The 144,179-nt window shown below is 46.0% G+C and overlaps 1 protein-coding gene and 2 long non-coding RNA genes across 12 annotated transcripts; 1 reads left to right on the plus strand and 2 right to left on the minus strand.

Annotated features, from left to right (window-relative positions):
* The first annotated feature begins 824 nt into the window (after nucleotides 1-824).
* On the plus strand, nucleotides 825-61,487 carry LOC147006577 (kinesin-like protein KIF27). 10 transcript variants are annotated; one of them, XR_015054740.1, is made up of 13 exons: nucleotides 825-932; nucleotides 15,971-16,260; nucleotides 19,399-19,590; nucleotides 19,752-20,410; nucleotides 20,672-20,926; nucleotides 31,678-31,940; nucleotides 32,067-32,135; nucleotides 33,119-33,162; nucleotides 42,063-42,237; nucleotides 43,203-43,332; nucleotides 56,298-56,433; nucleotides 58,295-58,402; nucleotides 60,029-61,487. XR_015054740.1 is itself a non-coding variant. In XM_085868478.1 (12 exons), the coding sequence occupies exons 1-11, from the start codon at nucleotides 892-894 to the stop codon at nucleotides 47,088-47,090; spliced, it is 2,313 nt and encodes a 770-aa protein (XP_085724604.1). In that variant the 5' UTR covers nucleotides 827-891; the 3' UTR covers nucleotides 47,091-47,104; nucleotides 56,298-56,434. The 10 variants fall into 10 exon arrangements, 8 of the variants coding, with proteins under 8 accessions (XP_085724604.1, XP_085724608.1, XP_085724610.1 ...); XR_015054739.1 differs by having other exon boundaries at nucleotides 826-932; nucleotides 58,272-58,413; XM_085868478.1 differs by lacking the exons at nucleotides 58,295-58,402; nucleotides 60,029-61,487 and adding an exon at nucleotides 46,896-47,104 and having other exon boundaries at nucleotides 827-932; nucleotides 56,298-56,434.
* On the minus strand, nucleotides 39,450-54,057 carry LOC147006578 (uncharacterized). Its single transcript, XR_015054741.1, has 2 exons — nucleotides 53,111-54,057; nucleotides 39,450-40,274 (listed from the first exon to the last, which is right to left on the minus strand). It is a non-coding gene; the product is annotated as an uncharacterized LOC147006578 (long non-coding RNA).
* Nucleotides 61,488-121,450: 59,963 nt separating the features above from the next.
* On the minus strand, nucleotides 121,451-125,265 carry LOC147006579 (uncharacterized). The gene is made up of 3 exons (XR_015054738.1): nucleotides 125,145-125,265; nucleotides 124,912-124,987; nucleotides 121,451-121,579 (listed from the first exon to the last, which is right to left on the minus strand). It is a non-coding gene; the product is annotated as an uncharacterized LOC147006579 (long non-coding RNA).
* Between the last annotated feature and the right edge of the window lie 18,914 nt (nucleotides 125,266-144,179).

Genomic DNA, 144,179 nt, shown 5'->3' on the forward strand with positions numbered 1-144,179 from the left:
CTTTGGATTTTAAAGAATTTATCCTGTGAACAAACTTTGGTGCATCATGGGTGATAAAGGTTGTGGTCAAGTTTCATCGAAATTGTGTGTGTGTGGTTTTGGAAAAGAAAGCAAACATATTTTGGGGGGCAACTACCCCCCCCCCTTTGAACTCCTTCGACAGCAATTTAAAAAAAATGTTTTGAACAAATTTTAATACATCACAGGTGCTGAAAGTGGTGGTCAGGTTTCATTGGAATTGTGTGTGTATTTTCTGAGAAGAAAGCAAATGCATATTTTGTGGGGCAACCCTCGAACACCACCTTCGACCACGATTTTTAAAATGGTGTAAACAACCTTTGGTACATCACGGGTGATGAAGGTTATGGTCAGGTTTCATCGAAATTGTGTCTATAGTTACAGAGAAGAAAGCGAATTCCAATGTTGGGGGGCAATCCCCGTTGTAGACCCTCAAAGACCAATTTTTTTTAATGCCATGAACAATCTTTGGTACATCATGGGTGATGAAGATTGTATGCAAGTTTCTTTGAAATTGTTTGTCGTTTCTGAGAAGAAAGTGAATACCTCTTTGGGGGGGGGGCATCCCCCTCCATGAATTCCCTCTGTAGAGCTCATCAGACCCCAACTTTTTTAATGCCATGAACAAACGTTGGTACAACATGGGTGATGAAGGTTGTGGTTAAGTTTCATCAGAATTGTTTTTGTAGTTTCTAAAAGAGCATATACCCATTTTTTGGGGGGGGAGAGCCCCCGTAAACCATCTTTGGGTCCGATATTTTAAATGCAATGAACAAACTTTGGTTCCTACTCGGTGGTGAATTGTTGTGGTAAAGTTTCAACAAAATCGTGTGTGTAGTTTCAGAGAAGTTGCAAGTATTTGTGGACGGACGGATGACGTGCCATCCCATCATCTCCCCAGAAATATGTTCCAGGTGAGCTAAAAATGACACATTCCCCATGAGGAGTACTTACCATATGCCAAGTTAAATTTTTTTTCCTTGGTTGGGTTTCGGAGATACAGAGGTCCAACGTGTTTCCTTTTTTCCAATATGGCTGCCACACCACGTGATGACCTATGACGTCCGATTTACCATGAAAACATTGGACATGACCGATTTGAGAGTGAGACGAATTTGGAGGAGTTGTGTCATGTTCTGTGAAGCTACCGCCACGTGCATGCGCAGTGTGCGCCTCCCTGGGTAATAAACGTGGAGCTTCGACTTATGTGGTGTCTGGCCTTTCACTCCGCAATCCTTCGGATACGCCACAATTGGCGACGAGTTTAGTGCTTTGCCAAGTCTGCATTGCTCACAATGGCGTCCGTGGGGATTCTGGTGGAGTACCAGCCAGATGAGGACTGGGAAGACTTTGCTGATCGATTGGGACAATACTTCATCGCTAACAAGATGGCGGCGGCAGATGATGCTGATCGGCACCGGGCCGTTCTGCTCACCGTGTGTGGCAAAACAACATATGCCCTGATGAAGGATCTGGTTATTCCCGATAAACCGAAGGACAAAACCTTTGTGCATGATACGATAAACCGAAGCATGATTTGCTCAGTATGTCGGATAAAAGCAAACCTATTGTGGTGGATGTCAGGGTGAAAGACATTGCCGTGGAGATGGAGCTGGACACCGGGGCCAGCCAGTCGATCATGAGTTTGGAAACTTTCAATGGGCTTAGTCAGGAGACAGCGAGACCAGTACTCAGACCGGTGAACGCCAAGTTGCGAACTTGCACCAATTAACTGATACCTGTGATTGGTAGTGCGGAGGTGAAGGTCACCTACAATCATGTGAAACACAAACTACCCTTGTGGATCATTCAGGGAAATGGGCCGACGTTGTTTGGGAATAATTGGCTTGAATTCATCAAACTCGATTGGCCTGTGATCGAATTGATGGCTTGTGATGTTAATCACAATGCCATCCTTGACAAATACCCCTCATTGTTTGGAGGTGGTGTTGGCACCTTTTAAAGATATTAAAGCCAAAACCTATGTAGATGAGAGTGCTAAGCCAATCTTTTGTAAAGCGAGGTCTGTACCTCACATGATGCGTCCAAAGATCGAGGCAGAGCTCGACCGCCTGCAGATGGAGGTGTTATCAGTCCTGTTGAGTTCAGTGATTGGGCATGTCCAATTGTTCCTGTATTAAAGTCAGATGGTCGTGTTCGGATTTGTGGTGATTATAAAACAACAACCAACAGGTATTCCAAACAGGATCATTATCCTTTGCCCAAGGTGGATGATTTGTTCGCGACGCTTTCTGGTGGAAAGAAGTTTATGAGGACTCTTGATGAGGACTCCAATAACTATCCATGTTGTAACACTCACAAGGGGTTGTTTGTTAATAACCGTTGTCCTTTCGGAATCAAATCAGCCGCTGCTATATTTCAACGCAATATGGAGAATCTGCTGAAAGCAATTCCAAATGTTGTAGTATTTCAAGATGATGTTTTTTTTTTATCACCGACCGCAATGATGCTGAACATTTGTGTAACCTTGAGGCGGTTCTCAAACGTCTTGTTGAAGCCGGTGTAAAGGTGAAACGTGACAAATGTCGATTTATGTTTCCCGAAGTGGAATTTCTCGGTCGTATTGTCAGTGCTGATGGCATAAGGCCCAGCACGTCCAAGACAGAAGCTATCAAGGATGCTCTGACTCCTGTGAACACGACCAAGCTCAAAGCTTTCCTGGATATGTTAAACTATTACTGTAACTTTCTTCCGAATCTGAGCACCGTCCTTGAGCCTCTCCACAAACTCCTTCGTAAAGTTGTTGAATGGCGATGGTGTACGCAGTGTCGTGAGGTGTTTGCTGTGGCAAAACGGTTGCTGTGTTCATCTAAAGTGCTGGTGAACTATGATACTGCTAAACCATTGGTTCTCAGCTGTGATGTCTCGTCTTATGGCATTGGCTGTGTTACAGCAATGTAATGGCGGTATACTGCAGCCTGTGGCCAATGCATCACGCACTTTGTCAGCAGCGGAGTGTAACTTCTCCATGGTTGAAAAATAAACTCTCGCATGTATTTTTGGTGAAACAAAGATGCATCAGTATCTCTTCTGTCGACAATTTGAACTTGTAACCGACCACAAACCATTGCAATCCCTATTCAATGAGAGTAAGGAAATTAACCCACAGGTCTCTGCATGCATTCAGTGTTTGGCTGAGAAGTTAGCAGCCGATGACTATTCTACAAGGTATCGTCCTGGCAGGGAGAATTTCTGTGCTGATGCTTTGAGTGGATTACCACTTCCAGTTAACGTGGGTAATGTACCTGCACCGGGAGAAATTTTTATGGCAATGAGTGTGTTTGACTGTCATAATGCTGCAATCACTTCCAAACAAATTGAACAATGGACAAATGTGGCCCCGGCCCTTTCTATGGTCAAACAATGTGTTATCGGTAGCATCTGGTCAACTGTACCCTCTGGATTCCACGACAAATTGAGGCCATACCCTGCTCGTAAAAATGAGTTGTCTTTACATTCTGGTTGCCTGCTGTGGGGCAGCAGGGTCATTGTACCGCCAAAGGTCAAAACAAGGTGTGTGATGAGCTACATGAATCACATCCAGGGATTGTAACCATAAGGTCAATTGCCAGGAGCCATGTTTGGTGGCCGGGTACAGATGAAAACCTTGAGAGCTCCGTTCGCCATTGCTCCTTGTGTCAGGCCACTGCCCTGATCTCACCTGAGGCACTGCTTCACATGTGGTCCTGGCCTTCCAAACCATGGTCTCGAATTCACATCGATTACGCTGGTCCATTCTTAGGGAAGATGTTTTTGGTTGTTACTGATGCTCATTCAAAGTGGATTGAACGTTTAGACTTATCATCCTGAACTAGCGAAATCACGGTTGAAAGTTTGCTTGCCAGGTTTGCCACTCATGGTTTGCCAGATTGTGTAGTTAGTGATAATGGCTCGTGTTTCACCAGCGCTGTGTTTCAGGATTTCTTGAAACAAAATGGTGTCAAGCACGATCACACTGCTCCCTTCATACCTGCTTCAAATGGTCAGGCTGAAAGAGTTGTCCAGGTGATCAAGAATGGTCTCAAAAAGGCAAATGACGGTTCTTCTCTGCAAACCAAGTTATCATGTTTGTTATTTACATATTAGACACGTCCGCACACAAACACTGGACGCACGCCCGCAGAAATGATGTTTCGTCGAATGCTAAAGACACGCTTAGACCTGATTCATCCGAATGATTCGTCCAGGGTTGCGGACCACCAGTTTAAACAGAAGTGGTACCATGACAGGACCTCGGTTACACGTGACATCAATGTGTTCAATCCTGTTTTTGTGCTGAATTCCGGCCATGGATCTAAATGGTCACTGGTCATGTTATAAATCGAATTGCCAACTCTTTATTTGTTGTGGAACTGTCCAATGGACAATCAGAACGTAAACATATTGACCAGCTCCACCTGAGGCATTGTGACCCCAATCCTCCAAACTATATTCAGCCCTTTGAGGGTGATTCCCTGGTGTGTCTGTTCTAATTGTGAGCCAAGTGCCTGAGCCCACCGAGTCGGAGCCCGATAGTGGTGTGGTGGAGCCTGCTCCTTCTCCTTCCTCTCCATCTCCTCTTGAGACTGTTGTTGTTGGGGGAATAATGTTGTGCGAGATTTAATGTTGAAGAGAGAACACATCAAACAGCCTTTGTTCGAGTCACACGAGGGCATTGTTTACATGAAGACCGCCATGTTGTTAAGCGGTACCGAGCACACCGTTCCGTTGGAGTACTTCTTGCTTCAGCGCTTTTAGTTAAGTAAGCCGCTTGGTAAGCCATAAGCAAGCCGCTTGGTAAGCCATAAGCAAGCCGCTTGCTAATGGAACACACCCTGCGGACTTCATGTTTGGAGTACATCACCTGCTAGAAATTCGTTCCCCTTTCATCTGGTCCTGCCTGATCCGCTTCGGAGACTCTCACACAATGTTCGTCTCATATTTTCGTGAAGGATTGCTCGGTGACGTCATGTATGACGTTTCTGACATCGCAAGCGAAATGCACTTTTTAAGGTTGTTTTTTTTAATAACCGAGGTTTAATTATTCTCTTGTTAAAGTAAAAATGTGTTGTTGAATAAACAAATAAACCGAGGCATCATAATGGATTATAAGTGTGAGTTCTTCGGATTTGATCAAAATAAAATTATTTGTGGTTTCGTCGCGTCTATTGTTTCCATGGTTACTCAGTTGTTTCGCTTCGTTCGTTTTCCTGCTCGCTTCAGGATCGGACGTGTTTCTCGCCGAAACTTACGGGAAGCCATAAATAAGGACAACGAGGTGAGTTGATGTCATCGTCGTCCTTTTTATTCGTGATTTTAATGTTGATTTTGAACGGGAAAACGACTTCGTGAAATCTCTTCGTGAATTCTCTCACTCCTGAGGTACTTGTGTCGTGCACCATGTCGGCTAATATCAACGGACTCGGAAAGGAAGAAAGACGAGTTTTCCGTTCATCGAAATGAACATGTGTGTGTGCGTGTGTGTGTCTGTATGTGTCTGTCTGTTTGTGTCTGTCTGTTTGTCTGCGACCGCAGTTTCTCGACGACCGCCAGTTCGATTGAATTGAAACTTGCCAGGAATATTGCCGGGGCCCCGCGGATGTGCCTTTTCAAGGTTTGATATTAATCGGACGTGCAGTTCCCAAGTTACGGCCATTTATGACACGGTGCTATGACGTCACAATTAATGTTTTTATATAAATATATATATATTTTTTTCACTATTGATGTTACAATTCTTCTTCTTCTTCGTTTGGTATGACAACAATCGACGCTGGGGACCTGAGTATGTGCCTTTTCAAGGTTTGATATCGTTCTTCTTCATCCGTTTCAGCTTTCGGACATTTATCTGTCAACGAATGACAGGACACGGTGTTGTGACGTCACGAATGACATCACAAGGCTTCCTATTTTTTTATTTTTTTTGATATGATGTCAAAATTGACGCTGGGACCTCAGTATGTGCGTTTTCAAAGTTTGATATCATTCTTCTTCATCCGTTTCAGCTGCTTCCCAAGTGTTTCCCAAGTTATGGCCATTTATGATACGGTTGGTCTGATATACAGGAAGTCGTCGACTTACGACTGTTCGACTTTACGATCACGTTTTTTTTTTTCTGTTTTTGTTTTTTTGTATGTAAAATATACGGTGTTCGTCTTATGACCAAGTCGACTTACGACCGATTGGTCAGAACCAATTGCGGTCGTAAGTCGACGACTACGTATAATTGAAACAATGCCCCCAAACCAGTTTTTTTTTTTTTGCATGTACGGGCACGCACCTACGGGCCCGCACTTACCGGCACGCACGCACGGGCCCGCACCAATGGGCATGCACGTACGGGCACGCGAGAGCGAAGGAACGACCTGTGTGGTTGTTGTTTCTGGCACACGGTTTGAAAGCTTTTTTTTTTTTTGCACGTACAGCCACGCATGTAGGGCCACGTACCTACGGGCACGTACCTACGGGCACGCACCTACGGGCATGCATCTACGGGCCCACACTAGTCTATCTCTAATTCCGGCAATCTCTGTGTATCTGTCTGTCTGTATGTGTGTCTGCGACCACCGTTTCTCGACAATCACTGGTCCGATCTGATTGAAACTTGCCAAGTATATTACTGGGGCCCTGTGGATTTGCCTTGTCAAGGTTTGATATTAATCGGACGAGCGGTTCCCAAGTTATGGCCATTTATTTGCCAACCAATGACAGGACACGGTGCTATGACATCACGATTCACGTCACAATTCTTCTTTTTTATTATTATTATTATTTTTTTGCACGTACGGGCCCGCACCTCCGGGCACGCACGTACGGGCCCGCACCTATGGGCATACACCTATTGCCATGCACGTACGGGCCCGCACTAGTTATTTATAAACAACGTTTTAACATGGAGTTTGTGTTGTTCCTCCATTAAATAAATAAATATGCCACGTCCTTGTTTGTGTGTGCGATGTTGTTGGATGACCTGCAGTTGTAAAGTTATTTTGGCAAATCTGTTCTCATTTTCGTGTTTTGTGGAAGTGGGATATTTAAATGTGACCGTGTTTTCGCAGCATTGTGTCCTGTACGGAATACTATTTGGAGGGGGGGGTGGGGTGGGAAGAGGTTGAGTGGAAGTCATTGTTGTATATTGTTCAGAATGAAGACTGTGAACGTTTTGAGTTTGCTTCTCAATCACTTCTTGTCCTCCTCAGTTCGGAAGTCAATATAAAGGCCTTCACAAGTAAACTTGGGGACTGAAGTCTTTACTTCTTCCAATACATTTTCAATGGATAGCTCTCTGGTTGATCCAAGTGGAGCTTACACTGTATTGCTCGATCAAAATGTTCTACTGTAGGATGACTTGTGAGCACATCGACTTTGAAGTATGATTGATATATATATATATATATATATATATATATATATATATATATATATATATATATATATATATATATATATATATATATATATATATATATATATATATATATATATATATATATATATATGGAAACAAATAAACACGACATCGTGACCGAAGCTAAATTATTTTGCTTTTTGCATCTTTGCGGAAACTTTAGGTATCCTCCATCATACATCGCCATTTTGGTGCTGCATTCCTCAGGGTAAAGATCGCAGCAAGTGAAGAAGGAAGTGAAGGCGTGTGCTTTATACGCAGGTCTCAATAAGGTAGATGCTGATTGGTTCAGCCGTAATGACGTCACGGTTAATCCGAACGCCCATTGGTCGGCTCATCATCTTCACCTCGAGCTCCCATTGGCTGGAGCAGAGTTCGCCGATGATTCACGTTTTCAACCACATCCTGAAGAGAGGGGGGTCGGGGCCTCCCCTAAGGGGGGGTGCTCCCCAAAGGGGAGAGGGGCCTCCCCAAAGGTCCATTCACCATTTGTTAACGTACTTCCCTTGATCTTTCCATGCTGAAAGAGACACAGAGTTCGTACAAATTCCTTTTGACGACATAGTATTGGATCGGTGGTGAGGATGAAGGTTGCTTCCAACATACGGAAATGAAACAAGCTCCGACCTTGGCTCAGTATCCTGAACATATCTTCATTGTCCTGATCTGCACAGATCTGTCCTGTCCTGATCTGTCCTAATCTGCACGTCCAGAGCAGTCAGGCTTTCCACCAAAGAGGTCAACGATTGACCGTATCCTTGCTCTTCGGGTCCTCACCGAACGCAGACGAGAGTTTAGACAGGGACTGCTTGCAGCCTATGTTGATCTCTGTAAAGCGTTCCATTCAGTAAATCGGGATGTCCTCTGGAGGATTATTGGTCTTCGTGGGGTGCAACCAAATCTGATCGATCTGATGTCTGAAATCTACTCTGGTACTGAGAGTGCTGTGAAATGTGGTGGTACCATCTCTGACTTATTTCCAGTTGTTACTGGAGTTCGTCAGGGGTGTGTACTGGCCCCCATACTTTTCAGCACTTGTATGGACTGGATTCTAGGGAGGATGTCGTAGAGATCAAGCTTCGGTATATCGTTTGGGAATGTCAAGATCTCGGACCTTGATTTCACAGATGATGTAGTCTTCTTTGCGGAGACTTCAGATGTCCTTTTGGGGGCCCTCGAGGTGCTGAATGAGGAGTCGGAGCCACTGAGATTATGGGTTTCTTCGGTCAAAACTAAGATCCAGGCTTTCAATGACATGTTGGATGCTGCTGTCCTGTCTGTGTCTGTTTGTGGTGAGAATGTTGAGGTCGTGGAGAGATTCACTTACCTTGACAGTGATATTCATGTCTCTGCTCGCTGTGAGTCAGAGGTCAATAGACTTCTGGTTCGGGCCTGGAGAGTCATGGATTCACTGGATCATGGGGTGTGGCGCTGCCGGTACCTGCGGGAGGACGAAACTGCATCATGGGGTGTGGCGCTGCCGGTACCTGCGGGAGGACGAAACTGGATCATGGGGTGTGGCGCTGCCAGTACCTGCGACGCTGCGGGAGGACGAAAGTCCGAGTCTTCAGGTCCTTGGTGCTTCCAGTCTTGCTCTATGGATGTGAGACTTGGACTCTGACCAAGGATCTGAGAGGGAGACTTAATTCCTTTGGTACCAGGTCTCTTCAGAGAATCTTTGCTATCGCTGGTCGGATTTTGTGTCCAACGAGCGGTTGCTGAGAGAGACTCGGGTGAGATTTGTTACCTGCATAGTCCCTGAGCATCAGTTGTGGCTGTATGGACATGTGGCTCGTTTTCCTGACACTGATCCTGCTCACCAGATTCTCTCACCGAGGGAGTCTCGTGAGTGGAGGAGGCCAATGGGCCGACCACGTGCCTCATGGTTGCAGCAGGTTGACCCGCATCTCAAGAAGATGGGGATGGGCCTGGCATCTGCCTGGGAGATGGCCAGACGGAGGCCCCTGGAGTACCGCTGGAAAGTGGACGCAGCGATGCGCTGTTCTGGTACATTCTCCCATACCTGACTTGACCTGACCTTTAGATCGTCAAACGACTGTTGCAGCTTCTCAAACGTAGAGAACTATGAAAGGAGGTGTACGACAGAATTAAACCTGTTGGAGCCCAACGTCCAAGAATGTACGGCCTGCCGAAGATTCACAAGGAGAATATCGCTCTCAGACCAATACTGTCCAAGGTGTGATCAGCACAACATGAACTTGTCAATTGGTTAGGAGAGGTACTGCAACCAGTATTGGATTCACTTTCTCATTTCGTGGTTAAGGATTCCTTCACATTTGCAGAATCAATGACAGCTAAAACACCGACAAGTGAGCACAACATCATGGCATCCTTTGATATTAAAAGCTTGTTCACGAATGTACCATTGACGTAGACGATTGAGATATGCACACGTTTGCTGTATGACACCGATCTGGAACAACCGATGATCTCGGAACACGTCTTCGTTGAATTAATGAACACAGCAACCATGGAGGTGGAATTCATTTTTAACAACATGATGTATGTTCAAACGGACTGTGTGGCCATGGGTTCTCCATTAGGCCCAGCTCTTGCAAATATCTTTGTAGGCCATCATTAAATGCAGAAACTGACTGGTCGGCAAGGGGTCGAATCCCCCATCGTATACTATCGGTACGTTGATGACATTTTTGCTTTGTTTGAGTCTCGGATGGCATGTGACAATTTCCAGGCATGGCCCAACACTCTCGATCCAACGCTGAAGTTCACCACGGAGCTGGAATCGTCAAACACGTTACCGTTTTTGGACGTGTTGGTTGATCGATCCAACCTTGGTTTCACAACATCTGTCAACTGGAAGCCGACTTTCACAGGGCAGTATACTCGGTGGGCATCCGGACAGCTCCACGAGATACAAAATCGCCTTGATCAATATCCTGGTTAACAGAGCACAGAGGATTTGTTCAACTTGTAATCTTCCAGCTGAAATCGACAAAATCATGAATATACTCGGTGAGAATGGTTATCCTGAGCAAATAGTTAAGAGATACAAACACAAGTTTCTAAACACGACAAGAGATCAGAAGATGGCTCCGGACAAATGTCTAGTCGATATCAGGATGCCCTGGAAAGGGCAGTCATCACGAAGGTTTGAAGTACAAATCAAACATGTTGTGTCCAACACGTTTCTGGCTGTGCAACCTCGAGTAATCTTTACCTCTCGCAGTTTGCTGATGTCAATCAACAAGGATGTGCTACACACCTCACAAACCAGCAATGTTATTTATGAGTTTGAGTGCCGATGTGAAGCTCGGTACGTGGGCCGCACAGCACTAAGATTGGCTGATTGGATCAAACAACACGTCCCCTTGGCGATTCGAAGAAAGATTGTGAGGGTGAGAAAACAACCAGTGCGAGCATGGAGAAATATCCAGCAACCACCGGGCACTGTACCTGCTTCATCCGCCATTGCACAGCACCTGGTTGCCAACCCTATCTATGCAGACCAGTACAATGCAGATATGTTCAGGATATTGAGCCGAGGTCGGAGCTCGTTTCTATGGTGTACGAGGTGCAGTGGAACACGAGAAGCAAGAGTGTCAGCATCAACCCCGCTTTATTGCGCGTCCGGATGTACATTCCTGCCACCCCTAGCGGGCGAGTCATGATATACGAAAACCCAATCATGTGATACAGCACACTCCTCCCCTCGTAAAATGAGAAGTCAAATGATGAAAGGACAATCATAGCATGACCACCCGAAACCAATCAACACTCATAATCCTCCAAGTACCGCGGCCGCACCCTGACCCGCCTCGGACGGGCAGCGCCGCCAGACAGCCCAGGCTCAGACGCCTCCCGGCTCGGTCGAGGTGACACTCGCGCCATCCGCAATAACAACCGCCCCCGGCTGACCAGCTTGCCCGACGTCCCCGGGCAGGACAGAATCAGGTGAAGACCCCGCGGGCGTCGGCATATCTGGCCCTGGCGATACAACGTCTGGCCCCGGCGACTTTACAGGTGGGGTTTGGCCCGGGGGGTGTGGGGGGGTGACGCTGGACAGCGATCATGCATTTGGTCCACGTGCCGCTTCCACACCTCCCCACCATCAGTCCGCACCATGCAATTCGCCGGCCCCAGTACCACCGAGACCACAGCCGGCACCCATTTGGAACTGTGGAAATAATCGCGCACCATTACACGCTGCCCCACATCGAAACTGCGCAGCAGCGTCGGACGCGACACCGCCCCACTCCCCGACCCTCCAGGTCGCAGCAAATCCAGTCTGGACCGCAATGCCCTCCATAGAGACAAATGGCAGGCGAATCACCTGTGACAGGATGAATCGCGTTCCTGTAATGGAGCAAAAAGACATCGACCACTGTCTGCACAGGTGCAACACCCCCCCCCCCCCTGCGCAAAGCCCATTTCAACATCTTCACAAATGACTCAGCCTGCCCATTCGTCTCAGGATGATACGGTGCGGACCTTAGATGTCGAATCCCATTTTGACGCTTAAACTCATCAAATACACCTGCGATGAACTGCGGACCGTTATCAGAGACCAGGATCTCCGGGAATCCTTTATTAGCAAAGATCGTCCGCAGTTTCTCTACTACAATGTTTGCTGATGTATGCTGCATTACTACAACCTCCGGCCATTTAGAGAATGCATCGATCACAATAAAAAACATTTTGCCATCAACCGGCCCCGCAAAATCTACATGGACCCTCTGCCAGGCTCTGTCTAGGGTAGGCCATAGTCCCGAAGCTCGACGCGGGTTATCAGCATCTGTTTGACACGTGGCGCAACGCTTAACCAACTGCTCAATGTCTTTGTCCAACCCCGGCCACCACAACAGGCTACGAGCAAGACTCTTGGTCTTCACGACGCCAAGGTGACTGACAAGCAGTTCTTCCAAACAACGCTGCCGGAACTTCGGTGGAATCACCGTCCTCATTCCCCACATAAAGCACCTTTGGACCAATGACAGCTCCGATGCGCACGACGTGAAAGGTTGAAATGCCGGTGTCGAAGGCAGATCACTCCAATTCCCCATAGAAATCGCCTGAACGACACGGGCGAGCACCGGATCACGAGCCGATTCCACCGCGACCTGTCTGGCCGTGATCGGCCCGCTTTGGACCTGGCCCAGCGCGAACACATCGACCCGGTCGGCCAACTCTGACGCAGCTGGACCCTCCGCACACGGCAAGCGTGAGAGCCCGTCGCAGTTAGCATGCTTCTCAGTGCTTTGGAACTGAATATCATAATCGTAAGCATCAAGAAACAGACACCACCGCTGTATTCGCGCGGCAGCTACCACCGGTACCCCGCGTTCGGGTCTCAGGATGAATTGAAGCGGTTTGTGATCCGTCTGCAAAGTGAAATGCCGCCCCAGCAGGTATTGATGAAACCTCCGCACACCCCAGACGAGGCTGAGAGCCTCACGCTCAATCTGGGCATATCCACGCTTTGCTGTGGACAGGGTCCGGGATGCAAAACAAACAGGCCGCTCGGAACCATCGTCCATCCTGTGGGAGAGCACTGCCCCGATGCCATATGCAGAGCTGTCGCATGCCAATAGGAGCGGACGCGCAGGCTCGTAGTGCACGAGGACCGTATCCTCTGTGAGCTGCCGCTTGACGCGGTCGAACGACGCCTGGTGTGCAGGCCCCCAAGCCCAGCGCTCGTCCTTCCTGAGCAACCATGTTAACGGCGCAAGTTGTGAGCTGTGCCCGCGCACGAACCTTTGGTAATACTGGGCCATACCAATGAACGAGCGCAGCTGCGTCTTGTCGCGAGGCGGTGGCATGTGCTGAATCGCCTCCACCTTCCGAGGACCTTTCAACAGCCCCTCCGGCGTGATGATGTGCCCGAGGTATTCCAAGCGCTGCTTGAAGAACGCGCACTTGTCCCTGTTCAAGAGCAGGCTGCACGCTTCTAGCTTTGTCAACACTTGGGCAATGTTCGCAAGATGCTCGTCCGCCGTTTTCCCCGCAATGAGCACATCGTCCAGGTAGGTCTGAGCGGGCAGGCCAATGCAAACCTGATCCATGGCTTTCTGCCACAAAGCTGGGGCCGAAGCAATCCTAAAACAGTCGGGTATATCGATAGAGTCCTTGACACGTGTTGATTGTCAAAAGCTCGCTACTCCCGGGATCCATCGGCAGGTGAAAATATGCATCACGCAGGTCTAACTTCGTGAAGTATTGACTCCCGCCAATCGCGCATATATTTAATCGATTGACGGCAATGGATATTGCTCCACGCTGAGCCCCGGGTTAACCGTGGATTTGAAGTCCCCGCACAATCGGACGTCTCCATTCCGTTTCAGCACCGTGACAACCGGGGTGGCCCAATCTGAGCATGACACCCGTTCGATCACTCCGCAGGCCTCCAGCCTATCCAGTTCACCCTTGACCTTGTCCCGCAGGGCATACGGCACAGGACGTGGTTTACAAAACCGAGGGACCACCCCCTCCTTCAAGAAGAGCTTTGCCTCCATGCCCTTGAGTTTCCCAAGGTCGTCGCTAAACAACCCTTGATGTCTTTGAAGAATCTCCTCTAACTGATCCTCCCACCGGCTCGGCACGGGTTGCACAAGGTGAACTGCGGCCCAGTCTAGCCTGATGCGGGACAGCCAGTCTCGGCCGAGGAGAGACGGTCCCCTCCCCCGCACGATGTACAACGGAAGCGTGGCGACCTGGCCTTGGTACCGCACAGACACGTCTGCCATCCCGACTGGTGTTATCTTCTCGCGGGTGTACGTGAACAGCGTGAGTTTGGACCTGATAAGCTTCAGGCCGTTGAGTCTACGCGCGGTCTGTTCGCCGATGATCAACACAGCCGCTCCCGTATCGACCTGAAACGTGATCGGCGTTTTGTTCACTTCGATTTCCACCATCATCGGGCGCGCCGCCGCCGGGCCAATTGAAAACAGGCTCATCGACGGCCGCCGGTCCCGCCCCGGGTCGCCGCACATCGCCGTCCACGACCTTAACGGTGGCCGGCGCCCCACGGCACACACGCTTCAGATGACCCACCTTGTGACAATTTAAACACACGGTGCCTTTATACGGGCACGCACGGCGCAGGTGCCGACCTCCGCATCCCAAACACGTCCGCGGGGTCACCTCGCCGCACGTGCGGCCGCGCGGCGACGTCTGACCCGCACCGAAGGTCGTGCGCGCGTCCCAGGGTGCTCGCGACCCCGCGTGGCCGGTGATGGCCCGAACATCCTCGCGAGTCTGCTCGACCGCTGTAGCCGTACTGACCGCCGAGTCGAATGTAATGGCTTCACCCTTCAGCCGTAGAACTGCCGAAACCATCTTCGCATCTTGTAAACCAGCAATAAAACGATCTCTGAGCCGAGCTGGAGGCTCCCCCGCCGTGAACTTGCATGCCACGGAAGAATGCTTCACTCGCGCCACGAAATCAGCGACGCGTTCCTCTGCCCCTTTCGAAAGGCGATCGAACTGGTATCGAGCGAGTTGTAATGATGTTCTCCGGCGCCATGTGTGCTTTCATCTTCTCCACAACGTCCCGAAACGACAGCCCATCATCACGGGGCTTGTCCGGCGCCACCAAATCACTCAGTAGTCGATAATGATCTGCCGAAAGCGAGGCGAGCAAGATCGACTTCTGTTTGCTCTCGTCGACCACATCATTCACATGGAAATAGCATCCCAATTGCTCCGAAAACAATTTGAAGTCGTCTCCGACGAAAACGGGCACATGTCCGTTTTGATCAACCATCCTCGTCAGCCAACTATGGTGTACGAGGTGCAGTGGAACATGAGAAGCAAGCGTGTTAGCATCAACTCTGCTTCATTGCGCGTCCGGATGTACATTCCTGCCACCCCTAGCGGGCGAGGCATGATATACGAAAACCCAATCACGTGATACAGCACAGTTTCATTTACGTATGTTGGAAGCAACCTTCATCCTTACCACCGATCCAATACTTTGTCGTCAAAAGGAATTTGGACGATCTCTGTGTCTCTTTCAGCATGGAAAGATCAAGGGAAGCACGGTAACAAATGGTGAATGGACCTTCGGGGGGAGGCCCCTCTCCTCCTCTCCTCCTCTCCTCCTCTCCTCCTCTCCTCCTCTCCTCCTCTCCACCTCTCCTCCTCTCCTCCTCTCTCCAGGATGTGGTTGCAAACGTGAATCATCGGGCGAACTCTGCTCCAGCCAATGGGAGCTTGAGGTGAAGAGGATGAGTCGACCAATGGGCGTTCGGATTAACCGTGACGTCATTACTGCTGAACCAATCAGCGTCTACCTTATTGAGACCTGCGTATGAAGCACACGCGTTCACTCAGTTCACTTTCTTATTCACTTGCTGCGATCTTTACCCTGAGGAGTGCAACACGAAAAGCTTCGGTCACTATGTCGTGTTTATTTGTATTCATATTAAAGTTCTGCAGTACCAAACATCTGTTTAAATATATATATATATATATATATATATATATATATATATATATATATATATATATATATATATATATATATATATATATATATATGTATTTATTTTGCGATATCTCCCCTAGGATGAAACCTGTACATGTGGTGGTACGAATCCGGCCACCGTTTTGTCAGAACAGACCGCAGCTGCAAAACTGCGTACATATTGAGGGACGCCAGCAATTGATCGTCGGTGAAGCTCAAGAAATCTTTACATTCGATCATGCTTTTGGTCCCGATTTGACGCAAAAGGATGTTTATGATACCTGCGTGCAACCGTTAGTTTCACGATTCATTGAAGGCTCCAACAGCACAGTCTTTGCTTATGGACAGACAGGATCTGGAAAGACGTTCACCATGGGAACAGATACTGTTGGTGAGTGGCTGGTACTGCACGCTTTCTTCACGTCAACACAATTATCCTTGCTTCATTCATCTCCATCATGCATGATTTTCCCTTGGTTTTAACAGAAGCACCTGATGAAACATTTTACAAAAGCGGTGGTTATGATAAAATCTTATTATTGATTAATAAGATTCATTTTGTTTTGAATTCTTTGAAAGTTGTTCCTTTTTTTTTATTTTTTATTTTTTATTTTTATTTTTTGAGCAAAACACATTGATGTAGATGGAATTTTACAACAAAAATAGTGTTAAAAATGTTATTTTCACAAGATTGCAAGTCTCGGATAAGTTCAACTTTGAGCTCACAAGGAAATATATCAAATGGAATTTAATACAGTGCTGCATTTACTCATGTTGCCACCATCAGCCGACATGTGAGTTTTGTGATGATTGTGTCTGTGAGTATAATATTGTTGCGGATTCGCGCCCGCCGGCGTGCGAACGGCCACGCAACTCGAATCGCGGCACGTCGCCCACCGGACGGACAATCCCGTCGTGACCCTCTCGGACTAACGCCGGGAACTAGTCACGGGTGGACCTTTCGGCCTCACCACGATCGTGCCAATCGGCCCCCTGCGTGGGATAGGGTTGCTCGCCAAATTCGACCTACCTAAGTACCCACACGGAGGGTAGACCGGGCGATCGCACCTCGCCGCAGGTCGACTTCGGACACGGGCCACTTTAAGCGACCCCTTCCGTACTATCGGGATAACCGAGCGGTGTTATCGTCGGCCTCAACGGTTCGATTAATTATCGGGCGTTTTAGCCCACGACCAACCCTTTACGTGAAGTAAGATGGAGATTCAATAGAGGAAAAGACGAAGCGAAGCGGGAAAACAGTTCAACATGAAGCACATTTATTTCACGATGAACGGAAAGCACACATATACAATTACACCAAAAGCAAATGTAAAAGAAGAAGAAACACAATATTACACAAAAAGCAAATGTAAAAGAAGAAGAAACACAATATTACACAAAAAGCAAATATAAAAGAGAAACACAATGCAGATCTATTACCGACTACGCGAGCACACGGCAACACTTATGCAGTTTTACTTCACAGACGGCGCCGACAACACATATACCCAAAGCAAAAGAAAAGGACCACCCTCAAGGATGAGGCGGGCCGAGACCGCGTCGGGCCTACCCGTCTGGTGATGAGCCGCGAAATGGCGCTGGCGCCCCGACTCCGCGGGCTTCGCTGGGACTGCCTGGTATGGGGTGGGGACGGGGCCCCCTTCTCGCACTATCTCAGCGCAGGGGGAAACAGGAGGGGGTTGTTGATGCTCGGGGGATGGAGGATATCTCCCTGTCTCGGGTCCCGCGACGAGCGTCTCCACCACGACCTCGGTCGCGCCGCCGGCCTCTCCCTCCGCAGCTCCCCGACTCCGACACGAGCACCCCCTCGACCGCCTTCGCCGCCGCCACCTCTCCACAGCTCTGTCCTCTTCACTCTGACTACTACCACTTCTTCCCAGCTCCACCGACAACTCCCTACTGCCAACTCTTAACTGCCTTGACTGACGAACGCAGCCCCTTATATCCCCCGTGGCCTCGCTACTTCACCTTCGACCCTTTACCTCCGACCCTTCACCTCTAACTGGCTCCCCATTGGACCGAGGAAAAGTGGGCGTGAATGCTTTTTGATCCATGAATTTGCATATAGCGACCACACTCCAACGTACCTGGAGGCGGGGCCAAATCGCCCCACGCTCGCCGATAGGACGGAACAGAAGTGGGCGTGAGTCGTTTTTGATCCGTTTTCTTCGGAAAGGCCGGCGCTTTTGCACCCCTGCTCGGTGCGCGCCCTGCACGAGTCCAGTATCGGTGCCCACAAGTGGCGTGGGAATGACGGTGATGCGATGGTTGCGAGGGCGAGTTGTGACGGTAAAGGTCGTGGCTGTTGTTGTGAAGCGGCGTTGCGGTTGGTGGTTGTTGTGTGATGGCTGTTGAGACGTGGTTGGTGGTGGTAGTAATGGCGGCTGGTCCAAAATAAAGATAGTAAAAGAAAAACGGCTATCTAGAGGGGTCGCAGCCCGCATGAATGACATTTATTCCCTCTAAACAACGGGTTTGGGCCTAACTACACATATACTTACAGAGATATCTCACCTAAGGGACCTGAATGGTGGTTTGCGAATTTCGTCAACCACAACAATATAAAGCTCTGTGTCAAATTTAATGATTCTCGCTGCTCCTCGTGTCAAGTTATTCTGTCGGCAAAGAGATAAACACACAGATGTGTAGATCGCAAGACTCACAAGCTGAGCAGAGATAGGAAGCACATTGAAAGGGTAAGCAGGTACAAAGAGCTCAAGAGACTGGAGTTAAAATGGAGAGGCGCCCATCACTGGTCAGCATTATATTCACATTGACAGCAGCCATCACTGTGGAGGAGAAACAGCTATCACTCCCCAGGAATATAAACTATTGTTACAATCCGCAGTGAATGAGAGGACTGCAGAGCATTGACAGTTGAGAGAAAAATTGAGAGAAAATTGGTGAATGATTTTTCGGTAGGTTTCATTGACATCAACAGTTTCATGTTTGGTGGGTTATGTTGTTGGACCAGCCATTGAGATAGCATCAGTTTTCCTGCTTGCTTTCTTCACTCATTGTCTACAGACATGAGAAGGTATTCAGGAGTGTCATAAATTTACTCTGTTGTGTAAAGTTAAATTTTTTATTTTCTTGTTATTTTGATACAATTTTGATTCTACCCTTGCAAATCCACCCCAAACTCACCTCCTTCAAATTCCCTGTTTTCCTTCCTGAAAGTCCCTGTGGTGTCCATCTTGTTTACCTGTGTACCCCGCCCCATCCCTCTCCCTTCCACAGATGTCATGTGTCTGTTCCACACTTTTTTCCTTTACTCTCCCGCCCCTCTTGTCTCCTGCTCCCCTTGTTGTGCATTCTGTGTGTTAGCTCTCATACGAGCATCGGCAGTGTCTCCCAAAAAAAACAAAACACCCGGACCAATGGACAATTTTTTATTTTGAAATGCATGAGATAACAGTTTCGTATTTTCACAGCTTTGCATATCAGTCATTTTAATTACTATGATAATGCATTTTTTTGTTTCTAAAGTCTAATTGTTCTCCCACAGATGTTGCCGAAAATCATCTGGGGATGATTCCACGAGCAATTGAAGGGATTTTCCATTTGTTGGAAAATAGAAATATAACAGAGTACAGCTTGACTGTCAGTTATTTAGAAATCTACAATGAAGAGCTGCGAGATCTCTTAGACAGAGATGAAAAGACAATAGTTCTCCGAGATGATATCTATGGGAATACAAGTGAGAGAGTAAACCAAGCTTTACATGTCGATATTGCACAGAACTGTTATTTGAAAACACTGTTGTCTTCTATACGACGAACAATCATGGATATATTGGAAAGTCTACCTCGTGCCTTTGATAAAACTTAACAAATGTGTTTCTTTTTTATCTTCCTTCAGTTGTATGTGGAGTCAACGAATGTGCAGTGAAGACCCAGATAGATCTTCTCCACCTTCTTAAAACGGGCAGTGCCAAGAGGCAGATTGGTAATAAATTGTTGAGGAAGCGGTCCAGCAGATCTCATGTGATGTTCACCCTCTTCCTTAGCCAGCAGAAAATGCACAGAGAAAACACAGAGGGCACAAATCTGAACGACCAAGTAATAAAATCAAAGTTTAGTTTTATTGATCTGGCTGGACATGAAAGAATATGCAAGTCAGAAAAGCCAAAGGAATTCAAGGAGGGGATCAATATTAACAGAAGCTTGACAATACTTGCAAACGTCATCAGTTCTCTCGCAGCCAAAAAACAAAACAAAAAAAACAATTACCACATCCCTTTTCGACATTCCAAATTGACGAGGATTTTGAAGGATTCTTTGGAAGGGAATGCCAGGACAGTAATGATCGTGTGTATCAGCCCTGCCTTGGAAGATTGCAAAGATACATTGATATCGTTGAAATACGCAAAGCTGGCAAGGGACATAAAAAATAAGCCGATTGTGAATCACGGCGATAAACAGGAAAAGCAGGAACTGCAACACCAGAAAGAGGTTCTTCAACCAGATCTGCAGAAAAGTCAGCATGTGTCTTCTCCACAGAGAAGCTCACCAACTGAGGTTTGTTTTTTGGTTTGATATCACTGACTGTTTGTGTGGGTCCGATGCATTCGGGCATGTGTCCTGTTTCGGTATGATGTGACTGACAGCAACGTGTATTGATCTGATGTAGAGGAACTTTGTTTGTGATGTGTTGTTCTTTGTGTAAAGTGCAGTGATTAGATTTTGACTATATTTTGCATTTGACCTCATTTTCTCTGTAAATTGAGAATTGTTTGTGTGAAAAGCAAGGATGGGTGTGTGTTTGTGTTGTGGGAGAAGCCATTGCAGAATGATTTTGCAAATTTGGAGGAGAGGATGTTGAACATGCAGCGAAAATTTAAACACCTTGAGAGGAGCACACATGAGGCGTTTGACCTGTTCGTCGATCTGAAAAACAGCGACAACCTGAAACCAGAGCAAATAGAGTGCATCGATATCTGGATTCTCCGGATGAAGAAATCCGTTTTGGATTGCAGCATAAAAAGTGTTGACAAAGAATTACAACACACCTCAATACTGCAGATTCATCATGAGGTAAAGCACCATGATGTACACAAATGTTCCAACAGACCTTTAACTCTGTAATTGAGAAACGCTGTGTGATTTTTCTCTCATGTGAGGTGATCATTGAAAGGTGTAGTTGACATTCTCACTGAAATATCAAATTGTTCATGCCAAGTGTTGTCCACTTGATATCTTGTGAGTAAATTATTTTAGTGAATAGTGTGAGAGAGCAAGAATATATGAGCTGTTCCACAGTAATATGCTACATTTAAGGGTCTTATCTTCAGGAGCTATCAAAGAATTCCTAAAGTATCCATATAATACCACTGACATGTTTTTAGGTATATATAAATGTAGATATATACTATTTATAGCAAAACCGCTATTGTCCTAAAACTAAAGCGGGCTGATAAAATTTTATTCACTGTGATGGGAATAAATCTTTGTCTTCAGTGTTATCTTAAAAACTAAATAGATTTACCAAGAGTTTTATATGAGCACATACATTTTTGATTGAGACTGTTTTAGATTATATGTGTAAAAAGACTTTACTTATGATATCCCACACCCTGAATTTGCCAAAAATATACTTTAATGTGAATGCTGGGGGGTTGAAAACAGAGTAACAAACGTTATGCTATCGGTCAATTCGTCATGAAGAAACGAAATGCTCAAGCTGCACAACCTTTAAAAATATGGTCTTGTTATTTTTATGATAACATAACTTAACCTAAATGACAAATGTGTAACAAAGGATAGCGTTAGTGGTAAGTGCATATCTCCATAAAAGCTGTACAAAAATCAAAAAAAAAATATATATATATATATATATTGTTGTGGTTGAGGAAATTCGCAAACCACCATTCAGGTCCCGTAGGTGAGATATCTCTGTAAGTACATGTGTAGTTAGCCCCAAACCCGTGGTTTAGAGGGAATAAATGTGATTCATTCGGGCTGCGACCCTTTAAGATAGCCGTTTTTCTGTTCTATCTTTATTTTGAAGCAACCACGTCTGAACCGCCATCACACAACAACCACCAACCGCAACGCCGCTTCACAACAACAACAACAACGCCAACAGCCACGACCTTTACCGTCACGGCTCGCTCCCGTAAACATCGCATCACCGCCATTCCAAGCATCGCCATGGCCATCACCGCCACAATAAACCCTCCACCACTTTCACCTCTCCTCCTTCTGCCGCCATTCCCGCACCGCTTGTGGGCACCGAGCGTCAGGCTGTCCTGGCCTCGTGCGGGACGCGCGCTGAGCCGCGGGTGCAAAAAGCGGCCTTTCCGAGGAAAAGTCGGATCAGGAATGATACACGCCCGCCCACTTCTGATCCGTCCTATCAGCAAGCGCGGGGCGATTTGGCCCCGCCTCCAGGCGCGTCGGAGTAGAATCGATATATGCAAATTCTAGGATCAGGGGAGGTTCATGCCCACTTTTCCTCCGTCCAATGGGCGAGCGTGGCTCCGCCCCCGAGCTCATCCTGATCCGGAAATTTGCAAATGGGTTCTCCTGCCATACTATAAAGCGCCGAGGCGGGGCGAATTCAGTGGTTTTGGGCTCGGGCGAGTTGGAGAGGTGTGGCGGCGGCGGAGTGTGGCAGCAGCAGCAGTCAAGACGGGTCTGGAGGAGAGTCGGGGTTCGGAGTCTGTCGGGGAGCTGCAGAGAGGGGAAGCTGGGAGCGCGGTCGAGGTCGCAGTGGAGTCGCTCATCGCGGGACCCAAGCAAGCCAGCTATCCTCTTTCCCCAGAGCATCAACAATTCCCCCCTCCCCCCTCCCCCGCGCTGAGATAGTGCGGAAAGGGGGCCCCGTTCCCACCCCATTCCAATCAGTGCCAACGAAACCCGTGGAGGAGCGCGGAGTCAGGGCACCGCCGCGACATTTGCGGCTCATCACAAGATGGGTAGGCTCCGCCCGGTCTCGCGCCCACAGACCACGTCTGCCCCCTTGTCGTTGAGGGTGGCCCTTTTCTTTTGCTTTTGAGTATATGTGTTGTCAGCGCCGTCTGTAAAGTAAAACTGTGTAAGTGTTGCCGTGTGCTCGCGTAGTCGGTAGTAGATCTGCATTGTTGTGTTTCTTTTGCAATTGCTTTTGGTGCATAATTGTTGTAATTGTATATGTGTGCTTTCCGTTTGCCGCAGAATAAATGTGCCTTATGTTGAACTGTTTTTCCCGTTTCGCTTCGTCTTTTCTTTAATTGAATCTCCATCTTACTTCACGTAAAGGGTTGGTAGTGGGCTAAATACGCCCGATAATTAATCGGAACCGTCGAGGTTGACGATAACACCGCCCGGTTATCCCGATAGTACGGAGCCGGGTCGCTTAAAGTGGCCCGAGTCCGGAGTCGACCTGCGGCGAGGTGCGATCGCCCGGTCTACCCTCCGTGTGGGTACTTAGGTCGGTCGAATTTGGCGAACAACCCTATCCCACGCGGGGGGCCGATTGGCACGATCGTGGTGAGGCCGAAAGGCCCACCCGTGACTGGTTCCCGGCGTTAGTCCAAGAGGGTCACGACAGAATTGTCCGTCCGGTGGGTGACGTGCCGCGATTCGAGTTACGTGGCCGCTCGCACGCCCGGCGGGGCGCGAATTCGCAACATATATATATATATATATATATATACATATATATATATATATATATATATATATATATATATATATATATATATACATATATATATATATATATATACATATATATATATATATATATATCTATATATATATATATATATATATATATATATATACACACACACACACACACACACACACACACACACACACACACACACACACACACACACACACACACACACACACACACACACACACATAAGGAAGGATAGCATTTCTTGACCACAACCTAAAATTAATATTCAGTTGATTAGAAAAAAATAACTAAGGTGGTAATGCCAACAACTTGAATGTCAATGTAACATTTGTTACATTTCTGTTAATGAAGACAGAACACCCCATCAATAAATTGTGCTGGGTTAGATTATCTTCTTACTGTTGGATTCCAATAGTGGAGGGGTCAGTCTTTTATTTCCCCTCATTTGCAAGATAAACTGGACACACTTTATGTGGACTATGTATGTAACACAATGGTTACCCATGACTGTGGAAAGGCTCGTATGCGTAATACCACTAAAACAAGCATTCACAACCAAATTCAAACTCCATTAAGGATTTTAAAATCCTTAAACTGTTCATCCTCATTTTGTTAATCTTCCAGATCTCATAATCCTCATCTTTCAGATATGTCTTCATGTTGATATCTTTCCAAATACGTGTGTGTGTGTCTCCTCCATAACTCCAAAACTATGAAACCCACCAGTCCGAATCTTTGCAGGCATCCTCGGAGAACTCTAAGGAAATGCAAGAGTGAAAATTGGGCGTTTGGGTTAATTAAAACACCCCCTTTGAATATAATTAATGGTGTTATTTAATTACATCCTTTGTCAGTCACATCCTTGGCCACCTTGCTCTCCATGGGGGTTTGAAGGCTTATCCTGGTTTTCCTTGATGGGGTCTGAAGCCGCCATGTCTTTTTTGGCCTGCTCATCCAAGCCTTGACTTGTAGCAGGCCGTAACAATTTCTTAAAGATTTTCCTCCCTTTGTTTTTCACTCTCCTCACTCATTATCGATACTGACGAATCGCTGGAGATATTGCAATGCTTATAAACGCCTGGAGTCACTAGCGTTTGAGGCTTTATTTCATTTCCACACATGCCATAACCTCGATAATCTCTTAAACTAAGCTGAATTACAAAAGTTAAGCTGCAGAATCGAACGTAGCAGCAGCTCACACGGCTAAAAAAGTGTTCATTTGTCCAATTCGGATATTACTCGGGCGTTTCCGGGTGCATGGATTTATCGAAGGTAATTGCTTGCTAAGCCAAGCGTTCCATTGGAGTGCTTGCTTAAGCCACTTGACGAGCACCGGGCATTTTATAGCGGTACATTTTGTGTCCTGATCGGGATGTACAGTCAACCGTTACTATACAAGGTCGTGATAGCAACGCAGCACACACTGGCATAGTACATATGGGTAGATTTGGATCTGGAGGGACTCTCCACGGGTGTGTGGGTATGCCATGCCTATTACGGGTGCTGTGGTGGCAAAGTTTAATCCTGTATGTTATGGAGGTTTCATCAGGTTTTCCTTTGTCCTCGCAACTGTTTCTAAAGCTACTGGTTATAGGGGCTGCTTCACAAAAGCTGTATGGTTTCTCTTTGTGAGTTTCAAACCAAAATGTATTTGATAACATCCGATTTCTGAGCCGTTTGCCGAATTCGTGTTTTCCAAATTACCGAGCCAAATTTTTTTTTTCCACCCGTCCCATGCAGATGTTTATAAAGATTAATGTTGATGTCCAACTCCTTGAAATGCCTGCATAAATGCAACGTTGTTTTTTTATTTCGGAATTAAAATTCCCCCAAAAACAACAGTGAAAGCTACTCAAGGTTTTTGGGTTGTATACAGTGTGTACTGTATTTGGTAATCACACTGACCCCAATCTGCTTATGCCTGAAAAATTGCTGATATCGGCCAAGCACGTGTGTGTGTGTGTGTGTGTGTGTGTGTGTGTGTGTGTGTGTGTGTGTGTGTGTGTGTGTGTGTGTGTGTGTGTGTGTGTGTGTGTGTGTGTGTGTGTGTGTGTGTGCGTGCGCGTGTTGTTAATAGAGCATAACCTTTTCCCTCTGCTAACCCCCCTGCCCCCACCCATTTCTCTCTCTGTCCCATCCTCCGTCTGTCCGCTCCCAATGCAGTGCAGCACCCTCCTGCACATCTCTGTCTCCGGACATGGTCGGGTGGTGATTATGGCCGGAGAGTGTTTGTCTCTGGACCTGTCCGGGCTGTGTATATCTCCAAGCGGTATTTATAGTGGAACTGGTATAAAATGGATTTGAAGCATTACCTTGTTTCCATTTTCACTGTTATTCTATGCAGAATCATTTTGATGACAAAATATGAATCGTAATTAACGCTCCACCGCACACCTGCCTTCCCTTCCTCTCACCTGACACTGCCTTCCCTCCCCCCACCCCACCTCACTCTCCCTCCTCTCTCTCTTTTCCTCCAACTGCTCACTCTCCCCTTTCTCTTTCCCCCCACTCCCTGTCTGTCTCTCTCTCTCTCTCTCTCTCTCTCTCTCTCTCTCTCTCTCTCTCTCTCTCTCTCTCTCTCTCTCTCTCTCTCTCTCTCTCTCTCTCTCTCTCTCTCACTCTCTCACTCTCTCACTCTCTCACTCACTCACTCACTCACTCACTCACTCACTCACTCACTCTCTCACTCTCTCACTCTCTCACTCTCTCACTCTCTCACTCTCTCACTCTCTCACTCTCTCACTCTCTCACTCTCTCACTCTCTCACGCACTCTCTCGCACTCTCTCGCACTCTCTCCCACTCTCTCGCACTCTCTCGCACTCTCTCGCACTCTCTCGCACTCTCTCGCACTCTCTCGCACTCTCTCGCACTCTCTCGCACTCTCTCTCACTCTCTCTCACTCTCTCTCACTCTCTCTCACTCTCTCTCACTCTCTCTCACTCTCTCTCACTCTCTCTCTCTCTTCTCTTTCCCCCACCCCTGTCTCTCTCTCTCTCTTCTCTTTCCCCCACCCCCCTCTCTCTCTGTCTCTCTGTCTCTACCCCTCCCTCCCATATTTTCTTCTCCACCCTCTCCTTTTGGTATTCCTGTCAGTGAAGCGATGGGTGGTATTTGTTCGTATATATATATATATATATATATATATATATATATATATATATATATATATATATATATATATATATATATATATATATATATGTGTGTGTGTGTGTGCATACATATATATATATATATATATATATATTTGTGTGTGTGTGTGTGTGCATATATATATATATATATATATATATATATATATATATATATATATATATATATATACGAACAAATACCACCCATCGCTTCACTGACAGGAATATATATATATCTATATATACAAATGTATATAGATATATAAATATTGTTACGGTTGTGGAAATTCACAGAACACCATTCAGGCTTCCCAGAGATCAGTTATGTCGATAAGTGTGTGTTCAGATCAGATTTCCCCACTGAGGTCTCAAGGGAATTTTTCGTGTCACCGGGCTGTGATCTTTGAGTCAGGCATTATTCTTTTCCTATCTTTATTTTGGAACAACCACTACTTCAACAAACACAACCACCAAAGCGCCAACCACAACCACCTCAACAACCACACCATCCCTACCACAGAGCAACCACAACATTGCCTCACCTTCATCTCCACAAACGCTACCATCTTTTCGCCACCCACGGCGAATCCCACGGACAAGCGCCATCTCCGCCGACAGACGCGGGCGCTGATGATTTCTACCACGTCCGCTCTCTCCGAGATTCGCGTCGAAACCAGATCAAAAGATCAAAAGGGGCGGAGCCAGCGAGGGGTGAAGGGTGAGAGGTGAAAGATCAGACCTCACTCACGGACCCCATATAAAGGCGCGCTGAACGCCAAGCAAGCAGTCTGTCGGGGTTCAGAGTCTGTCGGGGAGCTGCAGAGAGTGGAAGTCTGGAGCTTGGAGCCAGGGTTCGAGTCCAGCGGAGGGCAATCGGAGCTTGGAGCGCAGCCATCCTGCCGTGCCGCCCAGAACTGCTAGTCGGTGGGGAAAGCCGGAGAGAGATCGCCAACACTGAGGAACGGACGGGCTCTTAAAAGAGCATCAACTCTCGAAAGAGCAAAGGCCCGTTCGTTCCTCGGAGGCGTCGTCTGCTCGGCCCAAACCACTTGGCCGCACAGCGGGGCTTTGGCCAACCAAGTCGAGCAGCGCCAACGGCCGTGTCGAGGAAACGTCGAGGGTCAACCAGCGAGTCACCACGAAGGTAGCAGGTAACCAGCGCGGCCTCTCAGAGCTCCTGCGGTCTTCACAGCTCCGTGAACTATTAAAGGCCCACAAGGTCCAGTTCTTGCCCTTTCCCTTTCCTGGGGTTTTTCTTTGTATGAATGTCGTGGCGCCATGTCCTTAAGTAGAATTGTCATAAGTGCACATCATAAATAGAACGGTTGTAGTTCTTCGTCTTGCTTTATTCCTGCATGATTGCATACGTGTTTGATTGCATACGTGCATGACTGCATACATGTTTGATTGCATTCGTGTATAACAAATAAATGCCTTGTGTGAATGTTGACCTGTTCGTTGCGTCCTTTCCCTCGATTGAGCTGCTGTATTGCATTTGGGATATTAGCTGGCTTTTAAATAGCTGATAAGATAATCAAGTCCGACGGGGCCTCGCGATAATACACCGCTCGGCAAATCGCAAATGGAGTGAGCTGCTTAAGAACGGCTCGTTTATGTGCAGGCTCCGTCGAGGTGTAAATTCCCGTCATTTCTGTGTGCGCGCATACTTAGGTAAATCGACAATTCGGCGATCGGACCCTGTCGCGCGCAGACAGAATAGTTTGCTGATTTACAGTGTGATTAAGAACACACCCGTAGCTGGATTTCGGCGTTGATCCGAAAGCTGCGACTAGGTTTGCCACGTCCGGTGGGCGCGTACGGCCGTGATTTAGCTAAAAGCGGTCGCCCGCACGCTGAAATGGCGGAGAAACACAAAATTATGTATATATAAATATATATATATATATATATATATATATATATATATATATATATATATATATGTATATATATATATATTTAAATATATATCGTTATATAAATATATATATGTAGCTATTTCAATATGTATTATATATATATATATATATATATATATATATATATATATATATATATATATATATACATATATATATATGTATTTTGTATAGATATATAAATATTGTTGCGGATTCGCGCCCGCCGGCGTGCGGACGGCCACGTAACTCGAATCGCGGCACGTCGCCCACCGGACGGACAATCCAGTCGTGACCCTCTCGGACTAACGCGGGGAACCAGTCACGGGTGGACCTTTCGGTCTCACCGCGATCGTGCCAATCGGCCCCCGCGTGGGATAGGGTTGCTCGCCAAATTCGACCTACCTAAGTACCCACACGGAGGGTAGACCGGGCGTGCGCACCTCGCCGCAGGTCGACTTCGGACACGGGCCACTTTAAGCGACCCGTTCCGTACTATCGGGATAACCGAGCGGTGTTATTCGTCGGCCTCGACGGTTCGATTAATTATCGGGCGTTTTGGCCCACGACCAACCCTTTACGTGAAGCAAGATGGAGATTCAATGAAAGAAAAGACGAGCGAAGCGGGAAAACAGTTCAACAATAAGCACATTTATTTCGCGATGAACGGAAAGCACACATATACAATTCCACCAAAAGCACATGTAAAAGAAGAAGACAATGCAATATTACACAAAAAGCAAATGCAACAATGCAGATCTATCTGACTACCGGGCACACGGCAACACTTATACAATTTTACTTCACAGACGGCGCCGACAACACATATTCCCAAAGCAAAAGAAAAGAGAACCACCCTCCAGGATGAGGGGGGTAGGCGGGCCTGGGGCCGAGACCGTGTCGGGCCTACCCGTCTGATGATGAGACGCGGAGCGGCGGTGGTCCCTCAACTCCGCGGGCCTCGCGGACAGTGTCTGGTAGGGGGTGGGAAGGGGGCCCCCTTTGTCGCACTATCTCAGCGCGGGGGGAAACAGGAGGGGGTTGCTGATGCTCGGGGAAGGAAGGATATTACCCTGTCTCGGGTCCCGCGGCGGCGTCTCCTCCTCCACCTCGGTCGCGTTGCTGGCCTCTCTCTCTGTGCAGCTCCCGGCACCGGCCGAGCACCCCTCGTCCGCCTTCGCCGCCGTCACCTCTCCACAGCTCCGTCCTCTTCACTCTGACTAGTACCACTTCTTTCCCGCTCCACCGACGACTCTCTTGAATTCCGCACACTCAACTCTCAACTTCCAACTGAACTCTTACTCGACTGACGAACGCAGTCGTTTTTATAAGCCCCGTGGCTTCGCTCTTTTACCCTTGACCCTCTGCCTCCGACCCTTCACCTCTCTTGCTGGCTCCCCATTGGCCCGAGGAAAAGTGGGCGTGAATGCTTTTTGATCCATGAATTTGCATATTGCGACCGCCCTCCAACGCCCTGGAGGCGGGGCCAAATCGCCCCTCGCTCACCGATTGGACGGAACAAAAGTGGGCGTGAGTCGTTTTTGATCCGTTTTTCTGCGGAAAGTCCGTGATGTTTTTGAACACGCTGCTCGGTGCGCGCCCCGCACGAGTCTAGCATCGGTTCCCACGAGTGGCGCGAGATGACGGTGATGCGATGGTGGCGAGTTGTGACGGTAATGGTCGTGGCTGTTGTTGTGAAGCGGCGTTGCGGTTGGTGGTTGTTGTGAAGCGGCATTGTGGTTGGTGGTTGTTGTTGTGATGGCTGTTGAGACGTGGTTGGTGGTGGTAATAATGGTGGCTGGTCCAAAATAAAGATAGTAAAAGAAAAACGGCTATCCTGAAGAGTCGCAGCCCGCATGAATGACATTTATTCCCTCTAGACAACGGGTTTGGGCCTAACTACACATATACTTACAGAGATATCTCACCTAAGGGACCTGAATGGTGGTTTGTGAATTTCGTCAACCACAACAATATATATCTATTTATTCATATAAATAATATCATGGTTCGATTGCACATTATATGCAACAATGGACTGTTTCCCCATTTTCTGGGTTCACATGCATTTTTTTTCATTTATTTATTATCATTTTTTTTCATATATTTATATTTTCATTTACAGACGCTTTCCGATGGTTCTGGAATTTCTTCCTCGCTTATCGGCTTCGATGTCTGTCAGCATGCAAAATTACCTTGCTTCCCCCATTGTCTCGGGTCGCTCACCTGCATTTACTTTTTTGAATCATTTTTTTCATTTATTTTTATTATCATTTGCGGACACTTTCCAATGGTTCTGTGATTTTTCTGGCTGTATCGGCTTCGATGTCCGTTGACTTGTGAAATTTTTGCTTTCTATGTCACCCAGAAAGTACCAAACTTTAATATCAGTGAGCCAGTGGTTAGAATGAGCTGAGAAAAGGGGTGTGCTTACACATTGTACAAGCATACGAACCATGCTTCCCCATTGTCTCAGGTCGCTCAACTGCATTCGATTATTTATTTATCTATTTATTTATTTATTTATTCATTTATGGATGTTGTTCGCCGATTCTGTTATTATTATTTTTTTCCAGTGTATCAGCTTCAATGTCCATCGGCACAAAAAATTTCAGCTTTTTAGGTCACCCAGAAGGTACCGCTTCTTAATATCATTTCAGCAAATGAGGTTTGCTCACTTTTGTGATGATAGCTGCTTTTTCTCACTTGGTTGATGTGCAAATCCAAATCGGTCATAGTTAATCCAGGTTTCTCTTTTCTTACCATACCTTCTTCCACTCATTCATCAGTGTTGTAGCAGTTGGCCATGCATCCCATGTTCAGCAACTTTTAACTCGTCTCTTTTCAGAAATCAAATGTGTGCCAACAAATGTCAAACTTGCAATGTATTTTAAATAATTATAATAAATTCAAATTCCTTTACCACTGCAGGTGAGGTAAACCATGTGTAAATGCTTGTTTTAATTTTTTTTGGCTTTTACTCTTTGGAACCTTTGTTCATATTTTTCTTTTCGTTCATGTGAAGGGAGGTTGTGTTGTGGAACATTTGTTGAAAGGAAAGACATTTAAAAGATCACGTTTCACACATTTGCACTATAATCTCGATTTATTTTCTTTTTCAGCAAAGTGATACACATTCGAAGAACAAGGACAAATGTGTCCAAGAGCCGCGTCATTCCACCAGTCAACAAGAAGAAGAAGAACAACGCGGAACTCTCTTCGAGCCAGCGTTCGCAACGCGAGACACGGCTAAAAAGGTGGATGTGGTCCCTCCAGAATCACAGATGAAAATGAAGAAAGTTACTTTTTTAGAACAGAACCCAGAAGTGAGCCCCTTCACAACAAATACTGCAACTAAAAAAGCTTCCTTTTCTAAATGGTTCAGGTAATAATGTTTTCTCTTCTTCTCTTTAAACTTAAGTTGTTCCATTTATCTTGGTTTTGACTATTCTGGATAAATCTTCCTCATCATATTCAACAAACTGCTGTTTTCTTCTTCTTTTCAACTCAGCAAAATGTGGAAAAGACTGTTCAAAGGGAAACCAAAAACAAAAGACGCTGCTGTAAATCCTCAGACCAAGTACGTAATAACAAAGAACTGTCGTGATGTTGTGACATTACACACACACAAACAAAAAAATGTCTTGAAGGAAAGTTAACAATCACGTGTCGATCACATTTTTCTTTTCATTTTATTATTTGTCATGTCATCATTGTAAGGGAGCAAAAATGTCCGAGAAAAATGAAATGCCAAAAGGGACTTTACCTAAGAAGGGGAACCAGTGACAGTTGGTGAGATACGACTTGTGTAACAAAGCAATAATCTTGGTTTGCAAAGATTTAAACCACAACAATGCATAGTACAAGTTCAAAGAGGATCGACAGGATAGGATAACGGCAGGCTGGTTGGGATAAACCGGTATATAGGAGAAAGCAGGCTTTTGTGAAAGTACTGCCAGGCGGAATCAATATCAGGTGATATATGGCGATGGTAGCCCAACCCTTTTATTAGAGGGCAGATTGCATTCCCTGCCAATTGGTCTCTTTAAATATCCATATTCTGCATCATTGAGGTTGCTCCCTTCCAATAACCAGATATATGGGCTTTCAGAAGAGCCAAAAAGGGCAGAAAAAGAAAAGGAGATTTTGGATGGAAACATCATCATTATTCATTCCAGGAGGGAGGGAGACGAGTTGCAGAAATTCAGGTTGGAAGGTTTGCAGATGGAGTCAGACCCACAGAGTCACAGAAGGCCTTTGCTGCAATTCCCTGGCATGTTTTTGCACAGCTTACATCCACCCAGCTGGCATGGCAACAGTTGAAATTATCACAGATGACTAACAGAGTTGGGATGGATGATGGTTTCACATTGATCCATTCAGTTAAAGGAAAGAGGGTATCTTGAGTTTACGGGCTTATGGAAAAGCGAAGCAGGCTACACAATGCCCAGGTTGGTTTTGTAAAATGAAACATTTCTGTTATGTGAAATATATGTAAACGAGTTAGTTTGGAGAAAATAATTTCGAGAAAATACATGTTCATGCCTCTTATTGTTTCTGCAGGAATGACTTGATGGACAATGATACACAGAGTTTTCAAGGTTCCAGTAAGTACCTTCTCTTCCTGCTCACCACTGTGATGCTTTTCATTTTTGATGATGGAACAAATTTCAAAAGGAGACATATTTAATGCCACAGTATGTTTAACAACAGCAGATGGACTGTGGTAAAATCAGGTAAATTTTGTAAAAGAGAGACAGGGACTGAAGAGTCTAACACTGAAACTTCCAACTGATCCCATTGTTAAAATTTGTATTCCCAGGCAGATCCTTTGCACATGGAACGTTTCCTCTTTAAGTGTCAATAAATTTTATTTTGGAGGTGATGCTCCAAAAGGGTTGTTGCTGCAAAAGTTGTCATGGTACAGAGCTTAAAGGAGATGTACCTTCATTGTTTGCTTCACTATGTTGGGAAATTAGCATCGTTTTTATATGAGTTGACCTTGTTATCAAATGTATTAAAGATTGAGAGAGAGTGCATAACATGGCAGTTTGTGTATGGAAAGTGATGGAAAGATACATTGCAAGACCATCCATCATGTTCTGTCATGTTAGTGATTGCTTTCTTTTCCACACACTACCTCATGCTATTTTTTTTCTTTAAAGGCCAAAATTATACCCACGTTCTTGTGGGGTCGACTCAGAAAGTTTTTGCCCAAGTTTCACGATCAGTTGGCCTTGCCTGTTTGTTTGATGATGTGGGTTTGAGAAGCATTTTGCAAGTTAGGTCTGAGTGCCTTTGAAAGCTTGTCCACTCTTCACGGACACCGCAGGATGACCGTTTATAGCTGGGCCAAGATTCAAACCGAGAGGAGGCAGCTCAGAGTGGAGTGTAAAACCAACAGACTGCACTTGCCAGCCTAAACCATACAATATTGTTCCAGAAATGAGAATTTCTATATTTTGTTGTGACATGTTGCTTTCATTCATTTTAATGGTGATGTAATTATTGTTGGTTTGGATTTAAAATTTAGAGCACGCGTATTTTTGGCGAGGGTATTGCATTGGGCTCCATCTGTTACTTGCAAAATTGAAGATTTTTCAAGTTTATTGGTCAGTCGATTTTGTTATTCTGTGTCTGTCTGTCTGTTTGTCTGTCTGTCTGTCTGTTTGTTTGTCGCCGACAGGTCACAATTTTAAACCGATCTTCACGAAACTTCACCACATGATAGAGTTTGTCACAAGAAAGAAGCCTATTGTTTTCGAGGTCAAAAGGTCAACATAGGGCAAAGGTCAACAACTTAGGTGAGATTTCAAAAATCCTCAATTTTCATCCGATCGACTTGAAATTTGAAGAGGATATATATATATATATATATATATATATATATATATATATATATATATATATATATATATATATATATATATATATATATATATATATATATATATATATATATATATATCAGGTCACTGAATTCAACCACCAATTATTTTGGAGGTCAACATTGGCCAAAAGGTCAACATGTGCCAAATTTCTAAAATTGTCAATTTTCATCTGATTGACTTGAAATTTGAAAAGGAATTTGGCCATTTAATTCAGCCACCAATTCTTTTTGAGGTCAAATTTGTTTTATGGATTTTGCAAGTGTCATGCTCTGTATAATGTCTTCTTGTTATCTTGCCAAAACGAAGTTTTTGCAAGATATGTTAGTCAGCTTGTATGTTTTTTTTTTGTTTGTTTGTCTGTAATCACGTATAAAAAATTCTGCAGAGCGCAGTTATCATTGGAAATTTTTGTAACTTTGCATATCAGAGGCCTATAGAGGTCCCTTTCAGTGCACAAAATTTTGAAGGTCAAGGTCAAAGGTGAAGGTCACTTTGTCGCAAATCAGGGGAGTCGACGAAATCCTTATTTTTGAGTAATTTTGATCGGATCGTCTTAAAACTTCATGGGAATATAGTTCATGGTCTGGCGCTCAGCTGATTAATTTTTGGTGGCGATTGGCCTTGACCTTCATGGTTAGCGCCTAAGGTCAAACATATTTGACCCCAAGGTCAAATTTTCAAGTTTTAGGAACCATATAGTGTAGTCCCTCAAATTGAACACCTCGATGAGTGCTTTCTATATATGTCAAGATTGAGACATTATGACGTCGTTTGGTGACGTTATGAGGCAAACGCATATTTTTCATGGTTACTCTGGAGAACGATTCTCATCGGAATCTCTCGTCGGCAGATATTCCTCAAGGAGTCGCTCCTGGTGGATAGCAGCTCTGTTCACTTCAGTGTGACCTTAAAGAAGTCACACGTGGTCACCTTTGGCAAGATATGGTTCACCCAGCGGGTGACATTGGTTTATTTTTTTGTTTTTTTGTTTGTTTGTTTGTCTGTAATCACGTATAAAAAAATTCTGCAGAGTACAGTTATCATTGGAAATTTTTGTAACTTCGCATATCAGAGGCCTATAGAGGTCCCTTTCAGTGCACAAAATTTTGAAGGTCAAGGTCAAAGGTCAAGGTCACTTTGTATCAAATCAGGGGAGTCGACGAAACCCTTATTTTTTGAGTAATTTTGATCGGATTGTCTTCAAACTTCATGCGAATATAGTTCATGGTCTGGCGCTCAGCTGATTAATTTTTGGTGGCAATTGGCCTTGACCTTCATGGTTAGCGCCTCAGGTCAAACATATTTGACCCCAAGGTCAAATTTTCAAGTTTTAGGAACCATATCATGTAGTACCTCAAATTGAACACCTCGATGAGTGCTTTCTAGGTATGTCAAGATTGAGACATTATGACGTCATTTGGTGACGTTATGAGGCAAAAGCATATTTTTCATGGTTACTCTGGAGAACGATTCTCATCGGAATCTCTCGTAGGCAGATATTACTCAAGGAGTCGCTCCTGGTGGATAGCAGCTCTGTTCACCTCAGTGTGACCTGAAAGAAGTCACACATGGTCACCTTTTGGCAAGATACGGGTCTTTTTTGTTTGTTTGTTTGTTTGTCTGTAATCACGTATAAAAAATTCTGCAGAGCACAGTTATCATTGGAAATTTTTGTTACTTCGCATATCAGAGGCCTATTGAGGTCCCTTTCAGCGCACAAAATTTTGAAGGTCAAGGTCAAAGCTCAAGGTCACTGTCGCAAATCAGCGGAGTCGACGAAACCCTTATTTTTTGAGTAATTTTGATCAGATCGTCTTCAAACTTCATGGGAATATAGTTCATGGTCTGTCGCTCAGCTGATTAATTTTTGGTGGCGATTGGCCTTGACCTTCATGGTTAGCGCCTGAGGTCAAACATATGTGACCCCAAGGTCAAATTTTGAAATCTTAGATACCATATCGAGTAATACCTCGTATGAAAGCGCTTGATTAGTGCTTTCCAGATGTGTCAAAAGTTTGACGCTATGACGTCATTTGATGACGTCATGACGAAAAAACGGATTTTTCATGAAAATTTTATTTCCTCAGTTCTCATCAAAATCTCTTGATATTTCATGTACAACGGTCCTGGAGAGATACAATTAACCATATGAAAAATATAAAGGTCAAGGTCAAAGGTCAAGTCGCAAATCAGGGGAGTCGACGAAACCCTTATTTTTTGAGTAATTTTGATCAGATCGTCTTCAAACTTCATGGGAATATAGTTCATGGTCTGGCGCTCAGCTGATTAATTTTTGGTGGCGATTGGCCTTGACCTTCATGGTTAGCGCCTCAGGTCAAACATATTTGACCCCAAGGTCAAATTTTCAAGTTTTAGGAACCATATCATGTAGTACCTCAAATTGAACAACCTTGATGAGTGCTTTCTAGATATGTCAAGCTTGAGACATTATGACGTCATTTGGTGACGTTATGAGGCAAAAGCATATTTTTCATGGTTACTCCATAGAACGATTCTCATCGGAATCTCTCGTAGGCAGATATTCCTCAAGGAGTCGCTCCTGGTGGATAGCAGCTCTGTTCACCTCAGTGTGACCTTAAAGAAGTCACACGTGGTCACTTTTGGAAAGATACGGGTCAACCTGCAGGTGACATTGGTTTATTTGTCTGTTTGTTTGTTTATCCATACAGAACTTTCATGTTTTTCTCCGCAACCACTTGTCGGATTGAGACGAAATTGTCAACATAGGTACGACGACTCATGTAGAATGTTGTAAGGAGAATTATGATATCAGAGGTCTTGTGGCATGGCAGGCATGTTGAAAAATAGAAAAACTTTGGACCTCTATCTCTAAAACTGCACCAAAGAAAAAAATTGAAACTTGGCACACGGCAAGTACTCCTCATGCGGAATAAGTGATTTTTATGACGTCAGCGGTGCCTTCATGATGATGTCATAATTGCATATGTAGAACACCACATCTGATCAACATGAGAATTTTTGAGGGTCATCCAGGGATAAAATGGTCCACAGAAAAAAAAAATTGATGACGGCATCAGTCACGTGATTTGGCAACCACATTGTTAACCTCCGCCATCTTCGAAGATGGATGGAGGTTACTGTTTTCACCCCTTTCTGTTTGTTTGTTTGTTTGTTTGTTTGTTTGTTTGTGAACAGTATTATGGAAAATCTCCTCGACGGATTTCGACGAAACTTGGTGGGGGGGTTAGGTATGGTCCAAGGATCATGCTATTAAATTTTGGACTTGGTTCCCCCCCCCACCCAAAAAAAAAATTGGTAGAGAAAAAAAAATTTTTTTTTGCATTTCCACATGTTTTAAGTGATTTCCAACCCCCCCCCAAAAAATTTAGCCCCCCCCAAAACAATTGTTAGGGAATTTTTTTGCATTTCTACATATTTTTAGTGATTTCCAACCCCCCATCCCAAAAAAAATTGCTACCCCCCCAAAAAATAGAGGAATTTTTTTTTGCATTTCTACATGTTTTAAGTAATTTCCAACCCCCCCCCAAAAAAAATTGTTCCCCCCCCCAAAAAAATTGTTAGAGAATTTTTTTTGCATTTCTACATGTTTTAAGTGATTTCCAACCCCCCCAAAAAAAATTGTTGGAGAAAAAAAATTTTTGCAACTTTTTTTTCAACAAATTTTCGATTTTTTTTTTTTTTTTTTTTTGCATTTTTACATGTTTTAAGTGATTTCTAACCCCCCCCCCCCAAAAAAAAATGTTGGAGAAAAGAACTATAACTCTCAGCACTGTTGACATCATATTTAATGAATAAGATATAAGGTTCACTTGAGTGACCCAGCAGTATTGGCGGCGGAGGTTTTGCACTCTCCCGAGTGCTCCCCCTCTAGTTTTTTAATAAATACCTTCAAAAATCTTCTTCTCTGAAGTGGCTGAACAGATCGGGGCAAAACTTTTCAAGTGTAACTGCCGATCCATGAGGAACAAAAGGTTTACACATATGACATCACAGGTCAGATGGTTTGGCAGCCATATTGGATTTACCTTAAAACCTAGAAAAATCTTCTTCAGAACAGCTGAACAGATTGAGAGGAAACCACACAAATATTCACCTAGCCTTGTGTGTACAAGTTTGTTGAGGAATAATTGATAGGTCACATGGTTTGGCAGCCACATTGGATTGAAGAAAAATATGAAATAATGTTTTCTCTGGAACTGCTTCAACAATCGATATGAAACTTCAAAATTATGATCTCGTCATCATGGGGAATAAAGGTTTAAATTTCAACTTGATCGGACACATGGTCTGGCAGCCATAATTATTTAATTTTTCTGATCTGGGTTCTTTTTAATTGTATTTTGATTTTTTGAATAAGGCTCACTTGGTTGTGCCTGAATAGGTTTGAGGGTAGAAGAGTGGCAGCTGAAATGTGAATCCTATCCAGGTTCCTCCTGATGACTTCATTTTTGCTTTTTGCTTGTTTGGGTTCCTTCTGATGACTCCAATGCAGGACTGTACCTATTTGCTCTTCCATTTGATTTGAATTTAATTTTAATCGCAATAATAATTCAATTGAATCATAAATATAATAAACGTCATGGGTCAGGGTAAGGTGTCCAATGAAAGCATGGTTGTGTCAAAGTGGGACGTCTTGGTACCTGGTCATCACTGCCAACAGTTCTGAAGTGGCAGTTAACATTTTGTCTCTTACTAATTATGGAACACACCAGCGCACAAACGCCAGACAAAATACACCACACAAAACAAATCCTGCGAGGGTCTGAAATCTGATTCCTCTTTTTCTTGTTATGGTCTTGTCACACAAGCATTTAACACACAAGCATTTAAAGGCCATTTTCCCCGCTAAAGCAGGGGTTAGCCTTGCGGGCCCCATGACAATCTTCTCCACTTTACCCTGTTTTCTGCATCTCCCCTTCTTAATCCCCTTGCCCACATTTCCTCTTCCACCACATTTAGCCATTCAAAAAGAAAAGGAAAAGACCACGGTACACACCGGGAAAAGAAAAGGTCTTGTGATAGAATTTATTTTACATTTTTATAATATTGGATAACAGAAGAGAAACATGATCGAGGTTGATAATCACAGTAAAAGCGAATATAAGGCCAAAGGTACAGCCAGCACGTGACATAGCAACTGGCCATGAAATAGTTGGAAACAATGATCCATATTGGTCAATGATACAACTGGAGTGGCAAACAAGGACATATCAAAGCATTTGAGAGGATATCCTGACAAGACATGAGCATGACTTGAATGCTGGCATGAAAAGTGTGCAATCGTACAAAGGAGATATCAAAGGAAAGGAAAGAAAGGTTCACATGTGAGAGTATCATTCTCCTGTGTGTGCCAAGTATATTGGGGCAAAAGAGGCTCCAATATCATGAGGTAGAGGAAGGAGCACACAAGATTCTAAATGTGATGAGGTCACTTTGCTGGGATTACTTCTTGAATTCTGGTTTCACTCAAAAGCATTGAAATGTTGTGAGGTGACCTTGAAAAGATGAGAGTTTCTCAAGGAATGCATGAGACCTTGGGTCGTTTGGGTTGGACAAAAGTAGAACAGGGCAGTACAGTAAAAGCAAGGCCAGATGTAACCTTGCATTAAATTGAGAATCCACTGACCTTCTGTCAGTGGGTAGGAATGTGTCTCTCCACATTCCTATGTGAGAGGAATATGCCTCTCTGTGAAAGAGAAGCGTGTTGGATAGGACTGGACCACGTTTCCCGAGGAATGAAGCACTAATACCATCAGGACCATTTGTAGAAGGCATTTGAGCTGGCTGGGAAACCACTCCACAATGGCAGGGCAGAAGTCCACATGCTGAAAGGAATAATCAGGAATGGGTGGGAACAGGAAGGGACAGATTTTGGACTTTGGCCTTTTAATTGAAAATAAGAGGTCCGTCTTAAGAGTAACGGGACTGAGCCTGCTGTGTGCTCCACTTACACAACTTGAATGAACGAGTTGCGTCACAGTCTTTCGCAACATTCCAGCAATATATATGATTGGTGATGGTTGACTGCACTCGTGTGATTTTGTACAAGTCATGCTTTACACGTTGTCTCGTCTGAGTTGTCGTGCTATGAGTTGAAAGCAGAGAGCCAATCTGAAATTTCTTGCCAAGCTTGGCAAAACACCTTCCGAATCCTTTACAATTCTGCAGCAAGTCTACGGGGAAGAAATGATGTCACGTACATGGCATTTGAATGGCACACGAGGTTCAAAGAGAGACGGAAGGAGGTTGAAGATGATCCACGGTCTGGAAGACCTTCAACGAGCAGAACGGCGGACATCATCGAGCGTGTGAAGCAGATGGTGCGTGCAGATCATTGACTTCTAGTGCGGATGATTGCTGAGGAACTTTCCATCAACAAAGACACTGTCTGGAGCATCATCACTGAAAATCTCGAAATGCGCAAGGTGTGTGGAAAGATGGTCCCCAAGCTGTTGTCCGAGGACCAGAAACAGCAGAGTCACTGTCTGTCAAGACATTATCGAGCGCCTTGAGGACGATCTCGACCTGCTTGGGAGAGTCATTACTGGCGATGAATCATGGATATTAAAATATGATCCCGAGACCAAACGGCAGAGTCATCAGTGGCAAAGTCCGGCATCACCAAGATCAAAGAAAGCAAGGATGTCGAAGTCGAAGGTCAAGGTCATGCTCATCACGTTTTTGATATCAAGGGCATCGTCCACTTTGAGTTTCTACCACAGGGTCAAACAATGAATCAATGCGTGTGCAAGGAGAACCTCCGGCACCTCATGAGATCAGTCCGGGACAAGAGGAGGGATCTGTGGGAAACAACGCGTGGGTGCTCCACCATGACAACGCCCCTGCTCACAGTGCCTTGAGCATCCAAGAGTTTCTGGTGGAGAGGAACGTGCCAATTCTGGAGCAACCCCCGTATTTGCCAGACTTTGCCCCTTGTGATTTTTTCCTATTCCCCAAACTCAAGGGGGTGATGAAGGGGACCCAATTTCCTGACGTGGAGGTCATTAAAAGGGCCGTGACAAGGGAGCTCCGGAGGATTCCAGAAGAATCCTCCGGGGGTGTATCGAAGCATGGAAGAAGAGGATGGACAAGTGTCTGAGACTGGAGGGAAACTATTTTGAAGGGACAAGCTGTGATTTCAATATATTTTTTTGGAATAAAATTTCTGTGAAGTCAGTCCCATTACTTTTCAGATGGACCTCGTATAGTTATTGAGCAATGCCCAGCAGGACTCCTTCCTTTAGGAAGAAGGAAAGGAGGGAATGAAATTAGAATGTGGACCAGACACTGACTGGCTCTTACCAGCCTTTTGCGGATAGTGAGAGGCTGGAGAATTTGGATCACAGATGAGCCTGATTGCCTGATGTTGGGTCCTGGCTCTTGGTATGACAGCCATACAATGGTTCCAAGCTTTGCAGAGAGAGAGCCTGTAGGGTGCCATCAGATGAGTTTCCCTGCACGCGAAGAATTGATGGTGTCGATATTTTCAATTTTCATCCTCCACATTCCGAATTTTGCACACACCTTATAATCTTCACCATTTAATTTTTTTTTTTTTTACATCTAATGAACATGACAATTCTTAATGTATATATTGTGTCACTGTTCCACAGGAACTGAGTGGAAATTGTTGAAAAAGAGCTTCAAGGAGTTCAAAAAGACATCCACCAGCCAAAATGTTCTTGTTTACGAAGGAAACGAGTGTTGTGGAAAGAGTTCCATCCTGGGACATATTTCCAAGATTTTAGAACAAAAGACCAAGAAGAAAAAAAAATACAAGAATCACAGGTGTGTTTTACAGATAATTAGCCTGTCATTGAAATCACAACAGGACTTTGTGGATGTGAGATCATTGATTATGCCATAATGGGTTCCAGGTGCCTTAATGTGTGATGCTGGTTCGAGAACTAATCCTGACATCTCATTAAAGTAGTTTCCCAGACCAGATTCATCGTATTACACTGTTTATTTCCTTTTAAACGTTTCTGGTCATGTTATTGTCCAATTTTCCATGTCAAACCAAATGAAGTTGCATTGAATTGTCGAATTTGTGTCCTTGTTAAAGTAGGGCCTACTCACCTGGGGCTTGGATTATGGGCATGTTGCTTCTGTTTCTGCTTCGATTCCCCCCCCACCAATGCTTCATTTTCATCCCTTTCTCCCAAGTATTATCATTCCTGATCCCTCAGTTTGATCTTTCCCCCATTCTCACTCCAAAAACTACAAAGAACAAAAGCTCTTCTTCACTCCAAAAAAAACCCAAACACAAACTCAATCTGCCATGCCTGGTTCTTCCTTCATTCTTCATCCCTTTTCTTTTCAACATCCCCATGCTGAATCTTAATTTAGTAAAATGTTTCTTCCTTTAAAAGCTCTTCATAACATTTTTAAAACGCTGAAAATGCATTTTAATATTGCTCTCTCCTGACTACTCCTTCAAGAATAACCGAAGCATTCTTCTTCTTCTTCTTCATCATGTCTTCCTCTTTTTCACAAAGCTTATTTCTCAAAAACTTTTCACTCCAAAATACCTTTTCCTGCTGAGGAAACCATTTCGTTCTTGTCGGCGCATTTAACTCTGCTGTGACTACAGAATCAAAGCCCGTGTTGTTTGTTTGTCCCTATGAGATTTTCTCAAGTCCTTCTGATGGAAGTGATACTTGTGCAGTCTCCTCCACTAGCCTCAGATATTAAATTTAAGTTATGTGCGCCTTCCCAATTGTTGTTACTATCCTTCTCCTTGGATGAAACAGGATCGTGTCTCTGGAACTCAGTGACAACAAAGAATGTACAATAAAGAAAATGTATAATATGCTGCCAAAAAGAGAAGCAGAATGCCATTCCAGTGAGCCGATTTATATCTGCAGTGCCTTTCATGCCGAGGTAAGGTTCAGACTCTTTGATACTACCCTTTATTTGACCCCATTTGTTCTCACAGCACTGACATTTGAGAAACACATGATTGTAAGCAGAATGCTCGGCAAAAAATATTGCTAATAAACATTTTTTTTAATGCAAAACAATTGCATTTCGAGAAGTTTGAAGTGGAGTGAGAACAGATATGAAGCAAGTAATATATGTTTCGACTAATTGTCCAGAATGTTCTTAGCTCTAAGACTTTCAGAAGTTGGAAATTCCTTATCAAAGAGACAAATGAGAATGGAGGTTTGAAAAGTGGAGAAAGTATGGGATAAAACACAGGTAGGTAGTTACTCTGCTGATGGTTGCTTCTGAAATCATATCGCTTCTGACAACCAACTACTCATCCCACACTATTCTCTCCACAACAACCCCCAACCACTTTCTTTCCATCGTTTCCTTTACTCACTCTCGTCAATACAAAACAAAGACAAAACGCTTCACCCGGTCTTCGCACTCAATGTTGTCCTCATGATATATTTTTTCCTCACTTTTATTGCTTTTCAAACTTCAATTTCCTTGTGACATCTGCATCTCATTGAACACATCACTTTGTGTCAAGATGTGTCGTCATTCACAGTGCCAGTCTGGTATGGAACTCTGGATTTGTGGTGTGTGATGCAAGAAAGATGGTCCAAATGATCTTTGACATTCTCGATTGTCATATGATCTGTCAGATTATTGTCAGGTCAGGCCAAATCAGATCTGTGACTTGCTACAGATATCATGAAAACCTGTACTAACCTGCTTCATGGTTGGGTTTGTGGAAAAACCAGACAAGGGGAAAACCAGAGATGTCACTTTTTTAAATTTCAGGGTTATTGCACCTTCCAATAGTTGGCAACATAAGGTTTCCTCTCACAATATTACTTGAACAAATAACCAGGGGTGTCACATAATTTATACGGAATAAAGTTTCGCCGTGCAATGAAAAAACAAGTGTTGTCAAAGCTGAACAAGTAGAAACCCAGAGTTGTCAGTACTTTACTCCTGGTTATCTCCCTTTCATTCATGTTAACTGTTCCACCATAATATTCAGAGTTGAGAAACTAAAAAATGAAAGGTTGTAAAACTTTCACAGCATAAACTCTGAGCACTAAATGGCCTATTTGGTTTTATCATGGGCTCCGTAGTTGGTGCATGTCGTGGTTCAAGCCTGGTCAAACCTTTATTGTGACTTTTATGGGACCCACGCCGTGGCTTAATGGTTAGCGCGTCTGAGTACCCATCCTCATTCGATGTACCCACCGCCTAATCAACCTGCTTAGGTATATGAGGGAGTCACATGAGGTTACTTCGGCTGTCGCGGGGGTGGTTTATCCTTGGTTTCCTCCCGGGTTTCCATCATATTAAGTAGTACGGAGTAAGAAATGGAGAATCCGTCATCATACAAGCGAAATACCCTTGAGTATGGCGTTGAACACCAATCAAACAAAAAAATAATGACCGTTTAATGTTGAAAAAAATAATCTGTGATCACCAAAGTCATGTAATGTATGCTAATAACCAACAAGCATGAATTTGCTACACATCCTGGGTGAAAATTGCTTGGCAATTATTAAACAAGGGAATAACCAGTGATGTCAGTTTGCAACATTGATTCGTTCTTTGCTCTTTAATTCAATAACACAGAAGCTTGGCAAATGCTACATGCTTAATTTGATCGGCCAATGATCACTCTTCCTTTTACTGGAAAATAAATCTATATGACAGTTATTAAACAGTCCACCAAAGTCTTGAAACTTTGTTTTTCAGTTTCTTCAAAATTGACTTATCCTGACATCTCTGGTTTTCCCCTTGTGGTCTTCATATATATATATATATATATATATATATATATATATATATATATATATATATATATATATATATATATATATATATATGTATATGTATATATGTATATGTATATATATATATATATATATATATATATATATATATATATGTATATGTATATATGTATATGTATATATATATATATATCTCGTTACGGGTCTGGAAACCATTTGCATTCAACATACAGATGTCCCAAATGTCAGTTATGTCATTAAATACATGTGTAGTCAGATCCCCTTTTGTCTGGTGGGAGAATCAAAGGCGTGCGTTGCGATTTCTTTTAGTTAGGTTATTACATCTAACAAATGGAGGGGAGCACTCGGTAGAGTGCAAAACCTCTGCCGCCAATACTGCTGGGTCACTTAAGTGAACCTGATATCCTATTCATTGTACGTCAAAACGGATCAGACTCTACTGAACCACGATTGAATAAACGAAACTCGATCGACGCGCATGTAGAAATCCCAAAAAAAAATTCAAATATTTTTCAAATATAATCGATTTTTTTTTGAAAAATAAGTGGCAAAATTTTTTTTTTCTCTCTAACAAATGTATTTTTTTTTTGGTTGGAAATCACTTAAAACATGTAGAAATGCAAAAACAAAAATTCAAATATTTTTTCAAAATGGCCGCCATAGTGGCCATATTGGACTTTTCACCAAGTCCAAAATTTAATGGCATGATCCTTGGACCATACCTCATCCCCCCACAAAGTTTCGTCAAAATATGTCCAGGAGTTTTTCCGTAATACTGTTCACAAACAAACAAACAAACACAGGCGTGAAAACAGTAACCTCCGTCCATCTTCGATGGCGGAGGTTAATCATCCCATCTGCATGACCCCTCGGCCCATTACGATCCATGGTACCATCGCACTTGCAGCCCTCGGTTCGCGGGCCACAGCGCACCTTTGCCTGAGACAGATTCCTGAGGATGTTTGAGGCAGTTTCACCACCACAATCTTTCTCGAACACGTGTGGAGGGGAGGGTCATATTTCTCCAAACAAGGCCGAAACCCCGCCCCGGAAAGGTATGCCGTGGGACACTGTCCAATCAAAGGCGGACAGCGAGGTGTGTTTACCAAGGCCCCTCCCCGCTGAGGGAGGTCTATAAAAATCTCCGAGCACTCTCTTAGAGCAGAGTTTTGGTGGGTTTTTGCTGTTACGAAGTGGTGGCAACAGTGGTTGTTACGAGGGCTGTCACGAGGGTTGAGCAGAAGGTCGTGAAGGCAGCGAACGTGTCTCTGCTGGCCCTCTCCAAGGAAGGAAAGAGCGACCCCGACCCCCCCTCCGTGGACCCCGGCCATTCACTACCCGAGCTCCGCCACGAACCTTGAGTCACACATGTGCGACTGGGGACCAAACCAGTGACCATTTTCAGGTGCCACAGCATGGAGTACCCCCTTTCTCTGACGGCCAGGTACCCATCCGAACTCTGACCCCCAGCTTGTCTCTCTCCTCGGCTGCGAAGACTTCATGATATGTTTATAGTTGGGTCAAGAATGAAACTCAGACTGCAGAACCCTGTCTGCTCTCAGGATGCTCATGAAGAAAGGATTTCAAAGCATTTTATACTTGTCAATCGTCATGTTTATTATTTTGTTAAAATCAGCACAGTGTGTTTTATTTTGCTTCTTGTGTTGCTTCCAAAAAACTCACTTAACAGTACCTTATGTTTTGTCCTTTTAGGTTTTGAAAGGACCAGTGGTGTTCTTGATCGACAATGCACACAATATGGATGACTTGTCAGCCAAGTCTTTGCAATTATTTTTGCCTTCTCTTCAACGGAATGTCCTTCTGATCATGGCAAAGCGAACCTTTGAGTCCAACAACGCTGTTAACAGTTTTTTCGAAGGACCATCAGTGGTGAAAGTGAATATGTAGAGTGAAATCAACATGTAAGTAATCTCCTCAAGTTACGAATAGGTAATTTTAAATGCAGTGGGGATAGAAGAGTGGGGTGTGGGGTCACATCTTTTATTTATACATTTCCCAAAGGCATTCTGCCAATTGAATATACTCGTACGTGCCGGTTAAAAAAAGAAAAAAAGAAAAAAATAAAATTAATAAATAAATATTCAAACCGCGAGCCACAAACAACAACGACACAGGCCGTTTCTTCGCTCTCGCGTGCCCGTACGTGCGTGGCCCGGAAGTTCGCATATTATTCGCAGTTACGATTATTCGCAAGTTAGTTTTAATACCCAATTATTCAATTAGCGCCAACGTATTTTACGTTTTCGCAATGTCGTGGCAAGGAAAAACAAAAAGAGAAGAGGGAGAAAAAAAATTTACTTCCTGGTTCGGAGCATACCAGCACTCTGATGTTACCGAAATTTATGCACCGTCTAATATGAAAACGATCATAACTTGGGGCATTGTGTTTATCTATAAATGCGCATAAGAAATCGAGAAGTTATTAGAATACACGGTCAATGTGAAAATTGACTTTTCACCAAGTGAAAAGTCCGTACGTTGTAATATGTACGTTGTACGTTGTAAAATTTCACCTTGATATGTTATGTGGCATAAGAATGTTTGTGAACATCATTATCCGGAAGTCCGTACGTTGTAACCCGTAATGGGGAACGCGGCTGAGATTCCCTTCCCCATCGGCCACGCCCACGCAACAACATGTGTTGTCATTGGTTTGGTAAATAAATGGCCATAACTTGGGAAGCACTTGTCCGATTAATATCAAACCTTGAAAAGGCACATCCTCAGGTCCCCAGAAATATATCTGGCAAGTTTCAATTGGATCGGACCAGTGGTTGTCGTGAAACATCAGTCACAGACACACACACACACACACATTGCTGGAATTATAGATAGATTCTGTGTAAAATGACCACTGATGATGATGATGCTGATGTTATTCGAAAATATGCAACGCCATCCAGGAGAAACGGCTGGGAATGTTGATCAAAAGAATGTTTTTTTTTGTAAATTTATAAATTTGATGTTTCAATGTCAGGAAAGAAATTTACAGAAGGTAATGGTGCCAGACATTTGGTTTGTGTGTTGTGTTGCGTTTCTGGACTTGCCAGATAAGATGTTCCTTGATATGTGATGGCAGGACCCATGTATTGTTATGAATCTGGCATCCATGAGCACACAACATTCAGGTCCTTATAGAACAGTTATATTGGTAAGTGTGTGTTTATATTTAGGGCCCCCTACCTGTGTCTAACGGGAATTACATGTTTGCGCTGTGGAGTTTCGTTTACAACAAATCTCCTTCACATCACTTCACACACCGACGCCATTGCCCACGTACGTTCGGCCACGTACGTTCGGCCACGTACGTGGGCGGAGATTTCCATTGTCTCAGACCGGGACTCCACCCAGGAAGGCAGGGGCGTGCCCCTTGTCCAATCACGTCACAGAAGGCGACTTTCCCATGACACGCCGGCCAATGAGGGTTGAGATGGCCACAGAGAGCGACTTTCCCACGGCACCCCAGCCAATGGGGTTGAGATTGCCACAGAGAGTGACTTTTGCATGGCACCCCGGCCAATAGGGTTGAGATTTCCACAGAGAGCGACTTTCCCATGACACCCCATCCAATGAGGGTGGAGAGCGCCTCAGATGGCGATTTTCTGACCCTGGAGAAAAAAGGAATGCCAGGCTGGGAGCGTTGGTGATAAAAGGTTGTGGTGGTCATGGTCGTGGTGGTCATCATCATCGTATTGCGGGTTCGAGTCCCACCGGCTGGTTGGTTTGTCTGGTCCTGGATCATCGTCGCCTCTGATCTTCTCCTTGGTCTTGGTCGATTCGTGCGTGGCCGGTTGGAGAACGCGGTACCTGGTGCTTGGAGCGGCATCGTGTTGTAGGTTTGAGTCCCGCCAAGCCGGATCGTCGAAGACCACACGAGGTGGACAAGTCCAAGCACAGGCTCTGGTCTCCAGCTCTCCTTTCCTCGAGCTGGAAGCCTTCAATTAAGACCCGACGGGGTCCATTTCTGTGTGTATGTGTCTGTGTGTGGGCCCGTCTTCAAGTAGAATTGTATAAGTGCTTTTGTGTAAATTTGCACTTCTTATAGTTGTGATAGCTCTGCTCTTTGTGTGTTCCCTTCCCCCTATTGTAAATAAATACCCCTATTGTTAAATGTTCCAGCTCGTTTCTGTGTTTCTATCATTGGTTTGCCGCACTGCGAACGGGAACGAGTAGGCCTCATTGCTGCTGAAATCGTGCAATCGACCCGGCTGGATTCTGGTACTCTCCGCTCGGGGTACGTCTCGGATCCGGCTCGGTAACGGCCCGGATCGCGCAGATCCTGCCGAGGGTGAATTTCCCGGTAGTTTAGACCACGTGGTATTTTGGTAAATTGAAATTTACCAATTTTAGGGCAACCGACCCAATCCCACGCGGTCGATCTATTGGCGATCTTCGGTCTGATAAGGGACACGTCGGCTCCGAAGTTATCCGGGGTGACGACCTATAAATTCCGGGTGTTCGGTGGAGCCGACTCTACTGCTCCACCTTGCGGTCGTGCTCGCCACCAAAACTCGGCCCCACAACAGTATGTGGCATAATACTGTTCGTGTAATTGGTTTTTGGTTCTTTGGAGCAATGAGAGGACCTACCTCAGCTGTAAGTCCTTGAAAGCAACCAACATGATCTACACTACTGGTCAGGGCAGCAATTTTTCATTTGTGTCCAATTCTCTTAGTTCTGAATGGTAATGATATGCACAAGCTCTTCCAACATGAACATTAAAAATAATATAAAATCTGTGTATCATACAAATTGCTCTTTTGCTATTCTACTCTCCTTTGGAAACGGGATCATGCTTTTGAAGATCACAAACAACACAGAAAGAGTTTTGAAGAAGATGTACGACATGCTGCAGAAGAGAGAAGAAGAGCAATGCTCGAGTCAGCCGTTGGATATTTGGCACGCTCTTCAGGCCAAGATGAGGTTCAAAGTCTTTGTTATTAATTTTAATCAGCCTGGTTGGTGTTGGTTTAAAGGTCCCATGACACTCAAAAGTTTCTGGTTATTGATATATTAACTTGACCTTCCCAGTGAAGAAATCACCCGGTTATTTTTTTTAATCAACAATGGGATAATTAGACCAATATTTCGAACATTTGCAGTGCTTTTCACAACTTGCTATGCCCCGCCCCTCAAAAAAGTTGAGTTCAGCGAACCGCAGGTCACATGACCGTTGACGTCATCTCCAGAACGCGACTCACTCAGAGTCGATTGATTGGACGTCGCGTGCCGAATAAAGAACGAACAAATGCATTGTGCACATTTGTTTGCTATCTCACTGATCATCTTAATTCCTGTGATTGTTTCGCGAAAAAAAATTCTGCTTCTGAGCCGTGTATGCACAGCAATCACAAGGCAATTATTTATCCCTTTACTACCTTGTTGTAGTCGTGTACAAATCCTATACATGTATGCACAATAAAGGGCTATACCATGTCCACAAAATATAAAATGTGACTGTTCAGGTCAGGTCAGGTATGGGAGCATGTGCCAGAACAGCGCGTCGCTGCGTCCACTTTCCGCCAGTACTCCAGGGGCCTCCGTCTGGCCATCCCCCTGGCAGATGCCAGGCCCATCCCCATCTCCTTGAGATGATGGTCAACCTGTTGCAACCATGAGGAACGTGGTCAGCCCACTGGCCTCCTCCACTCATGAGACTCCCTCGCTGAGAGAATCTGGTGAGCAGGATCAGCGTCAGGAAAACGAGCCACATGTCCATACAGCCGCAACTGACGCTCACGGACTATGCAGGTAACAAATCTCATCCAAGTCTCTCTCAGCAACCGCTCGTTGGACACAAAATCCGACCAGCGATAGCCAAGGATTCTCCGAAGAGACCTGGTACCAAAGGAATTAAGTCTCCGTCTCAGATCCTTGGTCAGAGTCCAAGTCTCACACCCATAGAGCAAGACTGGAAGTACCAAGGACCTGAAGACTCGGACTTTCGTCCTCCCGCACAGGTACCGGCAGCGCCACACCCCATGATCCAGTGACTCCATGACTCCCCAGGCCCGACCCAGACGTCTATTGACCTCTGACTCGCAGCCAGCAGAGACATGAATATCACTGCCAAGGTAAGTGAATCTCTCCACGACCTCAACATCCTCACCACAAACAGACAGGACAGCAGCATCCAAGATGTCACCGAAAGCCTGGATCTTAGTTTTGACCCAAGGCACCCGTAATCCCAACAGCTCCGACTCCTCATTCAGCACCTCGAGGGCCGCCAAAAGGATGTCTAAACTCTCCGCAAAGATGACTGCATCATCTGCAAAATCATGGTCCGAGATCTTGACATTCCCAAACGATGCACCGCAACTTGATCTCTCCGACATCCTCCCGAGAATCCAGTCCATACAAGTGCTGAAAAGTGTGGGGGCAAGTACACATCCCTGACGAACTCCAGTAACAACTGGACATAAGTCAGAGATGGTACCACCACACTTCACAGCACTCTCAGTACCAGAGTAGAGTTCAGACATCAGATCGATCAGTTTTGGTGGCACCCCACGAAGACCAAGAATCCTCCAGAGGACATCCTGATTCACTGAATCGAACGCTTTACAGAGATCAACATAGGCTGCAAGCAGCCCCTGCCGAAACTCTCGTCTGTGTTCGGTGAGGACACGAAGTGCAAGGATACGGTCAATCGTTGACCTCTTTGGTGTAAAGCCTGACTGCTCTGGACGCTGGTGCTAAAGCCGATGGTGGCGAACCCTATCAAGAATTATCCGAGCAAAGACCTTGCCCGGCACTGAGAGCAGCGTCACCCCTCGGTAGTTGTTGCAGTCTTGGCGATCACCCTTCCCTTTCCAGAGAGGGACAACAAGGCCCCTCTTCCAGTCAGTTGGGATGATGCCTGTGTTCCAGGCAGAGCACAAAACTGCATGCAACGACACGAGTGCAGCATTTCCACCAGCCTTGAGAAGTTCGGCATGGATGCCACAGATCCCTGGAGCTTTGCCCCGTTTCAACTGGTTCACCGCAGCCCGTGTTTCCACAAGCGAAGGTGGACCACAGTTGATTCGAGGGTCAGCAACAGGGATTGTAACACCCTTGACGTCCAACTCGACAGCTGGGGGATCAGCCTGGTACAACCGCTCAAAGTAACCGGCCCAGCGGGCCTTCACTTCAGACTCCTCTGTCAAGAGCCTACCACTCTCTGCTCGAACTGCAGCGCTCCAAGGGATGGGCTTGGATGAACGTAATGCGCGAATTCCCCTGTAAGCGGGACGAGAATCACCTGTCCACAGATGATGCTCTACCCCCTCACAGATTCCTCACACATAGGCCTCCTTGTCCACCCTCAGTGCACGTACAGTTTTACTCCTCAGCTCCCTGAACAGCTCAGCTCTGCCATTCAGCCTGGCCCTGCGACTCTGGTCAATGGTATCCAGTGTCCCTTGAGAGACAAAATTCTTCTTTGCCCTGCGGTGAGCTCCAAGGCATCCACCGGCAACATCAAGGATGGTGGTCTTGAAGGTGCTCCACAACTCTTCAGGACCCCCCAAAGCACCCAGACCCCCCAAGTGTCCACTCAGCCTGTTCGCATGTGACTGTTGAACCTTTTCATTAAAAAGAAACTTACAGGGACATACAAGTAAAATACTAAAGATTAATATTGCATCATTTCAAGACGCAAGGAGATAATTTTAAAATCAAACAATGTGAAAAACCTGCACCCACATTTTGCAGCTTATTGAATTGTTCGTTGAAACCAGCCTGCTGCGATAGGTACGATGGGAAACGGCATCAGTGGCACAGCCATGCTCCCAGCAATGGTGCAACCAGCAGCTAGCTGTAAGCTGCAAACGAAATAAAAATAATTTACTTTAGTTTAACCCAATTTTGTCTCATGACCCTGAAACCTGATTTGTCATTTTTCCAGTGTCCCTGTGCACAATAACCTGTTATCTTCTGGAGATCAAGTATTATCTTGAATGTCCACAACTCATGACAGATGGGACAGCATTCTTCATGCCCTTGTCTGGTGTACACCATTTTCCAAGCTGGAGAATAAATAAATGGGTAAAGTTAGACAAAGGAAATGAGTAAATTTGATGTTGCAATGTAAGGAAAGACATTTACAGGAGGTCATGGTGTAAGGGCGGAGGAGCTCCTTGTGAGCCAACGGCCATCCATATCTAGTGTCCAACTGTGTCTGCAGACGTCCTCCTGCAGTTGGGTTACTTTTTACTAGGAGGTTGGTGGCAGGATTTGCACTCTGGCCACTGTAAAACCCTTCATTCCGCAAAACACACAAACGCAAAAAAATCTGAAAACCCACTCCGTACCTCCTGTGCAGCTTCCCTTCGCAGGGCAGCTCACCGGATGACAGGATTGGGGCAAAGCCTTCGGGACTCCCAATCTTTGATGAAAGGAGGGAAACCACGGGGTAACCTCCCTGGGTCAGATTGCGGGAGAGTGTGTCGGAGTGGTGCTGAGGTGTCGTCCACCAGACGCAGTCTCCTTGGGTTAACCTGAGGTGGTCCCTTCGGGTGGTTGCCTGGAATGTCCTATCCCGAAGAGAGGATGATCACCTGTCTCTGTTATCATCTGAGCTCAAGCGTTTGGACATCGGTATTGCAGCACTCTCTGAGGTTCGGAGACCGGATTGCGGCGAGATAATGGTGGGTGGTTACACCTTCTATTGGTCTGGTCGCTCTGATGGTTACCATACTCAAGGTGTTGCTGTAGCTGTGTCCAATAAGCTGACCCAATAAGTTGTGTCCAATAAGTTGCCGGTGGATGTCTTGGAACTCACCGCAGGGCAAAGAAGAATTTTGTATCTCAAGGGATATTGGATACCATTGACCAGAGTCGCAGGGCCAAGCTGAATGGCAGAGCTGAGCTGTACAGGGAGCTGAGGCGTAAAACTGTATGTGCACTAAGGGTGGACAAGGAGGCCAATGTGCAAGAAATCTGTGAGGGGGTAGAGCATCACCTGTGGACAGGTGATTCTCATCCCGCTTACAGGGGAATTCGCGCATTGCGTTCATCCAAGCCCATCCCTCGGAGCACTGCAGTTACAGCAGGGAGTGGTAGGCTCTTAACAGAGGAGTCTGAAGTGGAGGCCCGCTGGGCCGGTTACTTTGAGCGGTTGTACCAGGCTGATCCCCCAGCTGTCGAGTTGGACGTCAATGGTGTTACAATCCCTGTTGCTGACCCTCCAATCAATTGTGGTCCACCTTCGCATGTGCAAACACGGGCTGCGGTGAACTGGTTGAAACAGGGTAAAGCTCCAGGGATCTGTGGCATCCATGCTGAACTTCTCAAGGCTGGTGGAAATGCTGCACTCATGTCATTGCATGCAGTTTTGTGCTCTGCCTGGAACACAGGCATCATCCCAACTGATTGGAAGAGGGGCCTTGTTGTCCCTCTCTGGAAAGGGAAGGGTGATCGCCAAGACTGCAACAACTACCGAGGGGTGACGCTGCTCTCAGTGCCGGGCAAGGTCTTTGCTCGGATAATTCTTGATAGGGTTCGCCACCACCTGCTTGAGCACCAGCGTCCAGAGCAGTCAGGCTTTACACCAAAGAGGTCAACGATTGACCGTATCCTTGCTCTTCGTGTCCTCACCGAACGCAGACGAGAGTTTTTCGCAGGGACTGCTTGCAGCCGATGTTGATCTCTGTAAAGCGTTCGATTCAGTGAATCGGGATGCCCTCTGGAGGATTCTTGGTCTTCGTGGGGTGCCACCAAAACTGATCGATCTGATATCTGAACTCTACTCTGGTGCTGAGAGTGCTGTGAAATGTGGTGGTACCATCTCTGACTTATTTCCAGTTGCTACTGGAGTTCGTCAAGGGTGTATACTGGCCCCCACACTTTTCAGCACTTGTATGGACTGGATTTTAGGGAGGATGTTGGAAAGATCAAGCTGCGGTGCATCGTTTGGGAATGTCAAGATCTTGGACCTTGATTTCGCAGATGATGCAGGCATCTTTGCGGAGACTTTAGATATCCTTTTGGGGGCCCTCGAGGTGCTGAATGAGGAGTCGGAGCCGCTGGGATTACAGCTTTCTTGGGTCAAAACTAAGATTCAGGCTTTCAATGACATCTTGGATGCTGCTGTCCTGTCTGTGTCTGTTTGTGGTGAGGATGTTTAGGTCGTCGAGAGATTCACTTACCTTGGCAGTATTATTCATGTCTCTGCTGGCTGTGAGTCAGAGGTCAATAGACGTCTGGGTCGGGCCTGGGGAGTCATGGATTCACTGGATCATGGGGTGTGGCGCTGCCGGTACCTGTGCGGGAGGACGAATCCGAGTCTTCAGGTCCTTGGTGCTTCCAGTCTTGCTCTATGGATGCGAGACTTGGACTCTGACCAAGGATCTGAGACGGAGACTTAATTCATTTGGTACCAGGTCTCTTCGGAGAATCCTTGGCTATCGCTGGTCAGATTTTGTGTCCAACGAGCGGTTGCTGAGAGAGACTCGGATGAAATTTGTTACATGCATGGTCCGTGAGTGTCAGTTGCGGCTGTATGGACATGTGGCTCGTTTTCCTGACGCTGATCCTGCTCACCAGATTCTCTCAGCGAGGGAGTCTCGTGAGTGGAGGTGGCCAATGGGCCGACCACGTGCCTCGTGGTTGCAGCAGGTTAACCAGCATCTCAAGGAGATGGGGATGGGCCTGGCATCTGCACCGGGGAAGGCCAGACGGAGGCCCCTGGAGTACCGGCGGAAAGTGGACGCAGCGACTCGCTGTTCTGGCACATGCTCCCATACCTGACTTGACCTGATTGGTGCAGAGACATTTGGTTTGTGTGTGTTGTGTTGCGTTTCTGGGCTTGCCAGATAAGAAGTTCCTTGATGTGTGATGGTAGGACCCTCGTATGTGGCATAATACTGTCAGTGTAATTAGTTTTTGGTCCTTTGGAGCAATGAGAGAACCTACCTCAGTTGTAATTCCTTGAAGGGAACCGACATGATCTGCACTGCTGGTCGGGGCAGAAATTTATCATTTGTGTCCAAGTCTCTTCGTTCTGAATTGTGATTATTTGCACAAGCTCCTCCAATACCAACATTAAAATTATGCAAAATCTGTTTGTCATACAAAGTGTTTTGTTACTATTTTTCTCTCCTTGGGAAACAGGATCATGTTTTTGAAGATCACCAACAACACAGAAAGAGGATTGAAAAGATGTACGAAGTACTGCGGAAGAGAGAGAAGAAGAACGATGCTCCAGTCAGCCGTTGGATATTTGACGCGCTCTTCAGGCTAACATGAGGTTCAAACTCTTCGATATTAACTTTAATTTCACCTGATTCGTTCTCACTACACTGAAGTTTTGTTCGCATGTGTTATTGGATGCATAATACTTGGTAAATAGTTTCTGATGTTCTTCAGGCAACAAGTATGTGATCACCTCGAGATATGAATCGGTAATTATAAATAGAGTAGGGATGAAGGGAGGGGTGAGAGGGAGGAGAAGGAGTGTCATGTCTTTTGTTTTCGCATTGCTATCTATATTGTTACGTTTATTATCCCCACGCTTTTTGAACAAAAACCAGGGGATATTATAATCAGCTCTGTCTGTCCGTCCATCCGTCACACTATTTCCTCCTCAATGGAGTTTTTTTTTACCTTTGCTTATATTACAGTTTGTCCAGATCTTCAAAATAAGAAAGAGCAATCAGAGATTGCAGACCCTCGTGAGGAATTGTTTTGTGTGGTGTTTGTGTACTGGTGTTTGAAACAATAACAGACAAAACTAGAGGGGGAGCACTCGGCAGAGTGCAAAACCTCCTCCACCAATACTGCTTGGTCACTCAAGTGAACCTGATATCCTATTCATTCAATTTGATGTCAACAGTGCTCACAGAGTTATAGTTTGCAACTTTCCCTTTTACTTTTAACTTTTACATACTCAATTCATTCGGCATAACTCGATTCCTTGAGACAGAAATTGATTTTACGTGGGTATATCCACCTGAAGTTCCAAAATCAGCAGCAATTATAATTCTGGCATGTTTTTTGTTGGAAATCACTTATAGCATGAAGCAATGCAAAAAAAAGAATCGAAATTTTGTTGAAAAAAAAGTTGCAAATTTTTTTTTTCTCTAACAATTTTTTTTTTGGGGTGGGGGGGGGGTGTTGGAAATCACTTTAAACATGTAGAAATGCAAAAAAAAAATTCAAATATTTTTTCAAAATGGCCGCCATAGCGGCCATATTGGATTTTGGACTGAGTCCAAAATCTAATGGCCTGATCCTTGGACCATACCTAATCCCCCCACCAAGTTTCGTCGAAATCCGTCGAGGAGTTTTTCCGTAATACTGTTCACAAACAAACAAACAAACAGAAAGGGGTGAAAACAGTAACCTCCGATCTTCGATGGCGGAGGTTAACGAGAACTGCCATTTTATCACTGCTGGGAGTGATGACTGTGTCCCAAGACATGGTCACGTGGAGGCATCGAGAGGCAGAGGAGCGTGAAATCATGTGCTGAACTTGAGAATCCAACTTGAGATTCCACTGGATTTTAATCTCAGTAGACGGAGGGAAGACACAGACTCGAGTGGTGGTTCATTAAGGAGGAAATCTCAGGATGAGAGGGGCCGTTACAGAGTAAACTAATTTGCATCACCTTGCAATTTTTACAGCGCTGCGACATCGCGCTGTTATATAATTGGCTATTCTGTCCTGTGTCTTCTGTCACACTTATTGTTGGGTGTGATGTGGGCGCAGATTTCCGGGTGAATTGTGGGCGGGGTTAATGCGGAAGAGCGATGTTTTTTTGTGCTGAATCGTTTTCTGTGTGACGCCGGAAGTTGATTTTCTGAGCAGGAAGTGATAATCTTCCTGTTCCGTTAGTTGTTGACGCGCGGTGTTGTAATTCAGGATGGAAATATCACAGCTCTTGTGTAGGATAATTACCGTGGGCAGATCTCATGGAAGTGTGGGATAATTACAAGGGTAGATGTTTCTTGTGTGGGGAGGTCTCTCGCGAATGATGGAAATTGTTTTCATGTTCAAGCCACTGGTTTGAGACTCGTCTCATCTCGCCTTGTCTGAAAGATTAAATATAATCAATGTACATCTTCCCAAGTGTTTCTCTCCTTAAGGGAAATGGATCATGTTTCTGAAGATCACCGAAAACAAAGGTAGAGCAATGAAGAAGATGTACGAGATGCTGTGGAAGGGAGAAGAAGAACGATGTTCGAGTCAGCCCTTGGATATTTGGCACGTTCTTCAGGTCAATATGAGGTTCAAACTATTTGATACTTGCTCTCCTTATACCACATAAGGTCTTGTGACTTTGAAATTTCCCAAACACACACTAATGTATGCATATTGTTTGGTAAAAAGTGTTCCTAATTCATGTTCTTTATCCAAATCAATGCACCTGACAAGGGATGAAGGAGAGGGAGAAAAGATGTAAAGCATAAATAAATGTTTGGAATAATGTCGAGTAAATAATGAATACAGGTAAATGTCAAGCTTTCAACAGAAGAGACAAATCTGAATATCAAGTCTCTCACAAGGTTTTCTGAATGCACTTCGGAAGGAAATTATTTGTCTGGTCTTTTTTAACATGCGTTTTGAGACTCATGGAATTGTGGAACGGAGTCCACGGCTGCACCAGAGCTTGATGATGGGAGTTGCAAGTCAAACGGGGTAATGGTCTTCACGGGTGTATTAAAAAAACAAGTAAAAAAGACATAAAATGTCATAGCCCCCATTGTTTGTCATTTTGTTGCATGGAGTTAAAAGACTAGCCCATATTTACGGACAACTAAAATGGCCGCCAGTCTACCAGTTGGTCATCTTTGATCAGATCGCAAAATAAAGTAAGGGGCATGTGTATGCCAAGTCCTGTGCTTGTGCCAAGTTTGAACAAAATCGGACCATGCATATGTGAGAAATGATTGGGGACACATTTAAGTAACAAAATGGCCACCAGTCGGCCATCTTGGATCTCATTGTGAAAAACAAATGACGTGCTTAAGAAAGCCATCATTCATTATCTGTGTGCCAAGTTTGAAAAACATTGGTAAATGCTTGTTCGAGAAATGGTTGAAGACGTGTTCAACATCAGGGGGTTTTTTTGCACAACTAAAATGGCCGCCAGCCGGCCATCTTGGATCAAGAAATGACATGTTTGTGTCCGCCATCATTCATTATCTGTGTGGAAAGTTTGAACAACTTCGGTGAATGCATGTCCAATTCCTTATCCCCGCTTTTTTGCTTTGCGCATGCGGGTTAATGAGTAAAAAAAGAAATGAGAGCGAAGGCAATGGCATGCCATCACAAATCCCTTTGCTTCCCATCAAAGCAAAGTTGAAAGAATGCAAAATTTTCCCCCAGAAATGACCAATATCAAATTTTGGGATTGAAAAAAACCTGTTTTGACCTATGATTTGACCCCTGAAATGAACCGGGGGTCAAATCCCAAAAAATCGTTGCTTATTTCATACATCCCCCAATGTTGATTGGACATGCTGCACCATGTTTCATTGAAAGTTTTTTTTTTTTTAAAGTGCCCGTAATTGCCACATTTGGTATTTGACCGTTTGACGCCACCACAGGGCCTCAGGGCAGGGACAAAATGATACTGCTCTCACTCCTTCTTGCCAAGTGGTGATCATAAATATCAAGTTTGGTGATTTTTCACGTCACCATTTCGGATGAGATAGATGGAGAGACAGATTACAATATCGTCGCAGTTTAAAAAAAAAAACATAAAAACATTGGTGGAGCAACAATTGCTGAAGTCCAGCATTGCTTGACTTTTGAAATTGGAACACAAAAGTCATATTTCATTTTAATATGTTTGTTTACCCTTTTAATGGCTGCCATTTCTTCATGATTTCCTTTGCAGGGCATTGTTCCACTGCTCATGTGCAGGACTTGTTTATACATAACTTTTGTTGAGATCTTGTGAGTATGCAGAGATCTTTGGTAAGTATCACACAGCTTGGTGAGCATGTTCTGGTAAGTATCACATATATGTCATGTGGTAATTATGATGAGTGCTTTTGAATCACGTTTTAGTGTCATGAGTGCATTTTGACTTTTCTCTACAAAATGTTATAATCACATCTTCTTTCACAATGCGAAGCAAATGGACAACTAGTTCAAAGTTACACAGGATTTTGTTCAATATTTCCTATCATATAACCAGCCAGTCAGGCTTCTTCCTCTTGATTGGCTGGCTATCATCTCTTTTTGTGATGACCCCAAGAAAATCTAATTGCACTAAAAAACAAACAAGGAAGTTTTTTTCAATGAAAATCCCAACCATCTATGACTATTAATTTAACCGCTTGTCCAAATTGTTGGCATATGTAACATCATGATCTCTTATTTCTCCTGCAAATTAATATTTTTGGCCATGGGATTTGTCTCAACAAGTGGATATTCCCGACTCATGTGCAAACGTCGACTTGAGTCCCAAATCTGCAATCGGTTGTTCAAATGGTTTTTTTTTCCCCCAGAAAGATCGAAGATCTCTTCGATCTTTCTGGGTTTTGCTTTTCCTCAAAAGCTAAAAGGTGCTGGTGGTGGCACTTCCAGGCTTTGGGACGAGGTTCGATTCCTCGTGGCACCCAGCTTTGTGTCAGGAATTTAATCAAAGAAACATCTTTTTTTTTTTCTTCGATTTAGCTGTTTTGCTGAAATTCCATTATTTAAAAGATGATTGAAGGAAGAGTAAGCTTTAACAAGCTTGAACTGTGGGGTAACGGGACCACTCTTGCTTGCAATCAGCAAAGGAATGAATGAAGGCAAAAAATATGAAAGGGAGGCGGGGAGGAAACGCTGAAACCAACAAAAAAGAGGTTGGGTTCGGAAGGGTTAATGGAGGTAATAACGATCATGAGTCAGGATGATGAATGATATGAGACGTCAGTGCACTGCATGCTTTACGCCCTGGAGGAAAGAGTGGGAAAGAATGGCGTTTGGAAGGTGGTTCGACAAATCAGTTGAGCCGTGCAGTCAGCCTGGATTCTGGAGGTTTAACGAGGATGGGGATATTGGATCAACATTTGCATCCTGGAGCTGCTGGTGAAGGTCAGAGGACACCATTGAGCTGGCACCTCTCTCAGGCCATGCATTTGAGATTGTGAGTGATGCAACTATCTCAGTGATAAATGTAATATCAGCGAAGAAGTGCCTGATTATGGTATATCTCCGAAGGTGAGTCAATAACCATTCAGTGACCATCATCATCGCTGTTCCAAGACTTCATATCTTCAGACAGACATGATTTATAACATGGCTTGTACGATATTTCATCCCTTGCCAGTGTTCTTTTACCTTACATGTCATGGTTTCTTTCACGTCAGGCTCAGCTTGCTGTTCGATGTGATGAGCCGAGACTTCAATCTGCTGGTTACCATATTATTTGTACCCAGGCATGGAAGGTGGTGGCAGAGACTGCATGCAGATTGCAAAATTAGACAACGTCTGTACAATCTGAGAATCGTTGGTTTGTGTTGGTAACAAGAGCATCCGCAGACTTCTTACACGATGCCAGCATTAAATGGATGCCATATGTTTCACAAAGCTCTCACTGCCCAGTGGCACTCACCTCTATAGTTATTAAGTGTCCAGAAAGACTGGTTATGTCTTTCATAAACTACAACATCCCCACGTCCCTTGATCCATGACAGTTTGCTTATAAACCTCATTGATCTGTTGATGATGTTGCATCTCTGGCTTTGGATCCTGTCTTGAAACATCTTGACAAGCAGAACACTTATGTAAGAATGCTATTTGTTGATTATAGCTCTGCATTTAATTCCATTATTCCTTCCAAACTTGTCATGAAACTACAGGCTTGGGTCTCTGCAACTGTGTGTGTACTGGATCCTTGTTTTTCTCACGGGAATGCCACAAGTTGTGAAAGTTGGGAACGCAATTTCATCTCCACTCGTACACCATTCTGGTGCTTCACAAGGCTGTGTATTAAATTGACTGCACTCGTGACCCCCCCCCCCACGTCGTCGCCAGCTGCCCTCGTGACCCCCCCCCTCCATCGTCACTGGCTGCCCTCACGACCCTCCCCCATGCCGTCACGGGCTGCCTTCACGACCCCTCTCCCACGCCGTCGCCGGCTGCCCTCGCGACCTCCCCGCCCCACCCATGCCGTTGCTGGCTGCCCTCGCAACCCCCCCTCCCTCCCCCCATGCCATCGCCGGCTGCCCTCGCGACCTCCCCTCATGACCTGCTGCACTCGCCCCCCCCTCCCTCGTCACCGGCTGCTGAGCTGTCACCGACGGTGTTGTTGCGTTGTGTCGACGAGTGTGCGGCAGGTCCGAGAGCATGTTCACGAAATGAGTTCAAACTGTCACTGAGTCATTAACAAAGCAGCACTCTTTGAAGTGATTCGTCAAATCAATCCTCTGCTCTGGTCACATTAAAAGATTCCTGCTTTGGTTCAACTACTTTTCAGTCTGTGATGGTATCAATGCTCTGCTTCCAACTATATTTAGTTTTCCTGAATGAACATCTGAAAAAAGTAAATATTGCATTGTAAAATGTACATCGTGTCATTGCAGTGAACCTACAGAATGGTCTGGTTATATTGATGGCATTCCATATATATATATATATATATATATATATATATATATATATATATATATATATATATATATATATATATATATATATATATATATATATTGTTACGGTTGTGGAAATTCACAGAACACCATTTAGGCTTCCCAGAGATCAGTTAGGCCAAAAAAAAAAAAATGTTGCATTGGCGTAACCCGCCCGACCCTAAAAATTCCGCCGACCCTACGTTTTTTTTGCTATCGAAAAATTTTGCCGACCCTATTTTATTGCTATTTTTGTTGTTTTGCTATCGTTTTCAAGTATCTTGTTGATTGCGATCGCGATCGCAAAAACCCGGAAGTGTTTCGGACAGGACCCGCCGACAAAAAGGGTGGTACTCGAGCCGGGGGAGATTTTGGGAGGGATTTATTAGGAAAAAAAAAAAAAAAAAAAAAAAAAAAAAGATCCCGACCGACCTACCCTATTTTTCAGTGACCCGTTACGCCAATGCAACATTTTTTTTTTTTTGGCATTATGTCGATAAGTGAGTGTTCAGATTAGATTTCCGCACCGATGTCTCAGGGAATTTTTCGTGTAACCGGGCTGTGATCTTTGAGTCAGCCATTATTCTTTTGCTATCTTTGTTTTGGAACAACCACTACTTCAACAACCACAACCGCTACTTCAACAACCACAACCACCTCTCAACCACACCATCCCCACCACAAAGCAACCACAACATCGCCTCACCTTCATCTCCGTTACGCCGCCATCTTTTCGCCAGCCACGGCAAATCCCACGGATGAGCGGAATCTCCGCCGACAGATGCGGGGGCTGATGATTTCCACAACATCCGCTTTCCTTGGCTGATGATTCCTGCAACGTCCGCGTGGCTGATGATTTCTACCACGTCCGCTCTCTCCGCGTTTCGCGCCGAGATCGGATCAGAATTGCAAAAGGGGCGGAGCCAGCGGGAGGTGGGAGGTGAGAGATCAAACTCACTCACGGACCCCATATAAAGGCGCGCTGAACGCCAAGCAGGCAGTCTGTCGCGGAGCTGCAGAGAGTGGAAGTCTGGAGCTTGGAGCCAGGATTCGAGTCCAGCGGAGGGCAGTCGAAGCTCGGGGCACAGCCAGCATGCTGTGCCGCGCATAACTACGGGTCGTTTTGAGAAAGCCGGAGAGAGGTCGCCAACCAGCGACAGAACGGTCCGAGGTGATCGGGCCTCGGGACGATCCGAGCAGACGCGGAGGAACGAGCGGGTTCTTCGAAAGAGCATCAACTCAGAAAGAGCAAAGGCCCCTTCGTTCCTCTGAGGTGTCGTCGGCTAGGCCCGAACCACCAGGCCGCACGTCGGGGCCTGGGCCAACCAAGTCGCGCGGCGCCAACTGCCGTGTCGACAAAACGTCGAGGGTCGCCCAAGCGAGTCACCACGAGGGTGGCAGGTAACCAGCACGGCCTCTCGGAGCCCTTGTGGTCTCCACATCTCCGTGAACTATTAAAGGCCCATGAGGTCCAGTTCTGCCCCTTTCCTTTCCTGGGGTTTTACTTTGTATGAATGTCGTGGCGCCTTGTCCGTCAAGTAATGAACTGTAAAGTGATTGTGTACATAATAATAGAGCGGTTGTAGTTCTTTGTCTTGCTCGTTCCTGCATTGCTCTATTGACTACATGATTGCATACGTGTTTGATTGCATACGTGTATGACTGCTTACGTGTGTACAAATAAATGTTCTTGTGTGAATGTTGATCTGTTCGTTGCGTCCTTTCCCTCACTTGAGCCGCCGTATTGCGTTCGGGACACTAGCTGGCTTTTAAATAGCCGATAAGATAATCGGGTCCAACGGGGCCTCACGATAATACACCGCTCGGCAAATCGCAAACGGAGCGAGCTGCTTAAGAACGGCTCGTTTATGTGCAGGCTCCGTCGAGGTGTAAATCCCCGTCATTTCTGTCTCCGCGCATACTTATGTAAATCGACAATTCGGCGATCGGATCCTGTCGTGCGTGGACAGAATAGTTGGCCGATTTACGGTGTGATTAAAAACACATCCGTAGCTGGATTTCGGCGTTGATCCGAAAGCTGCGACTCGGTTTACCACGTCCGGTGGGCGCGCGGCTGCGATTCGTTAAAAGCGGTCGCTCACATGCTGGGGTGGTGAGAAACCACAACAATATACTGTATATTAATTATTTCTGCCTTTCATTATCACAATCATAGATAGATCGATATTGAGCAAGTGCCACACAATAAATTTCAGAGTTCAGTGATTGTGAGAGAAAACGCCTTTTTGTCCGAATTTTATTAAAATAAAGACCTTCGGGCAGGGGATCACACTTTACGGTTCAGGGATGCATTGGTCAGGTTTGATGTTGTGGCTGTGGCTGTATGCTAAATTCCAAGCCTGAAGAAGAAGAAGATGGCCACCGTCAGATTCAAAACGATACTCCAACCAATGAAATGATCAGTTACACACCTGCAGACATACACCTGTGAAACATATACTCATCATGTTGAAATGCTGCATGAATAATTATTAATGAGTCGAAAGGAAAGAGAGAAGAAGAAGAAGAGGAGGAAGACGTTAGTTTGCAGGCTTGTTCATTGACGTTTGTTGCAGTGACTTGGATGCTGCTCGTGCTGTGTCAGTGAGTGTCGCTTTCAGTGTTTGCTGAAGTTAAATAAATGTTTGTTGAATCAATTTCCAGACCACGTGCGGTTCGTAACAATATTTAATTGAAACGTGCATTTCATCCTTTTACTATTACTCAACTTTTCATTCTGATTCTTCAAGATCTACAAACATGGCAAACTGTCATCCTGGTGCCGTGAACGAATGATTAATTCCTGCTCGAACCAGCAGAGAGCATTTCATCAGCGGCACAGCCACACTCTCAGTCAACGATCATGTTACTTGCAGCCGAGTGCTCCATCGGAAGAAGAAAGGAAAAAAGAGGAAGAAGAAGTGAGTTGGTCATCTCAGAAAAAAAAAACACAATGTGTGTGTATTTGTTTGTGTGATGTCTTTCCCCATAAAAAAACACGATTTAAGAAGGGTTTTCAAGGCCAATCTTTTCACACGACTGTGTGTTCACTGCATTCTATTTTTTCAGGATAAAAAAATCTCCAAAAATATTTCCCATTCAAGAGTCATTACGTCTCTTCTTTTGGAAATGCAGACGGTGGCTTGCTACCGAATCTCAATGGCGGTGTATGGAATCGTTTTAAAAAATAACAATAAACAAGGTGCAGGAAGGTGAAATTCGCTGCACGTCATTTGTAACGCATGCTGAGTAAAACGAGAATGAAGAAGATATGTGCACACCTGACACTGGGCCGATGCTTCAGGCTTTAGCAAGCTCACGAGGCTGAGTTATTAAATAAATCACCTCAATTTGAGGTGACATCCCCCTTTTCAGCCTCTTTCAGGAGGGGGATCGAGATGGGGTGCACATTCTCACTTCACCCACACGATTCAGGAGTGGGAGTGGTCGGGGGCGTGGTCGTGTCGGCGTGGTCGTGTCGGCGTGGTCGTGTCGTGGCGTGGTCGTGGTCGAATGCTCGTGACATCCCCAAGCAGGAAATCGTTATTTTTGAGGTACACAGTTGGTGGTGAAAACGAACGAGGTTTTACTACTTTACTTCAGGTTTATTTAATTTTACATTATTGCCTTCAAGTGCTTGGAGATGAACGTCGCTCTTACATGATTAGGAATATTATTTTGATTATTAAACCCTTTGGATTGCGGTAAACCGGTTACTGAACCTCGGTTTTTATTATTGATAACGGTAAAGGAGCTACATTGTGAGTGTCCATGAGCGACGGTGTTTGGAGACCGTGTGATGTTTGGATTCCCGTGAAATGAGCCCTTTCTCACCATGTGCTCTCTTTGTTGGCGCCAAACACCACAACCTGAGACGCTCAGAATGGATTTCGCTGCCATCTCTCAATTTGACGGATTCGTATAACTGACAACATGCCTGACCTCGTGTAAAAAGTTTAACACTAAAATCCTGCCAGTTATTTCATACGGAGAGGTCAAACGTCATGTTGAGCTAAAAAGTGCCATTTTGAGCCCTGATGGCAACTTCTCGGTGCAGTATTTTCCCGAGGAAATGTGGCTGGGGCTCAATGTTCTGGACAATTGTGGACCTTCTTTGTCCATACTTGATTAAATAAAATAGTGAAATTGACACTTTTGTCAAAAATATTATGCACCACAGCTGTAGGTTTCTACAACCGTGACAAGATCTCCAACATCGGTGATACAAGTACAAATATCTCCAACAAGATCCGAGAGAAACCCTCCAAAATCGGTGATCCATTCCTGTGCAGACAAAACTACTCGAGGAAAGGTTTGATGTCTGGACTAGCAGAGGCGACAGCAGAGGAGCAACAACAAGAATGGTGCTGGAAGTTATTGGGGCCAGGTTGTTAGCAAGGTGACATCTTTGGTGGGAAGCCTGTGTCATGTGTTCTGATGAAATATTCCCATCCAACAGGACTTCATCTTCGATTAAACATTGAGCCAGTATTAATAAGGCAAATCTCATGATCATATTTCATTGGCAAACACATTCGATTTTCTATCGTACTCATCAAACTTTACGATGCCCAATGGCTTGTAGCATGGTATTGTGTACACTGTGGTCCTAAATGAGGAGAAAGCTTAGAAATTGAACCCAGTTTTGATAAGATAAACAATCTTAATGCTATATCATGCCCAAGTGTTTGTGCTTTCAGAAAATGTATACTTTGCGATGGGTCCAATGGATATAGTTGCTTACAAAACATGTTTTTTATCCAAACACAGGCTATTTTTTTCCATTTTTATAGCTCATTTTTTTGAAAAGGGTTACATGTATGATTGTATAATAATGTTGTCCAAAATGGTTGAAAATGCATTTTTTGTTTGATATATATCATTATACAGAAGAATAGAACAATTCCTCGAAACAGTACATTTCTTATGACCTTCTGCATATCTTGGCACCTTCAAATGTGTAAAATCTCAGATTTTACAAAATTTCCCCCAGACATAGTGAAGCTTACAAAATCTTATTCCAGAAATTTGAAATGCATCTGATAGAACATCTTAAATAGCAATTTACTTCTGCATAAAGTGATGATTTAAAATGGCAAGTTTCAACATGGATCATAACAACATACCAGTTTTTCGGTTCACTTCCATGATTGGGTCAAAAATGTTAGGAAGTACGAAACAAATTGCATTTACCAAGCTGCTACAAAATTACTGGTAGCTATAAGCTTGATTTTATAACCACATAATAAGTTTACCAAGATGGCCCTATGATATAAAAATCAATACCAAAGGCCAGTTTGTGTTCAGTATACAGAACATCAAAGGTCATTAGGAAGTACGTAACGTTTTAAAGAAATCTGCACTTTTAATCCCAAGATGTTAGTTTGGTTCATCACAGCATGTATTTCTATGGTTAAGTTTATGTGCATATATATTTATGACCTGAATGAACACTGACCAATTTGATCAATTTGTTAATTTCATATGACCTTGACCTCTTTGCTCAAGGTCAAATATCAGGTAAACCAAATATTCTCCATATATGTGGTTTCCAATTAGTGGAAAATACATATCTAAGCCATCAGACCAATTTTAGAATGATACGAGTGGTTCCTTGATACAGATAATTGATAACCAACTTTGACCCTGTCAGAGCAATAGAAAGAGGGAAGAATTAAGCTCTGCCCAAATAGATCCTGAATCCCCATGATGTTGGCTAACAAATGATATACAAAAATTAACCAGACAATGACTTTCATTTTTTGGTCCCCCGTATCCTAAATGTGTACATAATACCTTGCTACAAGCCCAATGTACAATGTACAGATCATTTAATGTACAGTCACCCCTGGGGCACAAATTAATTATAGTGTATATTATGTTTGATCGATTCATAGTATTTAGTATGCAGTCAGACAAGTGAATGCAACAAAATACTGGTATTTTAGATTCATTATCTACGTCATCAGCATTGACACCCCCACCATCCCGCAGGCGCTGATCTTGGTCAGTGGTGGTATAATTTTTACAAGTCTTGCACCCACAAAAATCGTTGCAAGACAAACCTGACCTACGACATGAGCACATCCCTCCTTCACAATGAGTTTTCACACAGTTAAAATTAACATTCTCTTTGAGGACACACTCTGGGGTGGGGCCGTTGTCATCCATGTGATAGACAATTCATTGTTTGATACTCCCAGTTGTTGGTGTATATTTGTTGACATTTATTTTTATACAATTTTTTTTTCTCTTTGTTGCAATTGTTGGGGCTGTATTCGTTGCTGTTTCATTTTCCTGTGTTCTATTCCTGTGCGCATCTTCTATTCGCAGCTGTTTTTAGAAATACTTTGCAAGGTGAGTTAGGGATACATTTTCAGGTTTGTTATGTTCATGTTTGTTGACATTTAATCCAATAGTCTGTTCAGCATTTCACATACTCAGTTTGTCCAACACTCGTCGCTATGTGCACGTGGTTGAGTTCCATCATATCTCTCTCTCTCTCTCTATCTCTATCTCTATCTCTATCTCTATCTCTCTCTATCTCTCTCTATCTCTCTCTATCTCTCTCTATCTCTCTCTCTATCTCTATCTCTATCTCTATCTCTATCTCTATCTCTATCTCTATCTCTATCTCTATCTCTATCTCTATCTCTATCTCTATCTCTCTATCTCTATCTCTCTATCTATCTCTCTATATCTCTATATCTATCTCTCTATCTATCTCTCTATCTATCTCTCTATCTATCTCTCTATCTATCTCTCTATCTATCTCTCTATCTATCTCTCTCTCTCTCTCCAGGTACGTTCTTGGGATGCACTGGTTTTTGAAGAACAATTTGGGTTTGGGGATGGTGAGGTGTTTTCTTGTTTTGATGTCTAATATTGATTTCTGATTGGGGGCAGTTTATTATTCCAGAGCTGTATTTGAACACTGGTATTGCGAATTGGTTTATGGCTTTGATTTTGTTTCTTGGGGAGAAATTTTCAGGATCAGCTTCGTTCTACGTAGGTATTCTTTGGCAATTGTTTTACATATTTGGTTGTGACATATTTGGTGGCCCTCTTCTACTCCGAGGTATTTGTATGATGCTTCATTTTTCTGACTGCTGTATTGTTGTGTCAAGGTCAACTTTTATATTGTCTGTTTTTGTTGGTTTACCTTCTACAAATGTGCACTTGGCACACTTATCGAGTCCAAATTCCATTTGAATGTCCTCGGACAACTGTTTTAGCAGTTTTAGCTGTTCTGTCAATTTTTTGTCATTTGGGCATCCTCCATCGTGCAAAGTCCTTCCTTGGCACGCCTGAGTTCCTGACCACATACAAAGCTTCTGTCCGCAGTCTGATGGAGTACTGCTCTCCTCTCTGGGCTGGTGCTCTTGCCTCTCACCTTTCTTGGCTTCACACTGTGAAAACCAAGGCATTTAGGAACATTAGTAACTCCCACGATCAGGCTGAGTTGTTGGGTCTCTCACTCTCTCACCGCAGGCAGGTCAGTGGTCTTTCAGTCTTATACTGCCTCCTCTCTGGTCTCGCCACCCCTGCTCTGTCTGAGATATGTCCACCCCCATATTTCCACAGGGCGCTCAAGGTCCACCAGCAACCCCCTTCTCGTAAAATTACCAAAATCAAGAATCACTGCTCACCTTCACTCTTTCATGCCTCTTTTTCCCCACCTATGGAACAAACTCCAACACTCCCTTCAATCCCAGTCCTTCCCTCCAGATCTTCAAAACAGCTGTTCACCACCACCTCTTATCTTCCCCCATCCAAATCCACGATCTTTTCTACCTCTGCTAAACCACCCCAAACCCACCTCCTTCAAATTCCCTGCTTTCCTTTTTGAAAGTCGCTGTCATGTAAGGACCTGAAAGTCCCTGTCATGTCCATCTTGTTTACCTCGTGTATCCTGCCCCATCCCTCTCCCTTCCACAGATCCCCTCATGTCTCTGTTCCCCACTGTTTTTTCCTCCCCTCTCCTACCTCCTCCCTTTTTTGTGCGTTTGTGTGTTACCTCTCATACGAGCCTCGACAGTGTACACAAATTCTTTTTTTTAAGGTGGTGGAAAATTTGGTTCTTCGCATTTTGCAATTAAATTTTCAAGTGTGGCCTTTTTCAGTTGTAGGCAGTCAATTGTTCCATGACAACCTTTCTTACATTCCTTTTGTTCTGCCTCTAAACCTTCATGTTGTGTTCGGTGATGGTACAACATTTCTGTAATGATTCCTGTTTGAAGTTTGTATGTTGTTGGTGGACATATTATTGACCGGTATTTATGAGGGAGTTGGGTTTCTTCCGATTTTGGGATGAGAAATGTATTTCCTTCTACAATTTCTTTCCAGAAAGTGGCAATAATGAGATGACACGAGTGATAATGATGACAATGAACAAGATCAAGAAATTCAACATTTGGAAGCATCAGAGGAATCTGAATCAGATTATGATGGGAATGGCAATGAGACACAGCAAAATGCCAGGGAAGACCAAAACATAGTTGACTCTCCCAGTGATGAAAGTACTAATCGCTCCTTTAATGAATCCGGACCGAATGGACAACCAAACATCCTTCAAGCAAGACAATATATTGCAAAATCATGAAGAAAATGGAACGCTGCTCCACCAGCAGCATCACATACTCGAGCATGTGACATTATCACTTTCAAATATGGACCTACAATTACTATTGAAAGCAAATTGCAAGTTTTCCATTCATTTTGACTGATGATATGTTATCAAATATTGTCAATTTCACAAATAAACATGCTGTGGCATACTATCAAACTCAGAATGCAGGTACAGAGTGGAAACAATTGATCTGCAAGAACTCAAAGCCATTTTGGGACTCCTGTTTTTACTTGGGGTTTTAAAAGGCAATCTTGAAAACATTTGTCATTTTTGGAGTGATGGTCCACTTGGAAGACCTGTCTTCAAAGTGACCAGGTCTGTCAACCTATCAAAAGTATGCATTCCCACCTTCATTTTGCTCATGCTGACACATGTGTTGAAAGAAGAGCACTTGATAAATTCGCACCATTCATAGAATTGTGGACTGAATTAATTGGAGAGAAACTGCAAGAACAATTACACACCATCTGAAGAAGTATGCATTGCTGAACAACTGATCCCGTGCCAAGAACGCTCTGCATTCAGGCAATATCTGCCCTCAAAGACAGATAAATATGGTATGAAACTTTTCCGTCTGGCTGACTACAACAGTCGCTATGATGGCGTACCATATACAGGAAAAGCAGCAAATGATGGCATACCATATACTTGGATAATCGTTGTTTGGATTTGACAAGGACACAACTATTGTCTCATATGTTCCAAAGAAGAGTAATTTCACGATGATGCATCATGATGACAAGGTGGATTCAGTAACTGGTAAAGTATTCAACTGGTAATTGGCAAACAAGGTGGATTCAGTATCCCCTGATTATACTTGACTATAATCGCAACAAGGGAGCAGTGGGTACTGTTGACCAGCTGTGCCACTCATAGTGTCCAGCAGAAAACCAAATGCTGGCCACTGGCCCATTTCATGAACATGTTGAACTTGTGTGCCATAAACACATTTGTAATGTTCTTGCACATGTACCTGGTGTTGGCTTAATGGTTATGGTGGTGGGCTTGGGATCCTAAGATCCTGAGTTCAAATCCCACTTGGCTGTTGAAGTAATACCAGGTGGGATTGACTCTGCCTGTCATCCTCCTGTGCTTGGCAAAAATGAGTGCCAGCTTGCTGGTATCCTGTGTCGGAGTGGTGACCTGTCCAGGATTGTGTCCAATAGCCAAGGATACTGCTTTGGCAGCACTAACGCTCTGTACAGAGTATGGCCCCAATGGATGCATGGATTGCACATGTTCCCTGACCGGAAAGGAGGAATAATGCACTTAAGACGACTGATTCTCATCCACTTGGGAATGGAATCATCAAGCCATTCATGGAAAACAGGACACAAAATGTGGTTGGATTGAGCCTGCCAATACAGAATGCAATGAAAGTTTGTGTCATTGAACTGAGACTTCCAGGACCTCCAGAAGGACATGGGGATGAGCCAATGCAGGTATCATCAAGGAAGAGGTGCTGCAGATGCACATCCAGAAGAAAGTCTTCCTGAATGTGCAAGAGATGCAAGAAGACTGCTTGTGCACAGCACTCTACAAAGAATGAGGTTTTCGAATGCCACCAGCCATATTCCTGAGTAAAGATTCTTGACGACCAGGACAGAGTAAACTGATAAAATTGGTTTGTAAAAGATATTTTGACATGTATGCTAATTTTTTTATTATTATTATTGGGAATTATAAATACATTTGTTCAAATAGTTTGTTTCATTTTCTTATTATATCGGGTACATTTGGAAACAGAAGACATATGGGTCCCAGAGGACCCAGTTCATGTGTAAACGTAAGTAAAATATTCCATGCATCAAAGGGTATCTAGGGCTATCTATGCAGGCTCAACTATGCAGGTTAATCCATGCAATATTCACATTCTCTTTAAGTAGTGTACGTGTGACTGTTTGGTGTGGAATCACAGTTCGCAGCATTTTTGGACCCACTTTTTTTGAAGATTAAAACAGAAACACAGTCACTGTTAATGCTGAGTGTAATAAGCAAATGCTACATGTGTTTCTTCTTCCAAAGCTTAATGAACCTAACTTGCAGGACTGTTGATTTCAAGAAGACGATGCATTGAACTGTTGCGATAGCATTTTCCTGCAAAGCTAATCTCCAAATGTGGAGATGTGAATTGGCCTCTGAGATCTCCTGATCTCAACCCTCCTGTTTATTTGCCCCTGTTGGAGTGAGTCCGAAATGGGGGCTTATGGATTTGGTCTCAATTTTCGTGTCTGTGCATGCATGTGTATGTGCATCCGCAACCATATCTCGGACATGCATGGACCAATTTTATTCGCACTTGGCACACAGACAACACATGATGGCATGTATGTGTGTATATATATATATATATATAAATATATATATATTGTTACGTTTGAGGGGGGTATGCATTCAAAGGGTAATTAGGATGTTTAATTAGGTATGCCATGCTGTTCGAGTGTACCAGGATCTCGATGTAATAAGTAGCAATTCAGTGGTGATAAGTTGTCTCGTAAATGTCCATTTCTTCAAGGGGGAAATGATAATTGTCACGTAATTAGATAGGGACACGGGATAGGGTAAGTGTGTCTGCGTAAACCCCTTTTAGTAGTCCCTGGAGGCTGGCCGTGACGTCACAGGACAGTGCTGCGGATGGCTCCGCCCCGTGATCACGATTGGCGGAAGGCAACGGCGCAGGGCCAATAAAACGGCTCGATTGGAAGTGACGAGAACGGGAGGATAAAAAGGTTCTGTTCGGGGTCGAAAAGGAAAAGGAAGAAGATCGGTACCGAAAAACTGTTCTGGTGGAGGTTGTTGTGCTGGGAGCGTGCTTTTTGTTGGGCTGTTTTCGATCCTTGTTTCATCGTGTCTTGGAGCCTTGCTGAGCCTCGTGCCTCACCTTGGTTGGCTCTGGGGTTCTGCTGGCTCGGAGTACGGGGTCAAACGGCGGGCGGACCTGCCTCCCTCCCCTGCTCGCAATTTGGCGCCAGAACTGGTTTCCTGGCGGCTGTGAGTGGACTTGGGCCAAGACCAGGAGGTCGACAGCACCACGGTTTCTCCTGCCCCCCTGACGAGAGCAAGGCCAGCTCGTCCGATGCCAATCCAGGGACAGTTGCGTCCACACCACGGTCCAGCCTGACCACCAGGAATAGCTACGTTTTGTGTGTGTGTGTGTGTGTGTGTGTGTGTGTGTGTGTGTGTGTGTGTGTGTGTGTGTGTGTGTGTGTGTGTGTGTGTGTGTGTGTGTGTACCTGGCGCCTTAGAGGGTTTGAGATTTGTATATTCATTGGAATTGTCTGTGTTTTCCCCACGCCCGAACCCACACCACCATCCCGTCGAATCGCCCCGGATCCCTCTTCTTGCCGAGTCTTGTTATTTCTGGTTAGAGGAATAAACGTTATCAACTCAGTGAAAAGCGACTCGTGCCACCTTCCTCGTCCCGTTTGCGGTAGAGCGATTAGAACCGCCAACTTTGGGTTATAAATAAATAAACCGCCTCCATCGTTTCGGCTCATTCTACGTTGGCGGGATTGTTCAAGTCCCGTGGACGTTACAATATATATATATATATATATATATATATATATATATATATATATATATATATATATATATATATATATATGTATCCCTGTGTCGTAAGAGGCGACCAGGGTTGCGTCAGGAAGGGCATCCGGTGTAAAACATGTGCCAAATCACGATGCGGATCATACGGATGATCCGCTGTGGCGACCCCGAACGGGAGCAGCCGAAAGAAGAAGAAGAAGATGTATATATATATATATATATATATATATATATATATATATATATATATATATATATATATATGTATATGTAAATACACAAACACACACACACACATCATTTTGTTTTGCAATGCGATCAAAGCTGGCTGACTGGCGGCCGTTTTTGTTGCAAAAAAATCCCGGTGTTGAACACGACCTCAACCATTTCTCGGACATGCATTTAGCGATGTTGTTAAAACTTGGCACTCAGATAGTGAATGATAGCTTACATATGCACGTCATGTGTTTTTTCGAGATCAGATCTAACATGGCTGACTGGTGGCCATTTTGTTACCTGAATGTCTCCTCAACCATTTCTCAGACATGCATGGTCTGATTTTGTTCAAACTTGGCACAAGTACAGTCCATGAAGGCCTACACGTGCCCCTCACTACACGTGTCCCTCACTACACGTGTCCCCTCACCCACACCTCCCCTCACGTGCTCCTCAATCATCAAAGATTGCTGACTGGTAGACTGGCGGCCATTTTAGTTGTACATAAATAAGGGCTAGCCTTGTAACTCCGTACAGCAAAATTACTAAAACAACGGGAGCTCTGATATTTTGTCTTTTTTTAACTTGTTTCCTGTGGAGATATTTAAAGGAATAGAGTGAACAGGAACAGGCCACACAATCGATGAACTGAAGGGAAACCTTACAAGTAAAATTCATGTCATTCCAATAGATTCGCTTGTGAAGGTTATGAGGGGTATGAGTAACAGAACAATGGAAAGGGGGGCATTGTACTGACATTTTCAAAACCACATATTCTAAAGAAATTCCGATGTCTATACTTTATAAATGTTAATACAAGTGAATAATTTCAGTGTCCTGTTTTTTTTTCTTCTTTTTTTTTCCCTTCTTTGGCACACTCTGTATATTGTGGGTATTTGACACTTGACTTGACAGGTCCATTCAAAAAATTTCAGAATTTGTTAGGATTGGGGTTTTCAGTATCTTCTTCTTAGCTCATCTGGAACATAGTTCCTGGGAGCTTATGGGACGGCGCGTCCATCCGTCCACAAATACTTGCAACTTCTTCTCCGAAACTTCCCATATGATTTCGATGAAACTTTACCACAACCTTCATCACCCTGTATGTTCCAAAGTTTGTTCGGGGCATGAAAAAAAAAATCGGTCTTTGAGGGGGTCTATGGGGTTTTCCCCCCAAAAGAGGTATTTGCTTTCTTCTCAGAAACTATACACGCTATTCCTATGAAACTTCACCACAATCTTCATCATCTGTGATGTACCAAAGTTTGTTCACAGCATTAAGAAAATCGGAATCTGCGGGGGTGTCTACGGACGGAATTTCCGGGGGTGGCGTTGCCCCCAAAAATATGTATTTGCTTTCTTCTTTGCAACTACAGACATAATTTCGATGAAACTTCACCACAACCTTCATCACCCGTAGTGTACCAAAGTTTATGAACACCATTAAAAAAATCGTGGTCTATGGGGGGTTTTCCCCCAAAAATATGTATTTGCTTTCTTCTTTGCAACTACAGACATAATTTCACTGAAACTTCACCACAACCTTCACCACCCGTGATGTACGAAAGTTTATTAACACCATTTTAAAAATCGTGGTCTTTGGGGGGTTTGCCTCCCAAAATAGGTATTTGCTTTCTTCTCAGAAACCACACAATTCTGATGAAACTTGACCATGACTTTCATCACCTGTGATGTATTGAAGATTGTTCATGACATTTTAAAAATTGGGGTCTGAGGGAGGGGGTGCACGGAGGGTTGCTCCCCAAAATATTTATTTGCTTTTCTTCTCCAAAACTACACACACAATTTCATTGAAACTTGACCCCGATCTTCATCACCCGTGAAGTACTAAACGTTGTTCATGACTTAAAATAAAATTGGGGTCAAAGCGAGTGTATTGGGGGGGGGGCTGGAAGAACACCAGGCAATATAACATTCAGAGCAAGGGTGGTGGAGGAGGGTTGACCCCCAAAATATGCATTCTTTCTTCTCCGAAACTACACACAATTTCAACGAAACTTGACCACAACCTTCATCACCCATGACGTACCAAAATTTGTTCGCGCTATTAAAAAAATTGGGATCAAAGGGGATTTATGGGAGGCCAGTGGGGGTTGACCACCAAAATAGGTATTTTCTATAACATTGGTTCATTGGTACATTTTGCTGATTCCATCCCATGTTGACATCCTCCTCGGTATCATTATTCTACCAGGTGAGCGCCCAGGGCTATTGCCCCTATTTTTAAAATCTATATTGTTCCAGCCACGGGCTGTTCCGGTTACTCGGTTCGAGTCCAACTGGTTGCGTCAAAACGACCGCTACTGCCAGCGAAGTTCACAGTCCCTAGTAACTTCCCAGGACTGTTTGCCATGTTGCAATATTTGGAGGGACCATGGAAGTCACAATGTGAAGTGCCAAAAGGCACTCGCGACCTTTCTAATCCGGCCGAGCAACCATTGGCCATGAGTATGGTCTGAGAATGGTTTGAACCGGCTTTTGTATTACACTACAACCGGCTCAAACCATCAAACGAGGCAACCAGAACTAGTAGAATCAAATCCCGAGACCAGGTATATTTATTAACAAACTAGCAAATACAAACCGTCGCTACGCTGACGGGAATATTAAGTGGGGAGGGGAGTAAGACTAAGGGGAGGGAGAAAGGAGGGAGGGAGAGGGATGGGTGGGGGAGCAAGCAAGGAGGGGGGAGCAAAGAAGGATGGGGGAGTGAGTGAGGAGGGGTTGTGAAGTGAGAATGGGAGCGAGGAGGGGTTGTGGAGTGAGAAGGGGAGCGAGGAGGGGTTGGGGTGCGAGGAGGGGTTGGGGAGTGAGGAGGGGTGGGGGAGGGGGGAGGGGTGGGGGAGTGAGGAGGGGTTTGGGAGTGGGGAGGGTTGGGGAGTGAGGAGTGGTTGGGGAGTGAGAAGAGGAGCGAGGAGGAATGGGTGATGGAAGATTGCATGAGGGGAGGGCAAGGGAAGGCAGTGTGAGGGAAGGGCAAGGGAAGGCAGTGTGAGGGGAGGGCAAGGGAAGGCAGCGTGAGGGGAGGGCAAGGGAAGGCAGCGTGAGGGGAGAGTCTATCCGGAGATAATCACCGTCCAGACATGTCACGGAGATAACCACCGTCCGGATACGTCTTGAGATGACCATCGTCCGGGTACATCCGGAGATAATCACCGTCCAGACATATCACGGAGATAACCACCGTCTGGATACGTCTTGAGATGACCATCGTCCGGGTACATCCGGAGATAACCACCGTCCAGATATGTCTGGAGGTAACCACTGTCCAGATACGTTCTGTGCCGTTGGGAGTCCCCCCCCACCCCACCACCACTCCAAGCTACCTTACTTAATGCCGAATTCTGGGGGGACTCTCTCTGCCCCTCAACCCCCCACAACTGCCCTCACTGTCACTTTGCACCTGACCGCCTCTCCTGGGTGCTCTGTCACTCTAACCCCCACCCCCTGTGCCTCTGAGATACCTGGTCCACTTGCACCAAAAATTAAAAAAATATATATAACATTAATCGTTTTATTATGAAAAGGAATCAAACGTAAATGTTGACAAACTAAACCAGGCCAGGATCGTGGGCGACGGACTCGCTCAGGGTGACGGAGCATGAACCACTCCCTCAGGGTGACGGAGCACGAACCACTAGCTCAGGGTGACAGAACACGAATCACTCGCTCAGGGTGACGGAGCACGAACCACTCGCTCAGGGTGACGGAGCACGAACCACTCGCTCAGGGTGACGGAGCACGAACCACTCGCTCAGGGTGACGGAGCACGAACCACTCGCTCAGGGTGACGGAGCACGAACCACTCCCTCAGGGTGACGGAGCACGAACCACTCGCTCAGGATGACGGAGCACGAACCATTCGCTCAGGGTGACGGAGCACGAACCACTCGCTCAGGGTGACGGAGCACGAACCACTCGCGCAGGGTGACGGAGCACGAACCACTCGCTCAGGGTGACGGAGCACGAACCACTCACTCAGGGTGACGGAGCACGAACCACTCGCTCAGGATGACGGAGCATGAACCACTTGCTCAGGACGACGTGACGCATGAACCACTTGCTCAGGACGACGTGACGCATGAACCACTCGCTCTGAATGATGTGGCGCGGCAAAGCGTCCGCAGAGAGTGAACGGTTCACTCAATGACGTAGAATGGTCCTGTTATCGACAATGGGCGCTTGACAAGTGGCTTAAGCATTCATGCAAGCACTCCAATGAAATAGTTGACAAGGAGCGGTTGGCCAGGCTGTCGCTGCATACCATAAAGCTTTACCTTTAACTTTAAAGCCCGTCTTCACCACGCACACAGCACTGAATGAAACAAAATGATTTTATTCCCAAAAGGGTTGCAGCTTAATGCAGAACACCCTTGGCGACATCGCAAATTTTAATCACCTGTGAAATAAACATTGCAGAAAATCTGCCATTTTGCTGGCTGGTCTGTGCACGTGGCACATGGTACATCGGTTTGAAGTCCGCGCAAATGTTTTTGCTTTAAAAAAAAAAAACTTCCGTTTTTTATCAGATTTGCTTTGATTCCCTGTAGAGCACCTCGTGAAACCTCCAAAAATATCGACACAGATCTGACAGATGCTATGGATAGGCAGTCCTTCTGGGGGACAGGGCGTGAGGTCTAACAGCGAATGCATTAAATCATATTAGTGGGGCAACTTAGCTAAATATAGCATAACAATTGTGCATTTTGTGAGGAAAGCACCAAATTAGGCACACTAGTAGCCTATCATATTATGAACAGATTTGGATATTGGGCCATCTCAAGTTTTTGATGGCAGTGGAAAATGGCTGCCACAGCCATCAGCAGCTGAATTTGAGATGGCCCAATATACAAATCTGTTCATAATATGTTAGGCTACTATTGTGCCAAATTTGGTGCTTTCCTCACAAAATGCACAATTGTTAGGCTAAGTTGCCCCACTGGTGGGGCAACTTAGCTAAATATAGCATATATAGCGAGAGTTGATGTTCCTCAGCGTTGGCTCAGACCGTTCTGTTGCCGGCTGGCGACCTCTCTCCGGCTTTCTCCACCGACCCGTGGTTCTGCGCGGCACGGCAGGCTGGCTGTGCTCCGAGCTCTGACTGCCCTCCACTGGACTCGAACCCTGGCGGACTGCTGGCTTCCTCCGACTCGACGCCAGCTCGACTCCAGACTTCCACTCTCTGCAGCTCCCCGGCGGATTGCTTGCTTGGCGTTCAGCGCGCCTTTATATGGGATCCGTGGGTTAAGTCTGATCTTTCACCTCTCACCCTTCACCCCTTGCTGGCTCCGCCCCTTTGGATCTTTTGATCCGATTTCGTCGCGAAATGCGGACATGCGTGGACGTGGGTGAAATCATCAACCACGCGGACATTGCAGGAGTCATTGGCTCCCGCCCCAACGAGGGAGTCCCCGCGTTTGGTGGCAGAGATGTTGTTTGTTGGGATTCTCCGTTGCTGACGAAACGATGGCGGCGCAATGGAGATGGAGGTGAGGCGATGTCGTGCGTTTGTGGAGATGGTGAGATGTCGTGGTTGGCGCTGTGGTGGGGATGGCGTGGTTGTTGAGAGGCGGTTGTGGTTGTTCCAAAATAAAGATAGCAAAGAATAATGGCTGACTCAAAGATCACAGCCCGGTTACACGAATAAATCCGTTGAGACATCGGTGGGGAAATCTAATCTGAACACACACTTATCGATATAACTGATCTCTTGGAAGCCTGAATGGTGTTCTGTGAATTTCCACAACCGTAACAATATATTCAAATGTTTATAATTTCATTTAGATTTAATGTACAACACTGTAAGACATATACAGATGATCAGAATGCAATTATCTTCAATTTGATGCATCACACATGTATATTGGATATGATTTGGGCCTTCTGCATGCCATTTTGATTCCATCCGTAAATTGAATTCGATGCAAATCGATAAAAGTATAATTTTAGGGTACCCCTATTCAAAAGGTCAAAACAGGTAGTGCATCCCAAAATTTTCAATGTTAACATTCATATTTGTGTTCAGTATACCCAGGGGATTCAGAAAAACATAGGTTTGCTGGGAGGTGTGCACTGTGGCCATATCTGGCCCATGGCCTACAAGAACACCTGCGTTTCCCGCAGGTAGTGGACGAAAATTTTACTGTATAGTCACACGGTGTGACGATATGTGTAATAGACATATAGTCACATCATCCCACCCCTATCCCTCTCTCTCCCACCCCTATCCCTCTCTCTCCCTCTTTCCTGCTGCTCCCCATCCTCCCCTCTGTTAACGACTGATGGTTTAGTTTTCAATTTAAAACTGCTTCCCCAAAGGGTAGCATGTACGAATCGGATTGAGAGGGAACCGACGGAAGGGGTGCAAAGTTCGCTGCATGTGTGAGCAAGCATGCATTCAGGCAGGCCTTTGCCAGATAGATAGCATGAGTTTTAAATGCTCCCACCTGGTTTTATGTGGAACCCGGCAGTTAAAAAGAAAATGTTCCTGTTTCAGCACGTTTTATCGCCTTTCCAATCCCCTCCCTTCACATTTCCTTCCCTTCCGTGCCCCTCACGCCGCCTTCCATTTCCTTCACCTCACGCTGCCTTCCCTCCCAATGTGCTGCCTTCCCTTCCCTTCCCTTCCGATTATGCTACCTTCCCTCCACATCCTTTCACTCTTACCCCCTCCACCCCCATAGACATCTCCTGGCAGTCACCACATGTTGTATTAACCTACTCTTATAACGTCCCCCATTTCCTTCAATCCTGCACTACCCCACCACCCCCTTCTCCACAAGTCCCACTCCCAAACACAAGTTGAGAACCCCTACACTCATGCTTACCTCCTCCCAAACCCCCTCCCCTTCAACACCTCCCCCTCCTCTCTCCCCCATCCTCCTTTCTCCCAACCCCCCACCCGGAGTGTATAGCGACGTTTGGTGAGGTGAGCCCTCTCCCCACCCCTTTCCTCGCTCTTCCTCCTTTCCTGGCTCACCCCTTCCTCACCCCTCCGAGCTACCCACCTCTCCTCCCCCTCCCCTCTTCCTTCTCTCACTCTGTTGTCCATCTCCCCCCCCCCACCTCAATATGTAATTGTAATTGCTCGTCGTCAATAAATTGTTTGCTGCAAGTCAAGGCATTGTTAAGCAGGCTAAAAAAAAAAGGTGAATTATAACCCAGTGAGAGACAGTGAGGTGATCAAGGACGAGCATTGGTAAAGTATTGTGACGGAAATGGCCCTTACGGGAATACTAAATATACAACCGGCTCAGTTCCCCCATTAAATTCATGTATAGATAGGTTGTGTGGTATCAGGGACGATATGTGTGTGTCGGGAGGTGTAACAGACTCTTTTTATGTTCGTGCTCTGGTGGTGAAACGAGAGATCGTTATTATTCCTTCCTCATTCCGGAATAGGCCCCTCCCAGTCGGCTGAGAGGAGTGTCCGACAGCGAGGGGTGTGGCCTAGACAGGAAGTGACGTGAAGGGGAGGAGCCTTTGGTCAAGGAGTCGCTGAGACAGGCGTGTGTCGAAGGAGCTCGCGTGTCGAGGCGAGAGAGAGAAAAGAAAAAGGCAGTGGTGAATCGGCGGCAGAGAAAGCGAAACCCGCACATCGATTCACCTCACGACTCGAAGGAGAAAAGAAAAGGGGCCGAAAGGAGTGCTGTGTGTGAGGAACGGCCGGGTTCTCGAGGCGAGCGAACGGAGGAGGCACCGTGTTGGGTCTGCCGGGAGAGACCCTGAACCGACCTGCACGTCGGTGATTCGACCGAGAGAGGAACTGAGGGGACGAAGCGGGAGTCGGGATTCGAGGCGGGAAGGCCGAGGAGGATACGCCGGAGCGTCTGACGGTCCTTGCTCACCTCACGGCTCGACACGTTGTGATCCGCCTGCGGAACTCGGACCTCGACTGGGACCTTGTATGGAGAACAGGCCAGGCCGGGATTCGTGTGCTGAACCCTGGAGAGAGATCGGCGATCTCGCATCGTCGACGCTGCTCGGAGCCAGAACGCGCTGAGGAGAACCGCGCACGCGGTGACGAACAAGAGGCGACGGGACTTGCTGCGCCATCTCCTGCCGCGCGGCACGTTCGGGTGGGAGTTCGAACCCGTGGACACCCGCTGGTTTTCACGAGCGACCTTCGTGTTTTTGGACACGGTCCTCTTGTCCATGAGCCATCACCAAGTACTCCGTCTTGTCCTGCATGCATGTTTGTCTGCACGTGTTGTGTAAGGCATATTTCGTAGTAATCCCCTCGAAACCTTTTAGCCGTGGTTCCCTAGTTAATAACGGGTTGATTGTTAATAAAACCACTGTCGTGTTATTGCTTGTGTTGTGATCCCTGATGTCCCCAATAAATCTGGTTAATTCTGATGGAGTTGCCGCCAGGCCCGTAGCCAGGGCTCAGTATTAAGGGGGGCATATGAACTGGATGGGGGGGGGCACAATTATTATATTTAATATTTTTGATAACCCGTTATACTATTGTATTCATGCAGCATTGACACATCTATACTGAGGTTGCCGTCGCATACTAACCAAATTGATCTCAGCTAGATTTAATATGTTCCGATGTTTTTGGCCTAAATTATTCGAATGCAGGAGAGCCACAACAAACTGGCACATTCACAATGCAGATATTCAATGATTAGACAATTGGCACCAATTCAGGTGTACTTATACAAGGTGTTGTCAAGAATTGGCATAAGAAAATTAATATACCAGAGATACAATGACTAAACGGGGGAGGTTGGCACCAGAATCGGTGCACTTTGAAATAAGATACAGGAGGCTATGACCTGCGATCATCACGTTAAACTATCAACAGCAAATACGACCAGCCTGAAGATACCACAAGGTCCGCATTTAAATCAGTCAATTACACAGAGGTAAGGTTATGTACAAAGCACTAGATATGGGATATGCAAAGCACCAAACACAACATTTAACTTAAACATCAGAAGTACAAAGCAGCCGACCACGGCGGGTGCTGACCACCACCACACTGCAACCACAACCACACACGCATCACCAGCAGTCACACACACAATCTGAACTCCTCGTATCGTTTTTATACCACTGTACTCGCTGTCAGAAGAGCTGCAGGTGACGCGTCTCGGTGTGGAATCTTCTGAGGACCTTCTCCTTCCATTCGTTCAGGCATTTACGTGTGAGGTCTCTCTCGAAGACCAGCCGTACCAGTTGTGCCTTGCGTGCATGGCGCATGGACCGTCGATGGTCAGTGAAGACATTCCTCAACGTTGAGAATGAGTTTTCACACATGGCAGTGGACGCACCAAATGTTAGTCCAAGTCTCAGAGCAGTCACTACACTTGGCATGGCTTCCAGCGTTTTGTGGTATGTTGAGAGGAGTTTTTGTGTTGTCCATCTCTCGTTTGGCTGCTTTTCTGTCTGTGAGCGAATAAACTGCTTTGCAACCACACACTCTGTTTCACTGATGGTTGACTTTGTTAATGTCATGATGTGCTGGAGCAAGTGGGGATCCAAAAACGTGCTATTTTCAGGATTCAAGGCAGCGAGTGAACGGGAAAGTTGTGTGTTGCGCTCACTGAAGCGCTGAGCGATCTCTCCAAGCACAGTGTCAATTGCGCTGTAAAAAACCCTCTGCAGTTCCGTCTTGTCATTGTCGTTTTGTCCTGTAGTCTCCAAAACTACAAACTGTTCCAAGTTCTTATGCATTGTGCGTCTCCGTTTTGGTGGTGCAGGTGTAGAAGTGCGAGCATCGTTGGCCTTGTTCCACAGATCAGTGAACTCATCCTCAGAGCGGAGTTTCTTCACGCACTCTGCAGCACTCGCCTCCAGTTCCAACCCCGTTAGCAAGTCCATGTCCTCTGCCTGCAAGAGTCTGTTAGGGCCATCTAACAACATCAGCAGTTTTTGTACAAAGATAGCAGTGAACATGAAGGCAGGCCCAGAGACTTCCCGCAAAAGCCCAATAGCCTCCATCCTCATCTCTGCACCGTAGGCGCGCTCTGCATCAATCTCCGACAGTAAGGATGTGATATCCTTAAAAGATCCTATGATCACAGACACGGTGGCGAAATGTCCCGTCCACCTTTGATCAAGAAGTCGTTTTAAGCGCTCACCTTTATACCGTGCAGCAACAGTGGGCTTTCTGAAAAATTTGTACGGGCAACAACAAACCTCGAGGAAATCAGTGACAGCTTTCTCTGCTGCCAGTGCGTGGTTGACTACCAGATGGAGTTGGTGATTTAAGCAGTGCACATTGGGGATTTCTCTTTAAAATATCTCTTGCAACAACTTTTGCACCCCACCGTGCTTCCCAGCCATTACCGAAGCCCCGTCGTACACCTGACTTAATATTTTTGACGTGTCAAGTCCTGTTTTTGTCAGCTCTGCAATTATTAGGTCTGTCAATGTTTTTGCATCTCCAGCGTCGGCTGTAGCTATTGTGAGTAGACGCTCTATTGCTTCATTTGATGCCAATACAAAGCGAATGATGATTGATGTGTTCACATTCAGTGGGGTTCCTCGTTCCATCCACCTTGATGGTAAACCACGATGTGCCTACTTCTTCCACGATGGCATCGGTCACAACATTACTCAATGTGCAGATCAGTTCATTCTGCATTTCCGGACTAGTATAGCTTGCATTTCGTGGGATATGCTTTATTTTTTCGGCTAGCTCGGTGTCTTTTTTGAGTGTGTAGTTTAAAAGCGAGAGGACGAGCCCACTGTGCCCGTCTGACATATCCTCAAAATTATCAAGGCTCCCTCTAAAAGGTATCTGATTTTCAGCGAGAAATCCCACAACATCTATAACAGCAGACACATAGTACCGGTTTCTATTTAGCTGGTCAGCATTGAGGAGTGTCGAAATCTCCTTACCACAATCAATGCGCCTCTCATTCTCCTTCCACCTCAAAACACAAGTTAAATGTTCCTTTGAAGTTGCGTGTTTGTGAAACCCCGTCTTTCTCAACGGCATGTTTCCAATTCCGGTAGCCTCGCACTGTGAAAGTAGAGTCCACTGGGCCACGTGCGGTGTTGAACTTCCTACATGGATAGCAGAATGCTGCATCTGTCTGCACACTGTATTCCAGCCATTCATTAGTCTGGTACCACGAGGACACAAACGAGCGACTCTTGTTCTGAAACAGATGGCCAGGGTACCGCTGTACAACAACTTGATTCGGTCTCTCACTTCCAAGATCATCGGGAAGCGGCTTGACAGTCACACCCGACCCCGAGGCCGCCGCCGAGCGTGGCAACTCGGCTGCCTGCGCTGGGGCTACAGCCGCAGGGGTGACGTTGCTGGCTTGGCCAGGTTAGCCAGCTTCTGTCGGTATTTCATCGACATGATCGTCTTTTCCTCCTCCTCCTCCTCCTCCAACTCCTCCCACAACATGTCTTTCATCATCTTCTTCATTTTCGTGGCTTGCATTTTTTCCTTTTCTGAGCCATTTTCGTATATCCATCATCCACGTCTTTTTCTCCTGCTGGTAGCTCGTGCTCTGTGATTCGTCCCTCGTGACTCGCGTCACTAATCTCGCGACTCGCCAGATTTGACGGTTGACGGTTTTATTTATTAAATGATCCATGCATCAAAAACAGGTTTTATCTGCATAATTTCAAATGTAAGCACGATTGCAAACACACATATTTTTAATTTTTATTCTAAAATTACTTTTGTAAGATGGAGGGTTGACGGGTTGTGAAGGTCACGTGGTGTACGTGCACTTCATCTTTAATAATGTAAATTTGTCTTTTACTTAATCATATTATCATATTATGACGATATTACATTTATACCGAACTTACAACCAATCAGGTAACCTGCTCAATAGGGTCTCCATATCGAATATGCTGATTGGCTGTTCCTTAAAACTAAATGATCCACAATATTATAAATATAGATATGATATATACACACATATATAACTGTGTATATCTTCTTCTTCTTCTTTCGGCTGCTCCCGTTTGGGGTCGCCACAGCGGATCATCCGTATGATCCGCATACTGATTTGGCACACGTTTTACGCCGGATGCCCTTCCTGACGCAACCCTGGTAGCCTCTTACGACACAGGGATATGGTACACCTATTTTAACCGGGGTATACACCGGCCCAGTATACTGGTACTCATTTCACCGACCTCAGAAGGATGACAGGCTGAGTCAACCCCTGGTGTATTAATTCAGTGGCCCAACGGGGCTTGAACTCAGGACCTTTTGGATCCCAAGCCGCTGCCCTAACCACTGCGCCAACACCAGGCTCGACATATATAACTGTGTATATATATATATATATATATATAAATATATACACACATATATAACCACCCACAACATCGACATTCGACACGAGGTCTTGGCTGCTGGCGTTGGTGCTTGCGTTATTATCTTTCATCTTGTGGTCTTGGACTGTATTGTCTTGCCAATTGCTTTTGGAGATGCGCTGAGAAGCGCACACTTATCTCTTGACTGTTATTCAAAGAAGGATATTATTAAAGAACAGTTTATCGAAGAAGGCCTTATTATTCACCATGTTGAACATCTGGAATAAGGGTTTTAGTTCACACAGGTGAACTCTTAAACAGCAAGTTCACAGTGGGCGCTCATCCTTAAACACTAAGTTGTTCACAGGGTTCAACAGGGCATAAATGGGTGGCGTACAAGTGGGGGGCACCAGATGCGCCATGGGGCGCATTGCACCCAAATGCCCCCCCCCAGCGACGGGCCTGGTTGCCGCTATGGATTAATGCGTGTCGCGTCGAGGAACGATCTGTTCGATTGGCATACAAGACCAAAACGGTTACAGACTGGTGGACTCCGCTCGGTCACTGACAAAGCCAGTCTGTAACTTGGGGTTCTATCTCCCCAACTGGTAAGGTACAGGATTACGTTGGTATCGCGATTAAAGACGCATGACCCGAGGCCTGTACCGAGCCGGCCGGCGTTATCGACTCCCAGAGATGGTGGTGGTGAGGGTGACACCAGGGACCGGGTCAGATTCCCGGCACCCCGGATACGCAACAGTATAATTAAATAAGGCCGTTAATTAGCTTCTAAAGGTGTGTTTTAATGAATCCAAACACTCAATTTTCACTCATGCACTCCCCTGGAGTTCCCTTTGTATACATGCAAAGTTTCAAGCCATCAGGTTTCATGGTTTTGGAATTATGGAGGACACACCCACGCACGCACGCACGCACACATACACTGCCATTTATTAGAAGAGATAAATGTCACTGTGTGTCATATCAGTCAGTCAGTTGAGACGCTTTCAACCCCTTGATGCACTAACTGCAATTGGAACGTACCTTTGAGACCATCCTGAACCATTTAAACGCACACCACACAAACATCTACACTCTAGTCTTCTTACAAAACACAGATTACATTTTCAGGAAGTAATGCACAAACTCGACCCACTCAAGGGGTGGGTAGTCTGCAGTCTTTAATAATTAATTAGTCGGTAGGCCACTGGGAAAATTTCCGAGAAATAATTTTTACTTTTTTTTTTTAGCTTACCTGGAACGTAGTTCGTGGAGCTTTTGGGATGGCGCGTCGTCCATCCCATCCGCCCGTCCAGAAATATTTGCAACTTCTTCTCCAACACTACACATACGATTTCGATAAAACTTTTTCAAAATGTTCAACACCATGTCATGTCCAGGGGGTTTAACCCTTCCTGGATAGATGGCCAAACTTCTCCCTTGGCGGGCCACAGCCGACACTCTGAGATTAATGCATGTGCGGGGGTTAACAGTTAAGCGCTGCACCAGAACGGCACAAATACACGGACACAAGCAAATCGAATCAACTAAATAATAATTTAATAACAATTATCAAATATGTACAATGACAATGTTTCAAATTATAATAATGAAAAGAAAATGTGTGGTAAACTAAATCTAAATCTAATTGAGATGCCTCCACGCAGACTTAAATACAGACAAGGGGGAAAATGAACCAAAGAAAACCCTCCTTTGTTCTGGCACTGAACTGTGTGCCAGAGATGGTCTTGAGGGAGCTTTGAATCGAGGTTCTTCGTAGACACGCCAAACAAAATGGCGCCAAACTGCCTTCTCACCACTGGAAGAACATTCATCACGCAATTTGTGAGCTGTAATTAACATCAAGGCTCAGAGACTGCCATGCAACTTCATTTCACGAGCGAATTTGCCAACCGTTCCTCTGTTGCATCCGGTCGGTTCACAAAGATGGCCCACATGACGAGACGATTTCTGAGACCCCATGATTATGCCTCGAGGCACGCTCTCCTTCCCTACTCAGAAACGTACACCCTTCATGGCTCAGTCGAACCGTCAACGGCCAACGACCTGCTCAGCACACAAGCCCATTCACACAGCATGAACAGGAGAATCGTGCAACCTTCGTCTTGCCGAGAGCAAAAGCGAGATCCTATATGTCTTCTGACTAACGTCCTCTCCTGACTGCATCCATCCCTGGATTAATACTCCACAACCTTCCTCTCCAATCTGCTCCTCCCATGCCCTCTTCCTCTTCATGCGTCTCACATCACCCCCATCAAACCTCCGCCTCTGGGGCGTGGCCTGCTCGTACAAAACCCAGGAAGGTGGGGCCTTTGCCTCCTCGGCACGTTTTGCTTGTTTGTTATTGTGGTTTTGGTTATAAAAACATAGGAAAAAGTCACAGGGAAGCAGTTACAAACTGGGGAAATTATCCTTGATCCATACCAAATTAACACCACACCACCCCACGTGTGGTGACAAGTTCCACTGAAGCTCAAATTCTCCTTATTAATTACATTGAGATGTCTCTGACCCGTCCACGGACCAAACAACTCTATACAATCCTATCTTTCTAATGATATCCCTTCCTCTACCCCACAAACATAACAACCATGTATGTACCAAAGTTTATTCATGCCATTAAAAAAAAAAATCGGGCCCTGACGGGGTCCATGGGAGGTTGCTCCCCGAAATAGGTATTTGCTTTCTTCTCAGGAACTACACATGCAGTTCTGATGAAACTTGACCACAAACTTCATCACCCATGATGTACCAAAGTTTGTTCATGGCATTAAAAAAAAAGCTGGGTCTGTGGGGGTCTATGGGGGGAGTTCACTTTGAGGTTGCCCCACTAAAGAGGTATTTGCTTTCTTCTCAGAAACAACACATGCAATTCCAATGAAACTTAACTCCAACCTTCATCACCCATTATGTACCAAAGTTTGTTCATGACATAAAGGTCGGGGTGTAAGGGGGGGTTTCCCCCCAAAATATGTATTTCCTTTCTTCTCCAAAACTACACACAATATCAATGAAGCTTGACCACAACCTTTATCACCTGTCATGTACCAAAGATTGTTCACATCATTTAATAAAATCAGGGTCGAAGGGGATCCATAGGGCGGTTGCCCCCAAAAGAGGGATTTGCTTTCTTCTCAGAAACTACACACACAATTCCGATGAAACTTGACAACCACTTTCATCACCCGTGATGTACTAAAGTCTGTTCACGGCATTAAAAAACATCCATGGGTATTACTTTCTTCTCCAGTACATATTTTGTGCGTCATCCATGCCTGCCTGTGGTTCCCTGGTTGTCTTATCCAGCCACGACCAGGTGAGTGCCCAGGAGTATTGCCCCTATGTTTTAAAAGTTATTATGTGCACGTACACTTTAATATTCAATCTCCGAAAAATACTTTTTCGGAGGAAGGGGAAGGGTGGAGGTGGGAGGAGGGTGAGTAGGGAGGGGAGGGAGTTGGAAGGAGAGGGAGGGGAAGTGATGGGTGTCCGGAGAGAGGGGAGTGTTGTGGGAGGAGGGACCTGGTGTTCTTGAGAGGTAGAAAGGAAGGGGTGAAAGAGGAAAGGAGGAAGGTTGAGGGTGGGATGTGAGGAGGAGGCAGAGAGAAGGGAGTGAGGAGGAAGGAGGTGTGGGGGAACTCGGGGGTAGTTAGGAAGGGGTGAAGAGCAAAGGGAGGCGGGATGGGAAGGTAGACGCACTACCGGATTTAGGGGTGGCCAGGTGGGGCCATGGCCCCGGGGCCCCCCACATTCAGGGTCCCCCCACAATTTCGATGACATTTTGAAAATCCCTTGAAAATGTGCTTCTAAAGTTTTATTGTCGGTGAATGAAGATTGTAAACTCTTTGTAAGGATATCTTTTCAAAATTGTCCGTCATTGTGAGGTTTCTTTTCAACCTTTGGCTTTTTCAAGCCGTTTCTTCCACGGTCCACAGAACGGATCCAACGTGGTCAAAAATTCCCGGGGCAAGCCTCGGGCATTGGGGGCCTGCATTCAGATCTTTTTTTGGATCGATCATCGATGCTTCGGATGGTTGAGCGTGGCCAACTAACTACGGCACTGCCCGCCAGAGCCCAGCAAGCGCAGACCGAATGCAGAGGTCCAGCCAGAGGAGAGATGAAAAGGTGAAAGTCGACGTGGTAAAACTAGGCCAGGCCAGCACAGCACACGGCCGGCAGGGTTAGTATTGTACACACTGAAACTGCGGCTGGCAGGGAACGCTGGCAGTACCCTGCTTACTGACGCGCACAGCACAGTAACACGGTGTGACTTTCTATGTTCCAGGTGTGTGAAACGTACTTGTTGTTCGTGATTCTGGTCCGTCCCACATGCACTCTGACAATATCTCGGTCACTCGGTACCTACCAGCTGCAGAAACCACAATGAGCGGCTTTGTTGACAACAGGCACAAATCCAGGGTTCCACGGAAATATGACAGTGGTGCTCAAAAGCGGAAACGTTCCAAGGAAAAAGATGAAAGACACAAGGCCGTCGTCGACAAGACCCAGAAAATCTCAGAGTTTTTCACGACTGCACAAACAGGCGATTCGTCCATGACAGAGGCTGGAACACCAACAGAGACAGAACAAGCAGATTTGGCAACGCAACCCCCGCGTCAAGATTTGCCCAACATCTCGGAAGGTTCCACCAATGAAGAACATGCATCAGATCAAGAGGCTCGAGATGTACTGACTGATCGTGGACCTGGCTTTGCCAATTGCATTGGATGTTGGCCTCCTGAGCAACCGTCGTCAGAGATGATCGACTACTGGGCATCACGAGATTTGGAGCCGTTGCAGAATTTGACTGGTCCCTTTGATTCATCCATACAGTTCGTTGAAGGTGGGAAACGCTGCTGCTCCAATAATCTTTTTTTACCGTGAACTACAAAACGGAGAGTCCGTAAAAAGGTCCTGGCTTTGCTTCTCCACATCAACCGGCAAACTGTACTGCATCGCTTGCAAGCTCTTTGGAGGCGCTACTGCCCTGGGCGGGGAAGGATTCAACGACTGGAGGCATGCCAGTCGTTCTATCGAGGTGCATGAGCGTTCACGTGTACATTGTGCGAATATCATCCGCTTATCAGACAGAGCAACATCCGCAGGTCGTGTGGACAATGAACTCGTCAAACAGGTGAGTGAGATTGCGTCCTATTGGAGGGAGGTTCTGAAACGAAGTGTGAGTGTGATATTGTTTCTCGCTGAGCGTGGTCTGGCGTTCCGTGGATCGGATGAAATTGTTGGGTCACGGACGAATGGTAACTTCCTTGGTTGAATGGAATTACTTCTGGAATACGATCCATTTTTGGCGCAGCACATTCAGAAATATGCCAACCAAGGTCGTGGCCACACCAACTACTTATCATCTACGACATGTGAAGAGTTAATCTCCGTCATCGGAAAATCTGTTCTGGATAACATCGTCGCTCGTGTGAAAGAGGAAAAATACTTCTGTCAGTGAATTCTACTCCTGACATAAGCCACATCGACCAACTCACAGTTATTCTACGATACATCGAGAATGAGGCTCCAGTGGAACGTTTCATGACCTTTCTGAGCAACACAGGACACACTGGACTCCAGCAAGCCACGGCATTACTGGATTTTTTTAAAGCCACTGGATTGGACATCGCTAACTGCCGAGGACAATCTCACGATAACGCATCTAATATGAGTGGCCGATACAATGGGATGCAGGGAATGAGAAAAACAGGAGAACCCTCTCACAATATTTGTGCCATGCGTGACTCACTCACTGAACTTAGTCGGTCAGTCGGCCATGGGATGCTGTAGACCTGCAGCAGCATTCTTTGAATTTGTGGAACAAGTTTATGTATTTTTACAGCTTCCACGTCAAGCTATGCCAGATTATTTGACGCCCTGAAAGCCAAAGGTCTGCAAGTACCAAAGCGCCTCAGTGACACTCTCTGGTCGGGTAATTCTGATGCAACCCGAGCTCTTCTTCACGGTTACAGCGAAATCATGGATGTCCTCGATGAAATTGCAAACGATGAACAACTGAATAGTGAAACGAGAAACACCGCCGAGACACTTCACCAAACGATGTGCACGCTCGAGATAGGGTTCTATGCTGGTTTCTGGTCTACTGTCCTTGATAGATTTGATCGTAGGAGTAAAACCCTTCAGTCGCAAGCTACTGATCTCAACACAGCCGTGCACCTCCTCAAGTCACTGGCGAGCTTCGTTCAGTCATTACGCGATCAGTTTGATACATTCGTTGTTGATGGAGTGGAGCACTCAAGTACGGAGGAATTCACTCGCGGATCTCGTAGGCGAAAGCATAATGTCCGCCTCGCTCCCTTGGACTACAGACACACTCCAGAAGTAGAACTAGATGCCAAGGAGTCCTTTCGCATCAGTGGATACGTTGCGGTGATCGACATACTGCTGTCGCAGTTGGAAAAGCATACAAACGCTTACAGCGAGATGAGCGACAGATTTGGATTCCTGCGTGCTCTTGTTCAACTCAAAGTGGAGCAGATTCGAGAGTCATGCTCGAAGCTCGTCGAGCTGTATCGGGAAGATCTATCACCTGACCTCACAGAAGAAATGATTCAGTTTCAAGCCATGATGAAGGAGTCAGAGCCAGACTCGGGCTGTACTGAACTCGAGATGTACAGTTTTCTCATCGAGCGAAAACTCACCGATACTTTCCCAAACATGGAAGTGCTGCTTCGGATTTACCTCTCACTGATGGTGTCGAACTGCTCCGGGGAGTGCTCGTTTTCGAAACTCAAGCTTATCAAGAACCATCTTCGCTCCACGATGAGGCAGCATAGACTGGTCAATCTGACCATCATTTCAACCAAATCCGATGTGCTCAATTCCATGCAGGTTGACAGTATCATATCAGAGTTCGCTGCCACGAAGTTGCGCAGGAAGCTTGTCCATTGATTAAGGCACCGTGTGTATGTTCATTGATGTGGATGACACTGCCGTATATTTGCGGTCACTGGAAGTCGGCTATTAATCACCATTTCGGATTTCTCTTGCCCAGAGGGTTTTTAGAAGTTAGAAGATTTTTAGTCGAAGTTCGTAGTATGATTAATGACAGCGCGTCGTTTGTTATTTTCTTATATTAGTTCATCTCTATCTCTTACTCTTGCAGCAAACAACATTTTTGTGATTTGATTTTAGAATGAGCTCAGAGATAAGTCACCAGCCATATCAATAACAATCCGTCCATCTTGTCAGATTTAATTGTAATTTGTGAACATATATGCCAAATCATTCCTGATCAGGATCTGCCAAATCTATAGATATAAGTTCAGTTGTTGATGAAAAAGCCGTTATAATTTAAGTTGTTGATTAATCTCCAAATTTGGGGGCCCCATGCCTGGTGTTGGCTTAATGGTTAAGGTAGTGGGCTTGGGATCCTAGGGTCCTGAGTTCAAATCCCGCTCAACTGTTGAATTAACACCAGGTGGGGTTGACTCTGCCTGTCATCCTTCCGAGGTCGGCAAAATGAGTGCCAGCATGCTGGTATACTGTGTCGGAGTGGCGACCCGTCCAGGATTGTTCCCAATAGCCAAGGAGACTGCTTCGGCGGCACCAACGCTCTGCACAGAGTATGGTCCTAATGGATGGATGGGGGCCCCCCACAATCATTGGGCCCACGGCCCCCCACATGGTAAATCCGGCCCTGGGTGGGAGAGAGAGGGATTGGGGTGGGAGAGAGAGAGGAATAGGGGTGGGAGAGAGAGAGGAATAGGGGTGGGAGAGAGAGGAATAGGGGTTGGGGGGGGGGAAGGGGATGGGGAGCAGGAGGAAAGAGAAAGAGAAATGTGGGAGTAGATAAGACCAAAGCTGACTTTGCCATGATATTTAACCCCCTGGGGATCTTTGACTGGTCGAGGGTTAAATATGACCATCACCGCTGTGCCTCAACACAGAGTGCCGTTTCCTGTGTGTTTTGTATTTTACGGCGATGGCCCCACTTCACACAGGGGCAGCAAAGGTTTCATAGGCTTGTATTATGTCCCCCTGAACAAGATAGTATGGGCAAATGAGTGAAGTCGAACACAATGACTATTTCATCAAAAGTATGACAAGGCAGAATGCAGTCATTGCAGCTGTGTTTGCCAATGGTCTTGCTTCTTGCTGTTGAGGAGGTTCAGTTGCTCTGGAAGCAGTCATTGTTGCTGTTTGCTTCTTCTCTTGCATCTGGATGTTGCAGAGCTTTTGCTGCTCTGGATATTTGTTATTCCTTGTGTTTTTTTTTTGTTTTCTTTGTCCTCTTCTATATTCCTCTCCTTATGTCTTTCTTCTTCTTCGAATATCTACCTCTTTTTCCTTCTCAACAATGCCTGTATTTGGAACAGCACCAAAAAATTCATTTCTGATAAAGATTTTTTTTCACTTTCTTCACTCATATCATCAAATGTCAGATCATCACACATAAGATCACTGGATACATTGCGGTGCTTATAAATGCCCAGATATGCCAGTGTTTATGGCTTTATTTCATTTCCGCACATGCCATAACCTCTGGAATGTCTTAATCTGAGCCAAATTTCAAAATTTGAACTTTTTTGTTTTGACTTCATCATTTGCTCTGACTGCTAAAAAAACAAACAAACAAAAAAAACAGTGTTCATTTGTCCAATTCAGACATTGCCTGACATTCCGGGAATCTCCATGTGCATGATGTTTATATGACCAATCGCTAATCGCTTGCCAAGACAGCTGTTCCTTATCAACCATTTCATTGGAGTGCCTGCTTGAGTGCTAAAGCCACTTGACGAGCACTCTGCAATATTCGCACTGTCACTGACTATATCGATTGACTTGAACAAAGTTCAGGGCCCACTCGCCTGCGTCACTACTAAAATTACTAAAATGTGACAAACTCTAAAAACGCTTCACCAGAGTTTAATTTCAAATTCTATTGAATTTCAAACTGCGGAATTAAGCTCAGCAGGAGCTTAAAAAGTGATAATTTGCTAAACAAAAAAAGTGTCTCCAGATGTCTCCATGCGATGTTTAGTTTGACCAGGCATATCTTAAGCACCATTCCAGCCACACGATTACTTAAAAACCATTGATGATACAAACACAACACTTACCTCTCAATCTTCTCAGGAAACACTCATCTATCCAACTGATGCAGGCAAATGGTTCAAACCCAGCTCACTGTCCCTGTTATTGGGTCAACAATCAAACGTTTTGGAAATCAATAATTTCTCAAAATATTCAGATTTCAACACTTATTTAGTCCACAATATCCGATTCTCAAATCCAAAATAATATTTTAATTATGTACTTGAATTAGTCCGTGATAGTGGATCGTGTTTCCAAGGCAAGGCATGTTTGATGAGGCTGAATCAAAATGGCGGGTGGCGAAGACATGAGGCAAATTTGGGGTGACCAATGATAAGCCTTTCATGGTAAGTTGTTAATTATGTTAATTATCAGAAGAAAACTTCTTTCTTGACTTCAGACATTGTCCCGACTGCCAAAAAAAGTGCTAATTTGTCCAATTCGGACATTGCCGGACGTTCCAGGCATCTCCTGGTGCATGATGTTAATATGACCGATCGGCGTTCGCAAATCGCTTGCCAAGCCAGCCATTTCTTGACAACCGTTTCGTTGCAGTGCTTGCTTGAGTGCTTAAGTCACTTGGAGTGTGTTCTTCAGTGTTTGCACTGTCACTGAGAATATCGATTGACTTGAACAAAGTTTAGGGCCCACTCACCTGCGTTTGGCACCGTGACGTCATGCGGTAATTCCAATGCCTCCCATCCCACCTCCAACTCCCACCTCCACCCCTCTCCTACTCCCACCTCCACCCTTCCCCTCCTTCCTCCCACAAAATATTTTTGAAGTGCAGAAATTAACGTGTGTACACATGTACATTATAACTTCAAAGAAAAAAAAATATATATATATATATATATATATATATTTCTGGGCAATTTTTCCTGTCAGACCACAGACATTAATTACTATAGATAGCAGACTACCCAACCTTTGGGTGGGTCAAATTTGCGCATTACTTCCTGAAAAATGTACAGTCATTCTTTTGTAAGAAGAGTAGAGACGTTTGTGTGGTGAACGCGTAAAAGGTTCTCGATGGTCTAAACTCTAAAGGGTGCTTTCCAATTGTAGTTAGTGTCTAAAGGGTCTGAACTCTCAACATGTCCAAAGAGTCTGATTTGGTCCAAGTGGCCTAAACCTCCAAACATTAGATAGGAGAGACAGAACATGTGAAATGATAGCTAAACGTGGCTTGCAAGAAAGACTGTATGTGTAATTACTACATCAAGAGTTCAACCGACTGAGCGCTTCACTCTGGCTGGACCCTCCCCCTCCTCCTCGTCCAGCCCTCCACACTCACAAGCAGCCGCATTGCACCCAGGAGAATATGCTCTGATCTCGTCATGTGGAGAGTGACGGACTCAAGACTGTGGCCAAGGCTGACTGGCGAGGACTACTACTTCGCAGCTATTTGTAGAGCCTGGGCAAAGGAGGAGCCAACGGTCAGATCAAAACGCTCTGTAAGGGTCTCAAAGCACTCCCACTGGTGCGAAGATGCCTCCCCGAGAAGTAGCCTTGCCCCACGAGGCCCCGAAAACTGAAGATGACCTCACTTACCCCCGAACCTCGCCATGTGATGGGGCTCCGAGATCAGCATGGGCTGCGGGTTTTTGGGAGCGCTCAATGGAAACGAACATGTGCTGGGCTTCGAATAAGGGTTGCTATTTTGCGGAGCACCAAGGCAACTCAGGTGACGTTGAGTGAACCCAGCACATTCTTGCGCTCCGAGCTATGTGCCAAACTGTTCTGACCACAAGCATCCGTCATGGTGAGTCATGTCCATTGTTCCCTGACATCCTTGGGGAACTTTAGTGAATTTCCGGTGTCTTGACTCTGGTTGCGGAATTTTATAGCGGTTGTAGTGAGGACGCGAAAGTGCTATGCAGTTTGTGGTGAGGTGATTGAAGCATTTGTGGTGAAGTGGTTGAGCGTAGGCGATTGTGGGGATTTTTAGGAAGGTGTTGTGGTGGTCGTATGAAGGTTGGAGCTTTGAGATCAGAGTAGTGAGGAGTCTCAAATGAAAAGTCCTTTGTGGAATAGCGCGCAGTTTGAATGGGGCCGCTGCGGCATATGGTCATGGATGAGTCTCTCCATAGACGTCACCATTCGGTCTGTGATGTGCAGGCTTGCTTGAAGGAGAGGTTGTGTGCGCAAAGTAAATAAAAAATACATGAATGCAATTAAAGAACTGGCGAAAAGCCCTCCAATACATTTTGTCCCATTAACCCACTGGACATAAGAGAAAGACGATCTGAAATGGATACTAATTAAATAACTGCCTAAGGACCACAATATGTTGGGTGCATTTTCCTTCAGGAGTGTTGGTTTCATAGAACTGCAACACTACCCCCCTCCCTTTTACTCTAATCATCCAGAGTCGCCAGGCCATCGTTTAGCATGTAGGTGTAGTTTCCCTCTCAAACAATTTACCAACGGGTCCCCGAGTGTGACATTTCAAAGTTCAATACATGGCCCCAAAAATTATAAACCTCATGCGTTACATAACTAAGCGAACTAACGTGGACAACCTCACGCTACATTTATGGAATTTTAAACTAAACAGATAAGCGGTGTGCTTTCATTAATAACTATGTACATTTGTAATATTTATACTACCCATGGCCCAGAACCTGCAACTCAAGGAAGAAGAAAAACATGAGGAGGGGAAGCCATAAATGTCCAACAATGCAAAGTCTTGGTTGCTCTCATTGGCCCCCACCCACCAGGCTGCTGGAGGCAGCTTATCCTATCACAGCAGGCCATAGCCATCTCAGCCCACATTTACTGGCCTATATATTTGCACTCTTCCGGGCTGTTCATCTGCAGTCCTCAGTGGCGTAGCTGCCTGTATGGTCGTCCTTGTGGCGTGGCTGCTCACTGACAGTCCTTGTGGCTCCGTCTTCGACTCTCTCCGGGATTTTGGAAGTTGGCGTGGTCCTTTTAGGCACATGATGCAGGTGAGCAAACGGGCAAAGGCAATGGTATGGCATGTCAAAGGTAGTCAAGGCAAGGCAAAGACAATCAACGAAAGGCAAGGTGATGCAACCCAGGTCGGCAGGTGACATGGTTGTGGCTTACATGACATTCAAAAAAGCTTTTGTCCTTGTCCTTGTGTTGAGGATGAACATTCTGTAAATGTTGCTTCAACTTTGTTGGTTTCATAGAATCATTTGACAAAGCTTTTCTGAAAATAACACATTGAGGCCTTTCTTCTCCATTCATGATGGATGTGAATCCATATTACATATATGAATCATCGTACCCTCTTTTTTTGACACTCACGATGGGCTCCAAATTCTGTGAATAAAAAACAAGAATAAGTCAAAAATAACTATAAATAGAATATTTCCACAGATAAAAAAGTGAAATATATATCTTAATTTTGAATTTAATGTGACAATCAATAAACTTTATTGAATGTCACATTAAATTAAAAATTAAGACATATATTTCACTTTTTTATCTTTGGAAATATTCCATTTATAGTTATTTTTGACTTATTCTTGTCAAAAGAAAGTGTGTGTGTGTGTGTGTGTGTGTGTGTGTGTGTGTGTGTGTGTGTGTGTGTGTGTGTGTGTGTGTGTGTGTGTGTGTGTGTGTGTGTGTGTGTGTGTGTGTGTGTGTGTGTGTGTGTGTGTGTGTGTGTGTGTGTGTGTGTGTGTGAAAAGTGTGTGCGACGTCAATAAACTTTATTGAATGTCACAGATTCAATTAAAAACAAACTTCAATTCTACAGGACATCACACTTTATTGAATAAGGTGTGATGTCTTTTAGATTATGTACAATCTGTAGAATTGTAGTTTGTCGAAAGATCAACATTCCAACAGTTTGAGTCTGCCAATCTGTGGTCCCAATTCCCCCCGTGGGGGGAATTCTCCCCTGGTTGAGAACCCCCGCTCTAGAATCTATTATCAAATTTATATTTGCACTGTCACTGAACATATCGATTGACTCGAACAAAGTCCAGAGCCCACTTGCCTGCCTTTGGCCCCACAATTTCATGCGGTATGTCGGGTGGTGCTTGCTTGCTGAAAAAATGCAATTTTATTTTACAATACATTTCCCCTTTTTGTACGATCTTCTTTCCTTATACGACCCATCACTTCGGCAAAGATAGATATGTAGTTTGTTCAACCATTTCATTGGAGTGCTTGCTTGATAGGTTAAGCCACTTGATGAGTGCCCTTCAAGCTTTGATGGCGATACTGCTGTGCGTTTCCCCGTGGGGACATTTCCGGTGTGAGGAGGGCAAAATTAATTTGATGATTACAATGAGGAGAAAAATGTTTTCAGTTGTTGCAAAGGAATGAATAACCACATCATGACAAGATAGCCGAGAGGAACGCACGCTTGCTCCAAGCTGTCTGCCGTGGGTTTGAATCCAGACCCAGCTATAAACTGTCATCCTGGTGTTCCACAAGCAGGGAGATGGAAAAGTGTGTGTGCCGTCTCTTGGATGGACGTTAAACTGGTCGTCACATCTGCCGGAAGCCCCCATCTTCTCTCCCCCACCTTCCCCTCCAGGAGTATATAGCGATGTTTGGTGAGGCGTCTCTCTCCCCCCCCTTTCCTCGCTCTTCCCACCTTCCTAGCTCTGCCACCCCTCCTCTCTCCCCCTTGCTCCCCCTCCCTCCTCTCTCCCTCCACACTCCCTCACCTCTCTTCCACCCCCTTCGCTCTCCCTCTCCCTTACGGCGACGCCAGGTCCCCCAAACCACTCTCACTCCGAACTCCCACCCCACTACTTTCCCCCACTGCTCCTCCCACCACACTCCCTTTCCCATGCCTCCCATCCCACCTCTGCCCCTCCCCTCCTTCCTCCCACAAAATAACTTTTGCAGGGTGTATATTAAAGTGTACGTGTACATAATAGCTTTGAAAAAATGAGTAAAACAAAGTTTCTTGGCAGCCTACCGACGAATTAATTATTATAGATAACAGAGTACCCACCCTTTGGGTGGGTTGAGTTTACATATTACATAATGAAAAATATATCGTCTGTGTTTTGTAAGAAGACTGTAGATGTTTGTATGGTGTGCACTTTGAAGTTTTCATCCATCCATTGGAACCATACTCTGTACAGACTGTCAAGGCTGCCAAAGCAATCTTCTGGGCTATTGGGTACAATCCTGGATAGGTCACCTCTCCGACACAAGGCACTCAAATGGCTCAATCATTCCATCAAGCTGGTACTCATTTTATTGTCCTCAGAAGGATGACAGGCTGAGTCAACCCCACCTGGTATAGATTCAACAGAAAAGCAAGATTTGAAATCAAGACCTTCAGATCCAAAGCCCACCACCAAAACCAATAAGCCAACACCAGGCATAAAAAAGGATCCAGATGGTTTCAAGGGTATCTTCCAATTATCGTTAGCATCTTAGGGGTTGAAACTCACAAGCATGTAAAAGAGTTTAAAAAGGTCCAAGTGGTCTAAAGCTCTAAATGTTCAAGGGTCCAAGTTGTCTCTGTCTTAAGAGTGGAAGGGGTCTTAAGGGATGGGATGTTGGGGTCTTAGGAGTCAAAAGGGTCCAAAAGGCCTTTTGAGGTCTTATGGGTTTTTGGGGTCTTACAGGTCTTTGGGCTCTAAAAGGTCTTCGGGGTCTCAAGGGTCTTCAGTATCTTTCGGGTCTTTAAAGGCTGAGGTGGGGAATGAAAATACCCTTAGGACAATCCCCAGGATAGACTTGGTCTGTTTGCCAAATTTGGTGGTTGCCGGCCCAGCGGTCTTTGCAAAAAAATGCGAACAGACAGACAGACGGACGACAAATTTTATTTATTTGTCTCGGAAAGGTACCCTACGTTGCCCCTTCCCCTTCCCCTGTTTAATATGCTCCCACTCCACCCATCACTCCTCCCAACCCACACTACTCTCTCCGTAATCTCACCCCACCCCTTCACCTGCCTCTTCCCACCCCTTCATACCCAACCGCCCCTTCCCCTCCCTTTCCCTCCCTCCTGCCACAAAATAATTTTCGCAGGGTGGTCATTAAATGACATGTACATAATAACTTCTTAAAAAAGAATTTTAAAAATATCTCTCAGGAATTTCCCCGGTGGCCTCCCGACTAATTAATTGCATAAGCAGACATTTCACTCCACCAAACTGATTTTCGTCACCTCTAATGTTTATTTACTTCACATAATATGTGAAGTACATGTCCATCAGTTTGTTTATAAGCCTTGAATAAGCAAGAGGAGAACTTGAGGGAGGGTTAACCTCCTACAATTTCATAGGCAGACCAATTCATCAGCGTTTGCCGTCCTTCGGATATATGTAAAACTGGATTTCGCGTCTGTCGGCATAACTATAAGATTGAACGAAATTGGCTACACTCAAACAGCACGTTCCATTAATAAAGAGATAATAAACAAGAGCTTCCCTTGAGGGATGAGACTCACACTGCGACTGTCACCCTGTGTCCCCACTATCACGGAATTGGAACTCTCTGAGGCGGTAATAAAGGTACTTTATAAAGGCACATTTTATTTATAATTAAAATATAGACTATTCCATGGCGCTGCCTTCCCTTCCCCTCCTGTCATGCTAACATCCTCCAAAACCGACTCCCAACTCTCAACTCTTTGGGCAGTGTTCGTACCTTTTATTTAATTCTAAGTTGAATGCGACAAACTCTAAAAATGTTTCACCAAAGCCAAATTTCAGATTTTAAACTGCGGAATTAAGCTCAGCAAAAGGTCCGACTCCATAAAAAGTGTTAATTTGCTTAACAACAACAATAAAAAAGAACTGTTTTGAGACGTCTCCGTTCCAGGCATACCTTAAGTAACATTCCAGCCATGCCATTACTTAAAAAACCATAAATGATACTGTTTCGGTTGTGGGGGAAGCTTGAAGAATTTAATAGGAAATTTGGCATTGTGTGGAGTTGTGTGGAGTGGATTGGAGTTGCAGACGAGTGGAAAGCATCTTGATGTAACTAAACAAGGAAACAAGGAAATCCAACACAGGTGGAGGCCATTCAGCCCATCATGCCTGTGCGAACACCACACTAATCCATCCACACAAGATCCAACGAAGAAAATGCAAAAAAAGTTGTAAATTAATAGAAATTAAAAAATTGTTTCTTTGTGGTTTTTGGGGTTTTAAATTTTTATATTTTATTTTATTTTTATTTTTTGTCGTTTTTGTATTTTTTTTTTCTTTCCCCTCAGGGGAGGGGGCATGGGCTTGGTTCAAAACACACATCAACCACACAACCCCCCTTGACAAGACCCTCACCAGCAGCACTCTGTACACATGCACACAAACACCCATCAATGCTCAAACTACCTAAAATGTCCTATCAACATCCCCATACCCCTGTATCTCCATAGCTTCCAGGTACCCATCTAATTATAATTTAAACTTGTCTACTTTTTATGGTGCCACTACCTTTCCAGGGATGTCATTCCACGCATTAACTACTCTCTGAGTAAAAGTCCCCGACCTTGCTTCCGTCTTAACTCCCCTCTTCTTTACTCTCATGCTGTGACCCCTGGTCCTATCACTGTCTACTCTGTTAAATAATTCATGTGCACTTATTTTGTCTATACCTTTCATTTTCTTAAACATCTCCATCATATCTCCTCGCAACCGCCTCCTTTCTCGTGTATAAAGCCCTGTCTCCTTCAGCTGCTCCTCATATCTGAGTCTATCTCGGCCCGGAATCAATCTAGTAGCCCTGTGCTGAACCCTCTCTCTCTCTCCAAGGCATCCATGTCCTTCCAGAACTGTGGTGAAGAGAACTGCACACAATATTCTCGATGTGGCCCTCACTTAATTCCTGTACAATGTTAACACCACCTCTTTTGTTTTATAATTGATCCCCCTCCGAATACAGCCAAAAACCCGAGCTGAATAAACTTTATTGAGTGTCACATTAAATTAAAAATTAAGATATATATATATATATATATATATATATATATATATATATATATATATATATATATATATTTCCTTTGCTGCCCGGCACTGTGCTGCCCGCTTACTTCCCATATCTATTACCACACCCAGATCCTTCTCCTGTGTGACACACTCCAAAATTACCCCTTGCATCCTGAAATCCCTATTTTCATTGTTCTTTCCTCCCCAACACCTTACACTTGCTCAGGTTAAATTCCATCTGCCAATATTTTGCCCAATCTATACAAGTATCAATACTTTCCTGCGTCTGATCACCACCCCCGCTGCTATCCACCTCACCTCCAAGCTTTGTGTCATCTGCAAATTTTGAAAGCTTATTCTTGACCCCATTATCCAAATCGTTGATGTAAATAATGAATAGTAATAGTCCGAGTACTGATCCTTGAGGTACCCCACTACTTACATCCTCCCAGCGAGATATCCACAAACTCACAGCCACTCTTTGCTTCCTACCACTAAGCCAGTTTGCAACCCAATTAGCGACCTGACCAGCCACTCCACAAGCCCTCACTTTGGCTAACAACCTCTGATGTGGTACCTTATCAAATGCCGTCTTAAAGTCTAGATTTACTATGTCCACTGCCTTTCCCTCATCCACCCAATCAGACACTGCCTCATAGAACTCTAAAAGATGTGTTAAACAGGAACTACCTTTGGTAAACCCATGCTAACTACCTTTCATACGTTTGTATTTGCTTAAATGGTTCCTCATCTGGTCCTTAATTAATGTCTCCAACACGTTCCCCACAACTGAAGTCAAACTAACAGGTCTATCGTTCCCCAATTCTTCTCCGGATCCTTTCTTAAATAGTGGTGTCACACTTGCTATTCTCCAATCCTCCGGTACCTGTCCTGACTCCAGGGAGCTATTGAAAATATCCGTTAACATCTCGCTTACCTGCTCAGCCACCTCTCTCAATACTCTCCGTTGCATATTACCTGGACCCGGAGCCTTGTCTTCTCTTAGATTACCGAGCTGTTCCTTTACTTCCTCCACTCCAACCTGGATCTTCTGTAAAAACCCTTCCTCACCACCTTGATAGATACTCTCAGCTATTGCCAATTCTCCTGACTTCTTGTGTAAAAGTTGAAGAAAAATACCTGTTTAATAAGCCTTCCATCTCACTTTCATCACTAACCACTCTCCTGGTGATATTCCTCAATGGGCCCACACTGGTCCTAACCTGTTCTTTTCACCTTATATACTGAAAGAAAGCCTTGCTATCATGTTTAATATTCTTAGCCATGTCCTTCTCGTACTGTCTTTTGGCTTGCCGAGTTCTATTCTTAACTTGCCCCTGTTTACTTCGACAGTGAAATAAATCTAACTGCAGTCCTGTTATTTTAAACCGTCAGTAGGGAAGTCTGATTTGGGCGACCAGTGGTAAGGAAACCCCAGGCGACCAATATGAGGTTGCGTGAGAGTCTGGATGTGAGGAGACCCTCCCCAGTGAGGCGTACAGCAATAGAGCTGTCTGGCTGTCAGGGACCAAATAGTTGAAAAGGGGGGTGGGTGGGGGGCAAAGAAGTCGTAAGTCGGGCGACTTGTTTTTGGGCTGCGAACACCACAAACGGAAGTGCCCCCACCATTGTTGTGTACATTACCTCAACGCTGCCTAGTTGAGGATCACACGTGTGTAATAACATTTAAGCCATTGTATTGAAAACTTGGAATGAATGATTCATATTAGGTTTATGTGTGTAAGTGATTGAGGGAAGGTTCACTGAATCCATTTCACTAACCTGCACCAGAGACAGGGCTCACGGAAATTTGAAATCAGTAAATTTGGATGATTTCGCTGGTCACATTGGGTATCGTGGCATCCACCAATGAACGCAGTCTTTAAGGCGCTGTCACACCTTGACGATTTAGCCAGCATATGCCGACTTATGAAAAATTTGTCTAAAACGCTGGCACACGTCGAATACGTTATGGGTAAGTTTTGTATACGTTAAGAGCACGCTGAAAAACACTGCCATACGTCGTAGTACGCTGGCTTTCATCGTTGTACTTTGCGGTTGTCCTCAAATTTTAGCATGCTTGAAATTTTATGACGTATGCCAGCGTATGACTCACACGTTCCGCTACGCTGGCCATAAGTTGTAGGCACGTTATGCGATCGTTGACACGTCATGTCGACACACGTTACTTGTAAGTTACTCATAAGTCGAAACACGTCGAGGTAATGCTTAACGTACCCGAAACTTATATATAACCTATGAGTAACGTGTTGTAGGCACGTTACACGATTGTTGACACATGTCGAGGCACGTTATGCGATCGTTGACACACGTCGAGGCACGTTACTTGTAAGTTACTCATAAGTCGAAACACGTCGAGGTAATGCTTAGCGTACCCAAAACTTATTTCTAACCCATGAGTAACGTGCTTTGAACCTATTTGTAACGTACCTCCAACGCATATTGACGTATGTAGACGTATTTGATTGACGTCTTCCGGACGACCACAGAACTTACTGAACGTGTTTCTAATTTACAGCTACCGTATCATGGCGTATTGGCAGCGTAAAAAAAATAAAAACAACAATAACTTCCGATATTTCGTCACGTGCCGTTACGTCACGTCCGATTGCCTCTTCAATTTGCTCATGTCTTTGTCTTAGTTCCTCCTCTGTGAATATTTTCTGTTTGAGGATATTGTCACGTCGACGTCGAAACTTAAAAGCAAATGTCCGAATATATTTTAAAATTCGTGATGGACTAAAAAAAAAAAACATAAAAAAAACAACAACAACTCTGATATTTCGTCACGTGCCTTCACGGAGCCAAGGAGAAAAAAAGAAAATGTGCCTTGATGGAGAAAATAAGTTTCGGGTATGCTAAACATTACCTCGACGTGTTTCGACTTATGAGTAACTTACAAGGAACTTGTGTCGACGTGTGTCAACGATCGCATATCGTGCCTACAACTTATCCCCAGCGTCGCAGAACGTGTGAGCCATACGGTGAGTAAGTCGAAAATTTTCAGCATGCTTGAAATTTCACGACGTACGAGACGTACCACGAAATATGACAGCATACTTCATCGTTTTTCAGTGTGCTCTTAATGGATACACAAATTACCCATAACGTATTCGACGTGTGCCAGGTTGGTTCGGAAAATTTTTCATAGGTCGGCATACGCTGGCTAAATCGTCAGGGTGTGACTGCATGGTTGACACTTTCAATTTTCAGGCAGTTGTGACTTAAATCGGCGTGCGGCAGGTTTTTAACAGGCTTCGCCACGAGTTCGTCGGTGATACGTGCAGCGTACTATGACTAAGTTAAACTATCATTGGGCATAGGTTGTGAATGCCGACAACAGGCTAAGCGTTCGTTGGGAAAAGTTATCTATAAGACAACGAAATGTTCTGTGCCCGTTACTAATATGTTATGCATACGACCAACACGTTATCAATATGACCAAAACTTAAAAAAAAAAACATCAAAATTTCAGCGTATGCCAATGTTTTACATACATTTTTATACATTGCCATTGCTGGCTAAATGGTCAAGGTGTGACAGCACCTTCAGAAGGGGGTCGTAAAAACGTGAATTTTTATCTTGCCAAAACGAAGTTTTTGCAAGATATTGTTACGGCTGTGGAAATTCGCATTACACCATGAAGGGTCTGGAGGTGACATATCTCTAAGTACATGTGTAGTGAGCCCCAAATCCGTTGTCTAGAGGGAATTTATGTGATTCATTCGGGCTGCGACGCTTTGAGATAGCCGTTTTTCTGTTCTATCTTTATTTTGAACCAACCACGTCTCAACCGCCATCACACAACAACCACCTTAACCACCATGCCAGCCATCGTCACCAACTACAACCACGCTCCAACCCTCAGACAACAACAACGCCAACAGCCACGACCTTTACCTTCACAACTCAATCCCGCAAACATCGCATCACCGTCATTCCCAAATGGCACCATAACCATCAAACCACCACCGATAAACCCTCCACCACCCTCACCTCTCTCCTTCTACGGCCATTCCCGCACCACCTGTGAACACTGAGCGTCGGGCTGTCTTGGGCTCGTTCATCGAAACGCACCAAGCCGCGAGCGCAAATAGCGGCCTTTCCGAGGGAGAATTCGGATCAAGAACGCCACACGCCCACTTCTGATCCGTCCAATTAGCAAGCGCGGAGCGGCTTGGCCCCGCCTCCAGGCGCGTCTGTGTGAAATTGATTTATGCAAATTCTAGGATCAGGGGAGGTTCACGTCCACTTTTCCTCCATCCAATTGGCGAGTGTGGCTCCGCCCCCGAGGTCATCCTGATCCGGATATTTGCATATTGTTTTCTCCTGCTGGCCTATAAAACGGCGAGCGCAAGGCGAATCGGAGCAGAGTGTGGCAGTAGCAGTGTGTGTCGGCAGGGGAGAGTGAGTCGAGTCATCGGTGTGGCAGCGAGTTGGGTTCTGCAGTCGGCTGAGGAGAGTTGCGGGAAGAGGCAAAGGAGCTCAGGTCCGAGGCGAGAAGGACGGCGGTTGGCGACGAGGTCGCGGTGTGAGATCGCTCGTCGCGGGACCCAAGCCAGCCAGCCATTCTCCTCCCCCAGGGCATCAACAATTCCTCCTTTCCCCCGCGCTGAGATAGTGCAAAAAGGGGGCCCCGTTCCCACCCCACTCCAAACGTCGTGCCAACGAAACCCGCCAAGGAGCACGGAATCGGGGCACAGCCACGCGGCCACATCTGCGGCTCGTCCGCCAACGCATCACGAGGACGCGGGTAGGACCCCCGGTCTCGCGGACCTGGCCGCTCCTCCAGGTCACGCGCACATATTGGTCTCCAGGCCTGTCTGCCCCCTTGTCTATGAGGGTGGCTTCTTTCCTTGCTTTTGAGTAAATGTGTGTTGGCGCCGTCTGTAAAGTAGAACTGTATAAGTGTTGCCGTGTGTCCGTGTATTCGGTAGTAACTCTGCGTCATTGTTTCTTTTCTTTTAACTGCTTTATGTGCATTTTGACTGTTTGGCTGTATATGTGTACTTTCCGTGTGTCGCGTAATAAATGTGCATTGTGTGAACTGTTTTCCTGTTTCGCTTCATCTTTTCTTTATTGACCCTCCATCCTGCTTCACGTGTAAAGGGTTCGTAGTGGGCTTAATACGCCCGGTAATTAATCTGAACCGTCCAGGTCGGCGATAACACTGCTCGGTTATCCCGATAGCACGGAACGGGCCGCCCAAGCGGCCCGTGTCCAGAGTCGACCTGTGGTGAGGTGCGATCGCCCGGTCGACCATTCGCGCAGGTACTTAGGTAGATCGAATTTGGCGAGCGACTCTATCCTGCGCGGGTGGGCAATTGGCGGGTGAGGTCGAAAGGCCCACCCGTGACTAGCTCCCGGCGTTGGTCCGAGAGGGTCATGACTGAATTGTCCGTCCGGTGGGCGACGTGCTGCGATCCGAGTTACGTGGCCGTCCGCACGCCGGCGGGCGCGAATTCGCAACAATATGTTCGTCAGCTTGTATGTTTTGTTTTTTTTTGTTTGTCTGTAATCACGTGTAAAAAATTCTGCAGAGCACAGTTATCATTGGAAATTTTTGTAACTTTGCATATCAGAGGCCTATAGAGGTCCCTTTCAGCGCATAAAATTTTGAAGGTCAAGGTCACTTTGTCGCAAATCAGGGGAGTCGACGAAACCCTTATTTTTTGAGTAATTTTGATCGGATAGTCTTCAAACTTCATGGGAACATAGTTCATGGTCTGGCGCTCAGCTGATTAATTTTTGGTGGCGATTGGCCTTGACCTTCATGGTTGGCGCCTGAGGTCAAACATATTTGACCCCAAGGTCAAATTTTCAAGTTTTAGGAACCATATCGTGTAGTACCTCAAATGGAACACCTCGATGAGTGCTTTCTCTATGTCAAGCTTGAGACATTATGACGTCATTTGGTGACGTTATGAGGAAAACGCATATTTTTCATGGTTACTCTGTAGAACGATTCTCATCGGAATCTCTCGTAGGCAGAAATTCCTCAAGGAGTCGCTCCTGGTGGATAGCAGCTCTGTTCACCTCAGTGTGACCTTAAAGAAGTCACACGTGATCACCTTTTGGCAAGATACGGGTCTAATTTTTTGGTTAAGGTTTATCCAACATTCGATTTTTGTGTGTTTTCTGACATTTTTTACCTGCACCAGGAGTTAGGAGCGAGGAACTAAGAGATTTGTAAATATTTGAATTGTTTTGCTTCAGGGGTGTAGAATGTCAAGAGGAAGAAGTAGTTTAGCTACCGCTCGCTTCCCACAGCCCCTCCTAATTTATGTCAAAGGTTAATTAGGTATGAGTCTGTAAGTGGGAAGGCCAGAATGGTAACGCCTGCATTGAACCTTGCATGAGCTATGGTTCCGGGGGGGGAGAGGTGTGGGGGGGGAGGGGGTTGCTGTGTTACGGTTGTGGGGGTAGATCGAAGGATTTAATCGGGAATTCAGCATTGTGTGGAGTTGCTTGATCAGTGGACGAGAAGAAAGCATCTCGATGTAGCCAATTTAGGGAATCTGTGAGCTTAAGTGTTACGTGTCACCACATGAGGGGTGGTGCGGTGTTAATTAGCCTAGGGAGTAAGAATAAGTTCCCCAGTATGTGATTGACCTCTGATTTTTCCCTAAGTTTTTATATTTCAAGCCAGGCAATAAAGGTGGAAAACACATCCCTAGAACCACAATAAACAGTCAGAAAGCCCCGCCTTCCCGGGTTTGGTAAAAGCAGGCCACGCCCCGAGAGGAGATAGAGCGGGAAAGAGAAGGAGCCCACAGGAAAGGTGGCGGATCTTAAGAGAGATCGGTGTGATCGAGGTCAAGGGCAGGCAGGCTTGCGCGCTTTGGAATTGTGGAAGGCTTCCGTCTGGATAGGACGGGAGTTCAGCAAAGCGCACACACGAGGTCAGTGTGAGGAACGTAAGAGGCAGGTGGCACTGAAGGGAAAGAGGAAGGCTGACATTTTGAGCCTTCATATGGAGAGCCGCTTGGGGATTGCCTGGTGTACGTCTGTCCTGCTACAAGTGAATCACCATTTTGCCTGCGTGTGCAGGTGCTGGTGGAGGTGCCTCCGTTCCAATGTGCAGGCCAAATGTGCGCGTGACCTGGAGAGAAGCGGCCAGGTCCGCGAGACTGGAGGGGGGGGATCCTACCTGCGCCCTCGTGACGCGTTGGCGGGTGAGCCGCAAATGTGGCCGCGTGGCTGTGCCCCGACTCCGTGCTCCTTGGCGGGTTTCGTTGGCACGACGTTTGGAGTGGGGTGGGAACGGGGCCCCCTTTTGCAGTATCTCAGCGCGGGGGAAAGGGGGAATTGTTGATGCCCTGGGGGAGGGAGATGGCTGGCTGGCTTGGGTCCCGCGATGAGTCGAGCTATTCCCCACACCGTAACCTCGTTGCCGACCGCTGTCCTTCTCGCCTCGGACCCGAGCTCCCTTGCTTGCAGTTCCACCGCGACTCTTCCACTTGCAGACTCTTCTCCGTTCCGCACTCTCCTCACCCGACCGATGACTCTCTTTTCCAAAACTCTCTCGGCGACTCCAGAACCCAACTCTCTTCATTCGACTTGCGCTCGCCTTCTTATAGGCTGGCAGGAGCAGCTAATATGCAAATATTCGGATCAGAATGACCTCGGGGGCGGAGCCACGCTCGCCTAATGGTCGGAGGAAACGGGGGCGTGAATCTCCCCTGATCCTAGAATTTGCATATATCGACTTCACACACACGCGCCTGGAGCCGGGGCCAAGCTGCCCCGCGCTCGCTAATTGGACGGAGGAAAAGTGGGCGTGTTGAGTTTTTGATCCGAATTTTCCCTCGGAAAGGCCGCTATTTGCGCTCGCGGCTCGGTGCGTTCGGCACCAATCGCCGAACGGGCCCGAGACAGCCCAACTTTCTGTGTTCACAGGTGGTGCGGGAATGGCCGTAGAAGGAGGGAGGTGAAGGTGGTGGAGGGTTTTCGTTGGTGGTTTGATGGTTATGGTGCCGTTTGGGAATGGCGGTGGTGCGATGATGTGGGAGCGTAGATGGTGGCGGTAGCATGGTTGTTGTGTGATGGCGGTTGAGACGTGGTTGGTTCAAAATAAAGAAAGAACAGAAAAATGGCTAACTCAAAGCGTCGCAGCCCGGATGAATCACATAAATTCCCTCTATACAACGGATTTGGGCTAACTACACATGTACTTAGAGATATCTCACTTACGGGTCCTGAATGGTGGTTTGCGAATTTCCACAGCCGTAACAATACTTTAAGTAGTCTGTGAGAGTAGATCGTGTTTCCAAGGCAAGACTTGTTTGAATAGGCCGAATCAAAATGGCGGGTGACTAAGACCCCTGTGAGGAAAAGTTGGGCTGACCAAGGATAAGCCTTTCATGGAGGTAAGTTGTTAATTATCTTTAAAAGGAGTGTTTATAAAATAAAATTCCTCTTTTTTTTTCCCCACCTTTGGAAGAAAATCCTTCACTCTCTTCAATCCCACTCTTCCCTCCAGGTCTTCAAAACAGCTGTTCACCACCATCTCTTACCTTCCCCCATCCAAAATCACAATCTTTTCTATCCCCGTTAATCCACCCCAAACACACCTCCTTCAAATTCCCTGCTTTCCTTCCTGAAAGTCCCTGTAATGTCCATCTTGTTTACCCTGTGTATCCTGACCCATCCCTCTCCCTTCCACAGATCTCATAATGTCTGTTCCACATTGTATTTTCATTCCCTCTACCCCTTGATTGTCTCCTGCTCCCCTTGTTGGACGTTCTGTGTGTTCGCTCTCAGACGAGTCTCAACAGTGTATACAAAAAAAAACACTTCACCCAAATACCCAGTTTACATTCATGCAATCAGACAGTGTTCTCTTCATTTGCATGCAAAATCTGGGGCCGCGAGTTTTCACGGCTTTGAAGTAAAGGACGGACACACACACACACACACACACACACACACACACACACACACACACACACACACACACACACACACACACACACACACACACACCTACATATATAATAAATGTTGGTGTGTGTGTTTGTCTCCTCAATAACTCTAAAAAAAAAGAAACTTGGCAGCCTGAAACTTTACAAACATACGAAGGGAACTCCAATGGAGTGTACGAGTGAAAACTGTGTGTTTGGGTTGATTTAAACACCCCTATTGAAGATAATTAAACGACCTTATTTAATTATCCTTTATCAAGGCTCATCCTTGATCACCTCACTGTCCCTCACTGGAGTTTTAATTCACCATTTTTTTTTGGCCTGCTCAGCAATGCTTTCACTTGCAACAGGCCCCAACAATTTATTAACGATAAAGTTATTTTTTCATTTTCCTCACTCATACCACCGAATGCCTGATCATCATACCTACCAATCACTGGATACATTGCGGTGCTTATAAACGCCTGGAGATGCCAGCGTTTATGGCTTTATTTCATTTCCGCAGATGCCATAACCTCTAGAATGTCTTAATCTGAGACGAATTTCAAACTTTGAACTTTTTTATGATGACTTCAGCATTTGTCCTGACTGTGGAAAAAAAAACAGTGTTCATTTGTCCAATTCGGACATTGCTTGACATTCCGGGAATCTCCATGTGCATGTTTCTATGACCGATCACTAATCGCTTGCCAAGCCAGCCATTCCTTATCAACCGTTTCCTTGGAGTGCTTTCTTGGGTGCTTAAGCCACTTGGCGAGCACTCTGAAATATTCGCACTGTCAATTAATATATCGATCGACTTGAACAAAGTTCAGGGCCCACTCGCCTACATTTGGCTCTGTATTGTCATGTGGTATGCCAGGCGGTGCTTGCTCGCTGAAAATGTGCAATTGTATTTTCGACTACGTTTACCCTTTTTGTATGATCTTCTTTCATTATACGATATGTCATTTTTACATGCATAGATAAAAAGAATAGGAAAATATTTATTTTCAAAAAAAATATTTATCTTGAAGAGAATAGGAGAAAATTTATCCCTCCCTTTTCCCACAAAGGAATTTTCGCAGGGTGTATATTAAAGTGAACGTGTACATAATAACTTACAAAAAAGAATGAAAAAAGATCTCGGGAATTTCACCGGCGGCCTCCCAACTAATTAATTACTTATACAGCAATTCATTCTTCCAAGCTGATTTTTGTCACCTCAAATGTTTATTTACTTCACATAATATGAGAAGTACATGTCCATCCGTTTGTTTATAAGCCTTGAATAAGCAAGAAAAGGACTTCAAGGAGGGTTAACGTCCCAAAATTTCAAAGGCAGGCCAATTTATCAGCGTTTGCTGTCCTTCGGACAGATGTAAAACTGTACGGCCTGTCTGTCTGCATGACTACGGCATTGAACGAAATTGGGTACACTCAAACAGTACGTACCATTTATAAAGAGATTATAACAAGAGCTTCCCTCGAGGGATGAGACTTGCACTGCGACTGCCACGATGTGTAACCACTATCACGGAATTAGAACTCTCCGAGGCGGTAATAAAGGCAATTTATGAAATAAAGTGGTTATTAAATAAAGGCACATTTTAGTTGTAATTAAAATAAAGCCTATTCTATGGCGCTGCCTTCCCTTCCCCTCCTGTCACACTTGCATCCTCCAAAACCGTCTCCACACTCACAATTCTACAGGGAGTGTTCGTGCCTTAATTTACTTGCAAGTAAAATGTGGCAAACTCCAAAAACGTTTCACCAGAATCTAATTTCAAATTCTAAGCTGCAAAACGAAGCTCAGCAAGAGGTCCGACAGCTTAAAAAGTGTTAATTTGACAAAAAAAAAAAGTGTCTCCAGACGTCTCCATGCAATTTTTAGTATGACCAGGCATATCTTAAGCACCATTCCAGCCACACAATTACTGAAAAACCATTGATGATACAAACACAACACTTTCCTCAATCTTCTCGGGAAACATTCGTCTCTCCAACTGATGCAGGCAAATGGTCCAAACCCAGCTCACGTTCCTTGTTAGTGGGCAAACCATCAAATGCTGAGTAAATCGAAAAATTCTCAAAATATTCAGGTTTCGACACTTATTTAGTCCACAATTCCCATTCTCAAATGTGAAATCATACTTTAATTATATAGTTCAATTTGTCTGTGAGAGGAGATCGTGTTTCCAAGGCAAGTGAATCGGCCGAATCAAAATGGCGGATGGCTAAGAACCCTGTGAGGAAAAGATGAGCTGACCAAGGATAAGCCTTTCATGGAGGTAAGTTGTGAATTATCTAGGAAAGGTGTGTTTCACTTCACCCATATACCGAATTTACTTTCATGCACTCCAACGGTGTTACCTTAAAATGCATGCAAAGTTTGAGGCCGATAGGTTCCATGGTTTTGAAGTCACAGACACAGACACAGACACAGACACACACACCTATATTTATAATAAGCTAGACAACACTTGAACCTGTTGGGTTCCCGTTGTGACAGCGGTTGATGAAAAAAATCATTTTAAGAAAACAAAAAAGATAGCTCCAGCGAACTATATCACTGAGATTGTTTGCATTGCTCAAATTCTCTGGAAGAGTACTTGACTGAATCTGGAATTGATTTTTCTATAATTTTTTTCGTTGCCCAATTTGAACGAAACTGGACACTGCACACCGCAGGTGAATGGTGAGTAAGGTGGCCCGAAAAGTTTTGCGCTCTCGTGCACCGTTTTGGCTGTATTTTGGGAACATATATATATATATATATATATATATATATATATATATATATATATATATATATATATATATATATATATATATTGTTACGGTTCTCGGAACCGTATGCATACAACATACAGGTGTCCCAAGTCAGTTATTCCATTGGTATATGTGCAGATAGATCCCTTCCTTGTGTGTAGTGGGGAAAACACGGGGGTGTGTTGCAATGGGCTTTTAGTTCGGTTAATAAATCATTTTCTCCCCTTTTATTTGATTTCCCCTTTTATTTGAACCACGGTACCTTCATCTCGCTTTCCTCGCACCCTCGCCTCGCTTACCACAACGTGACGAGCGCCAACCCAGAGACTCGTTTTCCGAGTCAGAATCCTGACGTTCGCTGTGGCAGTTACATCTCGGCTTCCACCTTCCCAAACCCAGACACATGGTGTGGGCGGACCTTGCCGGCCTCTGGTGAGACCCCGCCCAGGAAGGCGGACCGCATGAAGGCCTGGTCCAATAAGGATGAACGATGACGTCGGATTCGCCATGGCTCCACCCCTCCGTGATCTATAAAGTACGGGACAATCCTCAGAGTTGAGTTGGATGCGAGGGAAGGTTGTCGTTGGATTTGAAAGGTCACGGTTGGTTTTTTAAAAGGAGAAGTCGGAGTTTGTAGATGCGAAGTACCTCGACCAAGCCTCTGTCTGGTCCTGCTACTGCTGATCCCCGCCTTGGAATCTGCTCTTCTCCACTCGAGCTCCTTCACAAACATGATCTCCACACGTGCGGCTGTGGACCAAACTACACAACCTTTGCCGGGTGCCACACCACGGAGCATCCCTTTCCCCAGAACGTTCAGGTACCCTAAACTGTGACGTCAACTCCCTCCCACCCTGGCTGCAGAAGACCCTTTTCTTTTCTTTGGGTTTATTTTGTCCGAGTGTGTGTCTGAGTGTGTTGGGGTCTGTCCATTAGATAAGCCGGCATAAGATCTTCATTGCTGTAATTATTGCTTTTATTATTGTTGATGAACACCCTGGTATCCCCAAGGCTTGAGGAACATGTTTGTGATATTTCATCTCGATCTATCCAGCCATTCTGGAGAAGATTTTTAAAGGTTTTCAGGTAAATCCAATCAATGTGGCTGCCAAACCACGCAATCGATGACGTCATAGGTGGGAAACTTTTGTTCCTCATAGATCGGTGGTCATACCTGTGAAGTTTCTCCTCAATCTGTTCAGCCATTTCCGAGAAGAGGATTTTTGAAAGTTTAAACATGTGTGTGTGTATATATATATATATATTTGCTGAACCACCTGAACGATGATGTCATAAATATTCTTCTGTTGACCAATTTATCCCTTGATGACCCTCAAAATTTTTCATACTGATCGCAGGTAGCGTTATGCAATTATGACGTCAGAAGAAGGCATTTTTGACATTAAAAAAAAATCACACTTCTTCTCCATGTGAAGAACTTGACAGGTGCCAAGTTTCAATTCTTTCCAATGGAGTGGCTTCCGAGATACAGAGGTCCAATGTTTCTCCTTTTTTTTCCAACATCGCTGTCACACCACAAGGCAGATGACATTATATTTTATCATTCAACCATTCCACATGGTAGTTGAACTGATGATGAAAATTTCGAATCAATCCCACAAAGGGGTTCCAGAGGAAAGGAAAGAACAAAATGCAGACATGTATCTTCTTCTTCTTCTTCTTTCGGCTGCTCCCGTTAGGGGTCGCCACAGCGGATCATCCGTTATGATCCGCATAGTGATTTGGCACATGTTTTACGCCGGATGCCCTTCCTGACGCAACCCTGGTCGCCTCTTACGACACAAGGATAAAATGCAGACATGTATGTACGTACATAATACGTATGCAAGTATGCACGTACGTATGCACATACAGGACCGATCGCTGAGCAATGCTTTTCGCTTTGTAAGGGTGGGCTAACCAGAAAGGCAGTCTGGAGAATGCACACCTCTGCGAGGCTGAACAGTTTACATTTTGTTTCCAACTCATAGGCTGGATCACAATCTGAATTTTCACCAAAATCAAATCAATTCATCCTTGTCACACACCCAACCTGTCAACCAAGGTTTATCCGAACCCATCCATAACCTTCTGAGATATCCTGCTCACAGACAGACAGACGTGAAAACATAACCTCCATCCACCTTCAGTGGCTGAGGTAACTAGTTGTGAGAATTTCAAACAGGAAAGGTTACCTTGTCATATTCAGTGATGTCTCATTTTTTTCTGCTTTTTCCTTCATTTTTCTCTGCTGGGCAACCGATTGCACCCTGTTTCCATGTACCAGATGTGTTCTGGAATCCAGTTCTGCTTGGTTCCTCTGCAGAGATGGTGCCGCCTGATACCTCCTTCTGGGCACAGGTAGATGGGTTTGTTGCCCCCGGGCAGCCAGTGCCGCAATTTGCCCATGGGCAGCCGGTGCGGCAAGTTCCCAATGTGCAGACGGTGCACCAACTTGCCCCCGGAAAGCCGGTGCCGCAAGATGCCCCCGTGCAGCTGGTGCGCCAAGATGCCCCCGTGCAGCTGGTGCGCCAAGTTGCCCCCGGGCAGCTGGTGCAGGAATTTGCCTCCGAGCAGCTGGTGAGGAAATTTGCCCCTGGGCAGTCGGTGCGGCAAGTTGTCCCCGGGATGCCGGTGCAGGAATTTGCCCCCGGGCAGCTGGTGCAGGAATTTGCCTCCGAGCAGCTGGTGAGGAAATTTGACCCTGGGCAGCCGATGCGGCAAGTTGCCCCTGGGCAGCTGGTGCAGGAAGTTGTCCCCGAGCAGCCGGTGAGGCAAGGTGCCACTAGGCAGCCTGTGTGGCAAGTTGTCCCCGGGATGCCGGTGCAGCAAGACGTCCCCGGGTAGCTGGTGCACGAAGTTGCTCCCGGGCAGCAGGTGCGGCAAGTTGCCCCTGGGCAGCTGTTGCAGCAAGTTGCCCCTGGGCAGCAGGTGCAGGAATTTGTCTCCGTGCAGCTGGTGAGGCCATTTGCCCCTGGGCAGCCGGTGCAGCAAGTTGCCCCTGGGCAGCCGGTGCAGGAATTTGTCTCCGAGCAGCCGGTGAGGAAATTTTCCTCTGGGCAGCCGGTGCAGCAAGATGTCCCTGGGTAGCTGGTGCACGAAGTTGCTCCCTGGCAGCAGGTGCGGCAAGTTGCCCCTGGGCAGCTGTTGCAGCAAGTTGCCCCTGGGCAGCAGGTGCAGGAATTTGTCTCCGTGCAGCTGGTGAGGACATTTGCCCCTGGGCAGCCGGTGCAGCAAGTTTCCCCTGGGCAGCCGGTGCGGCAAGTTGCCCCTGGGAAGTCGGTGCAGGAATTTGTCTCCGGGCAGCAGGTGCGGAAAGTTGCCCCTGAGCAGCAGGGGCGGCAAGTTGCCCCTGGGCAGCTGTTGCAGCAAGTTGCCCCTGGGCAGCAGGTGCAGGAATTTGCCTCCGTACAGCTGGTGAGGACATTTGCCCCTGGGCAGCCGGTGCAGCAAGTTGCCCCTGGGCAGCCGGTGCGGCAAGATGCCCCTGTGCAGCTGGTGCAGGAAGTTGTCCCCGTGCAGCTGGTGAGGACATTTGCCCCTGGGAAGCCGGTGTAGCAAGTTGCCCCTGGGCAGCCGGTGCGGCAAGTTGCCCCTGGGAAGCCAGTGCAGGAATTTGTCTCCAGGCAACAGGTGCGGCAAGTTGCCCCTGGGCAGCAGGTGCGGCAAGTTGCCCCTGGGCAGCTGTTGCAGCAAGTTGCCCCTGGGCAGCTGTTGCAGCAAGTTGCCCCTGGGCAGCTGTTGCAGCAAGTTGCCCCTGGGCAGCTGTTGCAGCAAGTTGCCCCTGGGCAGCAGGTGCAGGAATTTGCCTCCGTGCAGCTGGTGAGGACATTTGCCCCTGGGCAGCCGGTGCGGCAAGTTGCCCCTGGGCAGCCGGTGCGGCAAGATGCCCCTGTGCAGCTGGTGCAGGAAGTTGTGCCCGTGCAGCTGGTGAGGACATTTGCCCCTGGGCAGCCGGTGCGGCAAGTTGCCCCTGGGCAGCCGGTGCGGCAAGTTGCCCCTGGGCAGCCGGTGCGGCAAGTTGCCCCTGGGAAGCCAGTGCAGGTATTTGCCCCTGGGCAGCAAGTCCGGCAAGTTGCCCCTGGGCAACTGTTGCAGAAAGTTGCCCCTGGGCAGCAGGTGCAGGAATTTGCCTCCGTGCAGCTGGTGAGGACATTTGCCCCTGGGCAGCCGGTGCAGCAAGTTGCCCCTGGGCAGCCGGTGCGGCAAGATGCCCCTGTGCAGCTGGTGCAGGAAGTTGTCTCCGAGCAGCCGGTGAGGCAATTTGCCTCTGGGCAGCTGGTACAGCAAGTTGCCACTGGGCAGCCTGTGTGGCAAGTTGTCCCCGGGCAGCAGGTGCGGCAAGTTGCCCCTGGGCAGCTGTTGCGGCAAGTTGCCCCTGGGCAGCTGTTGCAGGAATTTGCCTCCGTGCAGCTGGTGAGGACATTTGCCCCTGGGCAGCCGGTGCAGCAAGCTGCCCCTGGGAAGCCAGTGTAGGAATTTGTCTCCGAACAGCCGGTGAGGCAATTTTCCTCCGGGCAGCCGATACAGCAAGTTTCCACTGGGCAGCCTGTGTGGAAAGTTGTCCCCGGGATGCCGCTGCAGCAAGATGTCCCTGGGTAGCTGGTGCACGAAGTTGCTCCCGGGCAGCAGGTGCGGCAAGTTGCCCCTGGGCAGCTGTTGCAGCAAGTTGCCCCTGGGAAGCCAGTGCAGGAATTTGTCTCCGAGCAGCCGGTGAGGCAATTTGCCTCTGGGCAGCCGGTACAGCAAGTTGCCCCTGGGCAGCTGTTGCAGCAAGTTGCCCCTGGGCAGCAGGTGCAGGAATTTGCCTTCGTGCAGCTGGTGAGGACATTTGCCCCTGGGCAGCCGGTGCAGCAAGTTGCCCCTGGGAAGCAAGTGCAGGAATTTGTCTCCGAGCAGCCGGTGAGGCAATTTGCCTCTGGGCAGCCGGTACAGCAAGTTGCCACTGGGCAGCCTGTGTGGCAAGTTGTCCCCGGGATGCCGGTGCAGCAAGATGTCCCCGGGTAGCTGGTGCACGAAGTTGCTCCCAGGCAGCAGGTGCGGCAAGTTGCCCCTGGGCAGCTGTTGCAGCAAGTTGCCCCTGGGCAGCAGGTGCAGGAATTTGTCTCCGTGCAGCTGGTGAGGACATTTGCCCCTGGGCAGCTGGTGCGGCAAGTTGCCCCTGGGAAGCCAGTGCAGGAATTTGTCTCCGAGCAGCCGGTGAGGAAATTTGCCTCTGGGCAGCCGATACAGCAAGTTGCCACTGGGCAGCCTGTGTGGCAAGTTGTCCCCGGGATGCCGGTGCAGCAAGATGTCCCTGGGTAGCTGGTGCACGAAGTTGCTCCCGGGCAGCCGGTGCGGCAAGTTGCACCTGGGCTGCTGGTGCGGCATGTTGCTCCTCTGGAGAAAATACAGCCTACCGGTCTCCGACTGCTGCTGTCCAGAGCCGATTCCAATGTTTGGACCGCTTTGACCTCTTCTGCCTCCTCCGGTCCACTATTGATGGCTGCTGCGTATTCGGTGCTGCAAAGATTGCGATTAATTTTCATTCACATATATGAAGGATTTTCAACAATTCTCAATGGTAAGAATATGAACATGTTCAGATAAGATGAAAATACAATTGGTTTACTTAATTAAATATGAGGTCTTACTTTGTAAAAGTGACACAAGTTCAAGGTTCTCTGCAGCAAGTTCAATCTGGAAGGGCACTCAGTGAAGCGCATCCCTCCACCAGGCTCATTACGTTTTTATCCTTCTGAAAGGCCGGATCTGTATTCGGACCTGAACTGAAATTTAATTGGCTTGTTCTTGTCACCGAACCAACTCATCCACCAAGCTTCATCAGAATTTGTTCTTATCTTTTTGAGATATCGTGCTGTATGTCGTTTTAGCCCAATCACTCAATGGTAAAGAATCACTGAAAAAATTCTCGGATCCGGATTCGGATCTTCACCACAATCAAATCAGTTATTCCTCGTTACATACCCAATCTGCCTACTGCGTTTCGTACAAATCTGTCCACAACTTTTTGAGATATCTTGCTATATGTTGTTTTTGGCCCAACCTCTTCATCGCGAAAATCACTTTAAAAATTCTTGGATCCAGATCGTCACCAAAATCTAATCGTTTCCTCCTTGTCACATACCCAAGTACTCCACCAAATTTCGTCCAAATCCGTCCACATCATTTTGAGATATCTTGTTCACAAACAACCAAACAGACAGACAGGGGTGAAAAAGGACATAACATAACAAAAGGAACAGCAAAAAAAGGAGGAGGTGGGTTGGAACACACCAACAACAGGGCAGAGGGATAAAATAGAGGGAGACTTGGAAGAATAAAGGACCTATGGAAGAACGAGAGCAAGGGGAGGACACCGGGGTGAGCAAGCAGGATACAGGTGCAAACTATCAATCACAGAAGTGGAAGGAAAAACTGGGGAGGAAACAGAAATTGAACAAAAGTAAAAAGAAAGTTTTTTTTTTTAAGTTTTAAGGGTGAGCAGGCCAGTGATGGCATGGTGGGAAACAAGATTAACCTGGAAACCATGAGAGATGTTGACTTGGGTAGGCTAATGAGGGTGGAAATAAAAATCATGGGTATGGATGACGGATGACCTGAGGTGGTGGTGAACAAGTGTCTTGAAGTCCTGCAGGGAAGATTAAGTTTGAACAGACTGAGGACATTTTTTCCATGGAGGGAAAAAAGAGGAAGGAATAGTTTTCAACGATCGACCTGAGAGCTTCCTCACAATTATTACAAGCAAAGTAATGGAATCCATCATGGCTGGTGATGTCAAGTCTTTCTTATTTTTGAAGTATGATATCTGACCATCAGCTTGGATACGACACCAGTCACTCAATGCTGGACGTACTCCTGCTCCTTTCTCAGCAATGGTTGAAGGGCCCAACTCTGAAACAAGAGGTCAGGGAAGAATCCCTGGACACATCTCGGGTATTCAGCCATTTGGTACCCCACTTTTCTTGCCAACCTCTGCCTGTGGCACACAAGGCCGCCTTTATTCCTGAGTTTCTGACTTCCTCCATTCACAATGAGATCAACTGAATCCTCTCCTCTCTCAATGGAGGCAGGAATATAGCAAGGTCGTGAGTTGTGCCCAGTCAAGTTCCGCATCTCTATAAACGCCCTCTCCAACACTCTGGAAACCTTCTTAGTTTTCACACTTTTATGTACAGCACCCTCAACAGCAGCAACATCACTCTCTACTGATCTAAAAATAATGACTCCTGTGGCGAGGTAGTTGATGCGAATCAACTTGCCTTCTCTTCCTGGAAAACAGATCCAATGGAAGGCAATCTCAGAAAATTCTACAAAGCCTGCAACAAGTGTGGTCCACCCTCAGGAGAGTCAGAAAACAGCATCTATCCAACGTCAAGATTGAACTTTCATACTTGTCTCCCTCCTCTGAAACCAGGTGGCATCTTGTTAAGTCTGTTTCTGGTGTATGCTCTCCCTCCATCCCTTCCATCTCTTCAAACGACACCACAACCGACTGCTTGCGAGAAGGCCGAATGCCTCAATTCTGTGTTTGCTTCCAAATCTTGTGTCCCTAACCCCTCTTTCTCTCTGTGCCCACTCTTCACAGTCACACCCAACTGCTACTGGACTCTGTTTTTTGCATCTGTGATGATGGAGAAGTTGGTGTTTACCCTCGACTCTGACTCTGAAACTGGACTGGACAGCAACAGCTCAAGTGTCCTAACAACATGCTCTGCTGCTCTGCTTTTGCACGTCCCCTTTCTGTTCTTTCCATTCTTTCATTTTCCCTTGGTCATCTTTCATCTGCTTGAAAGACAACGATCATTTCATGAACAGAATATAAAAGGCCATCATCTGCAGCTTGGAATACTACTCTCCCAGGAGCTTGGAATACTACTCTCCCAGGAGCTTGGACTACTACTCTCCCAGGAGCTTGGAATACTACTCTCCCAGTAGCTTGGAATACTACTCTCCCAGGAGCTTGGACTACTGCCCCTGCCTCACCTTGCTCAGCTTGACACAGTGATAACCAAGCCCTCCAAGATCATTGGAATCTCCTGTGATGAAGCAGTCCATCGGCTTATCACTTTCGTATCGCAGACAGATCGGTGGCTTCTGTCTTCTACCACCACCTTTCTGACTTTGCATCCTCTGCCCTTGATGGGTTCTATCCAACGTTCCTCCCCCCACCCCCCACCCCCACAAATCGGATCTGTCTCTCCTAGATTCTGTGTATTTCAAAAGTCTCAACATTATAGGAATCTTTTGTGATGAGGCAGATGCAATTGGTAAGAACTGTTGCTCTCACATTGCAGACAAGTCGGTGGCCTCTCTATATTTTCATAATCTCTTCTCTGATATTTCTCACTCTGCTCTTCAACCCTCCCTTACAATACCAGGAAGTAAATGTTCTTCCAATGACCCCTCATGATGAAACTTCCAAAATCCAGGCTGACTGCACACCTCAATCATTTCTTCCTCGCTTCTCCCACATGCGAAACTGCCTTTGGTAGGCCATATTATCCCACTACTCCCTCCAGGACTTCAAAGTAAGTGGTGAACCACCATCTCATTTCACCCCCGTGATAACTCATCATCTTTATTTCCCACGTGAACCATTCTTACCCCAACCCCTAACTGCAGGTTTGTGCACTGCTTCCCCTTCTCTCTTAATGTTTCCTAATTCTCTCTTCCCTTATTTTTGTTCATCCTTTGTTGATTTTGCCCAAGAGTTGCCTTTCTCCTCTCTCATGAGTTCATGCTCTTCATCATCTTGCTCTTCTCTGAGCCTCCATTTTGCAGAAACAATAAGAATGAAAGATATAAAAGAGTACAAAAGGAGGGCTGGTTACCTTCAGCAGCTTTAAAATGTTGGCTTGTGTCGGAACTTGAGGGAGGTTTGTTGAACCACGTATGAAGCAAAATCTCCTTGAAAACATAATTATGGATGTGTCAAAATCAAATCTAAACACGATCAAGAAATGACTCCATCAGTGAACAATAGTATTTTGTTTCACAATAACAGGAGCTCAGAAACACCAGTGTGTGTAAACATGCTTGTTCATCCAAATCATTCATCCCTCACCTTCATAGTGCGTCTTTCCAAAGGATTTTTGTGAATCATCCCTGTCAGAAGGGAGGCCAAGTCTTCACTCACAGCAGGTGGAGGATTATATTCAACCTGGTAGTCTTTCCTGTCGGATCCCTTTCGCTGTAAGAAGCAAAACAAATGCATTTGTGAGAGAATCATCATAATCAAATGCTTCCATCAGCATAATGAGCAAATTCTCAACAATCGTTCACGAATACAATGACCAGGACTTGAGTGACTATCCACACTAATAAGGGTGTGTGTGCGTGTGCGTGTGTGTCAGTGCGTCTCCTCCATAACTCCAAAACCATGAAACCTATCAGCCTGAAACTTCGCAAGCATACTAAGAAAACTCCAAGGAAGTGCATGACTGAGAATTGGGTGTTTGTGTTAATTAAAACACCCCTTTTGAAGATAATTAACGGACTTATTTAATTATATCCTTTGTCAGACGCATCCTCAGTCACCACTCTCCGTGGGGTAGAAAGGCATATCCTCGGTAACCTCGCTGCGGCCTGAAGCCACCATGTATTTTGGCCTGTTCAACCATGCCTTGACTTGGAACAGGCCGCAATGATTTCTTAACGTTAAAGTTTGTGTTTTTTTCACTTTCCTCACTCATATTATCGAATACCTGTTCATCACAGCCACAAATCGCTGGGTATATCCCAATGCTTATAAACACCCAGAGACGGCAGCATTTGTGGCATTATTTAATTTCCACACATGCGATCACCTTGAGAATCTCTTAAACAAAGGAGAAATACAAAATTTAAGCTCCAGAATTGAACTGAGAAGCGGTTCAGACTCCTAAAAAAAGTGTTCATTTCTCCAATTCGGACATATTCAATATTTCGGGCATCTCTGGGAAGTAGGGTGGTTCACAATATAATGGTATAAGTAAAAGTTTTCCAAATTTTGCCAGATCGCATTTTGCCTTGCTCCTATTGACATTTTGAACATCTGTACCAAAATTTGAGCCAATAGGACACCAGTAAAGGGTGGCACACTTTTTCACAATTTTTATTGCTCAACCAAAGCTCTATGGACAGTTGCGGAACTTACTGAGTAATTGCTAACATCATGTCCCAAACTCTTTGCTGTCACTATGAAGGATGCAGCAGCCTGACGATTGGATAGACCCTCTCTGTCCCATGTTGTTGTCAATGAAGCAACAAGTACTTCAGATGAGCCTCGCTTCTTTAATCCTGCATGTGAGATATGGCTGGGCTTGGCAGGCGTTGCCCTGTAAGTGAACTCTTCGTCTGAACGATCTTCAGAGGCTGTTGATGAATCTTGTCCAACTTCTTCCCTCAATCGAGATAGTGTGTGATTACCTCGGATACACTTCTGTTTTGCCATTGTTTCTGCACTGTGTTCAGCTCTTGCGTTTCTCTCAGCTTCTCTTGCCCTCTTTCTCTTATCCTTCCCTTGCTGAACCTTGTCTACACATCCAAAAGAGCATGACATCCGGTCTTCTCTTTGGCGCCTTAGAAATTCTTTGTCTTCTTCGGGAATCTTCACGTCGAATATGTTTGCTGCAGCAATATCGAAGAGGTCCAGAAGATCCCCTAGCCAAGTTTCACGACGTAAAAGAGCTCCATCCGTCTCTCTGTTTTTCTCTTTTATGAGTTTCTTGTACTCCGCATACAGCTTCTTGATCTTTTTTCGAAGATTGGCATCCGTCATTGTCGGTAAACTGGCTCTCTCCCATATCTTCTTTACTTCATCCATTGTTGCTGTTGTGGCCTTTGATAATAATGCCTTCCCCTCTTCAATATGATAGAGGAGGTGGAGTAGCACTTGCTCCTTTGAGGGAAGGCGAGCTCCTAAAATGGAAGGTAGAGGGGGCTTCTCGAGCAAGTTACATTTCTTTCTTGATGCCATTATTCCTGAAAATAGAAAAAAACGTCAACATTGTGAAAAAGTGTGCCACCCCTAAATGTGCAGCAATTGACTCCATTTTTGGTACAGATGCTTACAATGCCAATTGGAACAAGACAAAAAGCGATCTGGCAAAATTTTGTGAAAATAAATTTTGTGAAACACCCTAATGGGAAGTGTATGTTTAATATGACGGTTCGGTGATTGCCAATCTCGTGCCAAGCGAGCTGTTTCTTATCAACCATTTCGATGGAGTGCTTCAGCCACCTGGCGAGCGCTCTACAATATTCACACTGTCACTGAATACTGTATATCGACCGAGAACAAAGTTCAGGGCTACTTCCCTGCGATGATCACGTGGTGTTCTGTGGTGCAACAGGCGGTGGTGGCTTGATCACTAAAACATGTGAAATTGTATTTTCCATGATGTTTCCCATTTTTGTGCAATCTACCATTACACGACCCATCACTTCAGCATAGATAAAAACATAATACAAATAAATACAGATAAATACAGCAGAGATATAAATAAAAATGAAATGTTTCGCTTTTAAAATTTTCTTGAACCGCTTTGTGCATTGCGTGGTGAAGCCACTTGGTGCGCATTCTTCAAGTTTTGATTGCGATACCGCAGTTCCATACCGGAAATAAGAAGGCAAAATTATATGATCTCAATGAGAAAAAAATATTTTCGGTTATAAAGTGAGGAATCGCCACATCACGGCAGGAAAGACAAGAGGTACGCATGCTCATTCTGTGTGGCCTAGATTTGAATCCCGACCCAGTTATAAACTGTCATCCTGGTGTTTCACAGACAGGGTGATTCATCAATGTGTGTGCTGTCTCTTGGATGGACATTAAAATGAGCCTCGCATCTGCCAACTTTACTTGGTGGATGATAAAGATCTCATGGTGTCCTCGTGAAGAGGAGGTGAGCCTTCACTGGCACCATGAAAAAATTACAAATTCCTGCCCTGACCACCCGTATCGGAGTGGCGACCTGACCAGGATTGTAGCCTTGAAACTGCTTGAGCAGCACCAATGCTCCACACAGGGCATGGTACATGATGATCATGTATGATTTGTGAAAACTCAAATTTTTTTGAAGTGCATAAATTAAATGTTGCCAAAAATATTGTTCAACCAACTATTTTTTTCCTGTGTGTTTATACATTAAAGAAAAAAATCTCTCATACACATTCTCTTCACAAACTTGATCGACTTTTATTATCCCCATGGTTTTTGAAAAAAAATGGGGCGATACTGTAATCAGCTTCGTCTGTCTGTCCGTCGTGCGATATATTCCTAAACGGTTGGGCAGAAATTCACCAAACATGGTAGTTATTATGATCACCACGTGACACCAAGGTGCAAGAGCAGTGTCATTTTGGCCCCACCCCCTGGGATGGGTGAAAAGGTCAAATACTGAAAAAAGCAATTCTGGGCACATTTTTAAATAAATCTTTACCTCCACAACCCAAGGTGGAAGCAGGTTGTGTTTTCAACCCTGTCTGTCTGTGTGTTTGTTTGTCTGTTTGTGTGCAGGATATCTCAAAAAGTTGTGGACAGATTCTGATGAAATTTGGTGAGAAGATTGGGTGTGTGATCAGGACGAACTGATTAGATTTTGGTGAAGATCCAGATCCTGGAATGTTTTAAGTGATCCTTCACCATTGAGATATAGGGCCCAAAATGATATATAGCACGACATCTCAAAAAGTTGTGGATGGATTCGGATGAAACTTGGTGGATATGTTTGGTGTTTGACACAATAATTGGTTCAACTTTGGTGAAGATCCGAATGCGGATCCGAAAAATTGACTTTTTAAGTGATTCTGCACCATTGATAGGGCCAAAAATGATATATAGCATGACATTTCAAAATTGTAATGGGCCAAATATGTTCTCGTGGATCAGGATTGTGTGAAGGAGGTATGCTACCAAGTGCCCTTCTTGTTGTGTATGCAATCAACATTGGGGGGGGGATGCATGAGGTCAGGTATGGGAGCATGTGCCAGAACAGCGCGTCGCTCCATCCACTTTCCGCCGGTACTCCAGGGGCCTCTGTCTGGCCACCCCCCAGGCAGATGCCAGGCCCATCCCCATCTCCTTGAGATGATGGTCAACCTGCTGCAACCACGAGGCACGTGGTCGGCCCACTGGCCTCCTCCACTCACGAGACTCCCCCACTGAGAGAATCTAGTGAGCAGGATCAGCGTCAGGAAAACGAGCCACATGTCCATACAGCCGCAACTGACGCTCACGGACTATGCAGGTAACAAATCTCATCCGAGTCTCTCTCAGAAACCGCTCGTTGGACACAAAATCCGACCAGCGATAGCCAAGGATTCTCCGAAGAGACCTGGTACCAAAGGAATTAAGTCTCCGTCTCAGATCCTTGGTCAGAGTCCAAGTCTTGCATCCATAGAGCAAGACTGGAAGTACCAAGGACCTGAAGAGTCGGACTTTCGTCCTCCCGCACAGGTAAGGGCAGCGCCACACCCCATGATCCAGTGAATCCATGACTCCGCAGGCCTGACCCAGACGTCGATTGACCTCTGACTCACAGCCAGCAGAGACATGAATATCACTGCCAAGGTAAGTGAATCTCTCCACGACCTCAACATCCTCACCACAAACAGACACAGACAGGACAGCAGCATCCAAGATGTCACCGAAAGCCTGGATCTTAGTTTTGACCCAAGAAACCCGTAATCCCAGCGGCTCCGACTCCTCTTTCAGCACCTAATGGGCCCCCAAAAGGATGTCTAAAGTCTCCGCAAATATGACTGCATCATCTGCAAAATCAAGGTCCGAGATCTTGACATTCCCAAACGATGCACCGCAGCTTGATCTCTCCGACATCCTCCTAAAATCCAGTCCATACAAGTGCTGAAAAGTGTGGGGATCATAGACAGACAGCTGTCACAGACAGCTTGGATGAACGCAATGCGCGAATTCCCCTGTAAGCGGGCCGAGAATCACCTGTCCACAGGTGATGCTCTACCCCCTCACAGATTCCTCGCACATAGGCCACCTTGTCCACCCTCAGTGCACGTACAGTTTTACGCCTCAGCTCCCTGAACAGCTCAGCTCTGCCATTCAGCCTGGCCCTACGACTCTGGTCAATGGTATCCAGTGTCCCTTGAGAGACAAAATTCTTCTTTGCCCTGCGGTGAGCTCCAAGAAATCCACCGGCAACATCAAGGACGGTGGTCTTGAAGGCGCTCCACAACGCTTCAGGACCCCCCAAAGCACCCAGACCCCCCAAGTGTCCACTCAGCCTGTTCGCAAACTCCTCAGCAACTCTCTCATCCCTGAGCTTGGCAACATCCAGCCTAGGCTGGGATGGTACCATTCTCCAGGATTTAAGGTGCAGCTTTAGAGTTGCTACAACAAGCCTGTGGTCAGTATTGAGGAACTGAGCACTCCGGTAGACCCTGCAGTTCTGGATCATCCTCCAACGACCGTCAATGAGGACATGGTCAATCTCCTTTGCCACACCGCCAGCGTTGGAATACCAAGTCCAGCGATGAGCTTGTGGGCGCTGAAACTATGAACCAGCCACCCTAAGTCCATGACTTCTTGCAAAGTCAAGGAACTTAGTGCTATTCTGGTTCATAGTTCCTGACCCATGGGGACCAACACACGTCTCATAACCATCTCTATCAGTTCCAGTCGATGCATTGAAATCCCCCAAGACAAGAAGTGTATCTCGTGTGGGGCACTGATCAACCACAGACTCGAGCGTGGCGTAGAATGCATCCTTCACGGTGAGATCACTCACCTCAGTCGGAGCATAAACAGAGACCAGAGAAATGACACCTAAGGAGTGACGAATCCTTAATCTCATAATACGCTCGTTGACCGGTGTTACCTCAATTATCATTGGGGTCAGCTTATTGGACACAGCTACAGCAACTCCTTGGGTATGGTAACCATCAGAGCGACCAGACCAATAGTAGGTGTAACCACCCACCATTATCTCGCCGCAATCCGGTCTCCGAACCTCAGAGAGAGCTGCAATCCCGATGTCCAAACGCTTGAGCTCAGATGATAACAGAGACAGGTGATCATCCTCTCTTAGCGATAGGACATTCCAGGCACCCTCCCAAAGGGACCGCCTCAGGTTAACCCAAGGAGACCGCCGTCTGGTGGACGACACCTCAGCACCACTCCGACACACTCTCCCGCAATCTGACCCAGGGATGTTACCCCGTGGTTTCCCTCCTATCATCAAAGATTGGGGGTCCCGAAGGCTTTGCCCCAATCCCGTCATCCGGTGAGCTGCCCTGCGAAGGGAAGCTGCACAGGAGGTACTCCCACGGAGTGGGTTTTCAGATTTTTTTGCGTTTTTTGCGTTTTGCGGAATGAAGGGTTTTACGGTGGCCGGAGTGCAAATCCTACCACCAACCTCCTCATAAAAAGTAACCCAACTGCAGGAGGACGTCCGCAGACACAGTTGGGCACTAGATATGGATGGCCGTTGGCTCACAAGGAGCTCCTCCGCCCTTTGACAGGTTTTGTTTTTAATCCTGCTGGGTGTCCATATCCAAACACCCTCCTCACCAGAAAACCTGGTAGGGGAGACGGTTTAGTCGCCGACAACCCGACCATGGAACAGGTTAGTACAGGTTTACATGGTACCTGTAGCAGGTCACAGATCGAACCTGACCTGACACCATATGGTATTTGGTATTTGCATGAAATATGGTATTTAATGGTCTTTTTGGATTTGACCTCTGGTTCATGCCCCAGGGGATAGGGAGGGATGAAGGATCAGGGGTCAAAATGGGGAAAAAAGATTTAAACTCAAAATTAAATATTGGATCATTCCAGGTGGAACTTTTTGCCATCTTTTAACGATGCTTTAGGTGGGAAGAGTGGGGATTTGCGAAGACGTGCCATCGACTTCGCTCTAGTTTGTAATTGTCTTTCCGGTGGTGTGTTTATGCTTTAAAGAAGATAAAATTATATATATATATATATATATATATATATATATATATATATATATATATATATATATTCTCTCCACAAACATGATCCACTTCCATCTAGAAATTGTTAACACTGTTAACTTCTGCCCAATAGTTACCTGTTTCTTCAACCTATCCGTAACACTTGGTACAGCACAGACTGCGTTTTTGAAAATAACAATTGGAGTCGATACTAGAAATGTTCAAATCGGCAACTTTGAGCATAAAATGATGACATGAGTTTGTGATAATGACAATGACACCATTCTAAACAACACTCACTTTGACAATATCGAGGGCACTAAATTTGGTTCCAGCGAATAATTGTGTGAAGAGTATGCCAAGAGACCACACATCAACTGGGGGACCTTGATATCCATGTTTGCAAAAGATGATCTCTGGTGTATGCATGCAAACACGTATGCAATCATGCAGTCAGTAAAGCAATGCAGGTAAGGGACAAAACACGAGCAAGACAAACAACTACAACCGTTCTATTTATTTAATTACTATACATTCACTTAACAGTTCTACTTGTGTACACAGCGCTACAACTTTCATACAAAGAAACCCCAGGAAAGGGAGAGGCAGAACTGGACCCGTCGGCCTTTAATATCCATGGAGCTGTGAAGACTGCAAGAGCTCCGAGAGGCTGGGCTGGTTACACTGAACAACAAATTTCAAAAAAAATTTTTTTACTGGAGATGTGTAAAGTGATTAAGACTAATTTGGGTACGCTGATTTCAAAAATCATAACCGTTTTGCTGTATCAGGTCAGGATTTTCAGGAACAGAAATATTCCCATTGCCTAGAAGTCAGGATTTCAATGAAATTTACATATGTCTTTAACATGTCTATTTCGTACAATTGTTGTTAACTTGTGTTATATTTCTTTCTTTCAGATAAAGATGAGTAGGCGTTCCTGTACCAATCATCCTGACAACTTCTGTTATGTCTGTGGTCGGTATACCAAAAAAGATCAACAGCGAAGTATATCTACAGCAGTGAAAATGAAGGCCGCCTACTTTCACTACTTCGGGTGTAAGGTGGGGGACCAAGAACAGAGCTGGGCACCACACATCTGCTGCACAAGCTGTCACACAACCTTGACTCAGTGGTTGGTGGGCAAGCGCGCGAGCATGCCATTTGCGGTGCCCATGATATGGCGTGAGCCGCAGAATCATCATGATGATTGTTATTTCTGCTGCACAAGCATCGCCGGCTTCAACAAGAAGAATAAAGGTCACATCAAGTACGCTGACTGCGTCTCTGCTCGTAAACCTGTGCCTCATGATGACGAGAACCCCGTTCCAACACCTCCAGCTGATCAGAACATAGCTGTAAGCAGTGGTGAAGAGGATGGTGATGATGAACCTTTTGAACCCGACACTCAAGAATCACACCTTCTGAACCAGGGAGACTTAAATGATCTTGTAAGAGATCTCTCGCTGTCAAAGGTGAAGGCAGAGCTGCTTGGATCAAGGCTGCAGCAGTGGAATCTACTTGAACCTAACACCAAGATATCCTTGTTCAGAGCACGTCACAGAGACATGGCTGAGTTCTTTGCGATGGAAGACACGATGACATTCTGCAGTGACATCAACGGTCTGTTGAAAGAACTTGGGTGCGATCACAATCCTGCAGACTGGCGCCTCTTCATCGACTCGGGGAAGAACAGCTTGAAGGCTGTTTTGCTCCACAATGACAACGAGAAACCATCAGTCCCACTGGCTCACGCGTTCGGCATGACAGAGACCTATGAGACTATGCGGCAGCTGCTTGATTCCATCAAGTACAATGACTTCAACTGGCACATCTGCGGAGACTTGAAAGTGGTGGCGCTGTTGTTAGGGCTGCAGTCAGGCTACACGAAATACATGTGCTTCCTTTGTCTCTGGGATAGCAGAGACGACAAGAATCACTGGACGAAGAAAGATTGGGAAGAGCGAAAAGAGCATGTACCTGGTCGACACAAAGTGAAGCATGTCACCCTTGTCGACCCAGCCAAGGTTTTCCTTCCACCACTCCACATAAAGCTCGGCTTGATGAAATGTTTTGTACGGGCAATGGATCTGAATGGGCGTGGGTTTTTATACCTCAAGGAAAAGTTTGGCAACACCTTGTCGGAGGCCAAGATCAAGGCTGGTGTCTTTGTTGGACCGCAAATCCGACAGATTATGAAGGACGAAACTTTTCCGACAACTCTAAACCCCAAAGAGCTGGCAGCGTGGAGGAGCTTCAAAGCTGTGACGGACAACTTCTTGGGGAACGAGCGCGCGGACAACTATGAAGAAATAGTGCAGCAGCTGCTGGAGTCCTTCAGGAAACTTGGCTCCAGGATGTCCCTGAAAATCCATTTCCTACACCAGCACCTGAACTTCTTCCCTGACAACTTGGGAGCAGTCTCGGACGAGCACGGCGAGCGATTCCACCAAGAGATTTCACTCATGGAGACGCGTTACCAAGGGCGGCACAACCCGAACATGATGGGCGATTTCTGCTGGTTCCTGCATCGTGAAACTGACACAGAGCAGCACAAACGCAAAGCCAAATGCCTAAAGCATTTTTAATTACATTCTAGTGGAGTTTTTCTGTAATTTCTATAATTTTGAAGCATTCATGATGAAATAAATGAATAAATGAATTTTTGTAAATTTCATTGAAATCCTGACTTCTAGGCAATGGGAATATTTCTGTTACTGAAAATCCTGACGTGATACAGCAAAACGGTTACGATTTTTGAAATCAGCGTACCCAAATTAGTCTAAATCACTTTACACATCTCCAGTAAAAAAATTTTGTTGTTCAGTGTTACCTGTCACCCTCGTGGTGACTCGCTGAGCGACCCTCGACGTTTCGTAGGAAACACGGCAGCTCGGTTGGTCCAGGCCCCGCCATGCGGCCTGGTGGATCGGCCTAGCCGACGACGCCTCAGAGGAACAAACGGGCCTTTGCTCTTTCGAGAGTTGATGCTCTTTTAAGAGCCCGCCCGTTCCTCAGCGTTGGCTCGGACCGTTCTGTCGCTGGCTGGCGACCTCTCTCCGGCTTTCTCCACCTTCCCGCAGTTCTGCGCGGCACGGAAGGCTTGGCTGCACTCCAACGACCCCGACTGCCCTCCACTGGACTCGAACCTTGGCGGGCTGCTGGCTTCCTCCGACTCGACGCCAGCTCGACTCCAAACTTCCACTGCGCGACTGGCGTTCCGGTGTGCCTTTTTATCGGGTCGGGTGCGTTTGATCTCTCACCTCTCACCTCTCAGCCCCCGCTGGCTCCGCCCCTTTTGTGATTCTGATCCGATCTCTTTGCGAAGCTCGGACATGCGCGGACGTGGGTGAAATCATCGACCACGCGGACGTTGCAGGAATCATCGGCTCCCGCTCTAACAGGGAATCCTCACGTCTGTCGGCGGCGATGTTGCTCGTCCGTGGAATTCGCCGTGTCTGGCTAAAAGATGGTGGCACAATCGAGATGAAGGTGAGGCGATGTTGTGCGTTTGTGGAGATGTTGTTGAGGAGATGGTGAGGAGATGTCGTGGATGGCACTGTGGTGGGGATGGCGTGGTTGTTGAGAGGCGGTTGTGGTTGTTCAGATGTGGTTGTTCAAAAATAAAGATAGCAAAAGAATAATGGCTGACTCAAAGATCAGAGCCCGGTTACACGAATAATACCCTTTAGACATCGGTGGGGAAATCTAATCTGAACACACACTTATCGACATAACTGATCTCTGGGAAGCATGAATGGTGCTCTGTGAATTTCCACAACCGTAACAATATACATATATATATATATATTATATACATACATGTATATGTAATATATACATACATATATGTATATATATATATATATATATATTTCTCCAAAGCATCTGCCAGATCTGTGTCTATAGTTTCGGAGGTTTTGCAAGGTTCTCCACAGGGAATCAAAGCAAATGTGGTAAAAAAAAAAAAAAACTGGCATTCAAAAAAAGTTTTACTCTCTGTACATATTTTTGCGGGCAGGGGACCGGTGGAATTAACGACCGCGAGGTGGGGAAGTTACGTCGTCTCCCACCAGCCTCCCGGAATTGTAGGCCATCGCTCCGGATAATTCCGTGACGTGGCGGGTGTCGCTGAACCGACCGTGGGCGCTAATACCTCCACCACGTAGCGTAGGGTCTTTTTGTCTAGAACCAATTTACCTAATTAACTCTGCGGTGTCGTCTATCGGGGAACCACGCCCTCGGCACGTCTTGCTCGAACCGGGTAACTCTACCGACTGCGGTGGAGTTCCAACGACCGACTACCAACTCCGATTCGGGTGCAGTGGAGCCGAACTGCCAATTCCGTGCCGGCTAAGATGAGCAGATTATCGGGGATAAAGACCCTGCTAAAACTCAGATCCGAACCATGCTGGACCAATGAAAGAAAGGAAGGAAACGAACTGGGAACATTTCTGTAATTGTTTTATTGACAGCAAGAAGGACACAGAGCAAGCTTATCGCGGATATACAGGAGATTTACAATGATCGAAAACACCTATGCAGTTGTACTTAGCAGACTGGCGTAACACAAACAGACGCACACTCGGACAAAATAAACCCAGATGTATGGCAAGGGACCTTTTGCTGCCAGGGAGGGAGGGAGTTAAGGTTGCAGTTCTCAGTACCTGAGAGTCTTTGTGGGAAGCAGTGCTCCGTTGTGTGGCACCAGCCAACAGTCGTGCAGTCAGGTCCACAGCCGCCCGTGTGGAGTTCGGGTTTGTGGAGGAGCTCGAGTGGGCCGGGACCAGTAGTCGGGCCGTCGGGGTGAGACTTGAGAGGAGCCAAGCAGCGGGAACCCCTTCGTTTTCCAACCAACTCTGGCCTCCAAGCACAGAACGAACGACCCCCAAAGAACTCCCCTCAAGACAGAGGATGGTGTCGTCTTTTTATGGACCTCCCCGAACGGGGCGGGGGCTCGGTGGAACAGACGTCACCGTCCACCCTAATTGGGTAGGGGCTCCACGGATCTGCCCCTTCTGGGCAGGGTCTCGGCCTTGTTGGGGGAAAAACCCTCCCCCCCTTCACACATGTTTGCACTCGTCGAGCAAGAGTTACAACGTTGAAAAGGTCGCCGTGCAAGAGTTACAACGTTGAAAAGGAACGTTTGTGGAAGCGGCAAGGAACGGCTGCAAGATCTTGCCTCAGCAAGTCAGGGCGCGAGGAGACAGTGGGTAGGTAGTGGATCGTGATGGGGGATGGGATGGTTGTTGGATGTAAAGATTTAATAACCGACCTAAAAAAACATCGCATCACACACCTTTGATTCTCCCACCAGACAAAAGGAAGGGACCTGTTTTCACATGTACTTAATGGAATTAACTGACTTTTGGGACATCTGTATGTTTGAATGCATATGGTTTCCACATCCATAACAATATTGTTCCTTCCTTTTGTCTAGTGGGAGAATCAAAGGTGTGCGTTGCGATGTCCTTTTAGGAAGGTTATTACATCTAACAAATCATCCAACAAACCATACAACGAACCCTCTAACGACCATCCAAAAAACCATCTAACGACCATCCAACAAACAAACCGACAACACACTGAACAAGCGCTTCACTCGCCTAACCGGCGACTCGCTGTCCGAGGCAGAATCCCTGGCAGTTCATTCTCGGCTTCCACAAACTTCGTAGCTTCTTTTTGACGAGTATCGGCACGCGTGGAGTGGGGACAGGGTTTTCCCGGCATGGGCGAAATCCCACCCAGAAATGGCAGACCCATGGGAGCCCCGTCGAGTCAGGGCAGACAGCGATGTCTGTTCCACCGAGCCCCCGCCCCATTTCGAGAGGTCCATAAAAGTTACGACGCCATCCTCAGCAGAGTTCTTGGGGGGTCGTCGTCGTGTTGGTGTGCTGAGTCGGAGGGTTCGTTAGTTGGAGGAGTCTTAAGTTCAGTGGAGTTCTGAGGGGGTTCGGTCATTGGTTCTGACTAAGTCTCTTGGAGGAGGAACGAGAGTTATTTTGGAGGAGCAAGTTGGTTGGTGTGCGCTCTACATTTTGCTGGCGTTCGTGGAGTTTTCCTGGGTCCCGTCCGCGACCCTGATCTCCGCCCTGGGACTCCGACTGCCCCACTCGGTTTCCTCCACGGGCACGAGCCCCACGCGTGTGACTGTGGGCCGAGCCGCACGACCAATAGCAGGTGCCGCATCGTGGAGCACTCCCTCCCTTCAACGTGCAGGTACCCACGTGAACTGCGACCTCCAGCTCGTCTCTCCTTCTCTGGGTGTGGGGATCTTTCAATAAATTGTCTCAGTGTGTGAGCCCGTCTTATAAGTAGAACTGTTAAGTGTTTTCTATCATTGTAAATTCTTGCTTGCATATCCACGATAAGTCTTGCCCTGTGTCTTTTTTATTTGTGAACAAAACAATTGTAGAAATGTTCCCAGTTCGTTTTCGTCCTTTCTGGCATTGGTCCAGCATGGTTCGGATCTGAGTTTCGCCAGATTTTTACACCCGATAATGTGCTCATCCTAGCCGGCATGGCTTTGGCAGCTCCGCTCGACTGCACCCGAACCGGAGTTGGTAGTCGGTAGTTGGAACTCCACCGCAGTCAGTAGGGTGACCCGGTTCGAGCAAGACGTGCCGAGGGCGTGGTTCCCCGGTAGTCAAAATCGCGTAGTTAATTAGGTAAATTGGTTCGAGACAAAAAGACCCCACGCTACGCGGTTGAGATATTGGCATCCACGGTCGGTTCAGCGACCCGCCGGCTCGCGGAATTATCCGGAGCAACGGCCTACAATTCCGGGGAGTCTGGTGGAGACAACGTAACTTTCCCCACCTAGTGGTCGTTCTCGCCATTGACCCCCAGCCTGTGGTGGAGTCTGCGGGCCTATGGGGAAGGGCATGGTGATGATGCATATATATGGTGATGATGGTGATATATATATATATATATATATATATATATATATATATATATATATATATATATATATATATATATATTGTTACGGCTGTGGAAATACACAGAGCACCATATCGGTCCTTAGATCAGTTATGCCGATAAGTCTGTGTTCAGATAGATTTCCCCACCGTTGTCTAATGGGATTTATTCGTGTGATCAGGGCTGTGATCTTTGAGATAGTGTTTTTCTTTTACTGTCGTTATTTTGGACCAACCGCTTCACAACCACCACCTCCACCACCAACATCACTCTCATTAACCGCTTCACAACAACCACCGCCACCACCAACACCTTCTCCACCGCCACCTTCACACAACCACCTTAACGACAAGCGCCCAACCACACCACCCTCACGACCACCACACAGCGCCAACCACCCCACCATTACAACAACCACGATCACCTCAACCACCAACCACGATCACCTCAACCACCAACCACGATCGCCTCAACCATAAACCACAACAACCACGCCGCCTCAACCACCACTGCGTTTTCTACCTCGGCACACGGTTGCCAGAGGCCTGGTCTTCGTCGAGGGAAAGCAGGCGGCCCCCGTTCCCCCCTCCCACGAACGAATGGCTTCTCTGCGGTGGATTTCACCCTGCGAGGGACAAAGAGAAGAACCAAGACAACTACCGCGGCGGCGTGCGTCCCTAATTTGGTGGGAAAACGCTTCCTTCTGTAAGTTTCCCGTGTGTTCCGGAAGGAAGGGCGGGAGTTGAAAAGGGGCGGGGCTTGAATATAAAGCGGAAGAATGCGAGCGCTGAGAAGAAGAGTGGGAGAGTCGTCACCGTTGTGACAATAAAAGAGTGGTCCGAGTCATCGAGTCGTCGGAGTGGTTGTGGGGGCTGGCTCTCGCAGTCTCGTGCGGAGCTTGGAGTCCATGAGTCTCGGGGGAGGCGTGCTGAGGAGAGGAGAGAGCTCGAGGGAGCTCGGTCGTCGCTCTGGGTCGGATCGTGGAGGAGACGGGCTCGTGGAGCTCACCACCCGGTCCCGTTTTCGTTTCATTTTCTTCTGGGTGTTTGTGTGTGTGTGTGTGTGTGTGTGTGTGTGTGTGTGTGTGTGTGTGTGTGTGTGTGTGTGTGTGTGTGTGTGTGTGTGTGTGTGTGTGTGTGTGTGTGTGTGTGTGTGTGTGTGTGTGTGTGTGGCGCCGTCTCTAAGTAAAACTGCATAAGCGCTTGTGAATAACAATTATAGTAATCGGCTGTAGGCTTTTGTTTGCTCTTGCTCTCCTTCTCCCCTTCCCCCACTGCATCATCCCCATCAATTGCATTGCCTTGTATTTAATAAATGTGCTTATTTAAATGTACCTCGTTCTTTGCGTCTTTTCCTTAATTGAGCTGCCATCTTGTACTCGGAGTATAGTTGGTTTTTAAATACCCGGTAAAGTGATCGGGTCCAACGGGACTGCGCGATAATACACAGCTCGGTTATCCCAAAAGGAAGCGAGCTGCTTAAGCGGTTCGTTTCCAAGCGGTCCCGTTGAGGTACAATCTCTCGGTAATCTATCCGCGCGATTAATTAGGTATAGTATATCGACAATTTGGCGATTGACCCTGTAGCACGCGGGTAGAGTACGGACAAGGTTGTGGTGTGCTTAAAAACACACCCGTGGCTGGTTTTCGGCGTTGATCCGGAAAGCCGTGACTGGATTGCTCGTTCGGTGGGCGCGTACGGCCGCGATTCGGCTAAAAGCGGCTGTCCGCATGCCGGCAGGTGGAAATCTTCAACACTGGTGTCCGGGAGTGAGATTCAAATCCATCCAGCCTCGAACCAAATTAACGGGAATTGGATCAGGGGTGTGCGAAGCGACCCTCCGTTCCCCCAAATTGCGAGCTGTTTAAAATTATTCCGATAAGCAAGATGGCATTTCAAAGCGAACGGGAGCAGGGGGTATGTGAAATAGATTTAGAAATGAGAGAATCTATGGCTCAGGAGGGAGTATGTTTGGATATGGAATCTATGATGCAGGAGAAACCCGTACCAGAAGGTTTGGAAAAGCGGAAATACCGTTCATCTGGTTGGTTTTATTATTTCAACCCTCTCACTAAACACTGGCAGTGGAAGCACCCAGGGCAAGAGACTGCGCGGCAGAGTATGGATAAGATGAAACAACTCATGGAGATGATGCAAGGGATGATAAACGATTTGCGAACCCAACGGGGTGAAAGGCAGCGTATGGGGCAAGGCCTGCAGACGGGCATAATGGCGACACCATGTGGCAGAGACACCGAACCAACGAGAGGGAGTGCAACGGCTGTCCGGCCTGCGATAAAGACGGGCGAGGTCGAGGGGAGACCGAAACGTGTAAAACGAGACACGAGGTGACGACGTCCGAGAAGGAATTAAAGAAAACGAACGAGGTGACGGAATTAACAGAGCCACAAAGGGAGACGACGAAGGAAATAGAGGTATTGCCAGAGACGTGGGAGATAGACCGAGTGGAGAATGAATTAAATAAAACGAAGGAGGAAACAGAGACGAAGATCCAGGAAGAAACTAATGAACGTGAGTGGACGACGGAAAAATAGAAGAGACGGCAACGCAGGAGGTAGAGGAAATTATAATAGAGACGACGGCAGAAATAATAATGGAGACGAAGGAAACAGAAGAGGTGACAGAAACGCAAATAGTCACGATAACAGAGACACGGGAGATAGAGGGTGAATTGAATGAAAGTAAAGACGAACACACACACATGGAGTTAGCGAGGGACAATAGGGTTGAGCTTGGGGAATGTTTTGTGACCCGGTGCAAGCAGCCGGATAGCCTCCTTCAGGAACAGAGGGAGATGCTATGCTCCCTTGAAGCAGATCGCGACGAGGTCGGTCCGGTCGAGCTTTGCGAGGTAGAGGGGGCGAGTGCTGTGGACGGGTACACACGGAGCTTGGGGGGGTTTGAAGGCCCTGGGACCCCTTGTGGTAGAACAAATCCCCGGTGCGATTGTGTCGAAATGTGTGTACACGAGTGTGGCGAAATGCATGCTGCAACGCGCGCATAGCGTGGGTGAAAGGCGTTGTGTGAAAGAGACCGCGTGTGTGAGTAAAATGGTGTCCGAGGTTGCGAGTGTGCCGAAATGCGTGCTTTCTAGCACGCATTGTGTGGATGAAACCCCCTGTGCGAGTGCAAAGCCGTGTGTGGATGAAGCACCGTGTGTGAGTGGAACCACATGTGCGAGGGAAATGGCATGCGTGAGAGAGACTGAGTGTGTGAGGTCGCTGTATGTGAGGGAGATGACGATCGTTATGCGGAGAACACGCAACCGCATGCCCGAGTGAGAGTGTCATGGAGAGGTATGTAAGCGTCATGGCACGTGGGGGTGCGTGTGTTGAATGGTGACAAAAACTGCGTCAGACGAAGGACAAAGGCCGAGGAGCAGCCGTAGCTGTTTTGGGGATCGCGCCGGGTTTGCACGGCAGCGCGTGCGGGGTCCGTGCTGTGCTGCGCGCGGGGTCCGTGCTGTGCTGTGCACGAGGCCGCCACGTGCACCCCTACGCGAGTGAAATCCGGTCCGGAAACGCCGCGGTGGATTTGAGCCGACCCCGCAGACGGACAGAAAGTAGGCTGGATTATGGATTTGGACCGGACGGGTTCTCCACGCGAGCGCGTTTGTAAAGCTCCGACGAGGAGAGCACATGTGTTCGCGTGGGGAACCCCTCGAAACGCGAGGCTTGCTTTTAATGTGCATGGTGACTGTGCTGTACTGAAATGGGAGATGCTTAGCAGGCAGACACGAGCGGAAGGACAGTCGAGTCGGGCTGTGTTGCACAGTGCGAGCGCGGGCGTACTGTGCCCGCGGCTCCCCTTTATTCCGTATTCGGTACACTCACGAGCCGGACGACTCCAGCATTACTACGACGCCTCAGACGGCGCGCACACCCTATATCCCTTGCAGATACGATAACCACCACGACCACTCCTCCAATCATCACGCCCATCATGCATCATCATCATGCCCCTCCCCGTAGGCCTGCAGACTACACCACAGTGACGTCGTGGCTGCATGGTTGGAAACCGGCAGGAGGGGAAATCCCTGCCGGATGGTACCGTCCGAGAAGGGACGAGGTGCGTGGAGTGCGAACAGCTGCCATGACGTCACGGGAAAAGAGCGCAGGTTGCGAGTTTCCGCGCTGGTGCACGCATAGAAAAAAAAAGCAAGCCTCGCTTCGGGTGAACAGGATTCCCTGGGCCAAGGGTGGAAGACCTCCCTGTACCGGGCACAGGACACCACTAGTTAGGGGGATGGGTTAGTTTAGTTAGACCGGCTCCATTGGGCAGGGATAAGTCCTCATGGGGCCCGTGGAATGGATTAGTTAGAGGGATTGTAGTTCAGATTTAGGATGGAAAAATTATTTTGAGGACACCGACAGACTGTGAGTGTGTAGTGGGGACGTAGCTTAGCTACGTAGATTAATAGGACGTGCTGTATTGTAAGGGATGACGAGGGAGCACGAAGTCGATAGGGAATTTCGCTAGAAGAATGGCAGTGATCAGCGATGTGTGAGAAGAGATTGGAAAATATACATGAGTGCATGAGGCCAGCGAGCCTGTGTGTATGGAGTGAATGTGGAATGCATGGTGCGATGAGTGATTGAGGGGAGGAGTGATTCCCACCCAAGGGACCCCGGGGTCAGTGTAATTTGAGCTCGTGGGTTAGTCAAATTGACAAAATGGAGGTCGTTTTGCTGTTGGTTGGAACGTAGGCTCGAAACCCATTTGGAGGGGTGCAGGAGCCCTGTTGACGGGCTGGGAGCCTGGCTGCGAACGGTGAGTATCGCTTAGTTGGTACCCCGGGCACCGGGCTAGTCGGCCGTGGTAGGCCAAGGGTCCATGGGGGGCTGGGATAGTGTAGTGGGCACGGGTGGGCCCGCATAATGCGGGGCCCGGGGCGCCATTCGCCACGTGGGCGGTGCATTGGGCATGGGCACCCAGGGAAGGGGCCCGGGGCGCCAGCCTGCCACGTGAGTATTTCAGGGGAGTAGCCATGGAGGGCACTCCCCAGTGTTGAGGGAGCTGGTAGGCTCGGAGGCAGTTGCAGGGCCCGGGGGTGCCATAGTTGGAAAATCGGCAGAGGGTAGTTCCTGCCAAGGGAGCTACGCGTCCCAGCCACGAAACCGTGCGAGGGCACGTGGGAAAATTTGAGGGCGAGGCCCAAAATTGTGAGGACACCAACACAGGCGACGGGAATCTTGGCTTATCGAACCAGCAGTTTAAGCGAGAGGCGCTTTTTGAAAGC

Source organism: Eptatretus burgeri, unplaced genomic scaffold (genome assembly GCF_056783735.1).
Source record: "Eptatretus burgeri isolate ZD-2024b unplaced genomic scaffold, Ebu_testis_v1 Ebu_testis_scaffold_3163, whole genome shotgun sequence".
Classification (NCBI taxonomy): domain Eukaryota; kingdom Metazoa; phylum Chordata; class Myxini; order Myxiniformes; family Myxinidae; genus Eptatretus; species Eptatretus burgeri.

Excerpts from the sequence above, each read along its gene's own strand:
- LOC147006577 (XM_085868478.1), top strand. The coding sequence starts at position 892 with ATGACGTGCCATCCCATCATCTCCCCAGAAATATGTTCCAG. Across the intron at positions 31,941-32,066 it reads TCCTTTTCTAAATGGTTCAG|CAAAATGTGGAAAAGACTGT; the intron begins GTAATAATGTTT and ends TTTTCAACTCAG. Across the intron at positions 33,163-42,062 it reads ACAGAGTTTTCAAGGTTCCA|GAACTGAGTGGAAATTGTTG; the intron begins GTAAGTACCTTC and ends ACTGTTCCACAG.